General features: G+C 44.4%; 2 protein-coding genes across 2 annotated transcripts; one reads left to right on the top strand and one right to left on the bottom strand.

The window, feature by feature from the left end:
- Nucleotides 1-25,012: 25,012 nt before the first annotated feature.
- PARP1 (poly(ADP-ribose) polymerase 1) lies at nt 25,013-103,748 on the bottom strand. The gene is made up of 23 exons (XM_040351343.1): nt 103,520-103,748; nt 89,948-90,110; nt 87,667-87,785; nt 83,665-83,879; nt 66,995-67,091; nt 63,240-63,356; nt 62,033-62,209; nt 61,799-61,937; nt 59,611-59,751; nt 58,309-58,542; nt 57,829-57,897; nt 55,444-55,576; nt 54,373-54,568; nt 49,785-49,913; nt 45,364-45,447; nt 45,161-45,283; nt 44,890-45,018; nt 44,397-44,495; nt 42,693-42,845; nt 41,373-41,500; nt 33,261-33,322; nt 29,474-29,588; nt 25,013-27,157 (listed from the first exon to the last, which is right to left on the bottom strand). The coding sequence occupies exons 1-23, from the start codon at nt 103,637-103,639 to the stop codon at nt 27,073-27,075; spliced, it is 3,027 nt and encodes a 1,008-aa protein (XP_040207277.1). The 5' UTR covers nt 103,640-103,748; the 3' UTR covers nt 25,013-27,072.
- On the top strand, nt 72,878-74,224 carry LOC120937835 (adenosine receptor A1-like). The gene has a single exon (XM_040351344.1). The coding sequence runs from the start codon at nt 72,948-72,950 to the stop codon at nt 73,983-73,985; it is 1,038 nt and encodes a 345-aa protein (XP_040207278.1). The 5' UTR covers nt 72,878-72,947; the 3' UTR covers nt 73,986-74,224.
- Nucleotides 103,749-139,710: the final 35,962 nt, after the last annotated feature.

Genomic DNA, 139,710 nt, shown 5'->3' with positions numbered 1-139,710 from the left:
TCTGCCCTCTGATTGGAGGAGGGACAGAAAAATATACACAGGGCTGTCCTGACTCTGCCCTCTGATTGGAGGGACAGAAAAATATACACAGGGCTGTCCCGACTCTGTCCTCTGATTGGAAGAGGGATAAGAAAATACACAGGGCTGTCCTGACTCTGCCCTCTGATTGGAGGAGGGACAGAAAAATATACACAGGGCTGTCCTGACTCTGCCCTCTGATTGGAGGAGGGACAGAAAAATATACACAGGGCTGTCCTGACTCTGCCCTCTGATTGGAGGAGGGACAGAAAAATATACACAGGGCTGTCCTGACTCTGCCCTCTGATTGGATCACATCCTGTGTTGGGCTATTTTTAGCAGTGACACGTTGCAGCTGCTGGATGTGACCTGAGGTGACTTCTACACAGGGCTGTCCTGACTCTGGCCTCTGATTGGAGGAGGGATAAGAAAATACACAGGGCTGTCCTGACTCTGCCTTCTGATTGGAAGAGGGATAAGAAAATACACAGGGCTGTCCTGACTCTGCCCTCTGATTGGAGAAGGGACAGAAAAATATACACAGGGCTGTCCTGACTCTACCCTCTGATTGGAAGAGGGATAAGAAAATACACAGGGCTGTCCTGACTCTGCCCTCTGATTGGAGGAGGGACAGAAAAATATACACAGGGCTGTCCTGACTCTGCCCTCTGATTGGAGGAGGGACAGAAAAATATACACAGGGCTGTCCTGACTCTGCCCTCTGATTGGAGGAGGGACAGAAAAATATACACAGGGCTGTCTTGACTCTGCCCTCTGATTGGAGAAGGGACAGAAAAATATACACAGGGCTGTCCCGACTCTGTCCTCTGATTGGAAGAGGGATAAGAAAATACACAGGGCTGTCCTGACTCTGCCCTCTGATTGGAGGAGGGACAGAAAAATATACACAGGGCTGTCCTGACTCTGCCCTCTGATTGGAGGAGGGACAGAAAAATATACACAGGGCTGTCCTGACTCTGCCCTCTGATTGGATCACATCCTGTGTTGGGCTATTTTTAGCAGTGACACGTTGCAGCTGCTGGATGTGACCTGAGGTGACTTCTACACAGGGCTGTCCTGACTCTGGCCTCTGATTGGAGGAGGGATAAGAAAATACACAGGGCTGTCCTGACTCTGCCTTCTGATTGGAAGAGGGATAAGAAAATACACAGGGCTGTCCTGACTCTGCCCTCTGATTGGAGAAGGGACAGAAAAATATACACAGGGCTGTCCTGACTCTACCCTCTGATTGGAGGAGGGACACAAAAATATACACAGGGCTGTCCTGACTCTGCCCTCTAATTGGAGGAGGGATAAGAAAATACACAGGGCTGTCCTGACTCTGCCCTCTGATTGGAGGAGGGATACGAAAATACACAGGGCTGTCCTGACTCTGCCCTCTGATTGGAGGAGGGATAAGAAAATACACAGGGCTGTCTTGACTCTCCCCTCTGATTGGAGAAGGGACAGAAAAATATACACAGGGCTGTCCTGACTCTGTCCTCTGATTGGAGGAGGGACAGAAAAATATACACAGGGCTGTCCTGACTCTGCCCTCTGATTGGAGGAGGGACAGAAAAATATACACAGGGCTGTCCTGACTCTGCCCTCTGATTGGAGGAGGGACAGAAAAATACACAGGCCACTACTGTCCATGACACCATAAATGTAATATATTGCAGTGTGGTGGCTACACCGGTTTTCCTTCTTTCACTTTATTTTCATCTGCAAATAACACACCTCCTGTCCCTGGGTGCCTACACCACTCCTACACTGTATAGCCTCATACTTCTGCGGACAAAGCGTAGGAATTTTGTCCGAAGGGCGTAAGCCCTGAACTTGTATTGCATACAAATGGCAAAGAATTGTCAGCCAACAAACACAAAACTACGTGATTTTTCAACTTTTTAGCGCCACCCTTTGGGCAACTTCTGCTAATGTGTTATGGTAAGAATTGCTTCTGAGCACGCGTGTTTGTACTTTGGCCGACGGACTTGTGTACACACGACGGATACTCCGACATCATACATTTGTTGTCGGAAAATTTTAAAGCATGCTAACCAACATTTGTTGTCAGAAAATCCAACAATTGTCCAATGCAGCCTACAAACGGTCGGATTTTCCGTCAAAATCCTGCCATCACACAATTCCTGTCGGAAAATCTGATCGTGCGTACGAGGGCTTACCAGTGTCATAGCTCCCAACTGTCCCCTGATTTGGAACAATCAAGAAGTCCTTCTTTCCTCCTCATTTGTCCCTCATGTTGGTCTGATTTTAGTTGTATATAAAATGCACTTTTTAACTAATTTTCAAAAAGTATTTCTAGTGCTAAACTTTCCATCCAAATTCTAAATTGCATTTGTAAATTTCAGAAGCCAATATAAAGGAATAGTATCAAGAAGAAAAAATAAAAAAAGCACCTTTTTTGTATAATTCTCCTTTAAGGGGGCGTGGCAGGGGGTGTGTCCCATGTCTACATACTTTTGCTAATAGGTGTCCTCCGTTCTCATCTGCAGTAAAGGGAACCATGGTTGTCATCCTAGATCTAGACTGATCTAACATGGACTGCAAACATATCTAAGCAGCAATTGCTTGTTTAGAAAGAGAGATTCTTTAAAGAGGAAGTAAACTTCCTCTGCTAACATTTACCTACAGATAAGCCTATAATACAGTTTACCTAAAGGTAGTGTAAACTCTCCTAAAAGGGTACCGTTGTTACCTTAACCACTTAAGACCCGGACCAAAATGCAGCTAAAGGACCTTGCCCCTTTTTGCGATTCGGCACTGCGTCGCTTTAACAGACAATTGCGCGGTCTTGCGACGTGGCTCCCAAACAAAATTGGCGTCCTTTTTTTCCCACAAATAGAGCTTTCTTTTGGTGGTATTTGATCACCTCTGCGGTTTTTATTTTTTGCGCTATAAACAAAAATAGAGCGACAATTTTGAAAAAAATTCAATATTTTTTACTTTTTGCTATAATAAATATCCCCCAAAAATATATATAACATTTTTTTTCCTCAGTTTAGGCCGATATGTATTTTTCTACCTATTTTTGGTTAAAAAAAATCGCAATAATCACAATATCGGTTGGTTTGCGCAAAATTTACAGGGTTTAAAAAAGGGAATAGTTTTATTGCATTTTTATTAATTATTTTTTTTTTTTTACTACCAATGGCGGCGATCAGTGAACTTTTACTGACTGCGACATTATGGCGGACACATCGGACAATTTTGACACATTTTTGAGACCATTGTCATTTTCACAGCAAAAAATGCATTTAAAATGCATTGTTTATTGTGAAAATGACAATTGCAGTTTGGGAGTTAACCACAGGGGGCGCTGATGGGGTTATGTGTGACCTGAAGTGTGTTTACATCTGTAGGGGGGTGTGGCTGTAGGTGTGACGTCATCGATTGTGTCCCCCTATAAAAGGGATCACACGATCAATGACACCGCCACTGTGAAGACCGGTCCAGGAGCTTCGGACCGGGTCGTGGGCGCGCGCAGCACGTACCTGTACGTGCATGTGCCCAGCCGTCCCATTCTGCCGACGTATATGTGCAGGAGGCGGTCCTTAATGGTTAATGCATTCCCAGCATTAAAGTGGTTGTAAGCCATCACATATACCCAGTGAAGTGAACAGCCTCAGATTATTAACAGAGACAAAATAAATCCTCCTATGTAGGTTTTACTTGTTTATCTAAAGCCCTCTCTTCTCTACACCCCTTTAAAAGGGCAGATGTGTTAAAATCCTTCTCCATCTGTCAGTAGCAGAGAGTAGGGGAGGAGAGGCTGCAGTTACAGTGTGTGAGAACCGATTTGGAGGTAAGAAACACACCCCTCTCCACACAGCAGAACTGTGTTTTGTGAATAGACAAGCTGTGTACAAGCTCCCCCTCCCCCCCAACACAAACATATCTTATGTGTCAGGCAAACTTCTCAGAAGTGACTCATGCTGATAAAGGAGGAATGAAGAACCAGAGAGAAACGACACTTAGAGCTTTGGAGAACAGTAAGTAAACACTACAGATATCTCCTCACATTGACAGCGTGAGAAGAAAAAAAGCTGATCACCAGCTCATGTGCAAGGGCCATCGGTCCCGAGGAGGGAGGAGGCAATTCTGCAAAGTTAGTGCCACCTGCAATGCCCACAGTGCCCACCAGTGCCACCTATCAATGCCCATGAGTGCCACCTATAAATGCCCACCAGTGGTGCCAATCACTGCTACCTATCAATGCCACTTCTCAGTGCCACCTATCAATGCCCTTCAGTACCACCTCTCAGTGCTGCCTCAGTGAACACCAGTGCAGCCTTATCGGTGCCCACCTTATTGATGCCCATCAGTGCAACCTCATCAGCGTACAATAATGAAGGAGAAAAATGACCCGTTTGTAAAATGTTATAACAAAATATATATATAAAAAAATATATATATATTTTTTAAATTCAGTATTTAATTTTTTTTTTAACAAAAAATAAAAACCGCAGAGGTGATCAAATACCACCAATAGAAAGCTCTATTTGTGAAAAAAAAATAACAATTTCATTAGGGTACAGTGTTGTATGACCGCACATTTGTCAAAGTGTGTCAGCGCTGAAAGCTGAAAAATTGGTCTGGGCAGGAGGGGGGTTTAAGTGCCCAGTAAGCGAGTGGTTAAAATGGCGAAGTTCAGCTTTGAGGGACAATTTAGAAAGTTCCACCCGTTTTTAGGGTGAAACATATAACATGTTGCCGCTCCTGCAGTGGCACGGTGATTCCCCTCAAACACCACATTAGTGTGAACGTGGGCTTAAAGTGTTACTAAACCCAGGACCCTGCATTCACTATATCTAATCTCCTACAGTACACAGAACATGGAAATGCAATTATTTTTGTAAATATAAACAACTAAATACCTTTTCTCATCAGCAGTATATAGCAGTCTTGTGATTTATATCAGTTCCTGGTGAAGCTTGTAGGAGGACCTTTAATACTGCACTGAGCTGTCCTATGAGGCTGAAGGTCTCCTGACCCTCTGTCTGGACAGTGCCGATTGGCCCTGTGCTGATCACATGCACTTTCCCCAGAAAAAAAAAACGCTCCAGCAATACACACCAAACTGAGCATGTGCAGCCTGACTCCAAAGGCTCTGTCTTATTTGGACTTGTCCAGGGGAACAGTGCAGGGAGCAGAGGATCTGTACATACAGGATCAAGCAGCTTTTTTACATAATGCAGGGGATTAACCCCTTAGGTTCCACAGTGAGTATCACAAGCATGCTTTACTGCATATACAGACTGATTTTACTGTTGTGGGTTTAGTAACATTTTAAGATCCCACTGGTGATCTCAGTGAACCAATGGGGAGAATGTGAGCCTGAGTAGTCAGGGCTGAAAATTGATACTCAAAGCCAAGGCACTGATCCAAACCAGCCTGGAGAAAAGACAGGATACATCCCATGGAGTACCATCTAGAATAGAATTTTCATTCCTCACACTATATGAAGTAACCCTTCCATGTGCAAAGATATACTTGGAGAAGTCGACTTCCTAGCCTTCAAAACAGGCAACAGGTCTCGGAGAGTCTACTAGGTGTCAGACTATGCACCAAGTTCTTCAGGCCACCAGGATGATCATTTGAATGTCCTTTGCCTCCATCCTGTGAAGCAGCGGAAAAATAAAGGCTTAGATCAGCCAAAATAATACCACTGGGTCACCAGTGCATCCACCGCAGAGGTCTGAGGATTCCTGTTGCTGGCCATTAACCACTTCCCGACCGCCTTACGACTATATACGGCTGCACTTTACAGATGGATATCTCGGTAACGGCAGCAGCTGCAGCCACAACCGAGATATCTTTTACAGGCCCGCTCACTCTAAAGATGGATAACGGTGGTCTCCGCGGCGGATTCGCCGCGAGATCACCGTTATCGGCGGCGAGAGGGGGCTTACCGGAGCCGTCGGTAGCGGCGGAGGTGATCGGGTGCTTCAGCCTGCTGTGTGGGGATACGAGTGAGGGCAAGATGGACCCCACCCATCCCCATAGCATTGCTGGGCGGAAGTGACGTCAAAACGGCAGTCCCGCCCAGCGTCTTAAAGATAAATTTTTTTGTTGTCATTTATTCAAATGACAAAATTTACATTTTTGTCTAAATATGAGATCTGAGGTCTTTTTGACCCCAGATCTCATATTTAAGAGGACCTGTCATGCTTTTTTCTATTACAAGGGATGTTTACATTCCTTGTAATAGGAATAAAAGTGATCAATTTTTTTTTTCCAGTGTAAAAAATAATAAAATAAATAAGAAAAAATAAATAAAAATTTAAAGCGCCCCGTCCCGACGAGCTCGCACGCAGAAGTGAACGCATACGTGAGTAGCGTCCGCATATGAAAACAGTGTTCAAACCACACAAGTGAGGTATCGTCGCGATCGTTAGAGCTAGAGCAATAATTCTAGCCCAAGATCTCCTCTGTAGCTCAAAAAATGCAACCTATAGAATTTTTTAAACGTTGCCTATCGAGATTTTTAAGGGTAAAAGTTTGACGCCATGCCACGAGCGGGTGCAATTTTTAAACGTGACATGTTGGGTATCATTTTACTCAGCGTAACATTATCTTTCACAATATATAAAAAAATTGGGCCAAATCTATTGCCGTCTTATTTTTTAATTAAAAAAAGTGAATTTTTTCCAAAAAAAGTGCGCTTGTAAGACCGCTGCGCAAATATGGTGTGACAAAAAGTATTGCAATGATCGCCATTTTATTCTCTAGGGTGTTGGAAAAAAAATATATAATGTTTGGGGGTTTTAAGTAATTTTCTAGCAAAAAAAAATGTTTTAGTCTTGTAAACACCGAATCTGAAAAACACCCAAAGTAGAGAAGTGGTTAATTTGTCCATGTTGTTGTTGAAGTGAGAAGGTGACAGAGGTCCCTGAACACTTCAGAGAGGAGAGACCCTTTCCCCAAAACCAAGACACTGAGAAAGTCTACCTGCCACCATTGTCAATCATCCCTGCAACCGATTTGTCCACTGCCTAAGGGATAGGCAAATGCCCCTAGCTCCAGAATATTCATAGGAAGTCTGGGCTGCTTTGACTACCAAATCTCACAAACCATCTCTGACCCTGGGCACTTATACCCAGCCCAAAAGGCTCTCTATCATCAGAACCATTCTGGTTAACTGAAGAAATTACTTTCCTGATTCCAGCATGGAGCTGGTCAGCCACCAGAGGAGAGATATATTGGCCTCAAACAGACAAGAGCATAGTGCAATCCAGAGACTGGGGTAGTTTGGCCTACATTGTGTAGCGCTACCCCCGAAGGAGCCGCTGTTTGATTTGGGATCGGCCTATTGTCTAGGGGTGCAATTGTAGAGACAAACAGTGAGCGAAGGTCCAGACAGTGAATAAAGGTTTTTTCCAATGCTTTATTTTGCAGGCCAACATCAACATCAATTGGGAAGGGCAAAGTTGATGAATAGAGAGAGAGGAAGAACCTTGCAGTATCAGGCCTGGATATTAAATAGAGCAGTCAGTACTGCTCTGTGTAGTATCAATTTGTAACTCGTCGCCACTCCAACTGAGTGGGTAAAATGCCCCTGGACAGACCCTTTTTTACAGGCCTGACAACCGAGATGTCACTTAGGATTTCTGGGAGGAACAGGCCTCTCTCACAGACCCGGCTCGGGCCTCTGCCACAGGCCAATTACAATAACTGAGATAGATAGATAGATGGAGCGAATCCTCCCAGTAGATTTCTGCATCGGTCACCAGATGACAGCAAACATACCTGTCAGTACTCTGGTCACCGGATCCCCAATTGGTTCGTTCAGGCTCTGTTGGACGACCTGCCTCCGGGTCCTCCTCAAACCGACTCCCCAATCGAACGACACCCAGCCTGGGATCCTTTCAATAGAACCGGGAACCCAGCCAGTCACTGGGGTCCCATTGTATCTCCGGATGAGGTCCCAAGTAGTCTGCAATTATGGCCAGGTGGGCCACGCCGGCAGGGTCCATGGATGCGCGCACCCTGAAGGTGGATGCCGCTCCTGCAACAGGGACCCCGCGAAGATTCTAGAACACATGACACCTGTCACAGATACTCCTCTCCAGCACGCCCCGTGAGGGAAAAACTCCTCTGATTGGCTGCTGGAGTAACTTACTCTGCCAGAACCCCTCTGGCGCCAACTGCTGGCCAGGGATGACATTGCATCCCTGGACCACAGACTGACCCAGTGGACATTTCTGGAATGACAGAAGTCCCACAATTTGAACAAATAGTGAATGGGAGCAAGGCAACTCTCCCATTCCCCACTAACTTTAGCGTAGTGCCCATACTGAAAGTAAGGGGGTGCTACAATTGTTATAACACAGCTGCAGGGCCTGAAGTGAAACTAATTAGGTCTTACCACTTTAAAAAAAGGGGCTACAATCAAGCCCAGAACAAACTGGACTGGCAGAGTAAGAACATTAGAGCTCCCAGGGAAGATATGCCCAGGTCTAGGCTGTATCCAAGACTAGGCCCATGTACTCCTAGTGATCAGTTGGATCCAACACAGACCTTTGCAGGTTAAGCAAAATCATTGCACTGTGCACATAAGGGTGCATGCATACTCACTTGAAATGTGCCAAGCTACTTCAGCACTCTGCATGTCCCAAATATTCAGCCTGCCATATGCAAGCATCAAGCATATCTTCCATGCAGGAGGCATGGTTGATCAAACATGGTGGGTGGAGTTCACAACAGCAGAGGCTACAGCTGCTGTGCATGCCGCTACGGAAGTCTTTGCCAGGAACTTGCATGACAGAGTGACCTTATTGGCAGCTGTGTCACAATATAGGCAGAAGCAGTATTTTTGAGAACTTAAACTGCTGAATTTCTAGTAGAAAGGAAAACTGCTGGTGAAAAGTAATACAATGTAATGTATGAAGTATGTGTGCGGTTTTTGTTTTTATTGTTGTCTACATACACTTGAACGTCCCCAACCCATAATGTTTCTCTTGCAGCTAACATGCCCATACTATAACATCCCAATCCATACAACACTCTTCTAAAACATGAGCCATGACTAAGCGCTGAAGTACAGCGTGAAACGCGTCGGCCTATACTGTACCTGTTGCTTGCGGTGAATGCATGTGCATTTGAAAATAAAGACCAACTTTGTTTTAGTTATTTTGGAGTGCGGCCGTCCAGAGTTTTTTTCGTCCATTTGCTACAATCAGCATCGCCAGCACCCTGGTGGTTCAACAGCCCTTAATGATACATGAGGCTCACCTGGAGCGGTGAAAGATTTGTCTGACTCTTCTAAAACAGGTGTCGGTTCTCTGTTGCACATTTTCAAAGGGTCCCCAACACACTGCAGGTTAAGCATTCAGATCTCCACGGCTCATACAAGCGTATAAAAAGGAGTATTCTATGTCACTTTTTGACAGCTACCAGACTGGTTATCCTCTACTGGCATGCAAGCCGTGTTTCGACTCTGGTGGAAGAGATGGACCACATTGAACAAATGGAATCCCTTCTGGCACAAGAACTAGGTACCCAGAAATGTTGTCATCGTATGTGGCTCTCCTGGAATATATACAGGGAATCGTCTGAGCTTCGATTCCTTTTGCGCCTGAGGGCACCTTCTTGGGCTATGCTATGAACATGTACTGCATTCTCTCTTGTTTGTTTCGTGCACAATCCACTTAATTTGTGTTTTCTGTGCTATTATTTTTGTGGTTTTACTTTTTATTTTGTACTTGCCCCAGATTGTTGGGGCTTATGTCTGGTGTTTTGATATTGTATTGGTAAAAACTTCAATTTTTTTTTTAAATAAAATTAGGTTGAACACATAATACACTCTCCTTCACTCAACCATTCCTACTTCTTATAAACCCTTCCACCTACATTATATTTTCTCCCCTACAGAAGAGGAGATTCAGAAACATACATGCTCAACATGGCAAAGCATACAGCAATGCAGGGATCGACAAATCCCGGGCGCCAGGTCGCCATGGCGACTAGAAATAGTGTCCTGGCGACTTGGCTTGGAAGGTGGGCAAAAAAAAAAAAATTTTTTTTTTTTGGTTTTTGTTAGCTGGTTCCATCTGGTGGTGAGCCGTTGGTATTACAAGTTATTACCACCAGATGTGAGCTGGCGCCATCTGGTGGTGGCCGTTGGTATTACAAGTTAAACAGCAATTCTAATGTAATTTTTCACTATTTTCACTGCCATCTTCTTCCCTCTAATTAGAACCCCCAAACATTATATATATTTTTTATCCTAACACCCTAGAGAATAAAATGGCGATCGTTGCAATACTTTCTGTCACGCCGTATTTGCGCAGCGCTCATACAAGCGCACTTTTTTGGGAAAAAAATTACACTTTTTTTAATTAAAAAATAAGACAACAGTAAAGTTATCCCCATTTTTTTAAATATTATGAAAGATAATGTTACGCCGAGTAAATTCATACCCAACATGTCACGCTTCAAAATTGCGTTTGAACACCGTTTACATATGCAGGCGCTGCTCACATATGTGTTCGCTTCTGCGCGCAAGCTCGTCAGGACGGGGCGCGTTTTCTGGCTCCTAACTTTTTTAGCTGGCTCCTAGATTCCGAACAAATTTGTCAACCCCTGCAGCAATGGATAAAGCAAAGCAAGCTTTTCTTATACCTCTATGCACGTTAGCCACAATGCTGTTAAAGAAGCATGATGCCCTGTACACACGATCGGTTCATCCGATGAAAACGGTCTGATGGATTTTTTTCATCGGATATCCGATAAAGCTGACTTTCATCAGTCTTGCCTACACACCATCGGTTAAAAAAAACGACCGTTTCAGAACGCGGTGACGTAAAACACAAGGACGTGCTGAGATAAATAAAGTTCAATGCTTCCGAGCATGCGTCGACTTGATTCTGAGCATGCGCGGATTTTTAACCGATGGACGTACCCACAGACGATCGTTTTTTTTTCTATCGTTTTTTTAACCATCAGATAATTTTAAAACAAGTTCCTAGTTTTTTCACCGATGGATAAAAAAACAATGGGGCCCACACACGATCGGTTCATCTGATGAAAACGGTCCATCCGACGAACCGATCGTGTGTATGCGGCATGAGAGTCATCAGGTTTATGCTATAAAATTACAGGGCAAGAGGTAATATGTGCTTAGACTTATTCACTCTGTATTGAAAGTGCCCACAGCTGATGTACAGAACACCCTCAGAAATTAAGTTTCCTATGTGATTGGTGCACCGATTTTTCCCAGAAATCTGCAGTAAGATACAAGCCAGATTTTGATATCCCCAGTAAGAAAATTTTCATTTTTGGGGAGATACTCCCTAAATGGCTATTTGCTTTGAAAGATTCAGATCCTGCATTGTTTTAATTAAAACCCTGCAAGTGCATTAGCTGATAATGATAAAGTCACTCCCATTCAGATTCACTTTGCACATCGACAAACACCTTTTTCTTCAGAGAAGAAACATAGAAATCTTCAAGTTTTTTTTAAATCCTTCTCCTTTTTTTTCAAATCACCCAGATGTCCCCACCCCTAAATAAAAGTGGAGTTGCTCTTTAAGTAATGGTCTAATTGCATCATAATGTAGGGGGACACTTGGACTGACCATATACAATTTATACTCTTGTTTGAGAGGTTAAACTTCTGGAAGCTCTTACAGCAAAACTGAATAACACTCTTGTGACCTTTGAAAGGGTGCAGGATTTTTGAGTCTGCCGAGAAGCCTCTCTTTAGAATATATACTGAGAATCCCATTCAGAGACTGACCCAGGCTTTCGGGCACTCTCCCACTTCACCACCCAACCCTTCCACTTAAATGCTGTGAGGACAATGTTTCCTTGTTCATCCCATTGTTGCCATTTTGCTTATGTCTACAGAATACATTTATCTGCAATATTATCATATCGCCATGTTAAATATACTTTGATTAAATGACTTAGTGTAGAAGTTTACAACTTCTTATTCAATGTATAGTATGTATGGTTACTGGCAGTCACGTTGTTGAGACCTCTTGAAAAAAGTGATAACTGCACCAACTTTCATATATATTAAATGTTTCTAATTCAGCAATAAATGTGCAATTATTAAATGATAAATATGCAACTTTAACCACTTAAGTCCCGGACCAATATGCAGGTTAAGGACCATGCCCCTTTTTGCGATTCGGCACTGCGTCGCTTTAACGGACAATTGTCGTGCCACGTGGCTCCCAAACAAAATTGGCGTTCTTTTTTTCCCCACAAATAGAGCTTTCTTTTGGTGGTATTTTATCACCTCTGCGGTTTCTATTCTTTGCGCTATAAACAAAAATAGAGCAACAATTTTGAAAAAAATTCAATATTTTTGACTTTTTGCTATAATATCCCCAAAAAAGATATAAAAAAAATGTTTTCCTCAGTTTAGGGCGATACGTATAGCGTTTACAAAATAGGGGATAGTTTTATGGCATTTTTATTAATATTTTTTTTTTGCTACCAATGGCGGCGATCAGCGATTTTTTTTGCGACTGCGACATTATGGCAGACACATCGGACAATTTTGACACATTTTTGGGACCATTGCCATTTTCACAGCAAAAAATGCTATAAAAATGCACGGATTACTGTGAAAATGACAATTGCAGTTTAGGAGTTAACCACTAGGGGGCGCTGTATGGGGTTAAGTGTGACCTCATATGTGTTTCTAACTTTAGGGGGGCGGGGCTGGATGTGTGACGTCATTGATCGTCTTTCCCTATATCTGGTAACAGACGATCAGTGACACTGCCACTGCGAAGAACAGGGAAGGTGTGTTTACACACACCTCTCCCTGTTCTTCAGCTCCTGTGATTGATTGCGGGACACCGGCGGCAATTGGGTCCGCGGGTCCCACGGCCACGGAGCTTCGGACCGGGTTGCGCGCGACCTACGGCTGGGCTCTTAAAGGCAATGTACGTGCCTGTACCCAGCCGTGCCATTCTGCCGACGTATATATGCAGGAGGCGGTCCTTAAGTGGTTAAATATTAATACCCTTTAAAAAACTACCATCAAATCGTTCCCCATGTGCTTGTTCAGTGATACAATACCAAACACAGCATGTGTCCCAATAAATCACCAAGCAGGACAAAAAAAACACATAAAAAAAAAAAAAAAATTTAGAAAAAGTCCAAGATTTAAAAAAAAGATAGGTTTAAATATATTATAGTCCCAGCGAATCTCTTCAGTGCAGTTCAACTGTAGATTTGTGAAATCAACCGATCATCTGTGACTCAGCACATCTGTGTTCCACCAATTTGTGACGGCAGCACCACCTTATAAGTTGGTCACTCACCAGAAGTAAACTATGTATACGCCTTTGGTTCGTCTATGGCAGGGGTGTCAAACTGGCGGCCCTCCAGCTGTTCCGACACTACAAGTCCCATCATGCCTCTGCCTGTGAGAGTCATGCTTGTAACTGTTAGCCTTGCAATGCCTCATGGGACTTGTAGTTTTGCAACAGCTGGAGGGCCGCCAGTTTGACACCCCTGATCTATGGGATAACCACTCCACTATCAAGGATCAGCCTGAAGCCTTCCCCAGTCAGCATATCAGCAATTAGCTTCTTATATATTATCAGGAGCTCATGGAAAAATAAATAGCCATCATTGCGCAGTATTATGTCTGCTACTTTATTTCAAAAAAAGTTCAAAACTATTGCACTTACAATTTTCAGTGCCCATAAGTCGGCACCAAGCCTTTCCAGCAGTGTAATGGAGTTGATGTCGTCAACAAGTGTTCACCTGTGGTGTGCGGTCCAAGCCTCACTCACGAGTGGAGTGCATATTTATCATTTAATAATTGCACATTTATTGCTGAATTAGAAACGTTTAATAATATATGAAGGTTAGCGCTGTTATCACTTTTTCTTTTTTCAAGTACCCCATTTAACCGCAAATTTGAGATTGACACCATTACGTTTTGTTAGCGCCGGAGACACATTTTATACAAGACCTCTTGGAGGTTGAATTTGAAACTGCTTGTTTTATATCTGTAAACAATATTGAGCCATTTTTTATGACTTGAAAACTTTCTAATAAAAATTAATATAACCACTTGAGCGCAGAAGATTTTACCCCCTTCAAGACCAGGCCATTTTTTGCTATTTCGCACTGTGCTCCTCTAACTGGCAATTGCTCGGTCAAGTAATGCTGTACACAAATAAATATTTATATAAATCTTTCTAACACAATGAAAGCTTTCTCTTGGTGGTATTTGATCCAGGGCTGTGGAGTCGGTAGATAAATGTTCCGACTCCTCAGTTTTATGTACTTCCGACTCAGACTCCCCGACTCCTCTGTATTAATATGCGAATGTATTTTATACATTCCTTGAGTGAAAGAAACGCAACCTACCACAGGACTACTGGCTGGGAAGCCAACAGTCTGTCTTTTGCTTAAACTGTGCAATACAGTAAACACAATGAAAACAATCAAGTGTCTGGATAGTAGCAGCAGGCATAAACATCAGGAACAGGATCTTTACCAGTTCAAAAATACAAACCACATTATTTGGTTGTTTTAGAACAAAAACAAAGCTTATCTATAATGAACCAAAAACAAAATCTGTAAAACCTAGAAATGGTTTATATTAATCTTGAAATGTAGTTATAGGCTTAGCAAATGCAAATCAATTCAATGTAGAGTTCTAAGGAAGAGAATTGCCTCTGCCAGATCCTCTTTCATAGAGGCTCTTAAGTCAGACTTTATTATTTTTAGGGCTAAAAATAATCTTTCGACACTGACTTGGGTGGGTGGCATTGCAGTAACTATTCTGGCCACATCACTAACGATCTCTGGATAAACAAGGATGGCTTCTTCAACAGTAAGTTTTGATGAGCGATCATACTTTTCAACTTCTTTTAGTGCTTTATAAAACTCCTGTTTGAATTTTTTTTATTTGGACACTTACTGGTTCTCTAACATGCGTTCCCTGTAAAAGCAGAACACAACACTATGGAAAGTATAAGTATTGCAGCTCCTAATTGTGCGTTGCGTGCCATATAGTGAAGCACATGAAAAGCATGCTTCTTCACGGTCACTTAACGTGTTCGTTTTGCGGTTACGTGAGGCACTGCATGCATTGGTCTTTATTCTTACAGTAGAGAAGTCATTAATTATAACTTTTTGTGAATTGGGACATTTAAACTTGCTTTTTTTTTTTTTTTTTTTATTCCAATCTAAATTTAGTAGGAGTCGGAGTTGATGCATTGTTTGCCGACTCCGACTCCAGGTACCCAAAATTTCCCCCGACTCCGACTCCACAGCCCTGATTTGATCCCCACTGGGTTTTATTATTTCATTTTGCGCTATAAACAAAAAATAACCAACCATTTTGAAAAACAAACAAAAAATATATATATATATATATATATATATATATATATATATTTTTTTTTTTAACGTTCTGCTATAAAACATAACAAAAAAAAAACGAGTTTCCTCATAAATTTAGGCCAATATGTATTCGGATACATATTTTTGGTAAAAACAAAATGCCAATTTTGTGGAAAAAAAAAAAAAAAAAAATGCCAAGAAGCGTATATTGATTGCATGCATAAAAGTTATAGCGCCTATAAACTATGGTATAATATACACACAAACAATGGGATTACATTTTTTTTTTTATACTAGTAATGGAGGTGATCAGCGAGCAGGACTGCGATACTGTGGCGGACAATCTGACTCTTTGTGGGAACCAGTGACATCAATAAAAAATATACACTGTCACTGTACTGACACTGGCTGGGAAGGGGTTAAACATCTAGGGCATCTTAAGGCTGGGTTCACACTGATGCGACTCGCAGCAGAGGTCCGGTGCGTCCATGTTTTCCATTTCAGGGACAAATTAGGGCCGAATTTTTGCCTGAATTCAGCCCTGGAACTGAGCCAAAGATGCACAGGACTCCTGTGCAAGCAGCCACAGAGATATGTGAACAGGCTCCATAGGGAGCCGGTCACAATCTCCTGCAATGAAATGCGTTTCCCCGCATCCAATTCACACTAGTGTGAAGCCAGCCTAAATGTGTGTCTAACCAGTGTTTTTGCACTTACTGTGTGGTGCTTTTACTAAGGGATGGATTTTATTCACTGCTTTGCAGAATAACAAAATCCAACATGTACCCGCATACAGGACAGAGCTCTGCCTTATTTACATAGACATAGCTCTGTTCTATACTTCTCTTTGCCAATCAGAGGGTGCTGGTGGTAATCCGTTACAGCACAAGTGGCACGCTCCCTACCCAAAAGTGCCTGATCACATAGTAAGTACATGATCCAGAACAGGAAAGCCACTTTGCCACCGTTGTTATGTGGTTGGCAAGTGGTTACTAAATGAAGACAGAAAATTTGGTGATATTATACACTTTCACTATACTAATGACACTGGCTGGGAAGGGGTTAATATCCTGGGGTAATAAAGGGGTTAAAGCGGAGGTTCACCCGAAATTTTTACTTTGGCTCAAGTAAACTCCCAGGCAGAGACAATAACTAATCCATTGTTTTTTTTGTTTTTTTTTAATGGCGATCCTTACCTTAGTACTGCAGCAGTTTCTCCCGTCACTCAATATTCCCCGCGGGAGTGGGCGTTCCTAATCACAGGCTGTGATTGACGTGCTTCCAACCGGCGCATACTGCGCGTCACGAGTTGCCGAAAGAAGCCGAACGTCTGTGCGGCTCTATACGGCGCATGCGCACCGACGTTCGGATTCTTTCGGCAACTCGTGACACGCAGTATACGCCGGTTGGAAGCACGTCAATCACAGCCTGTGATTAGGAGCGCCCACTCCCAAGGGAAAGCCGGGGGTGAAAATAGCCCTATACTGGTATGTACGAAAATAAAAATAAAAAAACAACAGCATACTGTTGGTCTCCTAGGTCGGCTCCATGTATTGTTAGAATTTTTTTTTAGGGTGAACCCCCGCTTTAAGTGTGTGCCTAACAAGTGCTAATGTGTGCTGTATTTTACTAAATATCGGTTTGTTCCTTCCTGGGGGGGGGGGGGGGGGGGGGGGCACATACACCCTGAACCTGGAAGACGCTGCCGATGTACAGGTATGTGACTGTGCCTGTATGAACCGTCCACCCATAGTAAAATGCGGCTATTGTCAAGTGATCAAAACAAAAGTTTAAGCAATACACATACCCCCTATGTAGTGAATTGCAGTGCATGCCCTCCCATTTTACAATTCTGTCTTGTAGCAATGCAATGCTAAACAGAAGCAATGAGACAGATTCACTACAAGTTTATATCTTGTGTCAAAAATTCACAGACTGAAACCTGACCACTTAATTATGTGTCTTTACAGTGAAAATCTGTCTCATTTCCAGGGATAAATTTGTTCCAGGCTTTTGCAAACTGTAGCACTGACAGCCCAGAAATACAGGTAAATGGGTAGCAAACCCACTGCAAACGTGTCACAGAGACTTTTGATTTTTCTGTGTTGCCAATTTGCCTGATAAAAGTCCTCCACTATATTTATCATGACTTTTAGGCCGATTCGAACATTGAGCTGCTGTTGACAACTTGTTTTTAAAGATGCAAGCTCTAATCCCGATTGTGGCTTCCTTACCTAGTAAGCCACAGGCCACTCCTTGCGATTTTAAAACCAAAATCACCCATGGTACCTTATATATTTACATTCTCATGGGTTCACTTTATCAGTGTCCCCCACTATCAGTTAACATTCAGCTACAGTTAAAATGCTGCCATCAAGTCTCCAGTCAACTCCCCTATGTGGCTCAGTACCCATTGAATAACAGCCATCTTACCCGTAGAATAGGGTTGCAATGATACATATACTAGTATCCGTGCCGATACCAAGCATTTGCACGAGTACTTGTACTCGTGCAAATTCTCCCAGGCTTGACCCGATACCTGTCAGGAGGCCAGTACACCCAGCATCCTTGGTGTAGCATGGTATCCGGGCAGCCCACAGATGATCGGTGTGGTGGTGGGGGCAGTTACAAGCACCGATCTCCCTGTATAGCTTTTCGGACAGCCGCTTCTCCTCCTCTCCTTCCCTTGGCCGTCAGGGAGATCGGTGCTTGAAACTGCCTCCACTCCCGAACCGATTATCCTGTGTCTGCCATGGCTCCTTCCTCGTCCTGGATCTGTCAGGATGGACAGCGGAGGAAGGAGCTGGTTAATCTGTCATTTACCGGCTCATTCCTTTTCCGAATGCAGCGATCATGACCCGACAGCGCAAATCCCTGTGCTGTCAGAGCAGCGGAGACATGTCGTTTGTTCCTACTAAGTAGGAACAAACAACGTGTCTCCTCACCTAGTCGGTTCTATCCCCATACAGTTGGAACACACATTTAAGCCCTTGATCGCCCATAGTGTTAACCCCCTCCCTGCCAGTGACATTTATACAGTATTCAGTGCATATTTATAGCACTGATCACTGTATAAATGTCAATGGTTCCAAAAATGTGTCAAGTGTGTTCGATCAGTCCGTTGCAATACCGAAAAAAAAAAATGCAATACATTTTTCCCATAGTTTGTAGGCGCTATAAACTTTTGCAAAAATCAATATATGCTTATTGCAATTTTTTTTACAAAAAATATGTGGAATACATATTGGCCTAAACTGATTTTAAAATAGGGATATTTATTATAGCAAAAAAAAGAGATTTTTAATACAGCTTACCTGTAAAATCTTTTTCTTGGAGTACATCACGGGACACAGAGCGGCATTCATTACTATATGGGTTATATGGAGTACCTTCAGGTGTAGACACTGGCAATCTTCAAACAGGAAATGCCCCTCCCTATATAACCCCCTCCCATAGGAGGAGTACCTCAGTTTTGTAGCAAGCAGTATGCCTCCCAAAATGGTCCTCAAAAAGAGGGGTGGGAGCTCTGTGTCCCGTGATGTACTCCAAGAAAAAGATTTTACAGGTAAGCTGTATTAAAAATCTCTTTTTCTTTATCGTTACATCACGGGACACAGAGCGGCATTCATTACTATATGGGATGTCCCAAAGCAATGCTTACAATGAGGGGAGGGAGAACATCTCCAAGACAAAAGGATTTAATTTAGAGATATACTCAAATCATAATAAATCCAACTTATTTGAGAAAAATAATCTTAAATTTTAAATTTAACTCAAAAAAAGAGGAGCCCCCGGGATCCGAGGGTCTCAAACTGCAGCTTGCAGCACTGCCTGCCCGAAGGCAGTATCAGTATTCCTTCTTACGTCCAACTTGTAGAATTTTGTAAATGTGTGGACAGAAGACCAGGTTGCCGCCTTGCAAACTTGAGCCATAGAGATCTGGTGGTGTGCTGCCCAGGAGGCGCCCATGGCTCTAGTAGAATGAGCCTTTAATGATACTGGAGGAGGCAACCCTTTCAAGCCGTAGGCCTGAGTGATTAATTGCTTGATCCACCTAGAAATGGTGGACTTTGCAGCTGCCTGCCCCTTCTTGGGCCCATCCGGTAGAATAAACAGCACATCTGTTTTTCGGATTTTCTCTGTAGCTTTAAGATAGGCCTTCATGGCCCTGACAATATCCAAGGTATGCAGCAACCCTTCCTTTCTGGAAGTAGGTTTAGGGAAGAAGGATGGTAATACCAAATCCTGGTTCAAATGAAAACTGGATATGACCTTCGGTAGGAAGGAAGGATGAGGGCGGAGAACGACCTTGTCCTTATGAAATATAAGATATGGTTCCTTACAGGATAAGGCTGCCAGTTCCGAAACTCTTCTTGCGGAAACTATGGCAACCAAAAATACCAACTTCCTTGTCAGTAGAACCAAAGGAACTTCAGCCAACGGCTCAAACGGTTGTTTCTGTAAACTTGACAGAACAAGATTTAAATCCCACAGACAAAGCGGGGATTTAACTGGAGGTTTAATACGTAAGACCCCTTGAAGGAAGGTCTTAACCAGCGAGTGGGTGGCCAGCGGCCGCTGAAACCACACTGACAGGGCAGAAATCTGTCCTTTGATTGTGCTTAATGCCAATCCTTTATCCACTCCTAGCTGGAGAAAACTTAAAACTCTATCTATGGTGAACCTGCGAGGAAGCCATAGCTTGGACTCGCACCAGCCTATATAGGCCTTCCAGACCCTGTGATAAATCACCCTAGAGACCGGTTTCCTGGCTCTGATTAGGGTAGAGATTACCTTCTGAGACAGACCTCTACCCCTGAGAATCAAGGATTCAGCTTCCAGGCCGTCAAATTTAGATGCCGTAAGGCAGGGTGGAGGATCGGACCTTGCGATAGCAGGTCTGGCCTTAGAGGCAGAGTCCAAGGGTTTCCCACTACCATCCTTAGGATTAGTGAGTACCATGCCCTTCTGGGCCATGCTGGAGCTACCAGGATGACTGGTATGCGCTCCACCCTGATCCTGCGCAGCAGGCGGGGTAGTAACTGGAGCGGGGGAAACGCATAAAGAAGTTTGAACTGATGCCAAGGGCAAACCAGAGCATCGGTTCCGCAGGCCATCGGATCCCTTGAGCGGGACATGAACCTGTCTAGCTTCTTGTTGAGTCTCGATGCCATGATATCCACGTCCGGCACTCCCCATCTTTGGCAGAGTGCTTGAAAGACTTGTGGATGCAGAAACCATTCCCCCGGCCATAGAGTCTGGCGGCTTAAGAAGTCCGCCTGAAAGTTGTCCACTCCGGGAATGAATATTGCCGATATGCAGGGCACATGAGCCTCTGCCCATAGGAGAATCGAGCTCACTTCTCTCTGAGCGGCCTGACTCCTGGTTCCCCCTTGGTGATTTATGTATGCCACTGCCGTGGCATTGTCTGATTGAATTCTTACCGGGAACCCCTGCAATTTCGACGTCCAAGCCCTGAGGGCTAGTCGAACAGCTCTGAGCTCCAAGATGTTGATGGGTAACAGCTTCTCTGGCTTTGCCCAAATACCTTGGCGAGTGGAACCATCCACAATTGCTCCCCAGCCCGTCAGGCTGGCGTCTGTGGTCACTATCTTCCAAGCTACTGGGCTGAAAGACTTTCCCTTCAGTAGATTCTGAGGGTCTAACCACCAACACAGACTTTGCCGGACTCTTGATGAGAGTGGCAACGGGATATCCAAGGCCTGTGGCCTTCTGCTCCATGCTGACAGGATGGCTGCCTGCAGGATGCGAGTGTGGCTCTGGGCGTATGGTACCGCCTCGAATGTAGCCACCATCTTGCCTAGTAGTCTCATACATAGGCGAATAGTCGGTTCTTTCTTGCTTAGAACCAGTAGGATTAATTCCTTGATGGCTTTGACCTTCCTCAGAGGTAGGAACACCCTTTGTTGTTCTGTGTCTAATCTCATGCCGAGATATTCCAACTGCCTTGTGGGCTGGAATGCTGACTTTTCTCGATTTAGGACCCAGCCGAACCTCTCGAGGTATTGGACCGTGAGGGCCACTGCTCGCTCCAAGCCGGGAGACGAGTGGTCTATGACTAGGAGGTCGTCCAGGTATGCTAGGATCGTGACCCCTTGGATCCTTAGCTTGGCTAGGATTGGAGCTAGAACCTTCGTGAACACCCGGGGGGCCGTAGCCAACCCGAAGGGAAGCGCCACGAATTGGAAATGACGTGAAGCCACCATAAAGCGTAGATATCTTTGATGTGGCTGATAAATTGGAACATGAAGGTAGGCATCCTTTATGTCTATGGACGCCATGAAGTCGTCCTTTTGGAGTGTGGCAGCTGCTGACCGCACGGATTCCATCCGAAATGAGCGGACCCTTAAGTATGCATTTACCATCTTTAGGTCCAAAATTGGCCTGACATCTCCATTGGGCTTTGGGATGATGAATAGGTTGGAGTAGAAACCCAGTCCCTGTTCCAGGACTGGTACCTCTACTATTACTTCCTGGGAAAGTAGATGATCTAGAGCCGATCTTAATGCGGCTCCCTTCTCCAGATCGTTTGGAATCCTCGACTCCTGGAAATGAGGAGGAGGAAACCTTAGGAACTCTAGCTTGTAGCCTGTGGCCACGGAAGACCGTACCCACTCGTCGGGAATGCTGGCTTCCCAAATCTCCGAAAAGAGTCGCAGCCTTCCCCCACCTTCGTGGGTGGGGGCGCCCCTTCATAAGGTAGACTTGGGGGCTGGTTTTGCTGGTTTGCGAAACCACTGCCTCTTGCCTCTAACAGCCTGTCCTTGTGATCTGCTGTTGAAGCCGAAGTTTGTTCTTGCAGGAGGCCGTCGATACTGCTTGGCATTAGAGGGCCCCTGCCCAGGGGAGGACTGTCGTTTAAACGCAGGCCCCTGAACCTTCTTCTTAGTTGGCAAGAGAGTACTCTTGCCGCTTGAAATGGTCTGAATGTATTTATCTAGGTCCTCTCCGAAGAGCCGTCCTCCATGGAAGGGGAACCCTACCAGGAGCTTCTTGCATGGGGGCTCAGCCTCCCAGCTTTTTAACCATAAGAGCCTTCTCATATGGATAAGGGATAACGATAAACGTGACGCTTGCTGGATAGAATCCTTGATTGCGTCTACCGTAAAACATATGGCCTTAGGGACATCCGAAAATTCTTCTGCCTGCTCGGCAGGAATAAGTTCAAGCATTTGCTTAAATTGATCCGATAAAGCTTGAGCGACTCCAATCGCAGCCACGGCTGGCTGTACTACTGCCCCTGCAGAAGTGAAGGAGTTCTTAAGTAGTGCTTCCAAGCGCTTATCAACTGGATCTTTGAAAACCTGTATGTTTTCTACAGGGCATGTTAACGACTTGTTAACACATGAGATGGCTGCGTCTACTGCAGGAGAAGCCCATCTCTTGTAAAACTTTTCTTCCATAGGATACAAGACAGAAAATTTCTTAGGTGGTAAGAAAACCTTGTCTGGTTTGTTCCAATCTTGGAACAAGACTCCCTCCAATAGAGGATGGATCGGAAACACAGCACTGCTTTGAGGCGCCCTCAGTGAGCCCAAAGCTGAAACCGTTGATACCTGGAGATCTGGTACAGGCAGGTTGAATGCCTTATGGACCAAGTCCGTCAAGCCTTGAATCCACCAGCTCTCCCACAGGGAGACTGCCCCAGATTCCTCAGTATCCGGATCCTCGATCCCTGAACCTACTTGGTCCTTGTCCAAGAGGTTGTCCAATTCCCCAGAGGAAAGGACCTCCTCTTCCGAGGGTCCGCGCACGGGTGACGGAGATCTATTCCGCTTACTACCCCGCATAGCTGCGGCTATCATTTCTCCCATGCTTCTCCGCATTTCATTTAAAGAGGTGAGTAACACCTCCTCCGTGACCATCTTAGGGTTGGGTTGACTCGCGTCAGCTCCAGTCCCAGATCCCGATGGCCCAAAGGCTCCCAGTGGGGAAAGCAGCGGCATAGCTCTATCCGAGACCTCAGAATCTGTGGGGGAATCCCCACCTTTTGTACCCTCTGACTTGTTCCTTGATGCCATGGTACAATACCGAGGTACACCTGCTACTTATTGGTACCTGGGACTTATAAATAGTTAAATGCCCAGACACCTGTTTGGGGAATAAAAAATGTTTCCTCTACCCCAGATGACACTTTTTTTTTTTTTTTCAAAGAAAAACTTTTCCTTTTTTTTTTTTTTTTTTTTCAATCTAGGCAAGAAAAAACATTCTATCCCCCTGAGTAGTATTGCCAAAGAAAAGACTATGAGATGGAAAAGAAAAAACAGCCTATTCCTAGGCTAAACCACAATCTTCTGAAGACTGTAGTATTCTTTCTGGCCACTGTGTGTCCTCAGCGCCCCGTGCTTCACTCCAGTCCTTCCTCCCTCAAGCCAAGTATTGAATGAGCTGTGGCATCTAAGGAAGGGCCGCCCCTTCCTTAAACCACTGACCCGCCCTTCCCCCCCAGCTAAAACGGCGCCAAATGCGTCTATAACACGTGCACGCGCACCGCGCGCGCGCCCGCCGCCGGGGGGGGGGGGTTGGGAGGAAGGGCCTCTCTGTTCCTGCAGCCGCAGGCCTGGAACCCACGAGGAGGTCAGCGTTTTGCCTGCCTTGCAGGCATGAGGAAGAGGACTGGATAGAGCATCGCCTGGAGGCTTGCAGGTAAGCATAGCTCTCTGACACACACATACATTTGTACACAAAAGGCCCCACTCACAGCTTTTCCAACACTACCAGGGAGGTCACTTTTTATGGGGAATAATAACATATAGAGCCATCCTATCTTCATGATATGTGACTGGTTTGCCAGATGCAATGCATAACTTTTAGGCATGTCCCCTGTGACCTCCCAGAAAAAACTTGCTAAGAGCCAAGTTCCGCAAGTTTTCCCCTTACTTACCTGCTCCATGCCGCAGGACTTTGCAAAGCAAGAGGCCCAATCTTCCCCCATCTCCGTGGGGATGTCTAGACCTTCAGGCCCTGGGAACCTTCTTCTTCCATGAAGGATCCACTGTCCTGGGCCCATACAGCACCCTGGCAAACAGAAAACATTAGGCGCCCAAAGGTTTTCTAAGTTCTGGGCCCAGGGTCCAGCTCTCTTGAAAAGAAAGCATTATGGGCTATACCCCAAGGGTTTGGGGTCCGGTTACTGACCACTTTAGCGCTCAGGCTTTTTTGGACAGAACCGGTAGCTCACCTAATCCCAAGGATGCGGAGGCAAGCTAAACCATGACTAACACCTAAGACACTGGCGAAAAAACTGAGGTACTCCTCCTATGGGAGGGGGTTATATAGGGAGGGGCATTTCCTGTTTGAAGATTGCCAGTGTCTACACCTGAAGGTACTCCATATAACCCATATAGTAATGAATGCCGCTCTGTGTCCCGTGATGTAACGATAAAGAAATATATATATATTTTTTTCGAAGATTGTCGCTCTTTTTTGTTTATAGTGCAACAATAAAAACCGCAGAGGTGATCAAATACCACCAAAAGAAAGCCCTATTTGTGGGGAAAAAAAGTACACAAATTTTGTTTGGGTACAACCGCGCATGACCGCGTAATTGTCAGTTAAAGCAATGCAGTGCCTTTACAACCACTTTAAGTACAATGGAAAAAAGTACACAAAAAGATTAGTCTATACAAAAAGTATAACAGGTATTTATTTTTATTTTTTATCTGAAAATAAACAAAAGATTGCATCTGAAAAAAGGCAAACAATCTTAAAGTGAAATTCCCAGCAAACAGCTACAAAACATCAGTGAAGTTTCTCATGAATCAGTATGACTAGTAGTAGTTGGTCACATTCATCTGAACTTGTTCTGTAATATTGAAGACATTTTCTTTTTAGCTTAGCTAAGCCACTTATACTATTCTGACGAGTGTCAGGAACGAAACCCCAGCATTTATATACAAACAGACAACACAGAAACCTTAAAGTATATGTGACCCCTCACCTTGCAAAACAACCCAGTTAGTTTAAAATAGAAATGAAAGGAAAAACACACATTTAACGTGTGCGCGCACGTGCGTATCTCTATCATTATAAATAACTTTCTTTATTTTATTAGTGATCACATAACCTCTATTCTCAGCTGCATACAGAGCTCAGAGAGATGGGGGAGGAGAAAACGCAGCACGCTGATCTTCCCAGTATATGGCTGTGCGGATGAGGAAGGGTGCAGGGGCACCCTATGCTTACTCATCCACACTGTAGGCATTCTTATACAAAGGCAAGGTTACTGGGTGAGAACGGGGGGGCCTTTGACCTCTTCCTGTCAGATATGCAGCCTCTCATGGGTGAGCTTCAACTCAGAGAGGCCACATATATGCACCTCAAATGTACACACATTTCTGTGCCGAGATGTGCGCCTTGGGCACTGCCAGCACAGTTAGCAGCGGGTACTGGAAAGCTCCCGATGCCTACTTGCGACCAGGATCTCCCTGATCATGTGACCACTGACAGTCAATCACAGTGGTCACGACTGAAATGCCCGCCTCCACCATTTAGAACCTCTTAAAGGGCCAGGAGGCGGCGGGAAGGGGTTATTACTGCTCTACCACCTTTAGCCATGTAAACTGAGGAATTAACACCTATACAGAGTTCCTAACAATGAGATTAATTATCTAGAACAGATGGGTTCCAAAACTTCTACACCTCCTAAACCATCCTGCTTTCGGACAATTAACATCTACACATTCCATGGTGATTGGATTAAAGTGTCTGTATGTAGCTATAAATGCCGGAGTAACTCACTGACATTTATTAGAACTGAAGCAGTGGTTTGGAGAAGCTACAAATACTTTTAACATTACAGAACAAATCCAGTTAAATGTGACCTCTACTAGCTTGGCAACATGAAAAAAGTTTGAATACTTCCTGTACACATGACTTAATGAAAGATATATTACTTCTGTTCAACCAGTCTCATCTCCTGGTTCAGCTTTGTGTTTTCCAGCATCATCACCTAGAAATTCTCACTGCCGATTTGCTTCCCAGCTGAGCAGCGTTTGAAGGTGAAGCACAAGACTGGCTGCGCAGAATCATGAATCCGAGCATATATGCATTTTAAATGTATATCCTGTTTGCCTGGATTTTCAATATAAGTAAATAGGGGGAAATATAACTGTCCCAGAAAACACTATTAGAAAAGCCAAAACATGCCATACCTGTATCTTTTGGAATATTTTTGACTGGAAACAGATTCAGGATTCTGCAAATATTGGTAGCATCTAGTATACAGGTTGCAGTAGTTTGAAAGGAGCCTGACTGCCAGGTAATTAGTGGAAACTTTCTATGTCAGTAGCATACAACATTTTGCATTCTTGTACAGCTGTTTGCTGCCAATAAGGGAAGGAAGGCAAGGTTAGCCATGTATCATAGTGCATATTAGTACCGCCTCCCTGTGGTGAGAGGAGGTATTAAGCAGAGTCATTATACTGTGTGTAAAGTGTGGCCGGTGTCAGCAAAAGGTTTCGTCAGTTCTACGTTTGCATATCTACAGGAGGTGGCGAGCAGCTGGTAGATCATCTTCAGCTGCTGTGGATATATATGTCCCAGCAGACCTTGACAGCTTAGCAGCTCATCTAATGTATTCTTTGAATAGCATGGAATAATAGGACTTGTGGTTCCACAGATGCTGAAGGTCTACTGATTGCCTATCAAGGATTTAGATCATAAACCATTGAACACAAGGCAGTGCAATCACCACAAAAGTCCGCCTTTGTAGTTGAACTTCAGCTTCAGGAGGTACTTCAGGTTCACCTGGGCAATGTCATACACAATATATCTGAAAAGGCAAGTTAAGGTACAAATACATTCCGGCAGCAAGACAACTCTTCCCCGACCCACAATCACCAAAGCAGTGGTGAAAGTACATTGTAAACTCATTCACGGACAACTCATAAGGTTTTAGGATGTCTAGCTGAAGCCTCTAGTTTTTTCTGAATATGAAAATAAGGCATTACTAATACAAGCTAGCATGGTAAATATCTGAAACAAATTGTAATTCCCTAATTTTTACCAGCAAATACAGCTGGGAAATTGGATTTCTCCAGAATTATGCTAGACAGTGCCGAAAGGGGTGAGAGGGACTGAGCAGGGATTATACATGCTTTCAATCACACAGGCTGTGGGTAGAAGTGCAGCTCTTGCAGCAATTCTTCCTCAAAGACTCTGTGCCAATGCCAGTTTACAGTGGAACCTTGGATTACGAGCATAATTCGTTCCAGAAGAACACTTGTAATCCAAGGAATTCGTGTATCAAAGCGAGTTTCCCCATAGAACTCAATGGAAACTCAGATAATTTGTTTCAGTGACTGATATGCAGTACTGCATGTGGCCAGAGGTGGGGGGCGCACCAGATACACTTGGAAACACTCCGTCTGAGTGGTTCTGAGTGCAGCCGAGTGGCTCTGAATGTCACCGGCGCCCCTGTACCTCTGGCCACATGCGGCACTGCACACCGCAGAGGCTTAAAGCGGGGGTTCACCCAATTTTTTTTTTTAAATTAGATCTAGCATTTTAATGATACTAAGGACATTTATTTTCGGGAGGTCATTTTTTTTATTCTCTGTACATACCTTTACATCCTGATTTGTCCAGGGCTTCCGATGACTGCGGGACTGAGCATTCCTATTCTTTGGTTCGATGATTGACGGCTTGTGAAACAAGTCCCCTGTCGCACGACGCGCGTCAACAGATTTCCGGAGATAGCCGAGCTGCGAGTCGGCACTATACGGCGCCTGCGCAATCAGCTCTACACGTCAGGCGCAGGCGTCGTATAGTGCCGACTCGCAGCTCGGCTATCTCCGGGAATCTGGTGACGCGCGTTGTGCGACAGGGGACCTGTTTCACAAGCCGTCAATCATCGAACCAAAGAATAGGAACGCCCAGTCCCGCAGTCATCGGAACCCTGAGGCTGGGATAGGAACGCCCAGTCCCGGAGTCATCAGAATGCGGAAGCCCTGGACAAAATCAGGATATAAAAGGTATGTACAGAGAGAAAAAAAAAATGGACCTGCCAAAAGTAAATGTACTTAGTATGCTGGCTCTAATTAGTTTTTAGGGTGAACCTCCACTTTAAGTCCTGCTCATTTTGAAGAGTCAGGATTTAAAAAAATATATAAAAAATAGCTTGTAATGCAAAACGCTCGTTAACCGCGTTACTCGCAATCTGAGGTATTACTGTACTTCTTCTGAGCCCAGGCTGTTGTAGACACTTAGATCACCAAATCAGTCTTGGTTTTCAGTACAATAATAGCATACAGTGGCTGAGCAAATGTAAGTTTAGCCTTTGTTATTGCTGCAAGTAAAGAAACCACATGCAGTCAGTGCTTCTGGCTATTCTCTTTATTCGATTACTTTGAACTCTTTACCTTTGGGGAAGCACCAGGAATTAGCCTCTTCACACTGAGTGCACGCAAATATGTTGCATTGCGGGGGATGGGCCTTGGCGACGAGCTGCCACATATTTGCGTACAATAGCGCAGATAGAGCTATGCCAAGAGCATGGGCCCTGCGCAGTTATCGTGGCTAACGGAAAGCTCCTGTGTACTGCATGCGATCGGGAGGTTTCCTATCATGTAACCACTGTGACAGCCAATCACGACGGTCACATGGCCATAAGCCCCACCTCCCGACATTCTAAACACATTAAAGTGCCAGCAGGCGCCGGCTCTAAGGGTTTAACAAAAAAAAAAAAATATATAAAAATAAACATCTATACTCACCAATGTGTCCACCGACTGCTTTAAAACAAAGAACTGAGTGAACACATAAAACTGCTCAGTTCTCAGTCAGCTCTGAGCAGAGAGCAGTGACTGTCGGTCACTGCTCTCTGCAGTGTCCCGCCCCTCCAGCTTTCACTGGAGTGCCATGCTGTGGAGGGGGGGCAAGGACAACTGACTGGCCATACTTCTCTTTTAAGCTTGGACATTAAATAGACATGACCCCTTGAGGGTTTCTGGACTTCAGCTCGGTCAAACTACAACCTCCATCATTTTTCTGTGGGTGTCACAATTTTGTTTTATATTCCCAATACATTAAAACAGAAAGCATCTCCCCTTTTTTGCAGTACTTTGAAGTGCAGATGATGAAAGGATACTCATTATACATTAGACTGGTGTCATTAATGTTGGTGGACATGCCTTTCCCGAGAGGAACATCCACTCCATCAAGTTGTACAGTAGCAGTAGGATCAGGTGCAGTTCTGCCCAAACCTACATAACAGAAGGAGGAAGCAAACACGTTAGTTTTTCCACTACAAATGCTAATCAGTTTTCCTCAATGCTTATAATGAGTTGTGCTAAAATGTAACATAACATTTTACATGTGTATTACACTTGCTTTTGTATTCTTCATTCTCATAATTTCTTCACCATTTTCTGGGTTGTGTTTTTTTTGTACACATACATTATAACATTCTGCTTGAGTTCAGCTTTAATGGCTTCCACCTCTTCCTGAGGAATTTCCTGACACCTCATCCTCCTTCAAAAGGGGCAGAAGGAAAGTGCACCCGTTTAATTTTCTAGGAGTTCCATGCCAATGAGAACCCCACACAGGCAGTGGAGGACTGTACCCAGAGGGAAGTAAAAATAAAAAACAAATAATGTGGTAGCATAAGTGTGCACACCTCTTATAACTGGGGATGTAGCTGTGTGTACAATTCAATTAATGTTAATTAGGGGTTAGTATACACCTTTCATAATGTAAAGTGCCTCTGATTAACCCCAAATAAAGTTCAGCTGTTCGAGTAGGTCTTCGTCACATCCTACAGAAAAAGCAATGGTCTGCAGAGAGCTTCCAAAGCATCAGAGGGATCTCCAAGGAATTTCCAAGGCATTAGATATACCAGCCGTCACTAAATGGCGGCCCTAGGTCCGAGTGCCGCTTCTGCCCGGACCGCCAGTATAATCATTAATGTCCGCGGCTGTTTGTTTGCTGGGACCGCGAGTTTCCCCCAGTGACGCTGCGTGCGTGCGCCAGCTCCCCGCTCCTCACCTCAGGTCTGAGATGAAAAACTTGCATAGCCGCAAGTAGGGGCGTGACATCACGTGTGCGACCCGCCCCCCTGCTGCTTGCGATTTCCGGTGTTCTGACGAGACAATTGGTCCTGACTCTTCTTGCTAGTAGGGGCGTGACGTCACGGGTGCGACCCGCCCCCTGCTACTCGCGGTTCCCGGGTCCTGTCTCATTATCTTGCAGCTTCTGCCCCCTCTGTTGTGCCCTCATTCAAGGTATGTGGGCCACATGTTAGCTGGTATTTACTGCTGGGCATATTTTTTTTATGTTAAGGGGCACTCTGATGGACAATTTTTTTTTTAAGGGGCACTCTGATGGGTATATTTTTAATGTGCACACTGATAGGCATATTTTGTTAAGGGGCACACCGATGGACACATTTTGTTGTGCCCATTAGAGTGTCCCTTAACATAAAATGTGCCCACCAGTGTGCACATTAAAAATATACCCATTAGCATGCCCCTTAAAATAAAATGTGCCCATCAGAGTGCCCCTTAAAATAACAGGTGCCCATCAGCGTGACCCTTATTTTATGTTAAGGGTCACGCTGATGGGCATATTTTATGAGCAACACTGATGGGCACATTTTGAATTAAGGGGCATGTTTTGTTGTGCCCATGAGAGTGCTCCTAATATAAAATGTGTCCATCAGGGTGCCCCATAACATAAAATGTGCCCATTAGCGTTTCCCTTAACATAAAATGTGCCCATCAAGCGTGACCCTTATTTTATGTTAAGGGGGACTCTGATGGGGCATCTGATGTAAGGAGGCATTCTGACGGGAATGCCTGATGTAAATTAGCACCGTGATGGGGACCCCTGATGTAAAGGGGCACTGTGATGGGGACGCCTGATGTAAAGGGGCACTGTGATGGGGATGCCTGATGTAATGGGGCACTGTGATGGGGACGCCTGATGTAATGGGGCACCGTGATGGGGACGCCTGATGTAAAGGGGCACCGTGATGGGGACGCCTGATGTAAAGGGGCACCGTGATGGGGACGCCTGATGTAAAGGGGCACCGTGATGGGGACGCCTGATGTAAAGGGGCACCGTGATGGGGACGCCTGATGTAAAGGGTCACCGTGATGGGGACGCCTGATGTAAAGGGGCACCGTGATGGGGACGCCTGATGTAAAGGGGCACCGTGATGGGGACAAATGGGGACTTGAGATTCGGACCTCGACCCAAAACATTTTTTAGTGACCGGACCTCCTTGAATTTTAATTCAAGACCCCTGAGATATACCATCGAACACAGTGAAGACAGTCATCATCAAGTGGAGAAAATATGGCACAACAGTGACACTACCAAGAACGGGACATTCCTCCAAACTGGATGAAAATAAAACTGGTCAGGGAAGCTGCCAAGAGACCTACAGCAATACTAAAGGAGCTGCAGGAATATCTGGCAAGTACTGGCTGTGTGGTACATGTGAGAACAATCTCCCGTATTCTTCATATGTCTGGGCTATAGGGTAGAGTGGCAAGACTGAAGCCTTTCCTAAAAAAAAAAACATCCAAGCCGAGCTTAATTTTGCAAAAAACACACATCTGAAGTCTCCCAAAAGCATTTGGGAAAATGTGTTATGGTCTGAGGAAACCACGGTTGAACTTTTTGGCCGTAATTCCAAAAGACAGGTTTGGCACAAAAACAACACTGCACATCACCAAAAGAATCATACCTACAGTGAAGCATGGTGGTGGCAGAATCATGCTTTGTGGCCGTTTTTCTTCAGCTGGAACAGGGGCCTTAGTCAAGGTGTAGGGAATTATGAACAGTTCCAAATACCAGTCAATATTGGCACAAAACCTTAAGGCTTCTGCTAAAAAGCTGAACATGAAGAGGAACTACATCTTTCAGCATGACAAGGACCCAAAGCATACATCAAAATCAAAAAAGGAATGGCTTCAAAAGAAGAGTAAAGTTTTGGAATGGCCCACCCAGAGCCCAGACAAGAATCCCATTGAAAATCTGTGGGGTGATTTGAACTTCTGAAGGTGGCTGTGCACAGGAGATCGCAATCTGACAGATTTAAAGTGTTTTCTCAAAGCAGAGCAGGCAAATATTGCCAAGTCAAGATGTGCCATGCTGATAGACTCATACCCAAAAAGACAGTGCTGGAATACAATCAAATGGTGCTTCGACAAAGTATTGGTTTAAGGGTGTGCACACTTATGCAACCATATGATTTTAGTTTTCCTTTCCTTCACCTAAAAGATTTCAGTTTGGTGTTCAACCGAGTTGTACAGTTTATAGGTCACATTAGAAAGGGGAAAAAATTCTGAAATGTATCTTTGTCTCTTTTTTTTTTTTTACATCACAGAAGCCTGATATTTTAACAGGGGTGTGTAGACTTTTTATATCCACTGACCCTGCAATGACTTGGAGACTGGTGGGGGCCAGCTTCCCCTAGTCTCCATGTCAGGCTAGGGACAGGTCCGGATCACCTCCGTCGCTACCGACGCCCACGGTAAGCAGCGGGCCCTCTCCTGCCGCAGATAAAAGTGATCTTGCGGCGAACCCGCCGCAGAGACCACTTTCATCTGAAAGAGAACTGCCGGCTAGCTGCTACCATAACAACGGGATTCCTCTTCAAAGCCATGACGTATATAGTCGTCCGACGGGAAGAAAGTGGTTAAATTTAACAAGAACACTATATTTTAATCTAATAAGTTTTTGCAAAAAAACTGACAACTGAAAAAAAGTGTGCACTTATGGACAAAAATTAAACAACAAGGGTTACCTTCCCAGAAAATTAAAATTTCAGTGATTGATTCACCTGCAGAGATGTTTGGGGAATGTCACTGTTTTATAAACCTGCTTCAAGGTCTAGAATTCTATATAGTCTTAAACATATCACAACTTACCTTTCACACTATGTTTACCCTTAGGTAATTTTGTTATGTGAGATGCAGCTTTCAACTCATACCTGAAATATAAAATGATGTAAAGGTGAATATATAGTATATGCATTATATATATATATATATATATATATATATATATATATATATATATATATATATATATAAAAATATATAAATACCACACACACACAAAAAAAAAAAACAGCCATAACATTGTAACCACCCACGTAATAGGTAGCCCCCCCCCCCCCCCCTCGTTTGTCATGTAGTCTCATAGGACAGTCCCGAGCAGAATGAAAACTCCTTCTACAAGCTTTAACCAATGCTCGGCTGGACACAGATAGAAGTCACAAGACTGCTACATACTGCAGAAAAGAAAGGGTATTTAGCAGTTTATATTTACTAAAATGATTTAATTTCCATGTTCTGTGTACTGTGGGAGACCAAGATATAGTGAATGCAGGGTCCTGGGTTTAGGAACACTTTAAGGAGCCTTGGTTGCCCATGACCCTGTCACCAGTTCACCAATTGTCCTTCCTTGGGTCACTTTAGGTAGGTTCTGACCACTGCATGCCAGGAACATCCCACAAGAGCTGCCGTTTTGGATTTGCGCTGACTGGGCTGCCAGGACAATTTGGCCGTTGTCAAAATTGCCAAAATCCTTAAGCTTGCCCTTTTCTTCTGCTTTCAACACATCAACTTCAAATACATGTGTACTTGCTACCAAATATATCCCACTCACTTTCAGATGCCATTGTAACAAGATAATCAATGTTATTCACTACCTGTCAGTTGTCAAAATGCTGTGGCTGAGATTGGTACTGGCTTTTCACATTTCAAACAAAACATTTAAGATTTCATACTACACTGAAAATACTAGGACACAAAATGATTACTCACAATATAAATCAATTGAAATGCAAAAAGAAGAGGCTTAATTCTGACCAGGGAGAGTTCAGAATCACCTGCGGAGGAGTTTGAATCCATCTAAGACTCAAGGTGGAATTACCTGAAAGCTAGCTCCATTTGCCCATGTACACAATCTCATTTTGGTTCAGTAAACACATTCTACACATTCATACACTGATGTCTGAAATGTGCCATGATGTTTTAGAAGAACATGCAAGAAGCGCAGCATTACAGGTAAAAATGTCAGTGTTCGTAATTTCTCTCTCTTTTTTTGGTGTTTTGCAATACCACCATGCTATTCACTGTAAACAGCACTTGGCCCTTTGAACATAATGGAAGAATGTAAGCTTAGATCTAACCCTGGTTAGGTATTGAAGGGTGTGTTCACACTATGTGCAGTTACCTGTTTTTTTTTTCCTTTCTGAACACAGGTAATTGCAATGACACTTGGAAAACAATTGTTTTCTATGTGTCATTATCACACCAGAATGCGGCGTTAATCTGCATTCCAGAGCTGTGCGAGAGTATGCAATGATAATAAACTGCTCTGCTTAAGTGTGCAGGCAAGCGTGAATGGTCCCTTAAGATATGAAAACGCCAGTAACCTGCGAATGAAGAGGTAGTGTACCAATCTTTTTTCAGCATTCAACATGTCTGGGAGAGTTGGATGCCCCTATCCCTTGCTGTGTGCCAATTTGATCCTGCAACACCTATGGCGATCATCGTGGTTTTATTCAACTATACAGTTTATTACCCATCTTTTTCCTCATGTCTATCACACTTAGCTTGCGTCGCACGTCAATTACGTGGACGGCTGCATTTGCCCTTCTCCCTTAGGTCCTTCATACACTGGCCGCCCACAGTCAAAATGGTGGATTGCCGTTATTTAAGAGACCTCAGTGATGACGCCCAGCTAGCAGCCAATCCCTGACGACGTCCTGTATGAGACGAAACGCGTAGGCGTGGCCTAGCTTGCGACGTCATCACGCACCACCCGGAGACACACGGCGACGGAGTGCTGAGCGAGACGGAGGAAAAACACAGAGGAGACGCCACTTCATACAAACACCCCCTTTTTATATGCTGGTTGATGCTCTTCTAACTGTAAGTGCGCACCTTATACCTTATTAAACCCTTTGTTACACGGATTCACACTATGTGGCTCTTTATTGTTTCATATTACATGGGAGCCTGAAGGGACTACATTTGGTGGTATGCACCCAGCACATGAGAGTTATTCCAGCATTCAAGTCAGTCTTTTGGGAGGACTTTTAAATATCCCTGGGCCCAATTAAGACCGCTGCAATATCGGTCTTACCATCTGGTAAGGAGACTACAACTTTATTTTTATCGGGTGTCTTCTACGGTGGAGGATTTCTACTCTCAAACATCACTGTTTACTCATTTATATGGACTCTTACTGAATCTTTAAGTCCTCTTATGGACCTTTATTGTTTTTTTTGTTCTAATTTTTTACTAATTATTCAATTCTTTTTGGTGATCATTTATATTTAGTACCTTTTTGTATTTTTTTATGTTCTTTTACTTTGGTTATAGGTAATAGGTACTGGCTGCTTCCTACACTCACGTGTTTTTTCACTTTTTATTATTTGTCAGCGCAGTGTGTTTTTTTTTTCTACCATTAGTGGTTTGAAAATATATTTTTTTACCTATATCGTAGTAATGTTAGGATTAGTGGATAATCGTCAAATGCTAAAGTGGGTCTAGAGAGGCGGCAACAGAGTGCAGGTAGGACACACGGGCTGCCAGAGGAGTGAATTTACTACCTGTTATACTTTTATACTCATAGACCCAATGGGGACTCTATAAAAGGGACTATAGTCCGGCTGTCAAAAACTGCAAGCAGAAAGACTCATTACAGAAAAGACATGCAAACTCTTTTGCAATAAAATAAAATCTTTGTTGCCCCACAGATGCTTCATTGCAATCTACACTGAGCTTCACAAGCACAGCTCAATTAACATTCTAGCAGAGTGCGGAACATCGATACCCAGCAGAAAATGCTGACGTGGGATGCAGATTGTTGAAAAAAAAGAGATTTTTAATACAGCTTACCTGTAAAATCTTTTTCTTGGAGTACATCACGGGACACAGAGCGGCATTCATTACTATATGGGTTATATGGAGTACCTTCAGGTGTAGACACTGGCAATCTTCAAACAGGAAATGCCCCTCCCTATATAACCCCCTCCCATAGGAGGAGTACCTCAGTTTTGTAGCAAGCAGTATGCCTCCCAAAATGGTCCTCAAAAAGAGGGGTGGGAGCTCTGTGTCCCGTGATGTACTCCAAGAAAAAGATTTTACAGGTAAGCTGTATTAAAAATCTCTTTTTCTTTATCGTTACATCACGGGACACAGAGCGGCATTCATTACTATATGGGATGTCCCAAAGCAATGCTTACAATGAGGGGAGGGAGAACATCTCCAAGACAAAAGGATTTAATTTAGAGATATACTCAAATCATAATAAATCCAACTTATTTGAGAAAAATAATCTTAAATTTTAAATTTAACTCAAAAAAAGAGGAGCCCCCGGGATCCGAGGGTCTCAAACTGCAGCTTGCAGCACTGCCTGCCCGAAGGCAGTATCAGTATTCCTTCTTACGTCCAACTTGTAGAATTTTGTAAATGTGTGGACAGAAGACCAGGTTGCCGCCTTGCAAACTTGAGCCATAGAGATCTGGTGGTGTGCTGCCCAGGAGGCGCCCATGGCTCTAGTAGAATGAGCCTTTAATGATACTGGAGGAGGCAACCCTTTCAAGCCGTAGGCCTGAGTGATTAATTGCTTGATCCACCTAGAAATGGTGGACTTTGCAGCTGCCTGCCCCTTCTTGGGCCCATCCGGTAGAATAAACAGCACATCTGTTTTTCGGATTTTCTCTGTAGCTTTAAGATAGGCCTTCATGGCCCTGACAATATCCAAGGTATGCAGCAACCCTTCCTTTCTGGAAGTAGGTTTAGGGAAGAAGGATGGTAATACCAAATCCTGGTTCAAATGAAAACTGGATATGACCTTCGGTAGGAAGGAAGGATGAGGGCGGAGAACGACCTTGTCCTTATGAACTATAAGATATGGTTCCTTACAGGATAAGGCTGCCAGTTCCGAAACTCTTCTTGCGGAAACTATGGCAACCAAAAATACCAACTTCCTTGTCAGTAGAACCAAAGGAACTTCAGCCAACGGCTCAAACGGTTGTTTCTGTAAACTTGACAGAACAAGATTTAAATCCCACGGACAAAGCGGGGATTTAACTGGTGGTTTAATACGTAAGACCCCTTGAAGGAAGGTCTTAACCAGCGAGTGGGTGGCCAGCGGCCGCTGAAACCACACTGACAGGGCAGAAATCTGTCCTTTGATTGTGCTTAATGCCAATCCTTTATCCACTCCTAGCTGGAGAAAACTTAAAACTCTATCTATGGTGAACCTGCGAGGAAGCCATAGCTTGGACTCGCACCAGCCTATATAGGCCTTCCAGACCCTGTGATAAATCACCCTAGAGACCGGTTTCCTGGCTCTGATTAGGGTAGAGATTACCTTCTGAGACAGACCTCTACCCCTGAGAATCAAGGATTCAGCTTCCAGGCCGTCAAATTTAGATGCCGTAAGGCAGGGTGGAGGATCGGACCTTGCGATAGCAGGTCTGGCCTTAGAGGCAGAGTCCAAGGGTTTCCCACTACCATCCTTAGGATTAGTGAGTACCATGCCCTTCTGGGCCATGCTGGAGCTACCAGGATGACTGGTATGCGCTCCACCCTGATCCTGCACAGCAGGCGGGGTAGTAACTGGAGCGGGGGAAACGCATAAAGAAGTTTGAACTGATGCCAAGGGCAAACCAGAGCATCGGTTCCGCAGGCCATCGGATCCCTTGAGCGGGACATGAACCTGTCTAGCTTCTTGTTGAGTCTCGATGCCATGATATCCACGTCCGGCACTCCCCATCTTTGGCAGAGTGCTTGAAAGACTTGTGGATGCAGAGACCATTCCCCCGGCCATAGAGTCTGGCGGCTTAAGAAGTCCGCCTGAAAGTTGTCCACTCCGGGAATGAATATTGCCGATATGCAGGGCACATGAGCCTCTGCCCATAGGAGAATCAAGCTCACTTCTCTCTGAGCGGCCTGACTCCTGGTTCCCCCTTGGTGATTTATGTATGCCACTGCCGTGGCATTGTCTGATTGAATTCTCACCGGGAACCCCTGCAATTTCGACGTCCAAGCCCTGAGGGCTAGTCGAACAGCTCTGAGCTCCAAGATGTTGATGGGTAACAGCTTCTCTGGCTTTGCCCAAATACCTTGGCGAGTGGAACCATCCACAATTGCTCCCCAGCCCGTCAGGCTGGCGTCTGTGGTCACTATCTTCCAAGCTACTGGGCTGAAAGACTTTCCCTTCAGTAGATTCTGAGGGTCTAACCACCAACACAGACTTTGCCGGACTCTTGATGAGAGTGGCAACGGGATATCCAAGGCCTGTGGCCTTCTGCTCCATGCTGACAGGATGGCTGCCTGCAGGATGCGAGTGTGGCTCTGGGCGTATGGTACCGCCTCGAATGTAGCCACCATCTTGCCTAGTAGTCTCATACATAGGCGAATAGTCGGTTCTTTCTTGCTTAGAACCAGTAGGATTAATTCCTTGATGGCTTTGACCTTCCTCAGAGGTAGGAACACCCTTTGTTGTTCTGTGTCTAATCTCATGCCGAGATATTCCAACTGCCTTGTGGGCTGGAATGCTGACTTTTCTCGATTTAGGACCCAGCCGAACCTCTCGAGGTATTGGACCGTGAGGGCCACTGCTCGCTCCAAGCCAGGAGACGAGTGGTCTATGACTAGGAGGTCGTCCAGGTATGCTAGGATCGTGACCCCTTGGATCCTTAGCTTGGCTAGGATTGGAGCTAGAACCTTCGTGAACACCCGGGGGGCCGTAGCCAACCCGAAGGGAAGCGCCACGAATTGGAAATGACGTGAAGCCACCATAAAGCGTAGATATCTTTGATGTGGCTGATAAATTGGAACATGAAGGTAGGCATCCTTTATGTCTATGGACGCCATGAAGTCGTCCTTTTGGAGTGTGGCAGCTGCTGACCGCACGGATTCCATCCGAAATGAGCGGACCCTTAAGTATGCATTTACCATCTTTAGGTCCAAAATTGGCCTGACATCTCCATTGGGCTTTGGGATGATGAATAGGTTGGAGTAGAAACCCAGTCCCTGTTCCAGGACTGGTACCTCTACTATTACTTCCTGGGAAAGTAGATGATCTAGAGCCGATCTTAATGCGGCTCCTTTCTCCAGATCGTTTGGAATCCTCGACTCCTGGAAATGAGGAGGAGGAAACCTTAGGAACTCTAGCTTGTAGCCTGTGGCCACGGAAGACCGTACCCACTCGTCGGGAATGCTGGCTTCCCAAATCTCCGAAAAGAGTCGCAGCCTTCCCCCCACCTTCGTGGGTGGGGGCGCCCCTTCATAAGGTAGACTTGGGGGCTGGTTTTGCTGGTTTGCGAAACCACTGCCTCTTGCCTCTAACAGCCTGTCCTTGTGATCTGCTGTTGAAGCCGAAGTTTGTTCTTGCAGGAGGCCGTCGATACTGCTTGGCATTAGAGGGCCCCTGCCCAGGGGAGGACTGTCGTTTGAACGCAGGCCCCTGAACCTTCTTCTTAGTTGGCAAGAGAGTACTCTTGCCGCTTGAAATGGTCTGAATGTATTTATCTAGGTCCTCTCCGAAGAGCCGTCCTCCATGGAAGGGGAACCCTACCAGGAGCTTCTTGCATGGGGGCTCAGCCTCCCAGCTTTTTAACCATAAGAGCCTTCTCATATGGATAAGGGATAACGATAAACGTGACGCTTGCTGGATAGAATCCTTGATTGCGTCTACCGTAAAACATATGGCCTTAGGGACATCCGAAAATTCTTCTGCCTGCTCGGCAGGAATAAGTTCAAGCATTTGCTTAAATTGATCCGATAAAGCTTGAGCGACTCCAATCGCAGCCACGGCTGGCTGTACTACTGCCCCTGCAGAAGTGAAGGAGTTCTTAAGTAGTGCTTCCAAGCGCTTATCAACTGGATCTTTGAAAACCTGTATGTTTTCTACAGGGCATGTTAACGACTTGTTAACACATGAGATGGCTGCGTCTACTGCAGGAGAAGCCCATCTCTTGTAAAACTTTTCTTCCATAGGATACAAGACAGAAAATTTCTTAGGTGGTAAGAAAACCTTGTCTGGTTCTCCGTGGGGATGTCTAGACCTTCAGGCCCTGGGAACCTTCTTCTTCCATGAAGGATCCACTGTCCTGGGCCCATACAGCACCCTGGCAAACAGAAAACATTAGGCGCCCAAAGGTTTTCTAAGTTCTGGGCCCAGGGTCCAGCTCTCTTGAAAAGAAAGCATTATGGGCTATACCCCAAGGGTTTGGGGTCCGGTTACTGACCACTTTAGCGCTCAGGCTTTTTTGGACAGAACTGGTAGCTCACCTAATCCCAAGGATGCGGAGGCAAGCTAAACCATGACTAACACCTAAGACACTGGCGAAAAAACTGAGGTACTCCTCCTATGGGAGGGGGTTATATAGGGAGGGGCATTTCCTGTTTGAAGATTGCCAGTGTCTACACCTGAAGGTACTCCATATAACCCATATAGTAATGAATGCCGCTTGGTGTCCCGTGATGTAACGATAAAGAAAAGGTATGTTTAGCTCCGCTTTAAGTGTAACAATGACTGTAATAAAAATAAATTGGCTATGCTCTCATTTTCTGCACATGCAAAAATCTGTAATGCCTCCGATTACCAGAGACGTTATATGTTTTTAAGGTCAACCCCCCCCCAGTATTTCACAACCATTTGCAACCCATATCTCATAAACGAGTTCAGTATGTCACCAATGAACAAAAATTCAATAATTCGTGGGGAAAAAATAAATAAAAAATTAGGCATAATATATCGGAACATAATTAGGAATATAAAAAGAAGGTTTTAAAATTTGGGGTGGAAAAGCATCTGTGGGGCTACAAAAAGCAGATCTCTGCAGTACAAAGATATATTTACTATCAATAAAACAATGGTTACACCAAAGTGAAAGATACTGTACTAATGTCAAAAACCTTCAATTACACAAGTTTTATCGGTTCATTTACATACATATCCATAAACCCCTTATCACTCCTAACAAAGAAAAGCAGTTGATGTCTACTTACATGCTTCCAAGAGCAACCTCTCCCAGTAGGATCAAACCTGTCGAGTTACTTGGCGTTGTGTGGCAGTAGTTTGCACTTTTAGACACCATGTCAGCAAAATAAACACCTTTACCGAACATGTAACCAGTCTACAACAAAAGAAAAAAGGAAAATCAATACTCAACTAATGGCAGCAGGTAGTTTTAACAGTTAAGATGCTCTGAATTTTGAACTTCAAAGCTGTTTGGATTATAAAGTACAACCAAATTTGCATTTATTTCCTTAGCTGGTAGGCCAACAAATACGAAATCCATATGTGAAAATAAAGAGTAGATTCAGATATGGGTAGCTGATGGTGTATCTAAACCCTTCTGGGAAAAAAAGATTCTACCCAAACCCTCCTAAAAGTCCCCATTGGACACGCCTCCATATCTTCTGGTTCCGCCCTCTGCTGCAGCACTTCTGGACGAAAGTCCAAATGGTCAGTCAAAAATTCACGGATTACACGATAAGTGATGATCCAGCTTTCATCCTGCTCCATGCCACTACAATCCCATCACAGAGCTACAAAAAGTCGATTGTACAACACCTATTGAATGCAGCCAAAGCTTGCATCCCACTTTTGTGGAAGAAAAGTTCACCCCCGACTGTGGGGTTGTGGCTGCGCAGGTTGAGGCGATCAGGAGATTGGAGGACTTAAATTTGTACAGCTCAAAACAAACAAGAGCAACATTCCCAGGCATGGATGCTTTGGAATATGTTCATATTCTCCGAAGGAGTGGCTATGCTAGCCACTTCATTAACAAAACATAACAGACCGAAAGAAGTTGCACTCTCCATACTCGGGCCAAATTCCTTCAACCCCCTTTTTTCTTTTCCCTCTTTGATTCACTAACACACCCCCCCCTTTTTCTCTGTACTTTTACTAAAGTTTATATGTTCCCAATTGTTTAGTTCCTGTGATTTTTGTGGTGACATCCCATATACATTAAACTTGGCTCTCAATAGTAAAGTAAAATCTATTAAGAAAAATAGATAGGTTTCTATTGCTGGCCTCCAGAAATGCTAATTTCCGGACATTCCTTTGGCTTCACCAATATGAATCACTTACCTGAAATATGTATGCAGATAGGGAAGGTCAGAGAAAAAAGTTGGAAATCCTTCTACGCAAACATTTTCAGGACAGCGATTCAAATAACTGAGTTCTGCTCAGTCGTTTACTTTACCTCTAGTCAGTCCTGACTTTACTGGATAGAAGATTTGCAGCATTTTGTGCCCAGTTTACAGTATCCTGTTACCATCCCTTACAATGTATAGAGAAGTTTTGAGGGGTATACTCACAACAGGTGCTTCAGGAGGAGCAATGCGCAGACCTTGAGACAAGATTCCAGCAAAGTTTGTGGTTCGTGACCCGTGCCAGAGCAGCTGACGGTTGTGTAACTGTTTAAACGGCTTATACCTCTGTCTCTCGCCTTCTCTTTCAATCTTGAAAACCTGAGAACGTTTTAAAGGGATTATTCGTTTATTGTCCAACCAAAATAACAAACATGTCATACTTATCTGCCCTGTGCAAAGGCTTTGCACAGAGCAGGCCCAATCCTCCTTTTCTGGGGTCCCCAGCAGTGCTCTAGGCCCCTCCTCTACGGCCAGTGGGGTGCCCTGGGGGCACCTGTGCACGCTTAATCCTGAGACACTTTGTCTATTGACACAGCCAGGGCGAGTCGGACCTGTCCCCTCGTCATGGCATTTGATTAACAGCAGGAGCCAATGGCCAAGACCTGCTGCTCTCGTGCACATCACTGGATCAGATCGGGCTCAGGTAAGAATAAGGAAGCTCCTGCACTACAAAAGATTTTTTACCTTAAGGTGGTTGTAAACTCAAATTGATCTAGCCTCTATGCGTTTGTTTATTAAGCAAAGCAGTGTGGTTTTTTATTTTTTTGCTTTTTCAATCCCAAATACCTTTTTTTTCCCTTTGTGCTCATTTGTGGTCACCCCCACTCTCTGCTCTGTATCCCGATCTAAGAGAGCCAAGTGGGAGGGACCAAGATTCCCATTCTGTTTTAGGTAAGAAGTATAGTCAGTGAATGAAGGCTGGAGGGGAGGGGCCGTGAGATTGTCTTCTCACCACACACTACGGAGCTGAGAGGAGGGGGAGGGGGAGGGTACTGCAGATACACACACAGAAATACAGGAGAGAAGCTAGATGACGGAGGCACATATCCTGACCACAATCTCATGGTTCAGCAGCCATGATAAAAATGGTCAGCTCACAGAGGGGAAGTCAGGACCAGGCAGAATCAACCAGATACTGTAGAAGATACAAAGGAGGCAATTGACCAGGCAAAAGCACTATGCTATAACTAGTGCCTTAAAGGGAAGGGGAGGGGATGCATTAAGGTAAAAAAATAAACCATGAGGCTTTAAAACCACTTTAAAGAGGGTTTAAAATTTACATCTGTAGTACCTGTCACTGCCAGAAGAGAAAAATGGTAGTTAAGCATCCCAGTCAACCTGCCAAATGTCTAATTGCAACGCAAATTAAATTAACCTGATAAATGCATGTTTAAAAAAAATACAAAAACACACACAACTTTTAGCTGCTATATGTCACTTCTTCACAGCTCAATCTCTGCCTATAGGGACTGGAAGAGTATTACAGGCTGATTTGAGGACACTGCTGGCACAAACATGCAGAGGCAGCCTGAGAAAATTACAAAAAGCTTGCCTCTGTACTTCTGCTAAGGGTTAGGGACTGAAAGTGGCTGGCATGAGGCAAGTGTAAAACAACGAAGCTATAAATTGTGGGGACATGCAGTCTCGTGACGGAGGATCAGATGGCTTTTTAGGGACGTTATTGGTTTGCTCTTCCTGACTGAAGTACAGGAAGCGGAAGAGGAGAAGCCAGAAGCTGCGTTTTATAAACATATGAAGTTGTGTTTCTGGACTTTTTGAAGCAATCATGTATTGTCCTCTGCTCCATCAGTTAAAAGAATAAATAAAATAAAATATCTGAGGATTCAGTGTTCCTTTAAAACCACTTACATCAAGGACCTCAAGTTCATAGGCGTTGTGCGTCTCGGCATGTGTGTTCTTAACATATTCATGGATTATCTTGGCTTCTTCAGAGTCCTTATCGATAACCTGCAATAAAAAAATAAAACAACTGAAAATCACATCTAAAAGCTGGCCACAGCTTGGCGCAAATGTGATTTCAGACAGTTTGTAAGGCTGAATTTGCATCGCACAGACATCGTATGTGATCTGCACAGCAATGTGGTGCGAATCACATGCGATGTCTGATCGCACAAGTGTGAACCCAGCCTCTAACTTTCAGACACGCTCCAAGCAATGAAAAAAAAAAAATTAAAAAAAAAAGCACCCCCCTCAACTCAAGAGCCTGCCCTGACCGTAAAATATAACTGAGGCAAGTGCCAATGCAGCGTATGTCGTCACATGTATTTAAAATGTTTAATAGTAAACAAAACTCAAAGAATCTTTCCATTCAATGTTCTGGACTCTATTCAGACCTCCTTACCTTAATATCAGTCTTAACCTTCTCATATTTCACATCAATAGGATCCTTCTCTGAGTCATCCGTGCCACCCCTCAGAAGACTGTAAGCCACCTCTATATCTAGCAGATTATCCAGCATCTGCACCTTTGCCTGAAACCCAGGAAAAGACATTTACCTGATGTAAACAATGCAGTATTCCAGAAATAATATCTTAATTAAGGTTACGGATAAAAAAAACGTTATTACAGCTTACGTCCAATCATCGATAATGCTACTTAATCTGTATACAGACCTGGATGTACTCCACGTTATCCAGGAGAGGGGGCTTCTTCATTCCAAAATCATGAGGTATTAGTGTGTAGAAGCGATTGGACAAGTCCAGCAAACGAGATTCAGGAGCATTGTCAGATACAGCCTAAAACACAATAGAAATGGTTAGAATTTAGAACGGCGACTTACAAATTTACATCATGTCATGTAAACATTGTGACTCACCTGCTGTACATCATTCAGGATAGAGTATGCACTTTGAATCTGACGCTTGCTAAGTTTTCCCAAGGGCATCTTCTGCAAATCAATCTACAAAAAGAAAAAATAGTAATACAGTTTATCAAAAAGGTAAGTAACATAAGTAACATTTTAGTTCCCGGATGTTGTCTTTAAAGCGTTAAAACAAACATGTCATACTTGCCTCCACTGTGCAGTTCGTTTTGCACAGAGTGGCCCCGATCCATGTCTTCTGGGGTCCCTCGGCGGCTGTCTCTGGTCCTCCCCGCAATTAGTCACCACAGTCATGCGAGAACTCACATGGTGGTCACTAATTGCAGGCGCGCTCCCGTGATACAGTGAACGGCCATAACCGCTCACTGTATCACTCGGCCCCGCTCCTCGTCGCGTCAATAGATGTGATTGACAGCAGCGCCAGCCAATGGCTGCGCTGCTCTCAATCCATCTGCTCTAGCCAATCAGCGGCGAAGAGGATCACGGGACCGCGCGCAGGACTTTCGAGGGGTCAGGTAAGTATAAGGGGGGCTCGACAGTATCAGATGTTTTTTTTACCTTAATGCATAGATTGCATTAAGTTGAAAAAACATTTTCCTTTGCAACTCCTTTAAGCTGTGATAAAACATTTTCCCCAGGCACAAATTTAAAAAAAAGAGCTCAAATGCCTCATGGAGCCTCCTTTTTTGCAAGCTTCTGCAATAGGGTTGTCATGAGCCTGGCGCAAACAACGAGCCAACGAGCTACTGTGGTGACTGGATTAGTGAATCTCCATATTAAAATACATTTTCTGAAAACAAAGACTTTGGAGGGAAAAAAATGGTGGTAACCGCATTTTGTTTTCACATGATATAAGAATATATTCATCAAAGTATAGAAATCAAAGCACAGTGCCACAGAAACGAAGGGGGGAGAGTACCAATAATACAGACTGCTGCTCACACGATTAGGTGAATCAAATGAAGTGCAAAGTGATAAAAATGGATCTGTCTTTACCTCTTTGAATATTTGATTGTGAAGTAGTACAAAAATTTTAAAGTGCTCATGCGAACATGAATTTATCTCATCACACATAATATATTTTTAAAAAAGTGCCAATATGCATAAAAATGTGCAAATACTAAATAAAAAAAAAGGGCAAATAGATTCCTAGTGCAAAAAATTACACATATCCAACCAATATAAAAAGGTCTGTATTAATCAGAAACAATTCAGTCCAGTGTTGTGTCAGCTTCTTAACCACTTCAGCTCCAGAAGTTTTACCCTCCTTCATGACCAGGTAATTTTTTTCAATACGGCACTGTGTTACTCTGACAACTGCGTGGTCATGTGACACTGTACCAAATAAAATTGATGTCCTTTTTTCCCACAAATAGAGCTTTCTTTTGGTGACATTTGATCACCTCTGCGTTATTTTATTTTTATTTTCTATGAACATAAAAAGATTGCCAATTTAAAAAAAAAAAAAAAAAAAAAAAAAAAATTATATATATATATATATATATATATATATATATATATATATATATATATATATATATATATATATATATATATATATATATATATATATATATATATATATATATATATATATATATATATATACTTTCTACTATAAAACATATCCAATAACTTTTTTTTTTTAATGTTTCAACTTAACCCAATATTTATTCTGCTACCTATTTTTGGTTAAAAAAAACCCCCGAACAATTAGTGTATATAGATTGTAGGCGCTATAACTTTTTTCGCAAACCAAACAATGGTGGGATATATTTATGGAATCTTTATTTTTACTAGTAATGGTGGCGATAAGCGACTTCTAGAGAGCCTGCAACATTGCGGCAGACAAATCGAACACCAAGTGACACTTTTTTGGGAACCAGTGACACCAATACAGCAATCAGTGAGAAAGTCTAAAAACAGGCTTTTAGTTAAAATTATTCAAACCACTCACATTCCCAAAGTGTCATTTCTGACACTACGAAAACGCTTGATCGTATACCTATTTATTCCGGTAATCTAGACCACGGGTACGATACAGGAATGCGTGATGACATTGGCGTCCTTGGGGCAAGGAATGTGAGTGGCTTGAATAATAATAATAAAAAAAAAAAAAAAGGCCAGTTTTTAGATTTCCTTAGCCCCCTTTCTTCTATCCTCCTGTGAGGAACCCTGTCTTTAGCAAGCGATGAGGAGCCATTAGCCATTGAGGAAATCAGCTTGTTTGTAATCTGACCAGCCATTTCTACTGGTGAGTCAATTTAGTGTGATCGGTGGTGGATTACAGTGGATGTTGCATACACAGTGGCAGAAGGAACTTCAATAAGAAGCTGACAACTTTGGATTGAATTGTTTTGACTTTTTTTTATATTATATTGGTTAAATGAATCAAAGGAATCAATTTGCACTTTTTGAGAGAGATTATATATATATATATATATATATATATATATATATATATATACACACACATAATTTTTATGCATATTAGTACTTTGATATATATTCTGTATATTATATCTGTGATGTGAAGATTTAATTTTGCACAAGCACTTTGAATTTTAAATTGTAAAGTAGTGCAATAATTCAAAAGGGAGGTAGAGACAGATCAGCGCTACCCATTTTATCACTTTAAATATTTACGAAACCCCATTTAATTTTAGTGCTTATAAACACAAAATATTACCCATTTTTTTGGGGTAAAATATCAACACGAGTTTGTGTTTAGTGAAATCGATACCAATCATCTCAAGCCTTAAATTTGCACACACAAGAAACAAAATTGTCCATAGGCTCTGTGTTAAAAGCCTTTACATGTTATCAGTATAGAGTTTGCTATGAATGACAGTCGTAGAGTTACTGCTCCCACGCCAGCCTGTGCAGAAATACCCAATAAATGTAATGCAATTGCTATTTTCATGCGCAGGCACACCCGACACGTTTATGTTCATGTATGTAACATATTTTCTTAATTTTTTTGCTATCACATAGGGGGCTGGATAGCATAGTAGAAATGATAGGTCCTCCTTAGGCTGCATTCACATCTAAGCGACAGCCGCGTTCGCGTGTAGCGGCAGATTTGCCGCGAGTACAAATGTTTCAATTTTTTTTTTCTTCCCCCTAAAAGTATTCCCATTGCTGTCTATGGGAAAACGCGCCTGTCGCGTGAAAAAAAGGGTCCGGGACTTTTTTTCAGGCGACAGGCGTTGCGCGTCTATGAGATGTGAACCATCTCCATAGACAGCAATGGGAATTCTCCCCTCTAGCGGCAGAAGCGTCCCGCGTCGGGCGTTTTGTCGCTTAGGTGTGAATGCAGCCTTAAGGAGATATTAGAGGTCCAAAAGACCCCCGTCACCTATGGGCCCACTAAAGCGGAACAAGCACAGATCGTGCTTGATTAGTAGGAGGTCGATCGATATATCGGCCGATAGTTGGCCTTTTCTAAGAAATAAGCATCAGCCAATTATTATGCAAATTCGCCCGATTATCACTGACCGCACCGTGACCCACAAGTGTTCCTCCACCACACTCCATTGGCAGAGCGGCGCTTGACGCTTGCCAAAGCTGCTGAGTGTGTGCAACTGACATATGTAACTGAATGCAGAGAGAAGAGCTGTCAAAATTCAGCAATGATGTAGGGGGTGGGCAGGACCCAGCAGCCAAACATAAGCCAATGGGATGGGATCTGGGCGGGCCTTTACATGTATGTGGCCTCTCCCCCTTAAACAGCCCAATCATTGGCTGGTGTTTGATAGCTGCTGGGTCCCGCCCAACATCACCGCTGAACTTTGACAGCTGGCCTCTCTCTGCATTCAGTTAGATATGTCAGTTTTACACAGTTACACTATATCGGCTTAGTGTGAAACCTGCCAGTGCCACCTGCCCAAAAAAAAGGCCTAAAAAATCATCCGCAAAAATCGCCATCATATATCGATCATCTGCTGCCCGATTTCTAAATCTCGGCATCGGCCAGAGAAAAAATCATATCGGTCGACCTCTATTGATTAGCTTCTTCTCCAGCCATCGGAGAAAGCCGACAGTCCACTTGACAGTAGAAAACACAATCCCCCTCCACTGCTATAATAGCTGGGAGTGTGCCTTTAAAACCTTTGCTACCTGCCACAGTTTAGAAAGCATGCTGGTGAACAAGTGGGTAATTATACCAATTGTGTGCACAATCCATCGGCATTAGGCTCCTGTAATATGCTACTGGTGATTGAGAGGTTAAGATGCAAGTTGGAGCCACTATCATGTCATTTAGGGTAATAATTAGCAACTATGTCAATATCTACAGAACTAAAACTGAAAGGATGTGTAAAAAGTAATGCAAAGATCTTTGCAATGCGGAACAGAAGGCATTTTTTTCCCCTTTCAAGAAAACAAACCGCACCTAGTGGATAAAGAGTACATACCTCAAACTCCACCATGGCTTTCTTCATGCTCTCCACATCAAATATCAATTTGATGAGTTCTTGCACTGGCTTCGCAAGTTTGGACTTTGTTCCAGCTCCAACTGACAGCTTTTTCACCACATCCTCCTCCTTGAGGGACACAAGCAAAGGGAAGAAGAAATGAAATGATTAACATTAGTGTCAATTTTGTGATCTTACTAGGTCCTGTTTTAGATTTGGTTTTTAGACTACTTGTTTGATCCTTGCTTGCCCTTAGATGTCCAGACCAAAAGTTTTCCTTTTCAGTACATGTGCATTAACTTGACAATATCACATCTTTCTCCCTTAACCACTTAAGACCCGGACCATTATGCAGGTAAAGGACCTGGCCAGTTTTTGCGATTCGGCGCTGCGTCGCTACAACTGACAAATGCGCGGTCGTGCGACGTGGCTCCCAAACAAAATTGGCATATTTTTTCCCACAAATAGAGCTTTCTTTTGGTGGCATTTGATCACCTCTGCGGTTTTTATTTTTTGCGCTATAAACAAAAATAGAGCGACATTTTTTAAAAAAATTCAATATTTTTTACTTTTTGCTATAATAAATATCCCCAAAAAATATATGAAAAAACATTTCCCCCCCCCTCATTTTAGACCAATACGTATTCGTCTACATATTTTTGGTAAAAAAAATAAAATCGCAATGAGCGTTTGATTGGTTTGCGCAAAAGTTATAGCGTTTACAAAATAGGGGATAGTTTTATGGCATTTTTTTTTTTTTTTACTAGTAATGGCGGCGATCAGCGATTTTTTTGTGACTGCGACATTATGGCGGACACATCAGACACATTTTTGGGACCATTGTCATTTTTTTTTTTAATTGGAAAAAAAACGATTTTATTGTAAAAGCATATGCATGGTACATAAATCGACATAAGCCATTGTGGCCAAAACAAAGGTAATACATAAACTCATTGGGTTATCTGAGTGATACAAACATATAATCACAGCAGGGGTGGGTCCAGCACACCCTAAGAAGAGGGGTACAAAGAGGGAAGAGGATGAGGGGGGTGAGGGAAAATAACACATGACGCACATGTTACACCATCCGTCAACCATCTGCCCCAGACCTTCTCATACTTAAGCGGACACCCTCTATGGACATAGATCAGCTTCTTGTATGGAAGGGCATCATTGACCTCTTTTTTCCAGCACTGAACTGTGGGGGGCAGGGCCTGCATCCAAACACGGGCCACCACCTTTCTCGCCAAGAAAAGCGTCTCGTGTAGAAAGGTGCGCAGATGTTTGTTAGCGTCAAGTTCCGGCAGCAGACCGAGCAGGCACATCCTTGGGTCCAGAGTGGCAGGAGAGCCCATCTCGTCGTGTAGGAACTGTATTACTTGCATCCAGTATGCTTGGATAACTGGGCAGGACCATATAAGATGGTAGAAGGAGGCTGGGGTGTGGTCGCAGAGGCGGCACCCTGGATTGTACATGGGTTTGAAACGCGCTATTCTCTGAGGGGTCAGGTACGTCTTGTGTATAATGTACAACTGTGTGAGACGGTCTGACAGTTTGGGGGAGACTTTTTTCACGTCCTCCAAAATTTCATCCCAATCCTCATCCTCAACTAATCCAACGTCCACCTCCCACCTAGTCTTGGCAGCATAGGCCAAAGCTGTTGTACTAGGGAGACGGATGGCGGAGTACAAGGTGGAGATCAGTTTGGATGGTGCAGTATCTGTGACTATGTCTACTATGGAGGGAACCACCAGAGATGGGTTGGAGCCAGTGAACTGGGTTTGTACAGCGTGTCGGAGTTGCAAGTATCTAAAAAGAAGGCAATTGGGGAGGGAAAATTCATCTTTTAGCTTTTGAAATGTTTTAAGCCCCGTAGCGGTCATGATATGATGTATATACAGGATCCCATAGCGTATCCACACCGCAGGGTCCGGAACAGTCAATAGTTCCGGGAGCCGTGTATTGAACCAAAGGGGGGTATGGGAGTGGACCTGCGGGGTCCCAAGTTTCTGCAGTGCTGTCTGCCATACCCTCCGGTGGTGTGTCAGCATGCCTGCTTTGTGTTGAAGGGGACGTCCTGTCAAAGGGGCTCTGAGGACTGACTGGAGCGGAGAGTGGGCGGGATCGTCAGGGTGCTCACAGAGCAATAGCTGGTACCTCAATCGCTCCGTCTTATCAAAATGATAAAAATGGGACAATTGGGAGGCAAGGTAGTAATCCTGGAAATCTGGGAAAGCGACTCCACCCAATGTCATAGGGTTCTTCAGAACCCTCCAAGATAATTTGTGTCTGTTGTGCCCCCATATAAACGAATTAAGAATAGATTCAATTATCCTGAAGAATTTTTGAGTTATATACAGGGGAGCATGCCATACCAGATAGAGTATCTTAGGGAGGAGTATCATTTTTACTAAGCTGACGCGTCCCATTACGCCTAGGGGTAGTCTGGCCCATGTCTGTGTCTTGGTCTTGATCAGGGTGTATAGGGGTTCAATATTTAAAAGTGTATAGTCTGTGAGGGATCTGGTGACCTGCACCCCAAGGTACTTAATCAAGGAGACCCTTGGAAGGGCCAGAGGGGGGGACGTGAACGAGGGGGGGAAATGGTCGATCGGAAGGATCTGGGATTTGGACCAATTAATACTCAGACCCGAGTGGCTACCCATACATTCTATGGCTTGGAGAGCTGCAACTAGAGAGGGACCCGAGTCCGCCAAGTAGAGGAGCGTGTCGTCGGCGTACATCCCAATCTTTTCTTCCATGTTCCCTATCTTGAGGCCTCGAATGCCAGTGTTTGCACGAATCAGGATGGCCAGTGGCTCCACCGCCAAGGCATACAACAGGGGGGAAAGGGGACAGCCCTGTCGGGTCCCCCTCTCTAGCGGGAATTGGTCAGAGAGCCACCCGTTCACAAAAACCCTGGCCCTCGGGGACTGATATAGGAGTTGGACCCAGCGAATAAAGTTGGGGCCAAACCCAAATCCCAGGAGGCACTCCCACAGGTAGTTCCACTCCACGGAGTCAAAGGCCCTGGCGGCATACCATTGTCATTTTTACAGCGAAAAGTGCTATAAAAATGCACTGTTACTGTGAAAATGACAATGGCAGTGAAGGGGTTAACCTCTAGGGGGCGCTAAAGTGTTAAGTGTGCCCTAAGGGAGTGATTCTTACTGTAGGGGGCGTGGCTGTAGGTGTGTTGTCACTGATCGTTGTTCCCTATATCAGGGAACAGACGATCAGTAACACTGCCACACAGAAGAACGGGGAAGGTGTGTTTACACACACACCTCTCCTAGTCCTTCAGCTCCTGTGACCCAATCGCGGGACACCAGCGACGAGTCCCGCAGTCACGGAGCTTCGGACCGGTTGGCGCGCGCGACCCACGGCTGGGTTCTTAAAGGCGACGTACCTGTGCCCAGCCGTGCCATTCTGCCGACGTATATCAGCGTTAGGCGGTCCTTTAGTGGTTAAATGATTTTTACATTTCATTAATTTAACCCCTTGCCATCCTGGTCAATTCTGACATTTCTCTCAGATGTAAAAATCTGTGTTTTTGCTAAACAATTACTTATAACCCCAAAATACACACACACACACACACACACACACACACACACACTATATATTTATTTAGGAGAAACCCTAGGGAATAAAATGGCAGCTGTTGCAAATTTTTATGTCACATGGTATTTGTTTAGCAATTTTTCCCAAATGTGAATGGGTATGGGTCTATAAGTCCTTAGATCTCTCCTATATGCTGGAAAGCCTGGAGATAAAAAAAAAAGCTGCAGACATTATTCAGAGATCTCCAGGACGTCATGGCCTCCTGGCAGGAAGTGGCTAAGGATGTGTTTGTGTATGTAAAATTTCTAACACTTTAAAACACTAATACATTGCATTGGCCTCTGCCAGCTTACTTATAATTGTAACATATTAGTGATCACATGACTGGCTACATTCTAAATGATGACCCAATTCATAATTGAAAACTCACAGCGACAGCAGAGTTTGGCAGCTATGACAGCCGTTTAAGAGATGACATTTATTAAAGTATCTCCAGCAGTCACTGTGTTCAGGAGCACTTTTATACAGATTGCGGGTGGAAGGGGGTTAAACAGTTGCTAGCCTGGAAACAGTTTAATTCCTCAAAGCGTGCAGATCTGCATCTATAGAAAAGATTTCTGCAGCATGGTACTATACAGGGCTTTCTCTCAGGTTTCCACTTTCATGCTACCCCCATACTTCATTAGTAATACGAGGATATCTTTCTAGATAAAGCATACACACACACCCCCCCCCCCCCCCATGCTCCTGACAACAGCCAGACCAAAAGTCACATTACTGCACAGGCTCCAAAAATGGACCCTATTCAAATAGAAAATCAGATACAAAAATACACTGGACATTGCAATCACACTGCATTTTCAAGCTGTGCTTTATAAACATGTGTGGTGGCTTGGTCATAATAAGGCCATACTGCTGGCCCTTGTCCCATAAATCTACACACTTAGGTTTTTAAACTTGCTGGTGTGTTACTTTGATGAAGTAATTGATCATGTCTACTTTTATGCCACTTCAAAACACTTACTTGGCCATAGTCTATCTCCAATGGATAAAACTTATTGGGATATTTGGTGAAGTTGGTGGAGTGCCAGGCATTGCCAGTCTTGTCTTGATACAGATTAAGAAAATGGTCAACAGCTTCCTCTTTAGAAGACATTTCCTCCAGTTTGTTACTGCCAATAACTGTTCCAACTCGGCCCCACGACCGGAAGACCCAGAACCTGTAAAATGTACATGAGAATACAGGGTTAATCCACACACCTACAAAAGTAATAATGTACAATTTTTTTTTTTTTTTGTATTCTTTTTCTACTATAAACAATTTTGTACTATAAAGCAGAGATAAAACAGGTTACTATGGTTACATATTAGTAGAACATGCTGGGACCAGAGTAATGGCCTCATTATCCTGCTGCTGCTCGTTTACTGTCAAATCGCAGGCTGGGGATAGGGAGGCAAGAAGCACTGTATTAACTGTAGCAGGACAAAATCCAATCAACAACCTGGCTCTGTCATCACTAAAAACAGTGTCAAGAGATTGCAAAACACAAAATCCTTAGCAGAAAATTGGCTCTGGAGTTCACCTTTAACTATTTGGCATCTGAATAACCACTCCCCCATCATTCCCGCATTATAGAACTGGTGACCTACTATTTTTCCTTACCAAATTACTGAGCCATCCTTTGCAGAATTCTTCATCTCTACAAAAAAAAAAAACCCACATGCTTTGGTTTGATTCACCAGCCTGCATTACAGCGTTTTCCTGTAGTGATAGGCAGATACAACCACAGAGTTCAGGAGGAGGCCCAGGCATCTGGCACTCCCATAAGATTCTTCAACCGAAAGGTATCTTTTCAATACAATTGAGATCTATGGCATGGGCACCCAGTGTGTATTAAAAAGCTTTTGATGGCAGGGGCTCCTTCTACAACAACCTGCCTCTGAATTTTCACAGCTAGACTTTATCTACTTAGAAGCCACTTATTTTGCCAAACACAACCCAAGCCTACAAAATCACTCTAATCTCCTTGACCTCTATTCCGATATCAATGATTCATTTTAACCAATATTATTTCTATAAAAATGAGATACAGACCTGGCATCTCTGTCATGTTCTATCAACTGCAGTTTATAGTAGGAGTTTGTCCCTCGGGATATATCCACCAGGCCCAGGGTGGCACTAAAGATCTGGCCACTTTTCTCCAACACATGACATGAATTTTCAAGTCCTAAAAGAAATCATATTTTTGTATCAGGTTATTAAAGTTTTCATGACATAAAAAGGTGTACCCTGTCAGTCTAGCACAATTGTGGTAAGGAGTGTAGGAAATTCATACTAGGGTTAGACGATCATATGTTTTGAAGAGGAAATCAAAACTCTCAGAAATGCAACACTAAGGCCCCATACACACGAGAGGATCCATCCGCTGAAAAATCTCAGCGGATCGGTTTCAGCGGATAGATCCCCTGGTGTGTACGTTCCAGCGGATATTTATCTGTGGATATTTCCGATTTCCAGCAGATAAAAATTTGTAGACATGCTTACAAATCTATCCGCTGGAATCGGAACCAGCGGATTGATCCGGTGGTCTGTACAGACTCACCGGATCGATCCGTCCGAACCCATCCCTCGCATGCTTCGTAATGATTCGACGCATGCGTGGATATCCTTATATGACAGCGTCGCCACGTCACCGCGATGGGAATTCGGCGCGGATTAAAATCCGCAGAGGATTTATCCGCGGATACGGTCCGGCGGACCGTATCCGCGGATAAATCCTATCGTGTGTACCAGGCCTAAGGGTTTGTTCACAATTGACCAAATTTATAATGCTGAACAAACTTTCCTATAATATTAGAATGGACAGACTTGTGTTAATGAGCTTTAGTATAGGCCTTAGACTGGCATTTAAAAGCGTCAATGACAAGTTAAAAATGCTCCCCAAACGCCCTATGGCGCACCGCAACTACCTGCCAGAGCACTTGCGAAGCATTACCATAGACTTAAATAGAGGGCGATGAAAGGCTTCAAACGCCTCTCCTGACTCAACACAAGGCTTTTATTTTGAAATGACACTATGCTAACTCTTCATGTCTTGATAGTGTGAACAGCACTGTGTATTGTATCATCTGCAAAGGCATTTGAGGGGCATTTTTAAATGCCTCTCAAATGCCTGCTTTAATGCCAGTGTGAACTTTGCCTCACTTAAAGCGGAAGTAAACCCATCCATAAAACAGTTTCATTTCCGGGACGTGCCAGAAATGTAATACCCCCATTGGTTGTGCTCTCAACCAAACTGTGAAACCATCCAATGGCTGGTGTCATAACTGATCACATGTGCAGCATAATGGCAGTTGTAGATTAAACGGAGGCAAAGATGGCAGCTTCCTTGGCTGAAAACGATAGAGGGGTTTACTTACACTTTAAGCAGAACACATAAAACAACAAATAGACAGAGTCCTCGGTGTGAACTTAATCCAGGGCTGCAAGGCTAGAATGCAAACTGCTTACCCACAATACTGCCTGCAGGCTCTCATCTACAGTAACCAATGTTACATTAGAACTGAAAATGTAACTTGTAAAAAAGCAAACTGAGGAGCACAACATGGATTTAAGCAGAATTTCTTGGATATGCAGATTATCTAAAATCTGCTGCCGATTTCAATCTGAGCATTTAAAAAAAAGAATAGTAGTCCCACAGATGTGACATTATAAAGGTCACTGTGGAAGTAATCAACAGCTTAATCTCCAAGATGACTGGTTTAGTTTTGACACTTGCATTGTGTGGCCCTCTGTGTTTTCGTGCTAGAATTAAATATCACCCCAGAGCATTAAAGTGAGAGGTGTGACCTATTAGGTATATGAACGATGACTAACTTGTGAGCACGCACACCAAGGGAAGCTGGGACCCTCTCAAGGTGTGAATATGGTACCGTGGGACTACCATTAGCTTTAAAGAAAAACAAAACCCAAAACACAAAGCAAATTACATTAAACATGAGGAAAATAAATGGTCTTTAGAACCTGCAGTTCCAGCTTTACTGTTAAATTCGACTTGCTCCTGTGAAGCCTTTTCCAGCACTAAGCCTTGCTCTGTCGGTCAAGCCAAATGGAATACCATTTGAAGCCAAGAAAAGCTTTGCCAGTTAAAAAACTGGGATAGGGCTTTCCGCCATAAGAGGGCAGGGCATAACTGGGACTTTGAGGTCTTGCACACAGCATGGGGCTCAGATCCAACGGGGGTCCACAAGAACACATAATTTGGCTTGAAAATAAAATCAAGCACCTGAAGACATTAAACAAGGTGTCTGGACTTTGCTTGGGTACCTTCTAGGTCAAAATCAAGCTAATTTGAAGGACAGCAAATTAGAGGGACAAACCTTCAAGCTAATAAAACGAAAAACATGTACTTTTGCCATACTATTGGGGATTGTAGGTCCGAAAAATTTAATAATTTACGCTTCTCTGTAGGTTACTCACCTGAGTCTGGATCAACAGCTGCTCCACCTTTAACAGTTAACTTCATTTTTTTCTCAGCCTTGCTGCTCCCTGAAAAAAACCCCAAAAAAAACACAACACTGTTTACATTGTAGAGGTACATTTATGTTGGCTTGTGGGTGTATAAACCGATATGAAGGGATTGTCGTCCTTTGTATATACGGACACCACTACCTGCCAAAACAGCCCAGGGGTCCAGGATATTTCTGAACACTACATTGCAGGTAAGCTAATCAGCTTGGGTCCATGATCAGTTCCTATGTAATTTGACAATGAAGGCGTTGAACAGGAGACACTTACTCACACCCCCCCCCCCTTAAAAAAAAAACAAAAAAAAAACTGTGGTATGTATGTAGTACAGTAAAGATGAACCATATACTTAGCTTGTAAAATAAAAAATGCTCAAAAAACAGGAGGGGGGCACCTGCTATATTTTGATGTACCCCTACACAAGACACTTACCTTGCTCCTCCTTTACTTTGCCAGTACTTTTCCCAATTGCTGTCTTTGATTTTGCTGGGGGCTCCGGTTTTGCCTCCTGTTTTATTTCTGCACCCCAAGTAGAGATGCCATGCTGGGCAAGCAGGTCCTGGCAGCTCTTGCCAGACTGCAGCTCATTCAGGAAGTCCTCGCTCACCACTCGAATATTGGCTGCCTTTACATCCTCCATTTTCTTACTCATCTTCTCCACCTCCTCTGTAAATGTGCAGAGTAAACGTTTGGTCAAAATCAAAAGAAGAATTCTGCTACTTGCATCTAAATTGATCACATTAAATAAGCCCAATGTCAAATGACAAAAACTATGGTTCTTTGCACAAAATTGCCTTTGTGAAGGAAAAAGCTGGGCCTTTTCTAACTTAGATACCTGCAGTAAAGTTTAATGATTGAACAAAAGAGGTCCAGGGGTCTACCCCTTAGGAAAACTAAACAAAGCTAAATAGGCTCTCTCTAGCACAAAAGTATAACTCATCCAGAGGAAGCAAAATCCAAGCTTCTATAGGTAAGACTTATACCTCCACAGGTATGCCATCACCCAACAAACAGTCAACATACAAAACTATCAATACATAAAAAACAGTTGGCAGCCAACTTAGTTGGCTTTTGTAACTATAATAGCATCCAACCTTCTGAAAAAGCTTTCCATAAGATTTTAGTATTGGCTGTGGGAATTTGTGCCCACTCAGCCAAAGGAGCATTTGTGAGGTTGGGTACTCATGTTGAGAAACCCAGCTCGCACTATGTTCCAATTTTTTTCCAAAGGTTCTCAAGTAGTGTTGTGGTCATACAAAAGGTTAAAATGCATCGGTTTGATGTTGTTGCTATGTGATTATATCACTACTGTACTTACCCTAATGAGATCTGATTGTTAAGTCTGCATTGTGGTTTAATACATCACTATGTACTTCCTGCGGTGTACTATGTCATGCTATTGTTCCTTGGTTCTCTTTTTCAATAAATAATAAATGTATATGTATGTTCTAACAGTATCCTTCAGTTGAAATGCCTAAACTTAATAATTTGGATGGGTGGCACTATAGTGCATCTGTCAATGGTAGGGGTGTCTCTCCACTCCCCCTATTCTAGTATAGAGAAGGAAATGTGCCGGCTTATGTTTCTCTTGTACTTCTGATGTGATTTAGTCATGTACATGTACAGTTAATGAACAGTGTTGACACAGTTAGCCAGCAATCTGTTTTCCATGGACAATTTGCAGAAGACAGGCAGAGCAAACAAAAAAAAACAAAAAAACATGGAGGTACTTACTTTGGGTGCTGACGCATACTGTGGCTTTGTTGGCAGATCCAGTCGTCTTTCCGCCTAGTTCTTCAATTATCGTCTTAACATCGTCTTTGTTCTTGGACAGCTTGCCGATAAGCATAACAGTCATATTTGTCAGCGGCTTGCCTATTGAGAAAGTAATGCCAAAATTTGTAAAAACATGAGAAGAGCTTGTATAGGAACATGGGAAGGAAAAAGGTCCCATTTACTGTACTCAACTGGATTCCTGCAGCTATTATCTCCAATGATGCGCAGAAAATGGAAATCTATTGTTTGACAGGTTTACTGCAACAAAGACCTTCACAATTCAGCAAACCGATATCAGCTATTAACCCTTTTGCTGTCAGATCAATTAAAACTACGGTGGCAGGTTAGCTCCCCTGCGCAATTCGCCATAGCTGTACAGCGGCTGCTTTAAGGGGTATAGGGGGCACGTGCCATCGGAGCTGATGCGTGTGGATGGTGGCAGCGATGTCCGCCGGCAACCCACGATCGCTCCAGAGAGAGACAGAACGGGGATCTGTCAATGTAAACAGACAGATCCTCGTTCTGTCAGGGAAGTAGAGAGAGATCTGCTGTTCCTAGTAATCAGGAACAGCGATCTCTATTCCCTGTCACTACACTGCCCTCACAGTTATAAACACCTCCCCCTAAGACACATTTAACCCTCTTAATCGCCCTCTAGTGTTAACTCCTTCCCTGCCATTGACATTTATACGTTAATCAGTGGCTATTTATAGCTCTGATCGCTGTATACATTTCAATGGCCACAAAAAAAGTGTCAAAAGTGTCTGGTCTGTCAGCCACAATGTCGCAGTCCCGCAAAATAAATAATAATAAAAAACGCAGACCCTCGCCATTACTAGTAAAAAAAATATATAATAAAAATGGCATAAGTCTATTCCCTATTTTGTAGATGCTATAACCTTTGCGCAAACCAATATAAATTACGGTTATTGCGATTTTTTCTTTTACCAAAAATATGAAAAAGAATACATATTGGCCTAAACTGATGAAGAAATTCGTTTTTTTACATGAGTCAACACCAGGGGAATTTAGGGGAAGAAGATTCACCTGCAACTCTCACTTCAGCAAAAAAGAATTAACTACTAAACTAATAAAATTAGTTGGTGCTCTCGATTCACTGTAATTAAGGCAATGCTGCATCAGCAGTTACTGACCATTTTGAAACATTTGTCATTTCAAAATAGTGACATCACTGCAGTAATGCAATAGGTCGTGCAAATACCATATTTATTTGCGTATAACATGCAATTTTTCCCCCTGAAAATAGGGGGCAAATTGTGGGTGGGTGCGTGCTATACGCCAATATAGGCTGCCTCGGAGGCTGCGAGCACCGCCAGATTAGACAGAGCCGGATCTCCTGTGTACTCCGCTCGCAGTCACACCCAGTGCCTACTCCTGGACGGCTCCTAGCATTGCCGTCATATGTTCCAGCGTTGGACTGGTGTTATGTCCATCATAGAAGGCGTGACTGTGAGCCGTGCCGAGTACACAGGAGATCCGGCTCCGTCTAATCTGCCACTGAGCAGGCTGCATTGATAGGCACTGGCCCTAATTTTGCTTCAAAGTTCTTTATTTAAGAATTTAATTTTTTTCCTGAAACGTCCTTCTTAAAATGAAGGTGCATGTTATACGCTGATAAATCCAGACATGCAATTGTGTCTAAAAGTCAAACCTTTTTTGTATTAAAACAAAAATTCTTCTACTAGTTGTCTTCAATAACACATTTCTTACCCTAAAGTGCTGCTTCTTAAGTACACCCCTATAGCAAACAATCTATATTATTGCTAGTTCAGCAAAGTGAATTTGGAATGTTTGCTGGGGTAAAGGACTTAAAAGTATGTCAGTAAACCCCCTTTCCCCCTTTTTGATACAGAGTGGCTAAAAACACCCATCAGGCTTTGTTTGCCATCTGTATCCCATTGGGAAGCTTTCACTTTGCTTTCTATCCTGTAGAGCACACACTCAAATAGGGGGCCACATTAAAAGTTTTCCCCCACTATTCTTGTTCTGATAGGCAGTAAGCATAGAGTGGAAGACCAAAAAGATGGGCAGAAACATCCAAAGGTTGGGAAGAAAAGAGATGAATATAAAGGGGAAGGGAATCTTTCTACAAGAAGGCCCCAAAAGAAACCAGCGCTTGGTTTACCTTCTGGAAGGACTTCCTCTTTAACTACCAGCTTAGCAGGAGCTGGAGCGCTGACAGGTGTTGGAGCTACAGATGGAGGGAAGGCTCTGTCCTGCCTCTTAAACTTGAACTTTTTCAAATATGGAACTTCATGGAACTCCTGGATTAATAATGCAGTAAAAAAAAAAAAAATATATAAGAATTTTACAATCCATATCTCTAAATAAGGAGTAAAGTCCTCCCCCGCCCACTTACCTTTGGCGTAACCCAATCCTTTCTACTGGGGGTTTGTGTTTTAGCAACACATTTGGTCCAGGCACTGATGTCCCCTGTACAGTAATAAGCATCAGTCTTGAAGACAACCTGTCCCTGACATTCCTCGCAAGGAAGAAGAGCACCAAAAGCCATGCCGTCTGATACTCTGTCCAGGATCTGCAGCAAAAGAAAGGGGAAGGTTGGTCTTATAGGGATGTTGGAAAACAAAATATAAACGTAAAAATTTTCAAAAGCATTAACAGAAGCGTTAGGATTATGCATTAATAAAAGGAAATTCATTTGCAACATTTCCTATTTATATGAACAGCAGTGCACAACTACAGCAGCCTGTAACAACACCTGTAAGTGTAAAAGTTCCCCCTAGAAGTGTAAATTCCTTTTTTGGCCGCTAGATGAACCCTTTCGCTGCCACCCATTAGATTATATAAAACCACCAAACAATACAGGCATACCCCACTTTTAAGTACACAATGGGACCAGAGCATGTATGTAAAACGAAAATGTACTTAAAGTGAAACAATATATTTTTTCACTTCTAGGGTGTAGTAGAGGGTCAGGGGCTGTAGTTGAGGTCTCAGGGTCTGTATTGGGGGTGTCAGGGGCACACTGGAACAGGACGGGCTGCGCTCTTGGAGCTTTAGCTCCTTCTACTGTGGCTGCAAAATGTCTGTACAGTACTTGTAAGGCACTTTACATACACTCGCGGGTATGTCCTTACTCGCGAGTGTATGTAAAGTGAGTGTACTTAAAGCGGGGTATGCCTGTACACAGTTTATGAAAGCAGACACCCTAGGTAATTAGACCGTGGCAGTTCCAATTTTTTATATTTGCCCAAAGTCCTCTTGTGATAAAAATGTATTTGTTACAGGTTCTCTTTAATGCGGAATCCAGGGTCTTTGGGACCCCTGAGGTCTTACGTGTCCTCCATTAACAAAAAGTCCCCTATCTGATATAATTTCTTTGTGACTGGTTCTCTTTCATGAGACACCAGGGGTCTTTTAGACCCATTGGGGATTTTGCAAACTTTCAACAAGAAAAAAATAAAATAAAAAATAGGTTGGCAGCAATTAAATGTTTTACATTATGCTATGTGATTAGGAACATGTAAGAAAGTAGATATTATCCTAATTGGGCTACAAGAATGGAAATGCACTGTAACTTCACAATAGTCATTCAGTAAACTTACATTGGTTTCTCCAGATGGCACCTGCTGTTTGTTGGCTATAAGCAGCTCTTTAAGATCGTTGGTGCTGCACACTTTCTTCAGTTCGTCTTTTATACTCCAAACAAGCTCTGTCTGTTCCTGTGTCAAGGCAAAATAAAATGAGGGCTCAGTATACATAAAAAAACATAAAGTAGCCTTCATAAAACAGCTAATCATTGAACACTGCCTAAAATAATTCCATCAGTTGATTCAGGGGAGGATACAGGTTCTTGCATATTCCAAACTGCTTCGCACAATTTGCCTTTATGGACACAAAAGGCATTACTTACTCCTATACGCTGGACTATTCACAAAATACACGGCTTGGTCACAGGCTGCACCTGGAAATGGCCAAATTGTCCGGACCACATCCAAACAAGTGAGGGACATTTCCTTTTGGTAAACTGGAGCTGGACAGGACAGAAAAACACTGTCCTGGTTGTGGTAAAAAGCCAAATTACTTTAGGCAACAAGGAAGTCCTGGGACATCACCTTGTCATTATACAGAACCAGAAAATATTCCCTGAATTGGGGTGTAAGCAACCTTAGACAAGCGGTAATCAACCTGAAAAAACATGGGAGAAGGGAAAGATCACGGGGCACAGTTTTGCCTATTGTCACCTCCTCACTGTCTCATTTAAACCTCTAAGACCCCTTTTACACTGAGGCAGTTTTCAGGCATTTTAGCAGTAAAATTAGCCACTGTAAAGCACCTGAAAACTGGCTCTCATGCCTCCCCAGTGTGAAAGCACTCAAGCTTTCACACTGGGGCAGTGCACTTGCCGGCCGGAAAAAAAAAAGTCCTGCAAGCAGCATCTTTGGGGAGGTTTGGAAGCACTAGGCAGTGCTTCCAAAACGCCGCAACACGGGCATGTTTATACCCTTCTTTGGCCACTAGTGGGGGTTAAAAGCATCCTGCTAGTGGCCGAAAAGCGACGGTAAAACTAGCATCGCTTTACCGCTAACGGACCCGCCGCCCCAATGTGAACGTAGCCTAACTGCTATACTACTCTGCCGCAATTATGTGCATTGCATGACAATTATAGGTTTAAATCAGGTGGTGAAGTGGTAACATATTGCCTCCTGATCACCTCTCAAAAGACGCTCAGGTCACTTTTCAGGGAAGCAGCGCCTGCCAAACTTTAAATGATGGCGGCACCCACAGGGCCCAGTCATAAGGTTGGGGGGGTGGTAAAACCCTGCAGCTGAACCATGTTTTTTTTCCTCCTCCAATCCCTACCGCCTTAACATCTTGGTTTAAATGTTTAAAAACTGGCTAACCTAAGAGCACCAGTCACTTTATTTGACCACTTTAATCCAGGAAGATTTTACGCAATCACCATTGGGTTCCCCGCTGTGCAACGGGCGCGTGTCTCCGGTGGCTCTCCTGGGCAAAGCCGTATATGTACAGGATTTCACCCAGGAGAGCCATTCTGCCGCAGTAAATCTGCGTGATCCAGTCTGGAACCGGTTAATATATATAAAACTGTTCACCAATTCGCATGAATTCAAAAGTTATCGGTTAATATTTTATGAATGTTTATAAATTTAGATTTTTATATATTTTTTTCCACCTTTAATGCAGAGGAACCTTTAATACATTTTAGGATTAAATTTCAATCTATTCAAAAGATAATCACTTCCTTATATCGAGGATTGAGAGCACCAGTCATTTGTATGGTTTAAGAGCACCAATTACTTGAATTTTAATTGGTTTCACTATGCTTAAAGGAGTTCTCTGAGCTAAAACGTTTAACCCCCGCTGTGCCCGGGCTGTAAAACTATACAAAATAAACTTTCACTTACCTGCCTACGATCCCCCGTTGTTCCGATATCACTGTCCCGTTCTCCGGTCCCGGTCTCTTCCACTTCCTGGGGGTCGGTGACTCACAGTGCGCTCAGCCTATCAGCGGCCGCGACGGGACATTGCTGCGGCCGCTGATAGGCTGAGCGCACCGTGAGTCACCGACCCCCAGGAAGTGGAAGAGACCGGGACCGGAGAACGGGACGGCGATATCGGAACAACGGGGGATCGTAGGCAGGTAAGTGAAGGTTTATTTTGTATAGTTTTACAGCCCGGGCACAGCGGGGGTTAAAAGTTTTAGCTCAGAGAACTCCTTTAAGGTGCATTTACATTTTATTGGTATTGTTTAGACTAGGCTAGAGACCCACATATTCAATTTTTGAGTCATTAAAAAGAATGTGGACTTAGAGCACTTCATTTTGTAAAAAGGACATACGCACCCATAACAGAACAGTGCCACACCAACTACTTTAACCCAGGGATCGACAAAATCTGGGCACCAGGTTGCAATTGCGACAAGAAATTGTGACCTGGCACCCGCCGGAAATTGAGGCCGCGGCTGTGCGGCCTATAATTACCAATCACGCGGTGGGGGCGCACGGAGGCACAGGATCCTGTGTCTCTGTGCGCCCCCACCTCCACGCAATCTCGGCGGGCCCACGACGGCCGGTAATTTAGGCCGCAGCTTTGCAGCCTTGTGAAGGCCCAAGCTTCCTGGCGCCATCTGGTGGCTGCCGTTGGCATTACAAGTAAAACAGCAGTTCTAACGTGTGTTTTTTTACTGTTTTCACTGCCATCTCCTTCCCTCTAATTAGAACCCCCAAACATTATGTTTTTTTTTATTCTAACACCCTAGAGAATAAAATGGCGATCTTTGCAATACTTTCTGTCACACCGTATTTGCGCAGCGGTCTTACAAGCGCACTTTTACAACAGTAAAGTTATCCCAATTTTTTTTTATATTGTGAAAGATAATGTTACGCCGAGTAAACCGTTCGTGGAATGCCGACAAACTTTTACCCTTTAAAATCTCCATAGGCAACGTTTAAAAAATTCTACAAGTTGCATGTTTTGAGTTACAGAGGAGGTCTAGAGCTAGAATTATTGCTATCGCTCTAACGATCGCGGCGATACCTCACATGTGTGGTTTTAATACCGTTTACATATGCGGGCGCTACTCACGTATGCGTTCGCTTCTGCGCGCAAGCTTGGCGGGACGGGGTACGTTTTCTGGCTCCTAACTTTTTTAGCTGGCTCCTAGATTCCAAGCAAATTTGTCAAACCCTGCTTTAACCCATTCCTCACAGTGAGGCAAAGACTTTTGGAGGATGGCCTGGTGTCAAGAAGGGCCGCAAAGAAGCCACTTCTCTCCAGGAAAAACATCAGGGACAGACTGATATTTTGCAAAAGGTACAGGAATTGGACTGCTGAGAACTGGGGGTAAAGTAATTTTCTCTAATGAATCTCCTTTCCTATTGTTTGGGGCATCTGGAAAAAAAACCCTTGTCCGGAGAAGAAAAGGCGAGCGCTACCATCAGTCCTGTGTTATGCCAACAGTAAAGCATCCCGAGGCCATTCAAGTGTGGGGTTGCTTCTCAGCCAAGAGAGTTGGGATCGTTCACAATTTTGCCTAAGAGCACAGCTATGAATACAGAATGGTACACAAACATCCTCTGAGAGAAACTTCTCCTAACCATCCAAGAACAGTTTGGGGACAAACAATACCTTTTCCAGCATGATAGAGCATGGGGATCAGCGGAGCGATCCCTGCTGAGCAAAGAGGAGTTAATACACAGACAAGCCCATGTGAAAGGGGTCCAAGCAGCAAATTAACCCAAAAGTAAAAGACTTCCCGTGTCTCCCGACGTGAAGAAATCATCATCACCCTATAAGAACAACCAATGTAAGTTTGACCTATAGGTAATAATTTTACCTTTAGCAGCTTTTCAAGCTTGGATTCCTTTTCCTTTTCTTTCTTTAGTTTCTTCTTGGACATAGCAGATCCATCCAGCTCATCCCCTTTTCTCTTCCTACCAGAAAAACAAAAAACAATGTTATCTCCTTTTTAAAATTAAGTCCAAACAGTGGCTGTAAAGGCATTTTTTTTTTTTTAAACAACAAACATGTCTATACTTGCTCGGTCCAATTGTTTTGTCAGGTCCCCCGCCAGCGCTCCTGGCACCCCCAAATAGGAAACTGAATCCCATGGGGTCACCTGTTAAGGCTCGCTCCAGAGCCCCGTTGCTGCGTCCATTGACAGACAGCGGGACTTGGCTCCGCCTCCCCCGTCACTGGAGTTGATTGACAGAAGCAGGAGACAACCAAAATCAAGTAAGGTCTTCACCACATGTGGTTGTTAAATCTTTTCAGGTGTGCCATGAAATTTTTTAGATCTTTTTGGGGAGCCGCAAGACAAAAAAGTGCGAGAAACAATGATTTAGATGCTTGCTTGGAGTCTAGCTTTAATACTGGAAATTTGATCATACAAGCACAGGGTCCTAACTTGTTATGTGTAATATGGATCCCATCTGCACTACATCCCTAATTAGTATATCGGCTTGACAAGCTGTGAAGCCTGTTATCTCTCAAAATGGTTATTTTCTACCCTCCAGAGTGGAACATTACAAGGCATTAGTGCCTCAATGGCCAATTAATACAGTCATTAATCAGAACTACTGTCAACACCTTATTGAAGTGATGAAATGAAGCAGCTGGGGAAATAAACACATATATAGAGGGGCATCACTGACCAACCTGGGGAGGAAAAGTCCACAAGCTCTATAAACCGCACAGCAGAACCTTCCAACTATTCACAAGCCTGAAACTATCTCCTGCAGCAAACCATGAACTAACAGTAAGTCTTGGGTTGTGTAATTGGATTTTCAGCAGAAATATTTTTGCATATTTTATAAGCGAGAGAGGCGAAAAGTCTGTGTATATGTTGTCAGATTTCCATCTCTGTTGCCAGAATTTGACTTTATAAGCAGATCAAATATCACACTTTTAATTCATACCAAAGACAAAACTTCCACACAGGAGGATAGTCAAAGTGCGCTCACATTTCATCTACAGCATCTTAAAGTGATAGTAAACCAAAAGTTTTTTTTTTAACCTGCAAGATAAAGTTAACGTGCTAGTATGTATTGCATACTAATACAATATGTGAAGCTTACCTTAAAACGAACCCCTCCAGCGCTGCGCTGTCACCGCTGACAGGGCTTCTATCTTGGCAGCCACACAGAAGTCAATGTTAATGGCACGGGCATGCCTTTTCATCAGAACGCACCAGCCCATTCACAAGTAAATTTCTCCTAAACTGTGCACAGCGTTTAGGAGATAGTTACTGTACCTACAGGTAAGCCTTATTATAAGCTTACCTATAGGTGAAAAAAAAATAATCAACCATGGGAGGAGTTTACTTCCACTTTAAGACCCCTTTCACACTGACAGCACCCACCGTTATCACCACTCGTTTTAGCAGGGCTTTTCGGCCGCTGGCAGGGCGGTTTTACCCCCCCCCCCCCCCCCTCCAAAAAGAGTCAAAGACTCCAGTTTTGCAGTGCTTTCAAATTGCTTTTAAGGGACTTTGGAAGCGCTGCCCATTCATTGAAATGGGCAGGGAGTTTGTGAGCACTAAATGCATAGCACTCCCAAACCGCCCCAAAGATGCTGCTTGCAGGACTTTTGGTAACGTTCCGCAAGTGCACCGTCCCGGTGTGAAAAGTCACACTGCAGTGAATGGGAGGAGATTTTCAGGCACTTAGCAGAGGCTATTTCTACCGCTAAAGTGCCTGAAAACCGCCCTAGTGTGAAAGGGGTCCAAAAAGGAAAGAAAAACGACGGGCAAAGGAGAAATCATACAGGCAGTCCACGGGTTTCAAGCAAGATAGGATCTGTAGGTTTGTTCTGAAGTTGAATTTGCATGCAAGTTGGAACAGGTAAATGTTTTAGTGCAAAAAATATTTATGTTAGCATAGGAAGGGGTTATGTTTGTTTTGCGGTCTGTGACCCTGTTCAGGAGATTTCACCTCACTTTCTGCTACTGTGACAAATTGAATTCCCCCTCCTAGAGGTAGATTTCCACTCACTTCCTGTGGTCTCCCTCTGCCTAGTACAAACTAGCAGGTTTTTTTTCAACCCAGCAGGGCTGAAAAAATAAATAAAAACTGACAGCTTAGAAGGTGTTGCTGTACCAACTATCTGATGTTAGTACAGCGATCTCCCCTATTGTGTTCTGGTAGGGGATGGCCCCTCCGCCAGAACACTTTAGATCAGCGCTTATAGCCATTAGCTGAGAACGCTGACCAGGAGCCAGTCGGCAGACCCTTTTCAGTCATGCCCAATCAACATGCTGCCCTGTAACAATAGATGTGTTGAAAAAAGGCGCCACCGTCCCCTTTTGGCTAAAAACTCCAGCGCAATAGAAGACAGACTATTTCACAGCACAAAGCCAACTTCAGCTACCATAATGAAAAGTGCAGAGGCAGGTGAAGTATGTCAGCTTCCTGTCCCTCTGCATTCCTCTTGCCGGTGTTTGTATCAGGCAAGTGCTGGGAACCAGAGACAGGCATTCGCTATCAAAGCGGCCATCTCCTCGCTAGCAGCGGTGCCGGGTCAAGCTAGGGCACCCCATGACATCCCAGCTAGTGTTACAGGGCAGGAACAAAGATTGTCTCTGGACAGCCGCACTCTGAACAAATTGTTGCCTTTTATTAAAAGAAGGACAGCACTACAAGTCACAGCACAAGTCATACTTGGCGATTAAAAAAAAATCACTTGGATAGCAAAAGAAAAAGCTCTCCTGCAGATGTAGCAGTTAGAGCATAGTTCAACCTGTGGCCCTCCAGCTGTTGCAGAACTACAAGTCACATCATGCCTCTGCCTTTGAGAGTCATGCTTGTAACTGTCAGTCTTGCAATGCCTCATGGGACTTGTAGTTCTGCAACAGCTGGAGGGCCACAGGTTGTGCACTTATGGGTTAGGGTTGAGACAAACCATTTACCACTGACAGGGTGCTTACAACAATCAACTTATTTATGTAAAACCTTTTTTCCAAAATGAAAAAAAAAAAAAAAAAAAAATAAGTTTGCTGTAACTGCTTATAAAGTGTGAGCTGGAGTTTGGCTTCAACGTGTTAGGCCCCTTTCACACTAGCACGACTTCAAAGCCGCGCAATTTTGCCGCAATCTTACCGCAATTTTGAGGAATGCCTGTGTAACTCGTATCAAAGTTGGACCAAAGTAGTGCAGGGACAACTTTGAAGTAGGCACGACTTGAAGTCGTACCAATATGAATGGATATCATTGGAAATCATGACTTGTCATGCTACTTTGCAGTCCCAAGTCATACAAGTGTGAAAGGGGCCTAAAAGGTATCTAAATCTGTTGCATCTAGTATCAAACATTCCCCTCCCCCCCAGACTGACAGACAATGTTGCTGTCCAAAGGTGCCCCCCGTGCTACTTCAATCAGAGTGGAGACACTCTAATACAGGTGGTGTGTTACTGGCCAGATCACAAGGGGGGGGGCTAACAAATGCAGCCATCACATCTAATGACTGATAAGATGCAATATAGGGCTGTCCTGATACCACTTTAAGACCGAGTACAAGTACCGATACTTTTTTTTTTTTTTAAAGAGGTCTGCCCAAAAAAAAAAAAAAATAATTTAAAAGCCAGCAGCTACTGGCTTTTAATAGAAGTACACTTACCTGTCCTGAAGTCCACTGATGTCAGCTGTCGTGTGCTGCCGCCACCAGTGCGAGTAAGGGAACCCGGGGCAGTGTAGCCTTACGGCTTCACGCCGAGAACCCTACTGCGCATGTGCAAGGCCCTGCTCCTCTCTTCTACTAACCCGGCGACGGGTGGAGGAGGAAGCCCCACTGTAAGCGGGAACAGGATACTGGTCAAAAACTGGTATCCTGTTGCGTTGCCTATCCCCCCCCCCCCCCCCGAAAGGTGCCAATTGTGGCACCGGAGGGGGAGGGGAGACAAATCAGCGGAAGTTCCACTTTTGGGTTGAACTCCGCTTTAATGTCATGTGACAGTGGCACTAATATGCATCACTGATGACACGTGGACTGTTTCAGTCCTTTTATTTTTTTTACAATTTTATTTTTTACACGTTTTTTTATTTATGTTATTTTACAATGCTTTCTTTCTTGGGGGGGGGGGGGGGGGGGGGGGTGGACAATGTCAGTGTGTTTATTGTATTTTTTATTATTTTTACAATTTAACCATTTCAATATTTATTAAAATGTTTTATTTTTTTTATTATTAGCCCTGGCTTTAGTGAGATATCAGGGGTCTTAGACTCCTGACATCTTTTTATACAGGGAAAGGGACTGAGAACACAGTCCCTTTCTGTACAGCCTCAGCTACACTAAAGATGAATGGACAGGAGATAGATAGCGTGTTTATGGTGCTTCAGTTTATGAATGGAGGGGAACCGCCATCTCCTGTCCATTCATCTTTAGTGAAGCTGAGGCTGCAGAGAAAGGGACTGCGTTCTCAGTACTCGGGCAATTGCTCGGTATCGATACCAGGACAACACTAATGCAATATATAACATTTTTGGGGTTTTAGGTTTAATACCACTATAAGATAACAAACTTTCTATTTGGCATACTGTATTGCAGAAACACATTTCTTCCAAAAATCCTTAGGCCCCTTTCACACCTGCGGACTGGACTGTATGTCCGCTTTTTCATCCACCCGTTTGCGGATGAAAAAAGGGACATACATTGGTCCCTATGAGATTGCGGGTGTCAGCGGATGAAAATCCGCTGACACCCGTTCTCGTCCGCCTCCGCAATGATCCAATTCTGCAGACGGAAGAAAACCCTTTTTTTTCCTTCCGTCTGCGATCGGATGAACACGGACATACGTCCGTGTTCACCTGATCCCCCCATAGGGGAGAGCAGAGAAAAGAAAGGGTTGTTCCCTGCACAGTGTGCGGGGACCGCCCTGTCATCCGCCGGGTCAGCTGGGACCATCGGCATACGGAGGCGGATCATTACTGACTCGCCCCGTGTGAAAGGGGCCTTAAACAAGAGAGCATAAACTAAACAAAACACCCTTTTTTATGATCAATGGTAGTTTACAAATAATATTACTGTGGATAAGAGCGTTTTATTCTCCAATTTGTCTTTTGATTCTGGCACAAAAACATTGCAAAAACTATATTAAACTTTTTTTTAAATTTGAAACTAAACTGGAGAAAGAGAATAAGGCCCCTTTCACACTTGTGCGACTTTGGACTGCAAAGTCACATGACAAGTACCCCATGATTTCCAATGAGTACCATTCATATCTCTGAAGTAGTCCCCTGAACTACTTTGGTCTGGACTTTGATGCGTCTTGAGGTACATAGACCTCAAGATTACACAGGCAATTGCTGCAAGTCACGTCAAAAATCGTGTCAAAAATCGCACGACTTTCAGGTCGCACAAGTGTGAAGGGGGCTGACAAGAGCAAACCAGGGTTAAAAAGGGGACATTGTTATGAAAAAAAAATTCAATTGGGCAATAAAGCAGAACAAAACTCAACCAACATTTGTGTGGACCTCCGCTTTAAAAAAATGGGGGGGGGGGGGGGGGGGGGGGGGGGGGGGGAGTGTTTATAATGTTTTTATCTCTATACACAAAATGTTTTGCCTTTCATTTCTATTTTAAACTAAAAGGATTTGTTTTACAAGGTGAGGGTTCAAATTGACTAATTTATCAAGCTGAAGTTAGAAGCGGATTGGCTACCATGCACAGCTGCACCAGATTTTACACACTCCATTTTTAGTAAATCAACCCCATTGAGTTTTTTATACTGGACTGAAATATATGGTGATGTGAATTTTGAGATTAGTGCGGCATTGCTTACTACATATGAGAACACAATGTACATCTTTCTGGGGGTCCTAGTAAGAAAAATAAGACATTTATACACATTAATAGCTTTCATTAACCTTTCTCTCCTTTTAAGTTTTATTCACGCAGCTGAACCCAATATGTTGTTAGAGAAAATGAACAACAGTCTGCAGTCCTCTTCTGAAATAATATTGTCCATGGACAAAGCCTACACGGCAGGGGAGATTACTATTGCCGTCACTTCTGCTTTAGGAAATATTCTGGTGTGTGTTGCAGTCGCTCGCGATCGGAGGCTGTGGACAGTGACTAACTGCTTCTTGGTGTCACTGTCTGTAGCAGACGTGTGTGTCGGAGCCTTTGCCATCCCCTGTGCTATTCTCACCAGCATAGGCATCCCCCAACATAATTTGGAACTATGTCTACTGATGCTCTCTGTCCTCATCATGCTTACCATGAGCTCTACCTTCAGCCTTCTGGCCATCTCTGTGGACCGGTACATCGCCATTCTGAACCCTCTACGATATAAAAGCATCATGACGTCCACAAACACCCTCATTCTGATCATAACAGGTTGGATCGTGGCATTTCTCAGTGGGCTGATGCCACTTATGGGTTGGCACAAACCACCACCCAGCCATGGCTACTGCATCTTCACCCACGTCATTGACATGACATATCTGGTGTATTTTTTTTCCTTTGTCTACTTCTATCTGCCCGTCATCATCATGGCCACCATCTACACCAAGATCTACTCTGCAGTGAAGAGGCAGCTACATGGAACAGTGGTGGGTTCCCACCATGGTGTTGTGGGTAAGCAAGGGGCGGGAATGAAGGAGTTAAAAAACGGCTACTTCTCTCTTTACAATCATTTTCTTTTCATGTTATGCTGGGCTCCGCTGCATATCATGAATGGGGTGAGTCTACTCTGTCCAAACTGTTACATTCCTCCGGTCATCCTGGAGATCGGAATCATTCTCACTCATGCAAACTCTGCCCTCAACCCTGTTATATATGTCTACAAGCTGAAATCCTTCAGGAACACATTCAAGAACGTCCTTCCTGTGTAGGGACCGGTCAGTCGTCCCAGCTAGATGGACAGATCAAACCTCTGTATCTCATCTACATTAGTTAGCAAACTTTTTTTATTTTAAAAAACAGCAAGAGGTTCTTCTATACATCATCTACAGGAAATTGTAACAGGCCTCCAAGACGGGAAAGCAGTATGTAGTTCATATATGGATACGGTTATCTACGCTATGGATGAATGAAAGTGTTTGTTACCCCAGCATGTCATATTACCGATATGTGCCTGCTGTACCATGTACTTGAATTAGAAACTATCATGTTCTCTTTGTATTGCTTCCTTTATGTGAAAATCCACCGGTGTTCCTGTCAGCCCCCTCTGCTTTCCTATCAAACACTCGCCACGCCAAGCAGGAGAGCTCAGCGTGGTCAGTTATATAGCTGTGCTGGGAACTCAGCCTGCTTTCCTCCAACGATCAGGTTTACCCCGACATGCCCCACCTACACAGTCATTCACTGTGAAGCTCAGTGTACGGCTTCACCTCCCCCAGCTCTTATGCAGCTGAGAACAAAGGGAATGTGATCACTTACAAAAAGGGGGGAGGCGTTTACAATATTTATTTTCCATACACAGATGTTTGCCTTTCATTTCCATTTTAAACGGAATGGGTTTTTACAAGGTGATCGTTTACAATCACTTTAATACAGCCAAGGTATCTACAATCGAACATACTATACCCAAAAATACTATTTTTGATGTGCAAGCGGACTTCCCCAACTTATAAGTGCAAAATAAAGCAGGACTTCTTTCATATAGTGAGGTCCTGTAATAGGGTCAGACTGTTCTGGTCAGCAATCACTGCATTTATTTCAGAGGCTTTTGAGCTCCCCAATATCAGCAGCCCCAAATGGTGTCTTCTGGGTGTGTAAAAAGACATTGAGCTCTCTAGCAAGACCAGATAGTTTTTTGCGTGTATTGCTTTATTATGCCAGAAAAATGGCTGTGTTGGATCCAGTCTGAACCCTTAACCATTGGTCTGTGGAAGCAAGCAATAATCAAACCCAACTGTTATACAAGTTAGATTGTAAAGGCAGAAGGTTTTTTTTATCCCAATGTATTCTATGCATTAATATAAAAAGCCTTCTGTGTGCAGCAGCCCCCTTCATACTTCATACTTACCCAAGCCCCATCTCTTCAGTGATGTTGCAAGACTCAGCTCTCAATGACTCTCCCTCTTCATTGGCTGAGACAGCAGAAAAGTGCAATTGGCGCCTGCTGCTTTTAATGTCAGTGAGCTAATAAGGGGAAAGAGGAGACGGGGCCAGGATGCGGCTCCATGTCTGAATAGACACAGGGAGTTGCGGCTCAGCTGCTTGCTGTGGGGGCACCTAACAGGAGGGAGGGGCCAGGAAAACAGAAGAGGGACCCGAGAAGAGGATCTGGGCTGCTCTGTGCAAAACTATTACACGGAGCAAGTATAAACATGTTTTTGTTTTTTATTAAGCAACAGGACTTTAGTATCACTTTAAAGCGGAGCTCCGCCATAAAAAAAATATTAAAAGTAAGCAGCTACAAATACTGCAGCTGCTGACTTTTAATAAATGGACACTTACCTGTCCTGGAGTCCGGCGACATCTGCATCAGAAGACGAGCAATCGCTCGTCTATATGCTGCCCCCACTGCCATCCTCGGTTAGGGAATCATGAAGTGAAGCATTCCGGCTTCACTGCCCAATTCCCTACGGCGCATGCGAGAGACGCGCAGCGCCATCCTCACTGGTCCCCGTTGTGTTCTGGGAGCCGTGTGTTTCCCAAAACACAACGGGCGGGGGCAGGAAGTGACGCACTACCCGCAGAATCCCTGCAGAGAGGACTCCCGGAAGTGGGTGCAAATACCTGTCTTAGACAGGTAACAGGTATCTGCACCCCCCTGAAAGGTGTCAAATGTGACACCGGAGGGGGGGGGGGGGTTCCGATGAGCGGAAGTTCCACTTTAGGGTGGAGCTCCACTAACTTATGAGGCTAGGGGGTGCCCTACAATGTTACCAAAGTTTGGGGTCCTTGGTTAAACTCACAAGACACGATTTACCCCTTTAATATCTAATCCCCCTTAATAGCTGGATTATATATAGCGGTGACAACAATCAAGACGCCCTCATGGTATTTGGAATAGAATAGGAATTTCTGATGTTCGCACTCACTTTCCCTACATGGGAAGCAGGATTATGGATTTAATAGGATTTACTGGTTTGTTTATTGTTCATCGGTAAAGTCAAACAGATGTGATTAATTAAGAGGCATGTTTCCATAAGCCTTCATTTTATTGAACTATTATACTGGATTTCAGTGTCGTATATTGTATCGAAGATTGATTACGGAGGTGTATCCCTATGCTTTTCACTGTGTATAACTTGTATGCATCTCTTGTTAAGTTTCAATAAAACAAGTAAAAAAAAAAAAAAAAGGAGAACCAGTTAACTTATGTAGTGTTTCTGTTGGCTACTGAGTGAGAATGACAGTGAACTCCAAGCAAATGGCTAAATACACAGATGAATTACACCAAGAAGCGGTTTAACCTGCCAAGGGATTTGTATTTCTAAACTATGGAACAGTGCTGTGTATCTTGCAGGGCAGGAGACCTGATAATTTCCTGCTGCAGTTCAGTAACACTTACAAGTCCCTCACCAAGCCTGTGACTGGACAGTGAAAGGAGAAGCAGGAGACTGATGAGCTCATCTCTTACCTCTGATCTCTCCTCCTAGCAGCAAGACCACTGCAGTTTAAAGGGATTGTAAAGTCATGTTTTATTTCCTATAAAAATAACAAACATGTTATACTTGCCTGCTCAGTTGCAATGGATTTACACAGAGCATCTTGGATCCTCCTCTTCTTGGGTCCTTCTGGCCCTTCCCTCCTGTTCAGTGCCCCCACAGCAAGGAGCTTGCTATGGGGGCATCCAAGCTGAGTCACAGCTCCCTGTGTCTATTCAGATACGGAGCTCTGCCCTCTCTCCCCTGATTTGCTATCTGACTTTGAAAGTAGCTGGAGCCAATGGCGCCGCTGTTGTGTCTCAGCCAGTCAGGAGGGGGAATCTCGGACAACTGAGACACTGGTGAACACCGCTGGACAAAGAGGGACCACAAGTAAGTATTAGAGGGGCTCCTACACAGGATTTTTAGCTTAATGCATAGAATGCATTAAGATAAAAAAAAAAAGGATTTTTGTACTCACCGTAAAATCCATTTCTCTGAGTTCATAGACGGACACAGCCTTCATTGACCTTAGGGTTATGCTTCTTCCTACCAGGAGATTTAGGCAGAATTCTACAGCACTTAAGGTGTTAAAAACTTTCCTTCATGCCGCTCCTCCCAGGGGGCGTGGCTCCCCCAGGCATAACCCCCACTCTGCTCTAGCAGCTTCAGTTCGTAACAAGCAGTACAAACCAAGGAGGGGTGGGTGCTGTGTCCGTCTATGAACTCAGAGAAATGGATTTTACGGTGAGTACAAAAATCCTTTTTTCTCTTTCGTTCATAGACGGACACAGCCTTCATTGACCTTAGGGACGTCCCCAAGCAGTGTCAAAAAAATTTGAGGGGTGGGAAAATAACACAGCAAAAACAGGTTACACCCCAAACAAAACCGGAGTTACTCAACGGATGAACTCCAACCGTAAACTGCCGCCTGTAACACCCTGCGGCCGAAGGAGGCATCAGAAGATGCACTCACATCCACCTTATAAAACTTTGAAAAAGTGTGGACCGACGACCAGGTCGCAGCCTTACCCACCTGTAACACAGAGGCTTGATGACGGAAAGCCCAGGAGGCCCCGATCGACCTGGTCGAATGCGCCGTGACCCGAAGGGGAGGCGCCCGCCCCTTCAGGGCGTAGGCCTGAAGCACAACCTGTCGGATCCACCTGGAAATGGTGGCCGACGAGACTGCCAGGCCCTTACTGGGACCGGACACAGACACGAACAGCGAGTCCGACTTCCGGAACTGAGCTGTCGCCGACAAGTAAACTCGAAGGGCCCGAACCACATCCAGAGAATGTAAAATGGCTTCCTTCGGGTTCTTCGGCTGAGGACATAGCAATGGAACGACAATGTCCTCGTTAACGTGAAAGGCCGAAACGATCTTCGGAAGAAAAGAGGGCTGCGGGCGCAGCACCGCCTTATCCTGATGGATGACCAAGTAGGGGGCCTTGCAAGACAAGGCCGCCAGTTCAGACACTCGTCTGATAGAGGTAATAGCTACCAGAAAGACCACCTTCTGCGACAAGGTCAGCAAAGGGATCTCCCGAATGTCCTCAAAGGGGGCACGCTGAAGCGCCGAGAGGACCAAATTCAAGTCCCAAGAAGGTAGCGGAGGGCGCACCGGGGGGGCCACATGCCGGACCGCCTGCACAAACGTGCGAACCAAAGAATTCGCTGCCAAGGGACGCTGAAAATAAACAGCCAGAGCAGAAATCTGACTCTTGATCGTGCTCAAGGCAAGAGCCTGGTCCACTCCCCGCTGTAGGAACAGCAGGATCCGGGACACCACGTAAGTACGGGGGTGCCACTTCATCTCCTCACACCTAGAGATGTATGCTTTCCATGTACGATGGTAAATTTTTCGAGAAGTGGACTTCCGTGCACGCAGCATGGTAGAGATTACCGGGCCCGACAGGCCCCGGTCCTTCAGTACCTGGTTCTCAACAGCCACGCCGTTAAAGCCAGTGACCGTAAAGCAGGATGGAAGATCGGGCCCTGAGACAGGAGATCTTTCCTCAGAGGCAGACGCCAGGGGGCGTCTGCCACCAGACGTACCAGGTCCGCGTACCAAGAGCAACGCGGCCAATCTGGGGCGATCAGGATCGTTGGAATACCTTCGGCTTCCACCCTGCGCAGCAGGCGGGGTAGGAGCCTAAGAGGAGGGAAGGCGTAAATCAGGTGATATTGACCCCAGGGAGCCACTAACGCGTCTGACGCGTCTGCCCACGGGTCCTCTGACCTGGCCACAAACCGTGGTACCTTCCGATTGAGACGGGACGCCAGAAGGTCCACGTCTGGAGTGCCCCATTTTCGGCACAGGACCTGAAAAACCTCCCGGTGGAGAGACCACTCCTCTTGATCCAGAGTCATGCGACTTAGGAAGTCGGCTTGCCAATTCAGAACTCCCGGAATGTATACCGCCGACAGGGCCGGAACGGACCTTTCGGCCCACCGAAGTATGTGAGCGACCTCCGTCGCCGCGGCCGAGCTCCTTGTGCCGCCCTGATGATTGAAGTACGCCGCGGCCGTGGCGTTGTCGGACTGGATCCTGACAGGACGACCCTGTAGCTCCAGGGACCACCTGACAAGGCACAGCTTGATTGCTCGGAGCTCCAGGATATTGATCGGCAGGCGGGACTCCTCCCGAGTCCAGCGCCCTTGGGCTGACTGGGTGCCCCAGACGCCCCCCCAGCCGAAGAGGCTGGCATCCGTCGTGACCACTGTCCAGCGGCACGGAAGAAAAGACTTCCCGGACCGAAGCACCGGAGACGTCAGCCACCATGCCAGGGAAGACTTGGCCAGATGGCTCAACCGAATCTGGCGATCCAGAGAAGATGGGACCCTGTCCCATCGTGACAGAGTCTCCTTCTGTAGTACCCTGGTGTGGAAATGGGCATACGGAACCGCCTCGAAGGAGGCCACCATCAGACCCAGAACCCGCATGCAGAAGCGAAGAGATGACCACTTCTGGGTCAACAACTGTCTCACTGCAGATTGCAGGGTCAGCAGTTTTTTCGATGGGAGGAACACTTTTGTCTCCCCCGAATCCAAAACCAGCCCCAGGTGTTCCAGCCTCTGGGACGGAACCAACACTGATTTTCTGAGATTCATAAACCAGCCGAACTCCTGCAGAGTCCGACACGTGATGGACACGTCCTCCTCTAACTCCGAGCCTGAAGAAGCTCTCAGGAGAAGGTCGTCCAGGTATCCCACGATAGCGATCCCTCGCTGCCGTAGCAAGGCCAGGATCGGGGCGAGCACCTTGGTGAACACCCGTGGTGCCGACGTCAGCCCGAACGGGAGGGCCACGAATTGATAGTGGTCCTCCCCGATCGCAAAGCGCAGATACCTTTGGTGGCTTGTGCAAACGGGAACATGCAGGTATGCGTTCATGATGTCTAAGGACGCCATGAAGTCCCCCTGGTGGAGGGACGCTATGATAGAACGGACCGACTCCATCCTGAATCGAGGGCCTTTAGGTCCAGGATAGGGCGAACCCCTCCCTTCTTGGGGACCACGAACAGATTGGAGTAGAACCCCCGAAACCGTTCCAGCGAGGGGACCGGCACAACCACCCCCCTGTCCAGAAGATCCTGGACAGCCCCGGACAGGGCTAGCCGACGATCCGGAGGAAGCTGGAGGTTGGATGGAAAAAAATCTGTTTTGGGGGACAAGAAAGGAATTCTATCTTGTACCCCGAGGCGACCACCTCGCAAACCCAACGGTCGGATAGAAGAGAATTCCACCGATCCACGAAGTCGTGAAGCCGTCCCCCCACCCGAGACCCGGGCGGGGGCAGACCTTCATGCGGAAGCAGGCTTGTCCGCAGGCTTGTTCGGTTTTTTGAACCAGGGGCGCTTACGCCTGGCAGCAAGGGCTTTTGCACCTTGCGGACCTTTTCCAGCCGCGCTGGCGCACGAAAAAAAACCGCTTAGGGGGTAGTAAAAGTAGGACCTTGCTTGCGGCGAGGTTCCCTACCCTTCCCCGACTGAGGGAGCAAGGTGCTCTTACCTCCAGTGGCATCCTTAATGATGTCATCCAGGGATGCCCCCAAAAGCCGTCCGCCCTTAAAGGGCAAATCTACCAAGGCCTTTTTTGAGGACTGGTCAGCCGACCAGCACTTCAGCCATATAAGGCGGCGCAGAACCACTGCGTAGACAGAAGCCCTGGAAAGCAAAGGAATCTAATCCATATCCGCCTCGCAGAGAAACTTCTGACCCTGAATCAACTGTTCAGCCAGGTCCCTAGAGGACTCGGAAGCCCCCTGGACCTCCAGGTCCTGCAGCAGGAGCTTCGCCCTTTCAGTCAGCGTCTGAGCTACCAGGGCTCCGGCCAGAGCCGGCCTTACCACCGAACCCACCACCGAGAACAGGGAGCGGGCCACGGCCTCCACTCTCCTATCAGCGGGGTCCTTGAAAGCAGGAGCCCCCTCCACAGGCAACGTAGTAGCCTTACTCAGTCTGGACACAGGAGGGTCCACCGACGGAGGAGTGACCCACTTTTTAAAAAAAAGTCCTCCTCCAGGGGGTAACGGGTAGCAAAGCTTTTAGGAACCGTAAAAGCCTTTTGCGGTGTATCCCATTCCTTATACAACATATTGTCTAAATAAGGAACACAGGGGAATACCTTAGCGGTACGCGGTGGTTTGCGGAATCCAAAAGGGACCGACACCGCTGGTGTCTCCGCCACATCCTCTAAATGAAGAGTCTCACGCACCGCAGTAATAAGAGCTCCAACAAATTCCTTATCAGCAGACTCCGCAGCAGAGTCATCCTTGCTGTCCATGTGGGTTAAGCCCGCATCCTCAGACATGACAGAACCAGAAGCAGCAACAGCGTTATCAGATTCTGCGTCAGAGATATCCCCAGAAACAGCCTCCGGGGGGGGCGCTTTTTTACCCCCCAACCGAGCACTGGCTGCTTCAAACCTGGTGAGAAAAAGACTCCAGGACAGCCGACACCGACTCAACAGATGTGGCAGGGGAAGGGGCGCTAAGGGTTAATTCCGGCATTGGAAGGAATGAGGGGCCTGATTCAGGCTCCATATTGCCGTTGTCATTTCACCCCTACTGCCAAGGGCAGGAAAAAAGTCCCCCACAGGTCACCTCCCGGCCGCTAGAGCACAGTATGGGGCCCCCTGAGACTCACCACCCTCTGGTACAGCGCGGTCTGTGAAGGCAAGTGTGTGCTGAGGAGAAGCTGCAGCGCTGCGTCTGTCCCCTCAGATGATTCGCGGTCTTTTTTCCCCGCCGAAACGGCCACTAGAGGCCGAACTAGTGCTGAAAACGGCGTCGGCCACAAGAAAATGGCCGCCGAATAATACAAGCGCGGCTCCGGCAAAATGGCCGCCGTTGCGCAGTTTTAAAAAGACAGTGTACCCAAAAACGACAGTACACCAAAACAGCACACAGCACACACAAAAATGCCCAGAATGTCCACCACAGTCCCCTGCAGTGACACAGAACAGCCCCAGCCATACCACGAGTGAAAAAATGAGCCCCAGAGAAAAAAAAACCCTGCACAGCCGTCACCCAAAGGGGGAAGGAGGGAGAGGAATAAGGGAGAGAGGAAAGCAGGGAAAAATCCTCAGTCGACCTCCCAAGGGAAAACATTCCAGCCAGACCACTTACCTGAGTAAGGGGCCACTACTTACCTGTCCTGCGACTACCCGGCTGGAGGTATCCCAGACAGAACCAACGTCCGCGAACGGCATGGCTGTCGGCCAGACACACTGTGACAAGGCCATAGAGACCGGTCATATGTGTGCCCTAGAACCGAAGTTCCCCGGCCGCCCCTGGAGCAATGGGGCCTGTCGTGGACGTCCCAAAGCGGAGCTGAGGGCCGGCACACGCTCGAAGGCCGAACCTGGGGGGACTACAAGGGTCGAGGACCCAGCCTGTCACCCAGTCGGCTGTTGATAGAAGAATCGCAGGATTCAAAAATAAAAATAAAATAAAAAAGCGAGGAAAAAACTCGCAAAATGCAAAAAAATTTGCAAGAAAAAACTCCAGAGTCGAGGACTCCAGAGAGAGCCTGACTCTCCTGACGGTTAGGCAGAAACAAACTGAAGCTGCTAGAGCAGAGTGGGGGTTATGCCTGGGGGAGCCACGCCCCCTGGGAGGAGCGGCATGAAGGAAAGTTTTTAACAACTTAAGTGCTGTAGAATTCTGCCTAAATCTCCTGGTAGGAAGAAGCATAACCCTAAGGTCAATGAAGGCTGTGTCCGTCTATGAACGAAAGAGAAAAAAAAACTGCCTTTACAACCACTTTAACTGAGCTCCCTGTGCTGCTTCTCTTTCTCTCAGTCTGACATTTGCTGTACAGTCACTGCAAGTGACTGATACCAGATCAGTTTCAGACACTTACACACATCTTGCATTAAAAAATAAAGTAAAAGTAATGATGCATTAATGAATACAGAGCTGCATTAATCCGTATGTTATATGTACCTAAAGACAAGCTGAAAAAAAACAACAAAAAAAACAAAAAAAAAACAGCTTTTATAAGTGATCTGTTGATAAGTAGTTGGCCATTTTTTCCCTATTACGGTAATGAATAAAGTGAAACATCTTTGACTTTTAGAGTTCGATTTCAAAGTTTGTGCACTTACAGGTTGCCGACAAGAGAGGGTTTCCCATGACATATGACATTGCCCTTCAAAACCATTACAAGGCATTTTGGAAATAGAAAATGGCTTATGCAGGCAGAGTATGCTTTCCTGCCAATAGACACATTGAGAGAGTGTAGTCATCAAATCACAGGAAGTTAATAGAAAGGCCACTATAAACAGGATCGTCAGGTAAGATTAGAGGAATTTAAATCAACATGTTAATCAAGGAATAGAATCATTGTTAATAGAGTGTAAACAACCATCCTGTGAAATCTAAATGATGGGATAACACACCCTTTAGGATTTTCTATATCTAGGTTTTGGCTAAAATACATTTTAATGTTATTCAGCACAAACATACCCCTCATTCTTCACTGCAGGCAGTTTGGCCTTTAGAGCTTCCTGGTCTTCAGCATTCAGAATGATAAAACCCTTCATCTGGCTAGCGTTGTACATTGGTAGGAAACCAAGCTCTTCCCGGCGGCTTACAAAGCAGTCTGGGTGGTACCAGCGATCAATCATGCCAAGCTGAGGTCGCTCCACATCCACGCTTTTCTTAGATAATCTGATCTGACCCTGCACAGAAGAAACACACAAATTAATGTAAAAAACTCAAGTAAAATTATATGGTAAATTTTATACCAAACACTATACAAGCGATAATATTCATTCTCATCAATAAGTGTGAAAGTCTGTCTGTCTGTAATATATATATATATATATATATATATATATATATATATATATATATATATATATATATATATATATAATGTGTGTGTGTGTGTGTGTGTGTGTGTGTAAGTGTTACAAAAAAGTCCCCCCCCCCCCCCCAAAAAAAAAAGTATTTTTGGGAGAGGAAATAAGCAAAGTCTCTTCTGTTAAAAAAACTTGTGTGTAACAGAAAGACATTTTCTATTTATGCCTCATGTACACTGATGCGGCTAAGCAGACGTTTAGGACCAGTTGGGCGTTTTTTGCAGCTGCCCCTGAACTCTCCTCCATTATCTTATCAGTACATGTACACTGGGTCCTTTAGGCCCCTTTCACACTACTGCGACTTCAGGGAATGCCTGTGTAACTTGCATCAAAGTTGGACCAAAGTAGTGCAGGGACAACTTTGAAGTAGGCACGACTTGAAGTCGTACTAATATGAATGGTTGTCATTGGAAATCATGGGGAACGACTTGTTATGCTACTTTACAGTCCCCAAATCGTGGGGCAAGTCATACAAGTGTGAAGTCGTTTCCAGGCAGTTGAGTTTAGAAGCATTTTTTGGAAAGCAATAAAAAATGCATTCAGGACGGATGTTTAAAATGCCAAATGCCTGTAACAGAGTGTAAACGCGGTAACTCGCGTTTGGTTTATAAGCATTTTTAATGGAGATACAGTTCTGACCAATTAATGTAAAAAACGTTTTTTTTTTTTTTTAAAGTGTATTTTTTGTGCGTGTACTCGAGAGAGGAGCCGGACTGCAGGAGTTGGGAGTAGGCAGGCCTCCCCCAGAGGCAATCTGCCACCTTTCTCCATGCCCCGGGTGGCAATGGCGGGTGCGTGAGGGGGTCCTCCCACACAGCCCGCCCTACCTGCTCCGCTTTGAAGCCCAACGGGGCAGAGGGACTCCCTATAAGGGAGTGAGAGGATTAGCCCGCTCAACCAGCCCCATTAGTCCTTCGCCTCTCTTTAGAGACCGCGTGGTCAATGTGCGTGTGTTAACCCAATTTAGAGTGCGTGTGTAGGTGTGGTGGTTTTTGTGGGAGGGGGGTGGGCGTACTAAGCACAGGCTTACCCTGCATAGCACACCCACCGGGAGCCGGGCTGAGACCACCAAACTCAATTCACATGAAGCCGAGACCGGGATCCGAACCTCTAGCTGCAGAGGTGAATGGCTTGTCAGCGCAGTGCCAATCGCGTTGAGCCACCGCAGCTCCCTTTTTTAAATGCAAACGCGGCATTTTAGTAAATATGTTTCGGCTAAAAACCTTTTCTCATCAGCAGTATAGCAATCTTGCGACTTCTATCAGTGGTTAAAGCTTGTAGGAGATTTCATTCTTCACTGATTCTAATATGAGGATTAGCCCTGTGCAGATCACATGCACTCTCCCCCAAAAAAAAACACACCTCTAGCAATACATATCAACCTGAGCATGTGAAGCTTGTCCCCCTATTCCAGGGATCCTCAAACTACGGCCCTCCAGCTGTTGTAGAACTACACATCCCATGAGGCATTGTAACACACTGACATTCAGACATGACTAGGCATGATGGGAATTGTAGTTCCTGAACAACTGGCGGGCCGTAGTTTGAAGACTCATGCCCTAGCCTCTGTACTATCCGGAGATGGATTGGGGACAGTGGAAGAAGGGGGGCATCAGAGGAGACAGGATCAAACAGCCTTTTTACACATTGCAGAGGATTAACCAATTAGGTTTGCACAGTGAGTATAACAAGCATGCCTTACTGCAGATACAGACTGATTTTTACTGATGTTGGTTTAGTAAAACTTTAAGGCAAGAGCCCACCCATCATATGATTGGTAAACTTCCACTTTAATGCATATTCATCAATAGAAGTCTAAATAAGTTCAAATATGGAAAAAAACAAGCTATAATATATGTGCTATGTGCCATAACAATTGCTCTTTACAACCATCTCACTGGCACCTTTCAAAGTCATTAGGGAAAATAATTGGTATAGCTTCGTGAATTTGCCTACTATATGTCTTTGGGAACTGAAATGTCAATCTAAAGGCCACATCACACTGGCGATATCTGGACAGCATAGAAACGGCTAAAACATAATTTTTTTCCTATGGTGTTGATACATTGCTGCTCGAAACAGTGAAATAATTGTCCCCTTTAGCAAATAAGTCTGTGCTGCATTTTGACTAGAGGGGGCAAGGTGGTAAGTAAAAGCTGCATTTTATTGATTTCGACAATGAGGTGCCAGTGTGATGTGCCCTCAGAACAATCAGGCTTCAGTTGGCATAAAATGGGCCAAGAACAGCTGTGCACATAGATATGTACACTTGTGTCATCTTTATATAAAATACAAAAGGCCCTCTGCAATCAGACTGAAGCACTGCCAAGATATTTAACCAAATCTGTTTCCAGCATTACAAACCAGTAATTTATATAACATGCTGCAGATATTTCTGTTTTTAAAAGGCGCTTTAGATTTAAAGGTCATAGCAGCCCAATTATTTCTTTAATTATCCCATACTGTAATGAACAACAAGCTCAGTTTAACAAACGAGCCCAAAGGATGCTGGAGAGGTCCAACTATTATATATTTAATTTTCTCTTATGCAATTTGTTTCCCACAAATAGAGCTTTATTTTGGTGGTATTTTATCACTACTGTGTTTTTACATTGTTTTTTCACAACATTGTCAGTGCTGGTAAAGAAGTATAAACACTGTAACTTTTCGTTCTTCAATCAAAGAGATCAACTTTGGTGTGTACATGAGGAAAGTTTAACCACTTAAAGACTAAACCTTTTTCTGACATTTGTTTCTTACAAAGTTAAAGTCCTAAAAAATTGTTTGCTAGAAAATTACTTGGAACCCCCAAACATTATATATATTTTTAGCAGAGACCCTAGAGAATAAAATGACGATTGTTGCAATATTTTATGTCACACTGTGTGTTTTGGGAACAAATACACTTCAATGAAAAGACAAAAACAAAACTAAAAACAGTAAAAAAGTTAGCCCAATTTTTTTTTTGTATAATACGAAAGATGTTACGCCGCAAGAATCGTGATCATTATTCTAAGCCAAAAAATTATGATTCTCATTTTAGCAAGATTAGTGCAGCTCTAAAATGATATAAATATCCAATAACAATTTAAAAAATCGTAATAAGCGTATATTGATTGGTTTACACCAGGGGTGAGCAACCAGTGGCCCAGGGGTTACATGTGGCCCGCCACCTCCTGCTCTGGGATGGAATAGAATACGGTTATTAAAAGGTCAGTTTATATCTGTTCTGGAGTGGTTACTGGGCTGCTTTTAAACTGATCCGCAGGTGCAGAGCAGTTTACTTGCGGGTTACCTGCACTAAGCCATAGACTTCTGTTATTGCCTGCGAGTTTGGTGATCTTTCTGAAAGTGCACCAAACCTATAATAGAAGTGCAAAGTGCAGGAAAGCCAAAAGGTACACTGCATTGCACTCGTGGTGTGGGTAAACCGCAGTGCATTAGTGTGAAAGCAGCCTTATGCCTCTTTCACACGGTCAGTCAGACAGCCTGACCAATTAGACCCTCCATTCAGCTCCAATTAGTGGCAGACATAAACCAACTTGTGTCCTACCTCCAATCTGATCCGCTAAAAAAAATATACAATTGATTATATTCACGTCACCTTCTCAATTTTCTGCTCACAGCCTTTGCATGTACTTCTGTTGGACTTTGCATATTCAGCTCCAAAATCATTCAGTGTCATGTCAGCTTTGCCTCCTTTGGCGTCCCCTCCGCCAGCCCCTGTAGATATAAACAAAATTATCAATATTAACATTTTGGCCAACGCTCGTCAACACATCACATTTCTTTAAACTGGAGAGCAAAAGAAACTTCAGCTATAAAAATTTGACTAAAAACTGAACTCCAGGCTCAAAAACCTTTCATTTAAAACAATTTCCTCAATAGTCACTAAGGATATAAATCCACTTTGTGTGCAAATGCCTTTTCAAACCCAAATATCACCTTGTAAAAGAAATAGTGGGCTGTAAAAAAAAAAAAAGTACTGCAGTATACTTTCATTACAATAGCCATCTCTCAGACTGCAGAAAGGTCTTCAACTGCAGTGAATGGATGCCACGGCATGTATGCGCAGGTACCACTGCATGCAGGGCTGTTCATTCGCAGGCAATCGCTCCATAAAATGATTACCTGAAAGTGGCTGCAATAGCCGCCCGTCTCCTATTGTTTTCAATGAGGCTGCCGTCAGCAGCTAATCGCTGGGAACTGCTGCATGTAATTGTTAACAGCCTTATGCCGCGTACAGACGGTCGTTTTTTGTGATGAAAAAAAACGACGTTTTAAAAAACGTCATTTAAAATGATCGTGTGTGGGCAAAACGTTGTTTTATGTCTTCAAAAAACGACCAAAAAAAATTTTGAACATGCTCGAATTTTTTGTGTCGTTTTTCAAAACGTCGTTTTTGTTTCACAGAAATTGACCGTGTGTAGCAAAAAACGACGTATAAAACGACGTTTTTAAACCCGCGCATGCCACAGAAGTTAGTTATGAAGTGAGCTTCAATGGAAAAAAGTGGTGAAACGTAACCTCGCTTTGCTAGAGCATTGTGAAAAAACGATGGTCTGTATGCTACGTCGTTTTTGAAAATGAAGTTTCAAAAACGTCGTTTTTTACATCACATAAAACGTCGTTTTTTTTTCCATCGCAAAAAACGACCGTCTGTACGCGGCATTATTCATAGGTGTGAATGTAGCCTAATGGTGCCCATACACTAGACAAAAAAATTGTTAAAAAATCTGTCATTTGGACAGTTTGTTAAATTTTCATCCAGTTAATGGGCACAAATCGATTCCTCCCCCCCCCCCCCGGAGGTTTACATTTACAACCTCTAATCACAGACAACTTACCATTATAGACATCTTTTTACATATAATCTGAAAATGCCCCAAAATAAGTGTCTTTTACTTACTAAACATACCCAATGTCTGTAATCCTGCTAGAAGGCTTTTCAGCTACGTAGACGATTTCCAATATGCCTACTTACACCTTCTCTGCCTTCTTTTATGCGAAGAAAGCTAGAACGCTTCAGCGGAAATCCTCCACCACTGAAAGCTGCCAGGGATCACCCAAACATTACTGTTCTACAAACGTCCTACAAAGTGCAAGGCTACACAAAAAAAGTTTGCTAAGCTGGGAGAACCCACCACACACACACACACACACCATTCTCCTAGATTGATATCTATTGATATAGAGTGTACTGGTTTCTGCAACAGTGTGCCCAAATATACAAGGCAGACCAAAATTGTACAGATAGACACACACAGGTAGAATGTGGCAGCGTTGCAAGCCTATTTGAGTATTAGAAAGATGTGGTGGTGTTATACATTGTATTGAATACGGATTGCATAAGCCACGGGGAACAATATACTGACTACCATGTTATATGTTCAGCTCTACATTTACTCTTCCTCTGAGGTATAATCATTATGTTCTATTTTCCAGTAATTAATGGATTTACACTGTATTTGTTTAAAATGATTTTATTATTTGCAAACGTATTAAAACATATCCCTTAGGGGGAAAAGAAAGAAAGATTGTTTTGTCAGATTGCAATGTGTATAGGTCACCCTACTGGAGCACATAACCCAACCTCTAAGGAGAATAAACAAACACATGCCTAAAGAAGGGGTCCTGCGCGGTTCCGAAACGCACTACACTGTTTTGTGATGTGATCATTCTTTGAATAAAAAAATGTTTGGACAAAATTGATGATCCCTTGGTGTGCTGGTGAATATCTACATGTGACATCTGCTTCCCGTCCAAGGGGAGGTGCAAGTCTTTACTTCATGTCTATCCTTCAGGGGGAAAAGCTAAATACCACAGAGGCCTGCTAGGGCCCCAATGAACAAAGAAAATAAGTTTGTGGCAAACTAAGCACCTACCTGCTGAGGCACCTCCGGTTTCGACTGCCTTCTTAATCTTTTCCTGATCTTCCCATCGAAGCTCTGTGAAGCCATCAATATCCCCATGGGATAAGACCCGTGCACGCTTCCAGAAACAGGCATAATGGTGCCAATGTGGTACTTTCCCATCAAACATGGGCGACTAGGATAGAAAATGAAATAAATCAATCAAAACAAAGTAATTACTAAAATTGGTTAAAATTACAGAACATATTTATACACTAGGACACAAGATAACATGTTCCCGCCGGGAGCTGGGATTTTAACTGCTTCAGCCCCAGAAGATTTGGCTGCTCAATGACCAGGCCATTTTTTGAATTACAGCACTGCGCTGTTTTAACTGACAATTGTGCCAAAACAAAATTGGTGTATTTTTCCCCCCGCACAAATAGAGCTTTCTTTTGGTGGTATTTAATCACCTCTGTGGTTATTTTTGGCGCTATAAACAAAAAAAAGAGCAACAATATAAAAAGTAAAAAAAAAACTATCTTTTGCTATAGCAAATATCAGGGCTGTGGAGTCGGAGTCAGAGGAAATTTTGGGTACCTGGAGTCGGAGTCGGCAAACAATGCACCGACTTCTACTAAATTTAGATTGGAATAAAAAATTAAAAAAAGCAAGTTTAAATGTCCCAATTCACAAAAAGTTATAATTAATGACTTCTCTACTGTAAGAATAAAGACCAATGCATGCAGTGCCTCACATAACCGCAAAACGAACACGTTAAGTGACCGTGAAGAAGCATGCTTTTCATGTGCTTCACTATATGGCACGCAACGCACAATTAGGAGCTGCAATACTTATACTTTCCATAGTGGTGTGTTCTGCTGTTACAGGGAACGCAGCGTCCATGTGTAACCTAGCCTCTCACTGATAAGGGATTAAATAAATATGTTTTTTGCAGGACTAGAGAGTGAGACACTTGTATAAGTGAAGGGAATGGAGGGCCAATAGTGCAAGACTAAAGCTGCAAACCATTGGAAAAACTGCTGTCATTTAGCTAAGGCTATAAAAACTTGTAAACTCCGATTGTTAGCTTAAACTTTAAACATGACTATAGGATTCTACTAGGGAAATCATGTTTTAGAATAAATGCCCCTTCCTGGATCCTCCCACTGCCCTATCTTCAGCAGCAGATTTGTTTTCATTGTGTTTGTCTTTTGCTTAAACTGTGCAATACAGTAGACTGTTGGCTTCCCAGCCTGTAGTCCTGTGGTAGGTTGCTTTTCTTTCCCTCAAGGAATGTATAAAATACATTCGCATATTAATACAGAGGAGTCGGAAGTACATAAAACTGAGGAGTCGGAACATTTATCTACCGACTCCACAGCCCTGGTAAATATCCCAATTAAAAAAAAAAAAAAAAAAAAAAAATGCAGGTTAAGGCCTACATGTATTTTTCTACATATTTTTGGTAAAAAAAAAAAAAAAAAAAATTATCGCAATAAGCGTATATTGGTTTGCGCAAAAGGTATAGCGTCTACAAACTATGGGAAAGATTTGTGGCATTTATATGGCGTTTTCATTTGTTTACTAATAATGCCGGTGATTGCTTTTTTTTGCGGTATTGCGACGGACAGGTTGGATACTTTTGACACATTTTTGGGACCATTGACATTTACAGAGCGATCAGTGCTATAAATATGCACCAATTACTATGTAAATGTCACTGGCAGAGAAGAGGGTTAACACTAGGGGGCGATCAAGGGGTTAACTGTGTTCCCTATTGCAGGGCTTGACAAATTTGCTTGGAATCTAGGAGCCAGCTAAAAAAGTTAGGAGCCAGGAATGCACCGCGTCCCGCCGAGCTCACGCGCCGAAGCGAACACATACGTGAGTAGCGCCCGCATATGAAAGTGGTATTCAAACCACACATGTGAGGTATCGCCGCGATTGGTAAAGTGAGAGCCATAATTCTAGCTCTAGACCTCCTCTGTAACTCAAAACATGCAACCTGTAGAATTTTTTAAACGTCGCCTATGGCGATTTTAAAGGGTAAAAGTTTGTCGCCATTCCACGAGCGGACACAATTTTGAAGCGTGACATGTTGGGTATCAATTTACTCGGCGTAACATTATCTTTCACAATATAAAAAAAAAATTATTGGCTAACTTTACTGGCGTCTTATTTTTAAATAAAAAAAAAAAGGATATTTTTTCACAAAAAAGTGCACTTGTAAGACAGCTGCGCAAATATGGTGCGACAGAAAGTATTGCAACGACCGCCATTTTACTCTCTAGTGTGTTAGAATAAAAAATATATATGTTTGGGGGTTCTAATTAGAGGGAAGGAGATGGCAGTGACAACAGACAGGGGAAGCTCCATTAGAATTGCTGGTTGTCTTGTCATACCAACGGCCACCACAAGATGGCGCCAGATCACAGAAAGAAATCATAGGCCTGGCCCGACACGATCGCGCGGTGGTGGGGCATGGAGACACAGGATGCGCCAGGTCGCAAGTTCAGCCGGCCAAGTGCATCGGGTTCCCCACTGTGCATCGGGCGCGCCCCCTTTGGTGGCTCAGAGGAGAGCTATGCTGGGAACTCCGTGTGCTTTCCTCCAATGATCGGACTTGTTCTGACAAGCCCCTGCTGCACAGCCATTCACTGGGAAGATCAGTGCACCAATGCTTCCCCCCCCCCCCCCCAGCTCTTATGCAGCTGAGAGGGGGTATTAAGGTTCTTTTTTTATATACCGTGTTTCCCCGAAAATAAGCCCGGGTCTTATATTAATTCTGACAACAAAAGACACAGTAGGGCTTATTTTCGGGGTAGGTCTTATGATGCCATGTGCTTTGTCTCTCCCTACCTGCCTGTCACGAATCCCCTGTGTAAAAGTACTTGCAGAATGTTGGTATCACACAATGCAAAACTGCTGCATGCTGAGATGTAGTGCCACATGCCTTCTTATATTGCCTGTGACACACCAGAGGTCTACAGCAACGGAGTATTGTACACACTACACACACAAGCACTCCACACTAGGGCTTATTTTCGGGGTAGGGCTTATATTGCAGCCCTTCCCAAATATCGGGGTAGGTCTTACTTTCTGGGAAACACGGTATCTGCACAAAGGTTTTGTTTTTCATTTTAAACTGAAGGAGTCGTTTTACAAGGTGATCGTTTACAATCACTTTAAAGCGGGGGTTCACCCTTAGAGGGCACTTTTCCCCCCTTAGATTCCTGCTCGTTTTTACTAGGGGAATCGGCTATTTATTTTAAAATATGTGCAGTACTTACCCGTTTACGAGATGCATCCTCTCCGTCGCTTCCGGGTATGGGCTTCGGGAATGGGCGTTCCTTCTTGATTGACAGTCTTCCGAGAGGCTTCCGACGGTCGCATCCATCGCGTCACGATTTTCCGAAAGAAGCCGAACGTCGGTGCGCAGGCGCAGTATAGAGCCGCACCGACGTTCGGCTTCTTTCGGCTACGAGTGACGCGACGGATGCGACCGTCGGAAGCCTCTCGGAAGGCTGTCACTCAAGAAGGAACGCCCGCTCCCGAAGACCCATACCCGGAAGCGACGGAAGAAGATGCAGCTCGAAAACGGGTAAGTACTGCTCATATTTTAATACAAATAGCCGATTCCCCTAGACCGAACGAGCAGGAAGCTAAGGGGATAAAAAATTTTTTTTTAAAAATGGGTGAACTCCCGCTTTAAGTCCGTAACTGAGAAAAGATCAGTTGTAGAGAACCTCAAAAGGGATACCGGCAACTAGACATCAATCATTTGCTTGCCTTATTTTTATTTGATCACAGCTTCCACAGTTCAGGTCCTCAACCTAGCAGAGCAAGGGAAGATGTGTCTGTTATGTGCTGCTGAAGGATTTCCAGGGTGATAATAGCAGAAGATTTTCTGAAAACTGTTTATAGTTTAGGAATAATGTGGCTTTGTTAGGTTTCCTATTATCAAAGCCATAGTTGCCAAAAAAACATTTATACAATGGCAGACATATAAAGCAATAGGAGATATAACTGCTCAGCTGTCATCCAGTCAGTGTATACAGCTGGTTTAAATGGAGCCAACATGCTTTTATCCAAGACGCAGATGCAAGGGGCCGTCTCAACATGCACTAAAAGAGCTTCTCAGTCACCTTACAGGCAATTTTTCCCTGACAGAAAAGGACTGCCCGTGCCAAATACCTTACAAAAATGCTAGCCGCCTGGCTTATTTCTCCATCTTCAATATTTTATGAGAAAACTAATCCAGCACAAGCATGCAGATAAAGAACCCCCCCCCCCCCCCCGAATACTTGTTCTGGAACACAAAGCATTGAGCCCAAAAGGTTGGAACAATAGCCAGGCAATCAGCATTAGCAAAATAAATAATCACCATTGGCAGCCTTCATTATACTCTCAGGAAAGGTTTTCTGTAAGCATTTTTTTAGAAAGCGTGTCAAACAGAAGGGCCCCTGCTTTGGCTCTCGGAAACAAGTTCTACCTAAGGCCTCCAGTGGTTAGTATGGGAAAACAAGGGTAAGAATTGGTGGGTTTTCAGGGAAGAAAACAATTTTCAGCGGTGTACATGCATATATTCTCTTATACCAGTGGTCTCCAAACTGTGGCCCTTTGCCTGCCTGTATCCGGCCCTTGGGGCACTATTCCTCTTACTGTAATGAGAAACTTTTCGTCCAACTGACACCCAACAGCAGGGCATAATTTTTCCCCCTGACACCAATAATAGGGCATTATTCCTCCCAATGATACCAACGATGGGGCACTATTCCTTCCCCTAATACCAAATATGGTGATGTTTATGCCTACTGATACCTGGAAAATTTCCACTACCACTGGCCACAGTCCGGCCCCCCTAAAGTCTGAAGAATAATAAACTGGCCCTTTGTTTAAAAAGTTTGGAGACCCCTGTCTTATACCAAAAACGTTATTAGAAAAACAGTATGGCTGATAAAGAAATTGCTTCTAGTGTAGACAAGGGCGCAGGCGCACTTTAGAAACGGCGACCGCGCCGTTTCTAAAAGGAAGGTCATGCCACCTTAGCTCCCGGTTTAAATAGTACTGTGAGCTATCGGCCTTTCTTAGAAGGCTACAAGTCAGGGGTTTGGGAAGGGGAGGGCTGATCAAACACAGTAGGGAGGATACAAGTCAAATGTGACAAAGTTAATTTCTAACTGTTTGAGCTTCTCTACTCCCTCGTCTCCACCTCTTCCGATTCTAGCCCCTCCCTCCATCTCTCCCCCTCGGGTAACGGTCCAGTCCCTTCCTTTGCAATTTTGGGGAAGGTCAACATGGGTGACCAAAATTTGACTTATGCTGTACATTAATATTAACCATCTGTTCTCTTCCGTCTGCACAGATTTTTGGGCAAAGTGGATTCCCTTTGGGTTGGGACTGCATAGTTCCAACCATGAGAGGGTGGAGTTAAAGTGGGGGTTCACCCCAAAAAAATGTTTAACAGGCTTCCGACCGTCGCATACAGCGCGTCACGAGTTGCCGAAAGAAGCCGGACTGCGAGTCGGCTCTATGCTGTATGCGACGGTCGGAAGCCTGTCAATCAATTAGGAACGCCCAGTCCCGCAGAAGACATACCCGGAAGCGGCGGTGAAAATACGGTATGTACGGGGATAAAATAAAATAAAAACAGCCGATTGTCATTCTGACAACTCGGCTGAATCTAATGTTAAAATTATTTATTTTTTGGCAGAAACCCCCGCTTTAAGTGTACAGAGACACAGGTTCCCCCAGGCGCCAGGACGCCAATTCTAGTCGCAATCGACCTGGCGCCCGGGATTTGTCGAACCCTGCCTACGAGTATCTTAAAAAAATAAGAAAATAAAATAAAATGTAACCTCCCTCGCCTCATCTTGTCTATATCTCAGTATTCGTTTTTTTCCTTTACATAGTAAAACAGCATTTATTTGGCTGAGTTCACACTAATGCGATGCCAGACATTGCATGTGATTCGCACTGCTGTGCACATCACATGTGATGAAAAAGAGAAATCACCACTCTAGGATACTATTTAGAAAGTCACGGGTGCTGGCAATGCATGGAATGACGCAAAATGAAGGAAAAACGTTCTGGACAGCCGCACTCCAAAAATAAATTGCTTTTATTTTCAAATCAAAAAACACAAAAAAAGCATGCCACAGCAGACGGGGTAAAAAGTAGGGTTGTCCCGATACCGAGTATTTGCGGGAGTACTCATACTCCCGCAAATACCCCCGATACTGAAATAGAATACTTGTTCCCCCCCCGCCGCCGCAAACCGCAAAGCCGCCGCCGTTAATCAGCGTGCGGGGAACATTACAGCTTTCGTTTGAATAGCTGTATCCCCGCCGCGTATAGACACTCCCCCTTGCGCGGGATTGGACGGATGATCTGTCCAATCCCGCGCATGGGGGAGTGTCTATACGCGGCGGGGATACAGCTATTCAAACGAAAGCTGTAATGTTCCCCGCACGCTGATTAAAGGAGGCACGTGCGGCATCATCAAGGTATGTAGGACATGGCTGGAATATGTGGGGGGACATGGCTGGAATATGTGGGGGGACATGGCTGGAATATGTGGGGGGACATGGCTGGAATATGTGGGGGGACATGGCTGGAATATGTGGGGGGACATGGCTGGAATATGTGGGGGGACATGGCTGGAATATGTGGGGGGACATGGCTGGAATATGTGGGGGGACATGGCTGGAATATGTGGGGGGACATGGCTGGAATATGTGGGGGACATGGCTGGAATATGTGGGGACACATTTAAAAAAAGTATCGGTATTCGGTATCGGCGAGTACATAAAAAAAAAGTATCGGTACTTGTACTCAGTCCTAAAAAAGTGGTATCGGGACAACCCTAGTAAAAATTTGACGCGTTTCACACCAAACTTTAGTGCTTATTCATAGCATGTGATGTATGTGCGATGCGAATACAGCCATACAGTTCATATGGCTGAAAATCGCATCATGTTCGCACCAAAATGGTGCAGAACCCTTTTTTGGTCCGCACTGGAATCAGATTGCATAGGTGTTCAGACCCATGCGATCAAATTCCACGGTTTGCAATGCGTTCCACAAACTGATTTGCGGGTGTCATCAACTTTATTTTGACATCTGCAGCCGTTTTCAGATAGCAGAGCAAACTGCCTGCAAGTCAGATGCGATGCGAGACCCCGCACGGGAATTGCTGTGGTTCCCACATCACACCAGTGTGAACCATGAAGTTGAGGCAGCAGCATTCTTATGCTGAAATAGAAATCAACACATGAATCCAGAGAGGGAAAAAACAGAGGTGCAGACAGGTGGAGTCTGTGGTCCAGCAGGCAGGGCACACTACTCTGGTTAGGTGATGAGCCCAAACAGGAAGATAGAAGCACTCCGGCTTTCTGGAAAACCAACAGATAATATTCTGTACTTGCAACTTTATTAAAAAACAACACATGAGGAAATGTGTGTGAATTGCAGATATATACTACAGTTGTTTTCCCTTGTCCCGACATAGCCTTTAATTAAAAAAAGCATGTTAAAGGGTCACTAAAGGAATTTTTTTTTTTAGCTGAAATGATTGTTTACAGGGCATAGAGACATAATAGTTAACTGATTCCTTTTAAAAATGATTAAAAAATAGATAAAAAACAATCCTATAATGTGCCTGCAGTGTAGTTTCGTTTTTGCTGTTGTTTGCTGGTTCTCTGATGTACAGAGAGCCACTAGAGGGCAGTCAGCCAATAGAGAGCAGTGATACTTTGTCTAAAACTCCTCAGCACCAATCCAGTTTCGTTTTACACACAATAATCACATTAGTGACCACCGTGAGAAATCTCCCAGCACTGTGGTTATCAGGAAACAGGCAACCAGGAAGTGTCCAGAACAGAGAGGATTTACAGCAACATTAAAAGCAAAAACGAACAATGAGGACATGAAACCAGGACTGCAGTAAGGTAAAGGAAGCTATTTAGCTAAAAAAAAAAATTCCTTTAGTGACCCTTTAAATACCTGCAATATAAAGAATAAGTCAGAGGGAGGTTTCTTCACAATGAGAGGGAATTTAGTCAATGAAGATGCAAGCTGCACCCTACAGACCTAGAAATGCCTGCAGGATAAGATTAGGAAGTAGGAGATTACACAAGGTACATCTCAATTTTTATTACCTGGCAGCCTCTGAACAACCAACCTAAGCTGGCAGCATTTGGGCAAAGTGAACATTTAGATTGTACAACAACCCATTCAGTTTACAATAAAAAAGCAAAAATTAGGTGTATACATTATTTTTGTGATCACATGACCTCTGTTCTCAGCTGAATAGGGGGCTTAGAATAGTGGCTTCATAGGCTGCAAGGGGGGCATTTCTGCACATGTCTGGCCATTGGATTACAGGGTGGCTGTGCTTCAAAGAATCAAACTGACCATGCTGGGATGGGTGAGCTCTCATGTCTAGAGTGGTTAGTCTGACATAGGAAAGCAGGGAGGACTAGCAGGAACAGAGGGAAGTTCACACATAGGGAAACATTACATAGAACAAATACTTTTTAATACAAGTACATGGTTACACAGACACATGTCAGGATTATGTAATGCGGGGGTAACACACCCGTGCGGAGATCTGTGCTGTATTGTACAAGTACGTGCAACAAAACACAGCAATGATCCACATTGCACAGACTATATGTGTGCAATTGCACAAAGAAATAGTAGTGCCAATTTCAGGATGCAATACACAGATGCAATTATTACTGTAAGCATAAAAATATTAGGGGGGGGGGGGCGGCTGAGCACAAAAACAAACCTTACAGGAACCCACAATAAAGGATGCATGATCACAGCTCAGGGACTTTCCAGCTTTGCTATTACAGTTGAGCTGCCCACAGAGACAGCAACTAGAGATTAGGGAGCAGTTCAGACACTAACAAAAGTTGCAGAACTTTGAAAATTACAGAGATCAAATGACCATGACAGCTGTAAAACATCAAATTGATTGTAAATTTATTTTTTATTTAAAAAAAAGGGAAGTATGGGTCTGGGAACACCCTTTTTTCAAATTAATACTTACCTAGGTGGATGCTGCATCTGTCCCCCACCGGCTTAAAGAATGAGAACCGAGCGATCTAACACCGCTGAATGCTCGGTTCGCACAGCTTCGCGAGCAGAAAGCCGTTGACTGTCATTCACCGGCTCTCTGCTCCCCCGCCCCCCTCTCACTGGAGTGCTGGGCTTTGGAGGGGGCAGGAGAGGCCGGGTTAGGCTTTCAGCGGCTTGCTGAGAGGCTGAGCCGGATGCTGGTCCAGGCATGTGGGTGGAACCCGACTCCATTGTCACAATCTTGCCCGAGCCTGATCCAGCTCTGTGATGTCAGCAGACTTCTGCCCGCTGTCTGCTGAAAATGGGTCACAGGAGTGCAGAACGAACTGCACTCATGTGATCCACAGAAGTACAGCCAAATGAGCTTTGGCCGTACTTCACCTTTAAATAACAAATATGTTATATTTACCTGCTTTGAGCAATGGTTTTGCACAGAGCAGCCCCGATGCTCCTGGCTCCTCCCATCCACTGAGTGCCCCCACATCAAGCCACTTGCTATGGGGAAGCTGAAGCGGTCTTGATCTTGAGCGGTGCTGTGTGCATCCATAGACACACACAGCAGGGCCTCCTCACAAGCGCAATGGGAGTCACTTCACCACAGCATGCAGTGTGCCATAAATGCGGTGTGAGCTGCACATGCGTGGCTCATATCGCATTACCACTGACAGACAGGGGGGACATTTATGACAGAAGAGACCCCTAGGATCTCTTGTTATAAAAACCCTGCCTGTCAGTGGATTTTGGCATGCGGGAGTTTACAACCATTTTCACCCCTTCCTTCCCAGGCCAATTTCAGCTTTCAGCGCTGTTACACTTTGAATGACAATTGCGCGGTCGTGCTACACTGTACCCAAACTATCATATGACGGCCTTCTGGAAAAGTGTGGGCGTTAATGGCACCCCTAAACACGGGTAGCAATCGGACGAAAAACGGACTCACTGCTTTAAAAAGTTGCAGAAACTACTTTAGGTGCATTTGTCACCCATAGGGCGGCCCACTCAAGCGCTGAGGGAAAAAATAAAAACATCAAAAACAACAGGAGGAAAACAAAAAAAGCCCACGGTTCCGTTCACATCTCAGTGTTCCAAGAATGCGTGGAGTAACGCGTTTTCAAAATGCAGACCAGCTACAGAGTATAAAAGAGAAGAGAGGCGCCTTGAAGTGTAGCAATATGTTGTTAAATGTTGTACCTTCATTAAATGTAACCATATTGCTAAACTAGAGCCCTGTACATGCGATCGAAATTTCCGATGGGGTAAAATCCGATGGAATTTTTCGTCGGAATTCCGTTCAAGCTGTCTTGCATACACACTGTCAGACCAAATTCCGACCGTCCAAAACGCGGTGACGTAAAACACTACGACGAGCTGAGAAAAATTAAGTTCAATGCTTCCGATCATGCGTCGACTTGATTCTGAGCATGCGTGGTTTTTTCTCCGTCGGAGTCCCACACAGACGATCGGAATTTCCGATAGGATTTTTTCCATTGGGAAAAAATAAAATATTTTCTATTTCTAAACTACGACGAAAAAAAAGTCAGATGGTACCCACACACCGTCGTGTGTAAAAGGCATTAGGCCCCTTTCACAAGAACCACGATCATACTACTCCTCATCTGTGACCCCTGATAACGGTCTAATACCAGAAACACGTCGGGCAATTGTGAATCATCTTTATAGGAGAGTTTTGTTTTTGTCACACATTGTGGTATATGTGTTGTTTTGTATATGTATATTTGCTTCTTGCGTGTTTTATGATATTTTGTAATCATGTGCACCTATTTTTATTAAAATAATTTCATACTCTATATCAATGCTTGGCCTTTAAAGTCCCAAATTAGGAGGACGCTCCTATATTGTTCATTGTTTCAGGGATGTGGCCAATACTATTGATTGACCGGAGGATGGTGTATAACCCTCCTCTCAGCCTTTTCAAAACCCCCCAACAGTCGGACCCGTTCAGGACCACCTGTCAGTTTTGTCCGGCGGACCTGAACGGGCCGCTCCCTACCATCTCTATGGGGCGAAGACTGTCAGCAGAGACCAAGTCGCTGACATCTGACCCGATTCGCCTAAAATCAGACGGATGGCGATACGTCGACATCCTCCATGGCGGATCTGATGAAAAGGGACATGCTGTCCGTTCTTCATCAGATCTCTCCACTCAGGAGGACAGCGGCGCTGGACAAGCCCTCCCCCGCTCAGTGAGCAGAGAGAGACTTGTCATTCGTCGGCTCAGCGGAGATCTGCCAGAGAGCTCTCCCGCTGAGCTGGCCGGACTGCTGAAAGCAGATCTGTCCCCTTGTGAAAGCCGCCCTCTCTTCTCTTTTATACTCAGTTGTACACATGGCACTACTTGTATATCAAGCTAAGAGTTCTAAAAATAAAAAAAAAATGTTGCATAGTCTTGCAAAACGCTCTCCAAACCACAGGTTTTATTGCCAATAACTATTGTAATGATTTTACTACTGTATTTTTTTTCAAAATGTCGGCACTTTTTTGTTTATGGCGCAAAACAATAAAAAACTGCAGAGGGTGATCACATGCCCACCACAAGAAAGCTCTATTAGAGGGAAACAATGTACCTTTAATCTTTTTTTTTTTTGGGGGATACAGCGCAATTTTCAGTTAAAATAATTTTAAGGCTTAAATTTTCAAACTACAAACATATTCTCTCTTAAAGCGGAGGCTTCACCCTTATATAGACTTTTTTCCCTTAGATGGATGCTCGTTTAGTCTAGGGGAATCGGCTAGTTGTTTTAAAATATGAGCTGTACTTACGTTTACGAGACTTCATCTTCTCGTCGCTTCCGGGCTATGGGCTGCGGGACTGGGCGTTCCTATTTTGATTGACAGTCTTCCGAGAGGCTTCCGACGGTCGCATCCATCGCGTCACTATTTTCCGAAAGAAGCCGAACGTCGGTGCGCAGTATAGAGCCGTACCGACGTTCGGCTTCTTTCGGCTACTAGTGACGCGATGGATGCGACCGTCGGAAGCCTCTCGGAAGACTGTCAATCAAGAAGGAACGCCCGCTCCCAAAGACCCATACCCGGAAGCGACGGAGAAGATGAATCTCGAAAACGGGTAAGTACGGCTCATATTTTAAAACAACTAGCCGATTCCCCTAGACAAAACGAGCAGGAATCTAAGGGGAAAAGGTCAAAAAACAAATAAATGGGTGAACTCCCGCTTTAACTCCACTGTGCAGTTCGTTTTGCACAGAGTGGCCCCAGTTGTCCTCTTCTGGGGTCCACTGGTAGCTCCTTCCCACATCTTATAACCCCCTATGAGAAGCAATCCCCCGGGGGGGGGGGGGGTTACCTTGCAGGCACGCTCCCGAGTCCAGCATTTGTGTCTATAGACACGAATGCTGAACTAGGCCCCACCCCCTGCATCATTGGATTTGATTGGCAGAGGCGGGAGCCAATAACTGCGCCGCTATCAATCTATCCAATCAAGAGCCGAGACAAAGGGCAAAAAGTGAGAGCGGGTCTCCGATGTGGGAATTACAGGACTCAGGTGAGTAAAACGGGGGGCTGGTCAGTGACAGAAGTTGTTTCACTTTAATGCTTAGGATGCATTAAAGTGGAGCTCCGCTGTAAAAAAAATAAATAAAAGCCAGCAGCTACAAATACTGCAGCTGCTGACTTTTAATAAATGGACACTTACCTGTCCTGGAGTCCAGCGACGTCGGCAGAAGACAAGCGATCGCTCGTCACTCTGCTGCTCCCCCCGCCATCAGCGGTGGGGGAACCAGGAAGTGAAGTGTTGCAGCTTCACTGCCCAGTTCCCTAGTGCGCATGCGCGTGTCGTGCTGCGCACGCTCACTGGTCCCCGCTGTGTCCTGGGAGCCGGGGCGGGGGAGGGAGGAACTGACGAACTACCCGCAGTTTCTCTCCCCGGAAGTGGGTGCAAATACCTGGACAGGTATCTGCACCCCCTCCTGAAAGGTGCCAATTGTGGCACCAGAGGGGGGGAGGGTTCCGATGAGCGGAACTTCCACTTTAGGGTGGAGCTGCGCTTTAAGGTGAACGTTAAACATGAGGGTTTACAACCCCTTTAAAGTAACGCAGTGCCGTATCGCAGATAATGGCCTGGTCATGAAGAGGGGGGTAAAACCTTCCGGTGCTGAAGTGGTTAAATGTGGCCTAATGGCACCCTAACCACAGGAAGCAAACGCACGGCTCGCCGTACACAAAGGCGCACAACGAAACGCGTGAATTAAAAAGCGCAAACCAGTACAGGCTTGTCCCACGTGGGTCAGCCAATGGCAATTAATGGGTTGTCCTGTGTGTGGTATGAGGGACCAGCTGTGAATGGATGGGGCCCTGGTTGCAGTTAGGTTTTGGGGCCACTACCACAGATTGGGGGGGAGGGGTCTAGGTTTGCTCTGGGGTGCAGACAGGCTCGCTTTAACCAAAGTCTATTGTAGGACTACAAGTGCCAGCATGCCCTATAGGCCTAAGGCGGCCCCATGTGATAGACATTAGGGGGATCCCCCAGCGCACACCTACCTGCACCATGAGTGCCAGCCGCAGCGACTGTTTGGCGATGCTGTCGCCGCATTTCTTGCAGGAGGCTCGGCCGCTCTTGGCGTATTCGGCCCGGTAGAGCTTGTCGGTGGACTCGGCCATGTCTGAGGCGGATGTCGGTCTACGTCTCCCTCGCACACACGTAGCAAGTCAGCAGCGTGCAGCCAGGAGCCCGCCACACAACAAAGCAGGCCAAACTAGCCGCCGGCCGAACGACCGCCTCCCTTATGACACACGGCCGGGCTGCTCGGCGAGTGATTACACTGGCCTGCCCCGGAGCGGAGTGGGCTGGGTGAGCTCACGTGGTCTGGGCTGCATACAGTAAAAGGAGAGCTGGCACATGGGGGGTGTTATTGTGGGAGGGGCTAGACAATAAAGGGAGCCCTAGAGCTAAACCCGATAATTCATAGGAGTGCCGCTTACCAGTCCTTAGATGTGATGGCAGCATGACTGCCCCCCCCCCCCCCCTTTACCTGCTAATCCTGCCATCAGTCACACTTCCTGTCCTGGGGTGACAACCATACCGGACAGCGTTGTCACCCTAGTAAAGACGGTGTGTAGGACTACATAACACCTCCCTCGTCATCATAACATGGGGAGGTGTTTTATAGTTCGAGAGATTATTATCTGAGTAAACAGATTTAGACATGCGCAGAATTAAAAAAATGTGTTTCAATTTGTTATTTACACAAATTTGTTTTCGGAATTTGTTTTGTTTATTCAAATCGAATTCAACATTTTCAAATCGAATTACATTCAAATTAAATTGATTCGAATTTTGGAAGATAGTTATTTTCTTTCTATTCCATTTTATTCTATTGTTTTTTCTATTCTATTTCAATTCAAACAATTTCTATAAGAATTTCAGAAAATGGTCTTGTTATATTTTTTCTATTATATTCCATTATTTTTTCATTGTTTATCCTATTCTATTTTTTTCTATTCAAGTTTATTAGATCCAAACTTTGTAAAATGGTTATGTTGTTATATTCTTTCTATTGTAATCTATTATTTTCTATTGTTTATTGTATGCTATGCTTTTCCATTCAAATTTATTCTCTTCAAATTTCAAAAAATGGTTATATTCTCTCTATTTTATTCTATTCTAGTCTAATTTGTATTCTATTCCTTTATTTTCTATTCTATGTTATCCTGTTCTTTTCGTTTTCTATTGTGTTCTGTTTTACTCGATTCCTTTATTTTCTATTCTATTTTATTTTAGCCTGTCCGTTTTTATTTTCTATTGTATTTTGTTTTACTCTATTGCTTTTATTTTCTATTTTGTTCTGTTTTACTCTATTCCTTTTTTTTTCTATTCTATTTTTTTTTTATCCTGTTCTTTTCATTTTCTATTGTGTTCTCTTTTACTCTATTCCTTTCATTTCTATTCTATTTTATTCGCTTTGAAAATTTGAAAAGTATTCAAATTCGATTAGAAAACTTTTTGATTTTGTCCAAAATTTTGATTCGTTATTTTGGAATCATTTAAATGTGTTACTATTGTAATTGGGAAATTTGGATACACAGGAATAATGAAAGATTCATCAGAATTTTTATTTCGTAACAAAACGAACCGCTCATGCCTAAAGAGATGCACATGTGTGAACCTAGCAGGACTTCTGCAGAGAAACCACTGCTTCCATACAAACAGTAGGAGTTCTTCTCTGCAGCATGCTGGCAGGAAAGAGGCTTTTCTACGGAGGCTGTGGCTATGGTTTAAAGAAAAAACAAAGGCCCAGATTCAGTAAGCAATTGCGCCTGCGTAACCATAGTTACGCAGCGCAATTGCCGACTTGCGCCGGCGTAACGAGTTCTCCTGATTCAGAGAACTCGTTACGCCGACTGCAGCCTAAAATCTGAGTGGCATAAGGCTCTTATGCCACGCAGATTTTAGGCTGCATTCTTGCGATGACCACTAGGGGGCGTTCCCATTGTGGTCAGCGTATAGTATGCAAATTGCATACTTGCGCCGATTCACAATGTTGCGCGCCCCCTGCGTACGCAAGTTACGTCGTTTCCGTACGGCGTGTTTAGCGTAAGGCTGCCCCTTCTAATAGCAGGGGCAGCCAATGCTAAACTATACCCGGCGTTCCCGCGTCGCGACGTTTGAATTTTACGTTGTTTGCGTAAGTGAATCGTGAATGGCGCTGGACGCCATTCACGTTCACTTTGAAGCAAATGCACGTCGTTTTCCCGATGGAGCATGCGCTCTACGCTCGGCGCGGGAGCGCCTAATTTAAATGATTCCCGCCCCCGGCGGGATCATTTACATTGCACGCGCTTACGCCGGGCAATTTTGCCGGCGCGCCCTCGCAATTTACGGAGCTACTGCTCTGTGAATCGAGGGCAGGGCAAAATCGTTGCCCTGCTCCTCCGCAAATAGAGCGCAATTCTTTCTGAATCCGGGCCAAAGATTTTGCACATGTTTTGCTTTGATGCACCTCTAATGCATTTAGCCGATTCTAAGACCCCTTTCACACTGAGGTGTATTTCAGGCGTTTTAGTGCTAAAAATAGCGCATAAATAACGCCTGAAATAATCCTGCCCCAGCATTCTCAGGCCCAGATTCTCGTAGGAGTTACGCCGGCGTATATCCAGATACGCCGGCGTAACTCTGAGTGTGAGGCGTCGTATCTATGCGCCTGATTCTTAGAATCAGTTACGCATAGATTTGTCTTAGATCCGACCGGCGTAAGTCTCTTACGCCGTCGTATCTAAGTTGCATATTTACGCTGGCCGCTAGGTGGCGCTTCCGTCGATTTACGCGTCGAATATGGTAATGAGCTATTTACGCCGATTCTCAAACGTACGTGCGTCCGGCGCATTTTTTTACGTCGTTTACGTAAGGCTTTTTTGGGCGTAAATTTACCCCTGCTCTATGAGGCGTACCAATGTTGGTTATGGACGTCGGAACAGCGTCAAATTTTCAAGTTTTACGTCGTTTGCGTAAGTCGTCCGTGAATGGGGCTGGACGTAAGTTACGTTCACGTCGACTAGGCATTGAGCGGGCGCAATTTAATTTGAAAATTCAACGTGATACTGAGCATGCGCGCTCATGCGCCATTCGATAAAAGCGTCATTTACGTGGGGTCACATAACATTTACATACAACACGCCCCCTACCAGCCTAGTTTGAATTAGGCGGGCTTACGCCGTAACAGATACACTACGCCGCCGTAACTTAGAGCGGAAGATGTTTCTGAATACGGGACCTGCCACTCTAAGTTACGGCGGCGTAGTGTATCTGAGATACGCTACGCCCGCCTAAAGATAGGCGTTTTTTAGAGAATCTGGGCCTCAATGTAAAAGCCTGAGGGCTTTCACACTGAGGGGATGCGCTGGCGGGAGGAAAAAAAATCTCCTGCAAGCAGCATCTTTGGCGCGGTGTGTAGACTCTCGCTGCTGTCCATTCAATTCTGTGATGAGCCCACATGAGTGCACTTATAGGAAGCAGTTTCCTATGGAGTACTCGCCAAAGAGGAGGAGCTAGGAGCGCAGATGGGGAACTCCAGAAGAGGATCGGGGAGTACTCTGGGCAAAAACAATTGCACAGCGCAGGTAGGTGTAACCCTTTTTATGGCTAAGCCTATTTCTGACATTTGTTGCTTACTATTTAAAATTAGTATTTTTTGCTAGAAAATGACTTCGAACCCAAACATTATATATACCGTATATACTCGAGTATAAGCCAAGTTTTTCAACACATTTTCTGTGCTGAAAAAGCCCCCCTTGGCTTATATTCAAATGAAGATCTCCTCTCCCGCCATGTCAGTCTTGAGGAGAAGGGAAGGAAACCTGATTACGCTGTACATTGTCCTCTGTGATCATTCTCAGGAGGGCTATATGTATAGGAAGTCTGCGCCGTCCACTGTAACCAGGCCCGTCGCTACAGGACAGGCAAAACAAACAATTGCTTGGGGCCCCCAACTTCCCCTTCCCAGGCTTTAGCGTGGCTGAGCTCCTCTTCCTTCCTCCTGGAGTCCTGTCAGTCCGGCCAGGTACCGCGCGTGGTACAGGAGATTCAGTTTCCTGTTCCCGGCAGGTCTGACAGGAAGTGCACACTTCCTTTCAGTTCGGGCCGGGAACACAGGAAACTGAATCTCCTGTACCGCGCGGTACCCGGCCCGGGCACTATCTGATAGGGGACTGGGGACCCATAATGATAGAACACCGGACTGACAGGAGGAAGAGAAGCTTGGCCACGCTACAGCGGCTGCCTACAGGGAAGAAGGGTAGGTGAGAATGGAAAAACATAGGGGGGGGGGGAGTAAGAACATGGATGTAAAAAATTAGTGAAGCTCTAACGTAGGCTTTGCGTGCGTGGGGGGTACTTGGGGGCCCCCATTTTGCTTGGGGCCCCCAAATTCCTTCAAACGGCCCTGACTGTAACAGCCCCACCTCTTCCTTGTCCATCATCCGTCACCTGAGAGGGTACAATATACAGCGTAATCGGGTGCAAATCCCTTCCCTCCTCATCAATACTGACACAGCATCTCAAAGGTACACAGGCTCAGTGAGGCTGCAGACGGGCTCAGTGAGGCTGCAAATGGGCACAGTGAGGCGGAAGAAGGGGCACAGGGAGGCTGCAGATGGGCATTGGTGACCCTCTTTTCCACTTACAGCAGCTGCTGCATTTTCCACCCTAGGCTTATACTCGAGTCAATACGTTTTCCCATTTTTTTGTGGTAAAATTAGGTGCCTCGCCTTATATTTGGGTCGGCTTATACTGGAGTATATACTGTATATTTTTTTTTATAGCAGAGAATCTAGAGAATAAAATGGTGACGTTGCAATATTTTATGTCACACTGTATTTGCGCAGCGATCTTTCAAACGCAATTTTTTAAGAAAAAATACACTTTCACGAATAAAAATAAATAAAAAATAAACAGTAAAGTTAGCCCAATTTATTTTGTATATTGTGAAAGACGATGTTACGTCGACTAAATAGATACTGAACATGTCTTGCTTTGAAATTGGGCACACTTGTGGAATGGCAACAAACTACAGTACCTAAAAAATCTCCATAGGTGGCACTTCAAAAAAAATTAGTTACCAGGTTAGAGTTACAGAGGAGGTCTAGTGCTAGAATTATTGCTCTCGCTCTGACGATCACGGCGATACCTCACATGTGATTTGAACCGTTTACGTATGCGGGCATGACTTGCGGCAGGGGACAGGGGTCTCTTTAAATGTTTTTTTTTTCTTATTTATTTTATTTATTTATATTATTTTACATTGTCACTTTAAAAAAAAAATGTGATCACTTTTATTGCTGTCACAAGGAATGTGAACATCCCTTGTGACAGTAATAGGTGGTGACAGGTACTCTTTATGGAGGGATCGGGGGTCTAAAAGACCCCAAATTCCTCCTTTGCACTTCAAAGTATTCAGATTGCCAAAAACAGCGATTGTGAGTAGGGATGGACCGAACGGACCCCTGTTCGGTTCGCACCAGAACTTTCGAACACTGCAAAAGTTCGGACCCAAATAACGAACCCTATTAAAGTCAATGGGACCTAGGGCTGCCCGATTCTGGTCAAAATGAGAATCACGATTCTTTTGCTTAGACAAAAGATCACGATTCTCTCACAATTCTCAAAAATGTAATGCCAGAACACCCCCCCCCCCCCCCAAAAAAAATAAAAAAATAAAAAAAAACTGTGATTTATCTGAAAATATGAATATATAAAAAAAGAGACCAGTGATATGTCTATAATGTTAAAGATCATATAACTCCTATGAAAAAAGCAGAATAAAACTTTGATTCAGATTTTTTCATAGGAGTTATATGGTCTTTAACATTATAGACATATCACTGGTGTCTTTTTTTTTTTATAGATCAGAAGCAGTACTGTCAGCAACCATTGGGTGGCGCATGGATACACACAGTTGTACAGAACTGTGAGAAGGTTTAATACATCAGAAGCAGTACCGCCGGCAACCACTGGGTGGCGCATGGATACAAACTATTGTTGTGAGAGAAGCTCAAGGAATCTATCCAGCGGCGCAGGCTGCTGACGTCGGTTTCGATGTCGGCGGTATTTGCGTTCCACGCTGGTTACGTGGAACCAGCGGTAAACACAGAAGAATCGCGGGTCATCCCACGGGGAGATCGCGGGCGGGGAGAATCGAGATCGTGATTCTCTCCGCGATTAATCGTGCAGCTCTAATGGGACCTGAACTTTAAAAATCAAAAGTGCCCATTTTGAAGGCTTATATGCAAGTAATTGGGCATACAATGGTTATAGGGGTCCGGGTCCTGCCCCAAAAAAAAGTTTGTGAAACACTTAATTTTCAAATGAGCAGTGATTTTTTTGATTTTTAAAGTGAAAGCATAAAAATTCAAAATTCCTTCCAATATAGTGCCTGGGGGGTCCCCTTAGCCTACCTGTAAAGTGGCAGATCTGTACCATGTCTAAAATCTGCTGCAGCAATAATTGAATTTGTAAAGACCAAACGAATGACATTTTCCCTGCAAGCTGCCTTTATTTTGCTCAGCAACAGTTGGGGAGCCAGTATGTATGATGAGTCCACAATGTAGTGCACTTTGAACAAGATTAGACATTTTTTGGATACATTCTGGTGTCACTTTGACTTTGGATATAAGTAACGGGTGCATAAAAATTGGTCTTTGGGTGTCGGTGGCGCATTCCCACCGTAACCCTATAGAAGTATTCTTAATGAAGGAAAGAATTGGCCTTGCTGTAAAAAAAATTGCAATAATATGCATCTGTCTTTGGGTGTTAATTGTGCCCATGAAACCTATACCAAAAACATTCTTCCAGATGAAATGATTGAACACCTATTGTTCTAATCGATTTATAAAGAGGGAAAGCCAAAAGGAGGAAAATAAGATCAGCCCGGGGTGAAGGGAGGGAGAAAGATCAATGAAAGAAGACCCCAAGAAGGACCCCCATCAATAGGAGCAACCCCATGAGAGCAGGAATGAAGCAAGACAGAAGTATGATGCAGGAGGGACTGACTCCGATGGGGAGGGGCACGCTAGGACCATGCATGAAGATGGTAACCATTTTAGCTCTGGTCACTTGCCAGTAGAAGATAGTCATTTTGAAAGTGGTAACTATGTCATTTTTGACTTTTCTCAAATCTATTGTTGTTCCCTAAAAATGTTGAAATATTGAAGTATTGAATATCTTATAGTTATGGTTTGTTCTCATAATCAATAACTAGTAATTTTTCCTTAGAGAGTACAAATTTTTTATATTTTTATTGTTACATAGTTCCAATTTTATTGACAAAAACAAACGTCCATATATTTCACATTGTTAACCACTTACTTACCTGCAGTATAGTAACGGATTGGGTATGTGAAATAGGCGCTTTTGTTTCATTGTCATTTACATAAAAGTTATCTTGAGGAACTTACCATGACACAAATCAAAGGTACTGCATGCCCATTTTGGGGGTATTTTATTGATTCTCAAATCGTTAATGCAACGCAATTGATATTTTAATTTCATGTAAATATTCATATTTTGTCTACCAATAAATTAGCTATTTTGTATGATCATACGTCTCCGTGAATACGTTTACCATATTATAGACTATGTCATATAGATTGTCTTGTATTTAAAAACATCTTCGTTATAAAAGAATTCAAAATAAATTACTGTGCGGGTAAAAATGACCTTAAAAAAGCACAACAGGGCGAACTCCCAGATTACATTGCGGTCAGCTTGGAAACGCCTACTACCCCTCGGGAGTGAGTGTACCCAGAAGCCGGATTGCAAATATAGATTATAAGGTATGTACAGCCTAAAAAAAATTGCCTACCTGTACATGTTAGAAGTATAAAGAATTTGGTCTTATATAGATGTTATTTGGAGTGAACCTCCACTTTAAGAGAAAGATTGTTGTAATGAATGAAGATACACAAATATTGTGAAGCTATGAAAACATCCTGCGGCTAGGTTGACACTATTGTGGGATGTGGGAGCACATGTAAATCGCACGTATTCCTGTATCCATACCCAAAATGCTGCTGCTCTTCGTCAAACGCATGGAGGTCACATCTGAAAATGCAGCACATTTTCATACATGAGGTTCCATGTGGTTGCCCAACAGGTGCATTTTTCAAAAAGGATCCAAGATCTTTTCCCTAGCGATTACCCCAAAGTACAGTAACCCGTTCAAATGAATGAGCTGCTGTGCCTGTGCAAATGTGAGCTGCACCAATCAGCAATAGTGTGAGCCAAGCGCCTTCATTCACAGAACAATTTTCCCTCCATGAAATGTTACAAATTTATTTCCATCCTATCCTGATTTAAGGGATAGAACATTTCAGCACTTATTCATTGTATACTTTATAACTTGTTGGCCTTTGCTAAGCTCCTCTCACTATTAAAATATCGACTGCCTGTACCATAAGATAAGTAGCAATGATGAATTGGACTTTTTTATTATTGCATGTAATATTTCAAAAAAAGCCGACTTGCGATCACAGGAGTTGCCCTTAGTTTTGCACTCCTGTGACTCGTATTCAGCCGTCAGTGAACCTAAATCCTGCTGGTTGACCATAGAAGCAAAGGGGGTTTGGGCCTGCCTGACCTTCACGAATGCTATAATCTAGCGGCCAGATTAGCACAATTTTCTGCATTATACTCCAGATTCAATAGACCGGATTGGGTCAATATTGAGAAACAAGCTGTTCCCACTATTTCCCTGGACTATCTATTATGGTCCTCACCAAATCCCGTCCAGCTAATACTTTCCCCCCAGTTGTTATCTCAGTCTTTTGCCTTGTGGGATCGCCTTAAAGGAGTTCTCTGACCTAAAAGTTTTAACCCCGCTGTGCCCGGGCTGTAAAAAATAGAAAATAAACTGTCACTTACCTGCCTACGATCCCCCGTTGTTCCGATATCGCCGTCCCGTTCTCCGGTCCCCGGGCCCCTTCCGCTTCCTGTGTGTCGGTGACTCATAGTGCGCTCAGCCTATCAGTGGCCCGCGACGGGACATTGCTGCGGCCGCTGATAGGCTGAGCGCACTATGAGTCACCGGACACACAGGAAGCGGAAGGGGCCCGGGACCGGAGAACGGGACGGCGATATCGGAAACAACGGGGGATCGTAGGCAGGTAAGTGACAGTTTATTTTCTATTTTTTTACAGCCCGGGGCACAGCGGGAGGTGAGTTAAAACTTTTAGGTCACAGAACTCCTTTAAACACAACACCTGTCTTACATCTTCTACCACGTCTTTAGCTCATATTTTCAATAACCCTGACTTCCCTCCAGGTCTACGATCCACCAGAGTTTAAGTGGTGGCTGGACAAGGGGCTATATCGGATAGGTCAATATTTTACTGCTAGTGGTCCCATCACCCTTAACTACTGTATTCACACTCTGAAACTTCCTGACTCTGAGAGGGTCCACATTAAACAAATTTCACAATTTCTACTTAGTATCTGGAAGTCCAAACCGCTACCCCCTGATTTCACTTCCTATGAGATTTGGTGCGGACAAGCCATGGGGCGGAGAGAAGGCATCTCTGTGATCTACTCAGCCCCTCACTCACCCATTGGTTAAAACTTCTTATATGGTGGCTTGGGAAATCTGACTTTCATTGCAGCATTAGTTTTGGAGAATTGGCATAAAGCTGTCTTCAGATCATTCCGGGGCATTCGGAGCGTTTCCTAAATGGAGGCAAGCGTCAAGGTTATTACCAGATGGTACCTTACTCCATCCAGATTACCCACCATGTTCCCTACAGCGGATCCCCTCTGCTTTAGGGGATGTCAGCTGCGGGGCACTATGGCCCACATTTGGTGGGAATGTCCTAGGATCCGCTCCTTTTGGAGAATCATCTTCACTATGATCTACAGAGTAACAGGACACCGGATCCCTAGGACTCCCAATATTGCCTTACTGAATGCCCTGATCCCACAGCTCTCTAAATCTACACAAAAGTTGGTCCACTTTATATTACTCAGCACCAAAATTGCCATTGCCAAATCTTGGAAACAGCCCAGGCCACTCATTTCGGTAGTTAAACAGAAAGTTTCATGATTCAAGAAAAATTGTCCAGCATTCTGGAGAATTCAATCTGAGGTGTTTCATGAGACTTGGGCTCCTTGGGCGGATTATATGGGTATTCTCCTAGTACCAGAACCTGAATAAGTTTAACGGAACATATGATTGGAATTAGGCATTATACTTCCCCTATTCTCCTTATCCCTTTCCCCTTCCTTTTTTCTCTTTCTTTCTCCTTTCTTTACCTCTTTTGCTATCCCTGTTGATGGGTATATTCTTGACTGCCTACTTAAGCAATTACTACGGGGTTTCGGTTCTCAAATACTTTAGAGGGGGGGGGGCTTTTTTTTTTTTGTTTTCTTGCTTTTCATTTTATAGGAGGGGTTCTCCTCCTGTTACCCTTGGGTTTCTTTATTTGTCTGGCCCGCATTAGTGAGAGTAATGCGAGATGGGGTGGGGGGATGGGGGAGTCGGGGGCCTTACTCTTGGCACAGCAGGTTCCCAAATGGGGTGTTGAGGGTTTAGGTCCCGGATTACCCTGGAACACGGGCCTTATTCTACAGGGTAATGTTACCGCACATCTCTTAGATGTATAATGTACACTTTCTAGACTACTTTACAGGCAATCCTTTTACTGGATTTACCTCCCCGGGAATAGTTATTATTGTTTGTACGGTAGTATTCTGATATGCTAGCAATATAGTGGGAATCGCCCCTAGGGGCATTTGTTATTCTTATTGCTTATGACATTGTTGTAACCCTGATGAAAACCTCAATAAAAATGTATTGAAATTAAAAAAAAATCCCGCTGTTGACTGACGTCACCCAGATGGTCCAGAGGCTGGAGGGATCCCAAATTTAATGTGGTTGTAAAGGCTGAAGGTTTTTATTTTTTACCTTCACGCATTCTATTGTGCAGCAAATACCCCAGCCCCGCGCCATTCAATACCTACACAAGCTCCATTTCGATCCAGCGATGTGCACAAGAGCAGCGGCTCACCTGGGTCTCTCCATCCTCATTGGCTAAGACACAGAAGCATTGGCTCCCACTGCTGGCCAGGACTGCCAGCGGGGGATCTGAGAAGGAGAGGATCTGGGCTGCTCTGTGCAAATCCACTACACAGAGCAGATAAGTATAACAAGTTAAACATTTTTTTTTTAATTGTGAGCCTTTATTATCGCTCTGAGAGCCTGAGCCAGTTGCTCCCGCCCCCTCCACAGTCCAACAGTCCAGTGAATGGAGGAGGTGCAAAGCAGAGAGCTGGAGACTGCCAGCCATCACTTTCTGCTCACTAACGACCAAGGACCGAGCGATCAGCGGTCATGTAATTACTCCGTTCTTGGTCTTGAAGGCGGTGGGGGGACCATCGCTGCAACCACCTAGGTGAGTATAAATGTTTCTTTTTAATTACCAAATTTCTCTTTTAACCACTTACCCCCCGGACCATATTGCTGCCCAAAGACCAGAGTACTTTTTGCGATTCGGGACTGCGTCGCTTTAACAGACAATTGTGCGGTCGTGCGACGTGGCTCCCAAACAAAATTGGCGTCCTTTTTTTCCCACAAGTAGAGCTTTCTTTTGGTGGTATTTGATCACCTCTGCGGTTTTTAGTTTTTGCGCTATAAACAAAAATAGAGCGCCAATTTTGAAAAAAATTAATATTTTTTACATTTTGCTATAATAAATATCCCCAAAAATATATAAAAAAAACATTTTTTTTTCCTCAGTTTAGGCCGATACGTTTTCTTCTACATATTTTTCGTAAAAAAAAATCGCAATAAGCGTTTATTGATTGGTTTAAAAATGCATTGGATTACTATAAAAATGCCACTGGCAGTGAAGGGGTTAACACTAGGGGGCGGGGAAGGGGTTAAGTATGCCTGGGTGTGTTCTTACTGTGGGGGAGGGGTGGCCTCACTAGGGGAAACACTGATCCTCTGTTTATACATTGTATGAACCGAAGATCAGCATTTCCCCTGCTGACAGGACCGGGAGCTGTGTGTTTTACACACACAGCTCCCGGTCCCCGCTCTGTACCGAGCGATCGCGTGTGCCGGCGGCGATCGCGCCCGCCGGGCACACGCACGGGAGTCGGGGGCGAGCGGGGGGCGCGCGCACCCCCTAGTGGCGGCTGGGAGAGAGGACGTCATATTACGTGCTCTCGCACAGCAGAGCCACCTTGTGGACGTATATCGACGGTGCGCGGTCGGCAAGTGGTTAAAGGGATTGTAAAGGTAAAAAAAAAAAAATTCCCTAAATAGCTTCCTTTACCTTAGTGCAGTCCTCCTTCACTTACCTCATCCTTCCATTTTGCTTTTGAATGTCCTCATTTCTTCTGAGAAAGCCTCACTTCCTGTTCTTCTGTCTGTAACTCCATACAGTAATGCAAGGCTTTCTCCCTGGTGTGGAGTGTCGTGCTCGACCCCTCCCTTGGACTACTGGAGAGTCAGGATGCTCTCTACGTTGCAGATAGAGAAAGGAGCTGTGTGTTAGTGGGCGTCCTGACTCACCCGTAGTCCAAGGGAGACACTCCACACCAGAGAGAAAGCCTCGCATTACGGTGTGTAGTTACAGACAGAAGAACAGGAAGTGAGAATTTCTCAGAAGAAATAAGGACATTTAAAAGCAAAATCGAAGTATGAGGTAAGTGAAGGAGGTCATGTAACTCTATTTTGGGAGTTGCAGGTGACACCACTATTCAGCAATGCGACTGACTGCCTGCGCGTTGAAACATATACGAAAATCATTATACGGCTAATTTGTTGTCCAATGAGCAGGTCGTTGACACAAGAAGCTGAAATAGTGAGCAGTGGTGTCATCTGCCTTGGCTTTGCAGTGTGGCTGATCACAGCATTCCCTAAACAAAGCTGTATATTGTTCTGCAGGTCTAATATTATACATCTCAAAAAAATAGATAGCAGCTTGCCTGAAGTTTTTTTTTTTTTATAATTTTTTTTTTTTTTTCAGTCGATAAGGTAAACAGATGAAGTGCAGCATTTTGCTTCAGTGAATTTTTATGTAATGGAATCAGAACTGCTAAAACGCTGTGCTGAAACATGCTTTAAATAATTGAAGTAATAAACATTGCTTTGACTGATTATTTGTCTGCATTTGTAAGGTCTTATTGGTACTGTGGCAGCAGGCAGGTTAAGTTCCCTGGTTGCATCCAGGATGCAATGTATATATCACCTAGGTTCAGGCTTTATGCCAGTTTATACCTCTAGGGGGAGTGCTGGGAGTCCTGCTGGGAGGACTTGATGAGCCCAGCTGTATCAGGTGGGCTCGTTAGGTCCTCTACAAAAACTCCCAGCATGCTAAGAGATATGCTCCAACCTGGAACCAGACCTGTGTGAATAGTCTGGGGAGTGGGCGCTGTGCGGTGAGACAAAGCCTGTGTGGCTACTACTACCACAACTTTAACCACTAGCCGACCGCCCACCGCCGTTATACGTCGGCAAGTTGGCTCGGCTGGGCGAGAGCACGTAGTATGACGTCCTCTCTCCCAGCCGCCACTAGGGGCGCGCACGCGCCCCCCCCCGCTCGCCCCCAACTCCCGTGCGTGTGCCCGGCGGGCGCGATCGCCGCCGGGCACACGCGATCGCTCGTTACAGAGCGGGGACCGGGAGCTGTGTGTGTAAACACACAGCTCTCGGTCCTGTCAGCAGGGGAAATGCTGATCTTCGGTTCATACAATGTATGAACAGAGGATCAGTGTTTCCCCATGTGAGGCCACCCCCCCCCACAGTAAGAACACACCCAGGCATACTTAACCCCTTCCCCCGCCCCCTAGTGTTAACCCCTTCACTGCCAGTGGCATTTTTATAGTAATCCAATGCATTTTTATAGCACTGATCGCTATAAAAATGCCAATGGTCCCAAAAATGTGTCAAAAGTGTCCGAAGTGTCGAAGTACCGAAAAAAAATCGCTGATCGCCGCCATTACTAGTAAAAAAAATATATTAATAAAAATGCCATAAAAATACCCCCTATTTTGTAAACGCTATAACTTTTGCGCAAACCAATCAATAAACGCTTATTGCGATTTTTTTTTTTACGAAAAATATGTAGAAGAAAACATATCGGCCTAAACTGAGGAAAAAAAATGTTTTTTTATATATTTTTGGGGGATATTTATTATAGCAAAATGTAAAAAATATTCATTTTTTTTCAAAATTGTCTCTCTATTTTTGTTTATAGCGCAAAAACTAAAAACCGCAGAGGTGATCAAATACCACCAAAAGAAAGCTCTATTTGTGGGGAAAAAAGGACGCCAATTTTGTTTGGGAGCCACGTCGCACGACCGCGCAATTGTCTGTTAAAGCGACGCAGTCCCGAATCGCAAAAAGTACTCTGGTCTTTGGGCAGCAATATGGTCCGGGGGTTAAGTGGTTAAACAACAGGGAGTTAGGGACTGGGGCAGCACTAGGCTGTACCCAGGTGTTAGTTAGGGACACGAATGTGTTTAGTGAGCGGTCAAGTGACCAGGATTTATTTTTGTGTTTCTTTTGTTTCTGCCTCATTTATTTTTGTATATAGTTCAAATAAAATCTGCACCTTTTTGTTTTCCTCCTACCACTGTCTGCTGTGCCTAATTGTTTTTGTGTGCTGAATCCATCCAGGGGGTCACACACACCTGCTGCCGGACTAACCCCCTTTACAGTACTTACTTAACGCCCGCCGCACGCCTGTTTACGTCCACAGAATGGCACGTACAGGCAGATGGGCGTATATATACGTCCCTGCCTTCTAGCGGGTCGGGGGTCCCATCTCCGCTGCGTGCAGCGGGCGGCTTACCTTGGGGAGCGATCCGGGACGACGGCGCGGCTATTCGTTTATTGCCGCCCCGTCGCGATCGCTCCCCAGAGCTGAAGAACGGGAAGAGCCATATGTAAACATGGCTTCCCCGTGCTTCACTGTGGCGGCTGCATCGATCGAGTGATCCATTTTATAGGGAGACTCGATCGATCACGTCAGTCCTACAGCCACACCCCCCAACAGTTGTAAACACAGGTGAACACAATTATCCTCAACAGCGCCCCCTGTGGTTAACTCCCAAACTGCAACTGTCATTTTCACAATAAACAATGCAATTTAAATGCATTTTTTGCTGTGAAAATTACAATGGTCCCAAAAATGTGTCAAAATTGTCCGAAGTGTCCGCCATAATGTCGCAGTCACGAAAAAAATCGCTGATCGCCGCCAATAGTAGTAAAAAAAAAAAAATTAATAAAAATGCAATAAAACGATCCCCTATTTTGTAAACGCTATAAATTTTGCGCAAACCAATCGATAAACACTTATTGCGATTTTTTTTTTTAACCAAAAATAGGTAGAAGAATACGTATCGGCCTAAACTGAGGAAACATTTTTTTTTTATATATGTTTTTGGGGGATATTTATTATATCAAAAAGTAAAAAAATATTGCCTTTTTTTTCAAAATTGTCGCTCTATTTTTGTTTATAGCGCAAAAAATAAAAACCGCAGAGGTGATCAAATACCACCAAAAGAAAGCTGTTGCACTTTAAATTACAATTGCGCGGTCATGCTACACTGTACCCAAACAAAATTTTTAGCATTTTGTACCCACAAATGGTGGTATTTGATCACCTCTGGGATTTTTATTTTCTGCAAAAAAATAAATACAAAAATGACCCGAAAATTAAGAAAAAAAATAATTTTTTTTTGTTTCCGTTATAAAACATTGTAAATAAGTACGTTTTCTCCTTCACTGATGGGCACTGATGGTACTGCACTGACTGGCACTGATAAGGTGGCACTGATGGGCACCGATGAGGTGGCACTGATGTGGTGGCATTGATGATGGGCACCAATATGCGGCACTGATGGGCGGCACGGATGGGCACTGATGGGCGGCACGGATAGGTGGCACAGATAGGCGGCACGGATGGGCAGGGATAGGTGGCACGGATGGGCAGGGATAGGTGGCACGGATGGGCAGGGATAGGCGGCACGGATGGGCAGGGATAGGCGACACGTATGGGCACTGATAGGCGGCATGGATGGGCACTGATAGGCGGCATGGATGGGCATAGATGGGCACTAACTAATGTGTTGTACTAATGGATGCCAATCAGTGATGCCCATTGTGGGCACTGATTGGCATCCATTGTGGCACTGATTGGCATCCATTATGTGTCATCCCTGGTGGTCTAGGGTGGCATACCTTTGGTTTAAATCCCTGGTGATCTAGTGGAATCCCTGGTGGGCCAGTGGGCATCCCTGGTGGTCCAGTGGGCATCCTCAGGGGGAGCTGTGCTGATAATCGATCAGCACAAACCCCCCCTGTCAGAGGAGCAGCCGATCTGCTCTCCTCTACTCGCGTTTGACAGACGCGAGTGAGGAAAAGCCGATTACCGGCTTTTGCTGTTTACATCGTGATCAGTCGTGATTGGACACGGCTGATCACGTGGTAAAGTGCTTCCTTGAGAGACACTTTACCTAGATCGGTGTTGCGGGGTGTCAGACTGACACCCTGCAACAACGATCGCGGCAATGCGCGCCCGCGGGGGCGAGCAGCGGCTTATATGTCATATGACATCATATGACATCATATGACATCCAGTCAGGATTCTACAACCACTTTGCCGCCGTCAATCTGTCATTGGCGGGCGGCAAGTGGTTAAAAGTCAACAGCTGCAGTATTTGTAGCTGCTGGCTTTAAATATTTTTTTTTTTTCAGCGGACATCCGCTTTAAAGGGCCCGTTGTGGGTTCATAGTAAACGGCCCCAGAATATATATATATATATATATATATATATATATATATATATATACTGTATATATATATATATATTATGCATTTTATAGTTGGCCCCCCCTACTTTTGTCTCTGACCCTGTCCCCCATGTGCCCCCCCTAAATATGAAAGCTGGAGACGCCTGAGGAATCCCATTTAGTTACAGCTTATACTTTATTTTAAATAAAATGTAATTGTTATTTCCTGCTGGTTTATTGATTATGCATGCCAGTAGTATATTCTTTATTACATTTCCAGAAAGCTATGTTCTAGTTTTTCCTGTAGATGGTGGTATAATAAAGAGGATAAAATTGTTGAGGAGAGGCTTTGTGTTTAAAATTTGAAAGAAGGCAAAACCATAAGAAAAAAGGTGAATGTGGCAAAAAAAAAACAACCCTCGACCAGTCTCTATTGGAAGTAAATTAAAGCAATCAGCTTCTTAAAGTGAAATCCTAAAGTTGAAATGTAAAAATTTGGGCTACTTACACAATAGCTCTGTAGATCTTAAAGAATGCATGCATAATGTGCATGGTCCCCATGGGACAGCTTGAGCCCAGGGACAAAGAAATTCTATTGTAATGCCTACCTTCCCCCACAGGAATGTTGGCTAACATTCTTTTGTTGGGAAGTAGTGGATTGGGGTAAAGTGTCTGGGCCGGATTCAGAAAAGAGATACGACGGCGTATCTCCTGATACGCCGTCGTATCTCTGAGTCCGGCCGTCGTATCTATGCGCCTGATTCATAGAATCCAAGTTACGAATAGATATCCCTAAGGCCCCGTACACACGAGGGGATCTCCGCTGGAAACGGTCCGCCCGACCGTTTCCAGCGGAGATTCCTCCTCCGGATTTGGATCCGATGGCTTGTACTCACCATCGGATCAAAATCCGCGCAGAATTCATCCGCGGTGACGTGTCGCGCCGTTGCCGCGATGATGACGCGGCGATGTTCGCGACGCTGGAATGTAAGTACTTCCACGCATGCGTCGAATCATTACGACGCATGCGAGGGAGGGGAGCGGACGGATTGATCCGGTGAGTCTGTACAGACCACCGGATCAATCCGCTGGACCCGATTCAAGCGGATACATTTCTTAGCATGCTAAGAAATTTATATCCGCTTGAAATCGATCGGCCCGAGAAATCTCCGCGGATAAATATCCGCTAGGCCGTACAGACGACCGGATTTATCCGCTGGAACTGATCCGCGGATCAATCCCAGTGGATAGATCCGGTCGTGTGTGTACGGGGCCTAAGATCCGACAGGTGTAAGTGTCTCGTATCTTAGGCTGCAATTTCACGCTGGCCGCTAGGTGGCGCTTCCGTTTGTTTACACGAGGAATATGCAAATTAGTATTTACGTCGATTCAGAAACAAACGACCGCCCAGCGTTTTTTTTTACGTTGTTTGCGTTCGGCTTTTTCCGGCGTAAAGTTACCCCTGCTATATGAGGGGTATGTGCGGCGTATCCTATGTTAAGTATGGCCGTCGTTCCCGCGCCGAGTTTTGAAATGTTTACGTTGTTTGCGTAAGTCGTTCGCGAATACGGCTGGACGTAATTTACGTTCACGTCGAAAGCATGACGATTTGCCAACGTCATTTGAAGCATGCGCACTGGGATTCAGTCGCGGCCGGCGCATGCGCAGTTCGTTCGGCGCGGGGACGCGCTTCATTTAAATGATACACGCCCCCTACCCGCCAAATTTGAATTCCGCCGGGTGATTTACGCTACGCCGTTGCAACTTTACAGGTAAGTGCTTTGTGAATAAAGCACTTGCCTGAAAAACTTGCGGCGGCGTAACGTAAATGAGATACGTTACGCCAGCAGAAAGATCCGCTGATCTTTCTGAATCTGGTCCTCTGAGTGTGTGTGTGTGTGTGACTCTACATTCCTCCACACCTCAGAAAACACATGCAGGATCATTCAACCCCGAACTTTGTTGGGCCTGTATGTTTGGCCAAAGACAGTGCCAGGCGTCCAGCATTGCCACATCTATCTACCCCCTCCCTTTTGTTGTGCTGATACTGAAAGTCTTTCTCCAGGGACTTACCCCAAATTTGACCTTGCTACATTTTTGCTCCTTATTACGAGGAAAGCGTGTGTAAAGCCTCATACACACAATAGAATTTCCATCAGAAACATTTCAGCCAACATACACAAAACTATGTGGTTTTTCTGCTCTTTAGCGCAACCCTTTGGGCAACTTCTGCTAATGTTGTCTTATGGTTTGCATTGGTTTGGAGCATGCATGTTTTTACTTTGGATTTTAGTTAGACGGACTTGTGTACACGCGATCAGATAATACGAAGGCACACATTTGTTGTCGGGAAATTTGAGAGCATGCTATCCCACATTTGTTGTCGGAAAGTCCAACAAGAATTATCAGATGGAGCGTAAAAACGGTGGGATTATCCGACAAAAACCCTGCCGTCACACAATTGTTGTTGAAAAATCTGATCGTGTGTACGGGCCTTAAAGCGGTGGTTCCCCCTAAAACAAATTTCTAACAATACATTCGTAAGACCCGTTACACTGCGGGTAGGCTGGCTTTTTTTTTGTTTTTTTAGTACATACCGCTATATCGCCGTTTCGTCCCTTGGCGGTGGGCGTTCCTACTTGATTGACATTCCTCCGACGGGCGCATACTGCGCGTCACGACTTTCCGACAGAAGCCGAACGTCATTGCGCAGGCGCCGTATAGAGTCGGCTCTATACGGCGCCTGCGCAGCGACGTTCGGCTTCTTTTGGAAAGTCGTGACGTCACGGATGTGCCCGTCGGAGGAATGTCAATCAAGTAGGAACGCCCATCCGCCAAGGGACGAAACAGCGATATAGCGGTATGTACTAAAAAAACAAAACAAAAGCCAGCCTACCCGCAGTGTAACGGGTCTTACGAATGTATTGTTAGAAATTTGTTTTGGGGGGAACCACCGCTTTAAGAAGGAACGATACTGCCTCCTGGCACCTTTCCACCTTTCCTTAGCCAACCCCCTCACCCCAAAAAATGATAAAAGGGCTGTTTCTCTAATTTTAGGAAGACAGCTGCCTGTGGTCTGCGTCTCTATTTGTAGGTCTCGGCACTGCCCACCATCAAACTGTGGTGCAACTGGTCAACTATTACACACTTTTTTACCTAAGGGCTGTAACTCTATTTATAAATTTTTTATAGAAAGATGGCTGCCTGTTAGCATTATCTTCAAACTGTGGTGCAATTGTCCACGTGTGTACTGGGCATAAGGGATACAGCTATACAATTTTATTTTTATTTTTTGGAGGACTTATGCTGGTGGCTTGTGTCTCCATTTTTAGTTTTCTCTGCCATTAAACTTTTGTGGCACTTTGCAATTTTTTACCTACATATAAACTGTGGGGTAGATTCACGTAGGCAGCGCGTATTTGTGTGCGGGCGTAACGTATCCTATTTATGCTACGCCTCCGCAACTTTGACAGGCAAGTGCAGTATTCACAAAGCAAAGTTGCGGCGGCGAATCGTAAATAGGCCGCCGTAAGCCCGCCTAATTCAAATCTGGAAGAGGTTGGTGTGTTTTATTTAAATGAATTGTGAAACCACGTAAATGACACTTTTTCCGAACGGCGCATGCACCGTCCGTGAAAGTATCCCAGTGCGCATGCTCCAAATTAACCCGCAAAAAGCCAATGCTTTCGACGTGAACGTAAATGACGCACAGCCCTATTCGCGAACGACTTACGCAAACGACGTAATCGATGGAAAACTGGACGCGGTCCCGACATCCATACTTAACATTGGCTGCGCCTCATATAGCAGGGGTAACTTCACGCCGGAAAAATCGCTACGTAAACGGCGTATCTGTACTGCGACGGCCGGGCGTACGTTCGTGAATAGGCGTATCTAGTTGATTTACATATTCTAGGCGTAAATCAGCGTACACGCCCCTAGCGGCCAGCGTAAATATGCAGTTAAGATACAACGGCGTAGGAGACTTACGCTGGTCGTATCTTAGAGAAATTCTGGCGTATCTGATTCTTTGAATCAGGCGCCAAGATACAACGCCTCAGAGATACGACGGCGTATCTGGAGATACACCGTCGTATCTCCTACCTGAATCTGGCCTTATATTGTCAAAAGTATTGGTATGTCTGCCTTTACATGCACATAAAATGTAATGGCATCCCAGTCTTAGTCCCTAGGGTTCAATATTGAGTTGGTCCACCATTTGCAGATATAACAGCTTCAACTCTGAGAAGGCCATCCACAAGGTTTAAGTGTCTATGGGAGGGTTTGACCATTCTACCAATTATATATATATATATATATATATATTTTTTTTTTACTTTTTTTACTTTTTAAACACTGCAGTGGGGTGGTCAGCAACAAGTGACTGCTACCACTCTAATCATCCCAAACTAAAAGAGAAAAAAAAAAGATCATATTACCAGAAAATAAAAGCCAAGAACCCCCCCCCCCCCCAAAAAAAATGCATAATCACCACCCCCCAAAGGAAAAGCCTACAAAGTGACTGCTACAGTCAAATGTACCCCAAATTCAAAGAAATAAAAATATGACAAGACCCCAATTAAAAGGAAATTTGCCTGAAATTTGCATATTCAAATTGAATTAGAATCCTGGAAATTCGGCCTACCTTTAAATTAAAAACTAGGCCCAGTTAAAAATAAAACAAAAAATTAGTAAAACAGCTTTTGCTGCAACATTCATCTTCAAGCTGGAGCTGTCACTCACATTTCTTCTTTTTTATCGCAAAATGGCTGGCATAATTCTAATGCTTTCCTTTGAGCCCAGTCTTCCCTGGGGTGTGTAGAAGAAGTAGAACAGCAATGAGCTAATTTCTCTGTTACTTTGCTTTTTCCTCCTATCAGAAAGCTCCTTGTCAGCACACGAACTGATTGGCTTCATGTGCTGCTTTTCCCTTTCCCACTCTCTGCTCCATTGTGCCTATAGTTCAGCTTAAATGTTTATTTTGCATTTACCTGGCCACAGAAAACGAAAATCGAACTGGTTGCATACTGCCATACTCATACCTCCCAACTTTTTGAGATGGGAATGAGGGACACCTATCGGCAAAAGCATGCAGGCATAGGACACACCCCTTGTCACGCCCCCTTAAAGGAGAATTGTACAAAAAACAAGATTGGTTAAACCCACAAGTGATTTTTTTTACCACTACTATTCCCGTATAGTGGCTTTTGGAATTTACAAATGCAGCAATTTAGAAATCGGATGAAAGGTTTAGCACTGGGAAACACTTTTTGATAGATAAAAAGTGCATTTTATATACATCTATATAGATCAGGCCAAAATGAGGGACAGAGGGACATTGCTCCAAATCAGGGACAGTCCCTGGAAATCAGGGACAGTTGGGAGCTATGAATAGCAGTGTTAATTTTGGCAACAAATTTAGATTTAGTCTTAGGACTAAAATGGCATTTTAGTTTTAGTCCCATTTCAGTCTTCTGCAATTGTTTATTTTAGTTTTAGTCGTATTTAGTTGACTAAATTTCGAGTACATTTTAGTCAACTAAAATGTCCTACGTTTTAGGCCTCGTACACACGATAGGATAGCCAGAGGACAATGGTCTGAAGGACCGTTTTCATCGGTCAAAACCGATCGTGTGTGGGCCCCATAGGTTATTTAATTGTAGCGGGGTCATCCTGTCAGTCTAATGACAGGCCATCCCCACTGGACTTTTATTCACGCTTGTAAATATGAAAGTTACCTTTAAGGAGTTCTGCATTGTGGGGTTGCAAGTAGCGGGAGATATGGACTCCATTGACTCTTAGGAGAAACAGACTACACATCCCACAATGCCCTGCAACATTGGAACATGTGACTCCTCCGCACAGACTTATGGGGGAGGTTACTTAAAGAAAGGGCGAGGCTGATTTTGCTCTCTCGGGACCTGCATCCTCTCCTCTGCGGAGCTGCTGACATAGCACAGCCGTGCCGTCAGGCCAGAAGCCTGGGCCTAAATCCACCGAGAGGCCAGCCATCTGGAAGGAAGCAAGACTCCGGTATCCAGCCTGTGTTCCCGGAGATCGAAGAGGCAGCCCAGCTGACAACTGAAACAGTGGAGAACCCTCGTCCGGGATCCTTGTGCTGTGGAGCAGTGATTTATCAACGCGCCTTCTGAGAAGAACTCAGGCAGATCGGGCCTGTCGGGTAAGAGCGCACATGCTTCCACTTAGACAGACACCTTAGTGCCAACCCACAGGCCGTAGATACGTGTTTGGCCTCCAGCTGAAACTGAGAGGTCCAGTTAACTGTTTAGGTGTTTTATAGAAGTGACTGACGCTGACGAGCGATCAGTTCACCAACGTTTGCTGTTCCAGATACTTTGTTGTGTAACTTCTTTCACTGATTGCCACTTGTGGATTACAAATTTAACGTGCACCAACCGGCCGCAACGTGGACATTAACTATTCTGCAGAACTGCTCGCTAGAGAGAGCTCGCGAGCATAGACTTCCTACCTTAGTTTAAGTGAATAGTACTAATCTTTAGTTTAAACCTTTATCAACTAATATTAATTGCTGATTCGTGCAAGGGCCCTTGCGGAATCATAGTGAGATATTATCTAACAGTTGTTTGTTTGTGATCTAAACCTATGCCTGTTTCTTCAAGTTCACATAAAGTAAACTTATCTTTTCTGATTTAAATATATTCACTGTGTGAAGTGTATTTTCTCGTCTGGAGGGACCTTCCATGAAAGCAGGTAATACTATTGTTATATTGTCACTGTATATTGTGTGCCTGCTATTGTGACCCCCAGCCCAGCAGAGGTCACAATACCTTACCCACCAGACTTCTGATGTGTCAAGGGAGGGTTCGAGCCAGTTAAATAGGGGTGAGCCAAACCAAAAGAGAGTAGATCCCAAAACAAACCAGCGGCTCCTGAGGGGGTAGCGCTACATAACCTTAGGTTAAAAAAATAGGAACGTGCTTTAAAATGTAACCGATGGATTGCTAACGATAGGTCAAAACCGATCGTTAGTAGGCACGACCATCGGTTAAAAAACCCACGCATGCTCAGAATCAAGTCGACGCATGCTTGGAAGCATTGAACTTAGTTTTTTTCAGCACGTCGTTGTGTTTTACGTCACTGCGTTCTGATACGATCGTTTTTTTAACTGATGGTGTGTAGGCACATCAGACCATCAGTCAGCTTCATCGGTTAACCTAAGACAACGGTCCCTCAGACCGTTGTCCTCTGGCTATCCTATCGTGTGTACGAGGCCTAAAATCTCCAGTACATGTTAGTCGACTAAAACTAATTTTGGTCGTCTAAAATCTAATGAGTGTAATTAAATTTTAATGCATTAGTTAACATTTCTCTACAATTTCCAAACAGATTATATTCCTCTGGAGTGAAAAATTAAATATGTTATTATTTATGGTCTTTTTTATTTTATTTATTTTTAACAATTCAGACTCACTTTGTTTTTCCCGACGTTCTGCTCTACAAGCGCAGAGGTATCTCCCAGAGGAGACAACATGTATTCCAAGCTGCTTTCATGCTGCCTGTACCGCAGACACAAATTCAATAATGACGGGTTGCAAGTATGAAATATAAGGAAGGATTTCATTCTTTTTCTTCATTGAACATAAAAGGAGTCAGCAAAATCAGAGAAGGCACCTCTTGGCGTTCTTTTACTTTGCATGCATCATTGCTTGTGATGTGAAGTGTGATGGAGAACGGCAGCTAAGAGGCAAACTGTTAAAACGCCACGTATGGGTGCGTTCTTTAATTTTTCTAATGTAAATATGTTTTTAATCTCTACAAGAGAAGGAGTGCTCTCAAGACCCCCCCCCAGTTAATTTGAAAATGATCTGCACATTTGTTTTTTTATTGCCATCTTTGAAGCCATTGGATTTAAAAGAGAACTCTAGAAAAACTTAAATAAGAAATGCATACTTGTGTTTGTTCCTCGTAAAATCATGTTTGATATGGAATGTGGAATTTGCATTGAATAGACTCAGGGTGAGAGTAAAAAAAAATTGGATTGTAAATAATGCAGAGAGAGAGAGAGATCAGTTTAAAACAAGAGCAATTCGAGGTAGAGAGAGACAGGGGCAGATCCACAAAGATCTGCACCCGCGCAGCGTATCTGAGATACACTACGCCGCCGTAATTTATTTGGGTTTGGTTTGAATCCAGAAAGAATTTGCGCCGTAAGTTACGGCGGCGTAGTCTATCTCTCGCGGCGTAAGGGCGCGGAATTCAAATGCGGCGAGTAGGGGGCGTGTTTCATTTAAATGAAGCGCGTCCCCGCGCCGAACGAACTGCGCATGCCCCATCCGTCAAAACTCCCAGGGTGCATTGCTCCAAATGAATGACGTCGCAAGGACGTCAGTGTTTTCGACGTGAACGTAAATGGCGTCCAGCCCCATTCACGGACGACTTACGCAAACGACGTAGAATATTCAAAATTATACGTGGGAACAACGGCCATACTTAACATTAAGGAAGCCACCAAATAGCAGCTTTAACTATACGCCAGAAAAAGCCGAAAAAAAACTAAGGCGTACACCTGTCGGATCTAACACAGATGCCGTAGTATCTGTTTGGTGGATACCAAAACAAAGATACGACGCGCAAAATTTGAAATTACGCGGCGTATCAAGAGATACGCCGGCGTAATTTCTTTGAGGATCTGCCCCACAGTCTTTACACAGAAAGGTCTTTTGATAGCTAAAGCGACCCTGTTACCAGACCATTTATTTCAGAAAAACTGTTCCCATAATCATATATTTGCATGTAACATACACTATGGCCCGGATTCACATACATTGGCGCATATTTATGCCGGCGTAGCGTATCTTTTTTAGGCTACGCCAGCGCAGCAAGCACAGTATTCACAAAGCACTCTCTCCCACTCGCTGTTAAAGATATGCTGGGTTTCCTCTGCGTAAGCCACCGTAGGTGGTAGTGGGAGCGTGAGCCATGCTAATGAGGCGTGACCCCATGCAAATGATGGGCCAAGCGTCATAGAAGTACTTAAAACGAACAGCGCATGCGCCGTCCTGTGGCCGCATCCCAGTGCGCATGCTCAGAATCACGTCGAAACTACTCCCTAAGATACGACGGATCACTGCCTACGACGTGAACGTAACCTACGCCCAACCTTATTCACGTACTACTACGTAAACAACGTAAAATACGACGGCTGTTTCCTGGTCCATACCTTTGCTTGAGTTGCGCCTCATAGATGGAGAATAACTATACGCCGGACGTAAGCCTTACGCAAACCGCGTATATTATGCGCCGGGCGCAACTACGTTCGTGAATCGACGTATATCCCTCATTTGCATATTTGCAATGAGGCGGCCAGCGTAAATATGCGCCCACGATACGCCGGCGTAGGAAAGTTACGTCGGTCGGATGAAGCCTATTTTCAGGCCTATCTAGTTCTGTGGGCACGGCGCACAGAAACGACGGCGCATAGTTACACTTACGCGGCGTATATCGAGATACGTCGGCGTAAGTGCTTTGTGAATCCGGGCCTATATTGTCAAAAGTATTGGAACACCTGCCTTTACACCTACATTAACTTTAAAGGTATCCTAGTCTTAAGCCTCATACACACAGTCGGACTTCAAACAAACTTTTCTGTGGATTTTTGTTTGAAGGGTGTTGGCCGTGAACTTGGTATGCATAGACACGGCAGGACTTTTTCAACAAACTTTCCCAAAATCACATGTTTTTTTCAGCTCTTTTCTGCTCTTTACCGCCACCCTTTGATCAACTTCTGCTATTGTTGGTTGATTTTAACAATGGTTCTGAGAATGCGTGTTTATACTTTTGGACTTCAGTTAGATGGTCTTCTGTACACACAATGGGATTTTGCACCGTAGGACTTTTGTTGCCCGAAAAGTTTGTCCGTTTGCAGAGCGAACATTTGTCCGATGAAAACCGAAAAAATGTGTCTGATGGCACCTACACACTGTCGGATTTTTTTGAAAACCTGCTCATTTCGAAGTTTGCTGTCAAAAAGTCTGATCGTGTGTATGGGCCTTTAGTCCGTAGGGTTCAATATTGAGTTGGCCCACCCTTTGGAGCTTTAACGGCTTCAACTCTTCTGGAAAGGCCGTCCACAAGGTCCACTCTACAAGACTCTGGTCCGGTCCATCTTGAGTATGCCGTTCAATTCCGGGCACCAGTCCTCAGGAAGGATGTGCTGGAACTGGAGAGAATCCAGAGAAGGGCAACAAAGCTAATTAAGGGGATGGAAATCCCCCCCCCCAAATCCCCCCCTCCTACCGCAACACCCCCCCAAATCCCCCCTCCTGCCAGAACACCACCCCAGTGTGAAAGCACTCAGGCTCTCACACTGGGGCTGCAGGTGAGAAGTGTTTTTAGGCACTATTTATTTAGCCCAAAAGTGCCTGAAAAAAAACGCCTCCAGTGTGAAAGGGGTCTTTGTGTAGGCATCCAAAAGCCCTGGGACTGCTACCGGTAGCTACCATAATAAAGTGAAGTTGGCAGCCCCATGACATCCTTGGCCTCCTATGTTAATGAGCTGTGCTTCTCCTTCACAATTGCTTTGCATATACTGTAGAATGTACACTATATGATCTGTAGCAAAAGATCTTGGTGTTGATGCTGCGATTGCCATAATACACAAACGCTGGTTATAAATTAAGTTGGTCTTCTTTTTTTTTTTTTTTTTTTTTTGATAGCTTGTTTGCTGATTTTGTATAAGGAGGACACATTTTTTGCCTCCAGCTGCTATTATGCTCTTGCAGGGCATCCAATGTGTCCCTGTGCCTTTAAGGAAGAGTAGGATCCCTCCAGGCAAACCTGCCATATATGCTCCAAATTGGAGACTCTCAAAAATATAGAGTTAGGACCGCAGAGGAGCCTTGACATGGGCACGGCGGCTTCCATATATATTTGTGTGCGCACATATATAATGGGCCGGATTCAGAAAGAGATACGACGGCATATCTCCTGATACGCCGTCGTATCTCTGAGTTCCGCCGTCGTATCTATTTGACTGATTTAGAGAATCAGTTACGCATAGATATCCCTAAGATCCGACAGGTGTAAGTGTCTTACACCATCGGATCTTAGGCTGCAATTCCAGGCTGGCCACTAGGTGGCGCTTCTGTATTTTTACGCAAGGAATATGCAAATTAGGATTTACGCTGATTCAGAAACAAACGACCGCCCGGTGCTTTTTTTTTACGTTGTTTGCGTTCGGCTTTTTCCGGCGTATAGTTACCCCTGCTATATGAGGGGTAGCTAATGTTAAGTATGGCCGTCGTTCCCGCGCCGAGTTTTGAAATTTTACGTCGTTTGCGTAAGTCGTCCGCGAATACGGCTGGACGTAATTTACGTTCACGTCGAAAGCAATGTCGTCCTTGCGATGTCATTTAGAGCAATGCAGACTGGGATATTTTACGGACGGCGCATACGCCGTTCAAATAAAACGTAAAAAACGTGGGGTCAACACAAATTTAAATAAAACACGCCCCCTACATCCCCATTTGAATTACGCGGCCTTACGCCGCAACACATACGTTACGCTGCCGTAACTAAGGGCGCAAGTTCTTTCTGAATAAAGAACTCGCGCCCAAAGTTAGAGCGGCGTAACGTATCGGAGATGCGTTACGCCGGCCGGACAGATACGCCATTGTATCTGAATCCGGCCCTCTGTCTTTTACGTGAACTGTCAGACAGGGTCAATTTGGTTTGTTTGCAGGCTAGCTGGAAAATGTGCTGTTATTCTTTAATTTTTTTTTTTGTGATGTGCATTGTCCTTCCATGTGCACCTTACTGCAAAGGCTAATTATGCATTGGCATGGTTGCCATCTTTTTGTACACATAATTTGTTCCTAGCTCCCAACTGTCCCTGATTTCGAGGGACTGTCCCCGATTTGAAGAAATGTGCCTCTGTCCCTCATTCCTCATCATTTTTTCCTCATTTTGGTCTGATGTATATAAAAAGCACTTTTAACCACTTCAGCCCCGGACCATATTGCTGCTCAATGACCGGGCCCCTTTTTGCGATTCGGCACTGCGTAGCTTTAACTGACAATTGCGCAGTCATGCGACGTGGCTCCCAAACAAAATTGGCGTCCTTTTTTCCCCCACAAATAGAACTTTCTTTTGGTGGTATTTGATCACCTCTGCGGTTTTTATTTTTTGCGCTATAAACAAAAATAGAGCGACAATTTTGAAAAAAATGCAATATTTTTTACTTTTTGCTATAACAAATATCCCCCAAAAATATATAAAAAAAAAAAAAATTTATTTTTACAGAATTTTCAGTCTTTTTTTCTTTTATAGCACAAAAAATAAAAACCGCAGAGGTGATCAAATACCACCAAAAGAAAGCTCTATTTGTGTGGAAAAAAAGGACAAAAATTTCAGATGGGTACAATGTTGTATGACTGAGTAATTGTCATTCAAATTGTGAGAGCACAGAAAGCTGAAAATTGGTCTGGTGATTAAGGGGGTTTTCGTGCCCAGAGGTCAAGTGGTTAAAGCAAAATGGAAGGATGAGGTAGTAAGTGAAGGAGGACTGCACTAAGGTAAAGGAAACTATTTGGGGATTTTTTTTTTTCCTTTATAACCCCTTTTAAGGTGAAAAAACATGAAGCTTTACATCCACTTTAAAAAGGGTTTCTGACAAGGAATCTAGAATTGTTATAATGTTAAAATGTAAAATGGTCCAACTGTTCATCCATGCTTAAAGAGGAGTTCCACCCAAATTTGGAACTTCCTCTTAACCCACTCCTCTCCCCCTTACATGCCACATTTGGCATGTAATTTTTTTGGGGGGGGAGTGGGGGCTTCAGCACGAGTGGGACTTCCTGTCCCACTTCCTCCTTCCTGTAGGCGACTAAGCTTAATCGCCTTCAGGAAGTGGCTGCTGTAGGCGATCGCCTAGGACACGTCACAGGTCCTAGGCGATCTCCTGGCCAATTACACGGCGCGGCACCGGGCCGCGCCGCTCGCGCATGCGCAGTGCCGCGCCGCTCGCACTCGCGCATGCGCAGTGGGTGCCCGGCCGTGAAGCCGAAAGCTGTCACGGCCGGGTGCCCACACTGAAGATGAAGACGCCGGCTGGGGAGGGGGGGAGAGGAGCGGAGCCCCGGCCGGCGCGTCGCTGGAGCAGGTAAGTGCCTGTTTATTAAAAGCCAGCAGCTACACTTTTTGTTGCTGCTGACTTTTAATAAACATAAAAATGGCTGGAACTCCCCTTTAACAATTACGTTAAGCGTACAAATTATTATCAGATGAACCGCACATACTGCAATTACCATTCTTCCAATATAAGCGTTATTTGACACATGCTGTATGATAACCTCTTGTTTGTACAAATTATCCAGAAAACAATAAAAATTATGGAAAAAAAATGAGTGTTTTCCCAACGCTAAACCTTTCGCCTAGGTTCACACTGCTGCGAATTCAAAATCGCGGTAAAATGCCGCAATTTAATGTAAATCACGGCCCGAAATCTGATTTATAAATTGCTGCATTTGTAAATTCCAAAAGCCAATATAAAGGAATAGTAGTGGTAAAAAAAAAAGCACTTGTGGGTTTAACCAATCTTGTTTTTTTTGTACAATTCTCCTTTAACCACTTGACCACTGGGCACTTAAACCCCCTTCCTAACCAGACCAATTTTCAGCTTTCGGTGCTCTCATAATTTGAATGACAATTACTCAGTCATACAACATTGTGCCCATCTGAAATTTTTGTCCTTTTTTTCCCCACAAATAGAGCTTTCTTTTGGTGGTATTTGATCACCTCTGGGTTTTTTATTTTTTGCGCTATAAAAGAAAAAACACTGAAAATTCTGTAAAAAAAAAAAAAAAAATCTCGTTTCTGTCATATTAGCAGGTATTGCAGAGCATGGGGGGTATTGCAGAGTATGGGGGGTATTGCAGAGTATGGGGGGTATTGCAGAGTATTGGTGTTATTGCAGAGTATTGCACAGGGAGGGATGGATGGCTGGATCTATGACTGCATTTGTCACAGATCCAGCCCACAGCAGCTGCTGCTTTCCTTCTCCCCCCCTCTCCTCTCACACTGTACCGATCGGTACAGAGAGGAGAGGAAGGAACCGGCGTCATCACATGACGCCGGTTTGTTTACTAGTGATGGCTCCGTCATTTGATCACGTGGTAAACGGCAGTTATCAGCGGCAATTTACCGCGATAGGAGGATTCTGGGAGGACATCCCAGGGACCGCGCTGTAGACGTCTTTTGTCTATGGCGCGGTGGCAAAGAGGTTAAGAGGGTGTGGCAAGGGGTGTGTCCTATGTCTGCATGCTTTTGCTGATAGGTGTCCCTCTTTGCCGTCTCAAAAAGTTGGGAGGTATGTTTGTTGCCTATCTTTCCTAAATTCTGCTGTGAAGTAAGCCAGATTATTGTGGTTATGGGTTTACCAAGACAACTGATTTGCATATCCAATGCAAATTGAATTTTTATTTATATTGCAGCATGGCCATACTATCACATCATTGGCTGAATCCAATGATCCCCTCCAGGCTATTTCCTAATACGCTAAGGGGAGACTGACCTAAAAGATAAAAATACCTTGGGCCAAATCCTCAAAAGAGATACGATGGAGTAACTGCTGTTACTCCTTCGTATCCCTGGTCCTAACTATGGAACTGATCCACAGAATCAGTTTTCCATAGTTAGGCAGAAGATCCGGCATGTGTAATTGAATTACACTGCCGGATCTTAGGATGCAGTACCGCATCCGCCGCTGGGGGCATTTCGTGTCGAAATGCCGCCTCGGGTATGCAAATTAGCACTTACGAAGATCCACAAAGCTTTTCTGCTTCGTTTTTTCTCCGGAAGTATTAAGTTGCATACGCAAAATTAGATCTGCTTTTACATGGTGTAAAGTTAGTACACCATGTAAAAGCAGACCCTTCTGTCTAGCGACGCGTTTTTTTTTCGAATTTGAATTTTTTTTTTCACGCCGTATCTTTTTTTTTTTTCGACGCAACTTTATTGACCCGTCGCAATCCACAAAGCCCGGCGTAACGTAATTTCGCGCTATGCACGTCGGGAAAATGACGTCACGAGCATGCGCAGTACAGCCGGCGTGGGAGCGCGCCTCATTTAAATGGGAATCGCCCCCATGAAATGAGGAACGCCTTGCGCCGGCGGAATTTAAGTTACACGGCCAGAAATTTGTAGGTAAGTGCTTTGTGGATCGGGCACTTAGGTAGAAATTTTAAGGCAGTGTAACTTAAATTAGAATTTCGCCGTTACGCCGGGTCTTTGTGGATTTGGCCCCTTGTTCTTTTGTGTGCCACATCTGAGGATTGCTGCAGACTGTTTATGATTTTTGTATTCTGTTATGTTTGTGAACTTTTCAGCAGAACGTCTTCAATCACCCATAAAGGCTGTCAGGCTCTCTGTACCTGGCGGCATTATTAAATATACATACTTGTCATCTATTTTCTGATATCCCAAGAAAAGCATGGACCACCATAGCCGAACACTGTTTGTGCTTCTGTCATTTCTGAAAACTGACAGCTTATGCCGAGTGCCTCGAACATCTCCTACCCAGCTGCCTGCTCATTATTTAATACAGGCTGCAGACTTGCCAAGAGCTTGGTGACTAACAGTCCATCTGCTTCTCAAGTAGTTCCAAACCAGGAAGATTCAAGGAAGCGGATCTTTAAACATTTCTTTCCAATGAGACTGAGCACAGCGTGCCTATCTGCTAAGTATAGGATTGAGGAACATTTGAATGGATAGCATAAAAAAAAGAACATTTCTAAAATGTAATGATGGGAAAAATAACAACAAAAAAGACTAAATAAAAATCAAAACAAAAAAATTACATTTATAATGCAGTCTGTCACTAGCAATAAAGCAGAACTATGGCCTTTCAGAAAAAAAAAAAGTGCTGCAGCACCTAATTCTAAGTGCACCTGCATTAGAGTTTTCCCTTATTCCCCATTTAAAGTCTTATAAATACCTGTTATTTCTGTGTGAAAGAAGTTTTAAACTCTGTACAGTAGCAGTTTTTTTCCGGAGCCCCCTGTTATATATAAATATTTTTATTACCTGTTAATTCTACCATTATTTTTGCACTTTATGTAATAGGCCAAGTTGGGTTAAGTTTAACCCCTTAGCGCCTAAGGCTGCGTACACACGGTCGGTCCAAACCGACGAGAATGGTCCGACGGACCGTTTTCATCGGTCCACCGCTGAAGTGGCCTGATGGTCTGATGTGTGTACACACCATCAGTTAAAAATCCGATCGGGTCAGAACGCGGTGACAAAAAACACAACGACGTGCTGAAAAAAATGAAGTTCAATGCTTCCAAGCATGCGTCGACTTGATTCTGAGCATGCGCGGGTTTAGAACCGATGCTTTTGTGTACTAACCATCGGTTTGGACCGATTGGTCAGCGGTCCATCGGTTCGATTTTAAAGCAAGTTTTAAAATTTTGGTCCGAAGGACAACAGACCGATGGGCCGTACACACGGTCGGTTTGGACCGATGAAACTGAACTTCGGTCCAAATTTATCGGTTTGGACCGACTGTGTGTACGCGGCCTAAGTGTCGGTTCACACTACCGCGACTTGGGATCCGACTTGTGTCTCCCCAAGTCACGCAACATGAGAAATTCCATTGAAGTGAATGAGAGCCGTCTTAATGTACACTACTGAAGTTGCTCCGACTTCAGAAAAGGTTCCTGGTACTACTTCAAGGCGACTTCTAGGCAACTTGTACCCATAGATTTCAATGGAAGTTGCCTCCAAAGTGGGATCACTGTCTTAAAGATACCATATATCTTTCTTGTCCATTAACATAGAGAAGACGGGGGTGGGCTTCACAGTGACTGATCAGGTCCAGTTCACACTGGTACTGGTACTCGCTCCAACTTTGAGAGCACTTGTAGCATGACATGCATAAATCAATGATTTCCTATAAGAGCCATCTTAACTAGTGCGACTTGTGTTGGTCCGACTTTGAAAAAGGTTCTCGCACTAATTTAATCCGACTTTGGTCTGTTTTCAGCCCATTCTATCTCAGCTATCAGAATCTGACTTTCCGGGTCCGGATTATTAGAAGGGGGCCCGGGGGGCTTCATAGGACCCCGGTCACTGTGCTGGGAGCCTGCTATGCTGCGCGTCTCCAGCGCAAAGGGAGATACGCAAATATGCAGCTCCAAGCAAAAAGCCCAGTCCAGTGGAGCGGCATATTTGTGTTTTACGTCAGCGCCAAGGGGTTAAATAAAAATAATTCTACCCACACATGTCATACTTACCTGCTCTGTGCAATTGTTTTGCACAAAACAGCCTTGATCATTCTGTCAGGTCCCCCCCGCCGGCGCTCTGGTCCCCTTCCTCTTGCCCACATATCAAGCTGCTTGCTATGTGGGCACTCATGCCTGCTCACTCCAGAGCTGGCTCTCTGTGTCCACAAGACACAGAACACGGCTTAGCCCTGACCCCTGCTCCTCACTGGCTGTGATTGACAGCCAATCGCTCCTGTTGCTTCATCTCAGCCAATCAGGAGGGAGAGACCCAGCTTGGCTCTTGTGGACATCACTGGATCGAGATCAGGCTCAGGTAAGTGTTAGGAGGAGCTGAGGGGGGAGCTGCACACTAAGCCCAGGTTTACACTGGGCTGTGGGAATGAAGCCATGCGATTTCACTCCCACTGGCTGGTCCCGATTTCGGACGATTACAGAGACATCTGTGCAAGTTTTTGCACAGATGTCAATGTAAATCGCGGGCAGAAACTACTTTTTGAAATCGGTGCAGCGCTGCAGATGCATGTCAAATCGCATGTCAAATTGCACCAGTGTGAACCAGGGCTAAAAAAAAATTAATTGCCACCGCTGATCTCCTTCTGAGAATGCAAATATGTAAATTGTTTGACTTGTGCACATTTGCTTTGACTCTTTGACGAAGAAGGTGTTGAAGCCAAAGGATCAGCATTAGAGCTGGTAAAATAGCATTTTCTGAAGGATGTCATCAATGGTAAGCTACATATTTCTCCTCTCCTGACAGGTTTCTTTTAATAAATAACAACTGAAAAAGTCCACAGGGAGCATGTTACATACTGAAACTAGGCCACAGACTAGAAAAGGATTTTATAAAGCAAATAATCCGTTAAAATTGCAGCAACAATTCCCCCCCTCCCCCCCAAAAAAAACAGCAACAGAGGCAGCAGACATAGCTAATCAGCCCATTACTTTTGGGATCCCTGATTGAGTTTAATTTACCTTCATTGCACCAATTTACATTACTTGGATGCTTTTTTTTCTTCAGTTGAAACTCTGGATCAGTGTTTCTCAACCTTTTTTTTTTTTCAGTCAAGGTACCCTTTAAAATTCTTCTTTAGGCATTTAATTTTTTAATTTTAATACGTAACATAGCAACCTCCTGACATAGGACTCTAAGTAAATTTAGTTTTTGTCTCCCTCTGTAGTCAAGGGAGCAGTGATTATTTGACCTGGTCTATTCAGATTTTCACAGGCTGGGAATTTGATTGCTTCCCTCTGCCTCTGGAAAAGGCTTCCAGAGCTTAGGGCAAGAGGTTCAAATAACCAGCCTGAATATTTATCATGCTTCAGCCAAATCCCTGGAGAGGAGTGTCCAGAAGGGGGCTGGAAAGGTGATAAATAGTCTGAAGCACTGGAGAGGGTTACAGAGTCAGGGGTGTTGCTGCCCTCAGGCAGCCCATGGATGGTATAGCTGATCTAGAGGCCTCAGCAGTGTCTGTCAGGGCAGTGTTTTGTTTTTAAAATTAATCTGATTGGTTCTGAGGAGTTTTAGACACACAGTAATGACAGCTTAGACCAGTGTTTCTCAACCTTTTTCCAGTCGGGGCACCCTTAAAAAGTATTTTCAGTCTTGAGGCACCCCAGTCCAAGGCTTGGTTCACATTATGGTGTGTCGCAGAACACGCGCAAAATCGCGCTCATTTCTGACATACAGAAAAATGCTCTGCTCTTTAGGGGTACCATTAATTCTTAATGGTACACCCACACATTGGAAAATGTGGGGTGCTTTTGCTGCAGTGCAATTTAAAAAAAAAAAAGAAGAAGGTTGGGGACTTGTTTCCCTGCATTTTTGTGGGTACAGAAGCCCATTGAAATGAATGGTCTGCCCTACATGCAGCTGCACAGATGTGAACCAAGGGCTTGTTAACATGTCAAAGTGGCGGTAAAACCACATGGTTGAGCCGTTTTTACCACCCCCAACTTCTCTACCTTTAGCTGCAGAGGCAGCAGCTGGGGTGTTCACATGCTGTGGCTGCAACTGGAGGTATACCGAGGGTGAATGGGGGTGCACTGCAACTACCCCGCAACTGTGTGCATTGCACGGTTGCGGTGTAGTGATGCTGCATTTACGGGCTTAAAACAGGTAGTAAATTAAGATGCAGTACCGCATCCGCCGCTGGGGGCATTTCGAGTCGAAATGCCGATTTGC

The sequence above is a fragment of the Rana temporaria genome, chromosome 4 (genome assembly GCF_905171775.1).
Source record: "Rana temporaria chromosome 4, aRanTem1.1, whole genome shotgun sequence".
NCBI lineage: Eukaryota > Metazoa > Chordata > Amphibia > Anura > Ranidae > Rana > Rana temporaria.
The sequence above is the reverse complement of the archived record's forward strand: the minus strand, read 5'-3'. Positions and strand labels throughout refer to the sequence as shown.

Coding starts and splice junctions, on each gene's coding strand:
- LOC120937835 (XM_040351344.1), top strand. CDS start 72,948: ATGTACATCTTTCTGGGGGTCCTAGTAAGAAAAATAAGACATTTATAC.
- PARP1 (XM_040351343.1), bottom strand. CDS start 103,639: ATGGCCGAGTCCACCGACAAGCTCTACCGGGCCGAATACGCCAAGAGC. Junction 58,543..59,610: donor AGTATGCGTCAGCACCCAAA/GTAAGTACCTCC, acceptor GCACATTTACAG/AGGAGGTGGAGAAGATGAGT. Junction 33,323..41,372: donor GAGGTTGCTCTTGGAAGCAT/GTAAGTAGACAT, acceptor TTTATATTTCAG/GTATGAGTTGAAAGCTGCAT.